This window comes from Catharus ustulatus, chromosome 1, assembly GCF_009819885.2.
Source record: "Catharus ustulatus isolate bCatUst1 chromosome 1, bCatUst1.pri.v2, whole genome shotgun sequence".
Classification (NCBI taxonomy): domain Eukaryota; kingdom Metazoa; phylum Chordata; class Aves; order Passeriformes; family Turdidae; genus Catharus; species Catharus ustulatus.
This window is the reverse complement of record NC_046221.1, coordinates 25,359,343-25,503,521: the sequence shown is the minus strand read 5'-3', so window position 1 is coordinate 25,503,521 and position 144,179 is coordinate 25,359,343. Positions and strand designations below refer to the sequence as shown.

General features: G+C 39.5%; 3 protein-coding genes and 1 non-coding gene across 19 annotated transcripts in view; 2 read left to right on the top strand and 2 right to left on the bottom strand.

The window, feature by feature from the left end:
* Positions 1–29,986, bottom strand: part of PPP1R9A (protein phosphatase 1 regulatory subunit 9A) — a 136,418-nt gene extending 106,432 nt beyond the window's left edge. For 5 of the 6 annotated variants that reach the window (XM_033073612.2, XM_033073627.2, XM_033073646.2 and 2 more), the window contains exons 1-2: positions 29,528–29,622; positions 26,748–28,433 (exon numbers count right to left, since the gene is read on the bottom strand). In XM_033073612.2, the coding sequence (XP_032929503.1) occupies positions 26,748–28,211 (1,464 nt within the window). In that variant the 5' untranslated portion in view covers positions 28,212–28,433; positions 29,528–29,622. Of the gene's footprint in view, positions 1–26,747; positions 28,434–29,527; positions 29,623–29,896 lie in introns of those variants that run through there. The other variant, XM_033073621.2, reaches the window with a different exon arrangement.
* A 42,296-nt stretch (positions 29,987–72,282) lies between these two features.
* On the top strand, positions 72,283–105,037 carry SGCE (sarcoglycan epsilon). Of its 11 annotated transcripts, none has more exons than XM_033061497.2 (13): positions 72,284–72,469; positions 80,522–80,626; positions 84,423–84,545; positions 87,142–87,299; positions 90,047–90,119; positions 90,942–91,140; positions 92,781–92,943; positions 96,140–96,351; positions 97,104–97,130; positions 97,832–98,020; positions 99,657–99,700; positions 100,519–100,553; positions 102,193–105,037. In XM_033061497.2, the coding sequence occupies exons 1-13, from the start codon at positions 72,361–72,363 to the stop codon at positions 102,241–102,243; spliced, it is 1,488 nt and encodes a 495-aa protein (XP_032917388.2). In that variant the 5' UTR covers positions 72,284–72,360; the 3' UTR covers positions 102,244–105,037. The 11 variants fall into 11 exon arrangements, with proteins under 11 accessions (XP_042635267.1, XP_032917388.2, XP_042635263.1 ...); XM_042779329.1 differs by having other exon boundaries at positions 72,285–72,469; positions 90,939–91,140; positions 103,513–105,037; XM_042779328.1 differs by having other exon boundaries at positions 72,285–72,469; positions 90,939–91,140.
* A 2,742-nt stretch (positions 105,038–107,779) lies between these two features.
* On the bottom strand, positions 107,780–134,939 carry CASD1 (CAS1 domain containing 1). Its single transcript, XM_033061485.2, has 18 exons — positions 134,715–134,939; positions 129,533–129,629; positions 128,738–128,858; positions 127,173–127,217; positions 124,962–125,024; positions 123,756–123,800; positions 120,453–120,576; positions 118,557–118,771; positions 117,201–117,626; positions 116,695–116,784; positions 116,034–116,153; positions 114,918–115,074; positions 113,305–113,384; positions 112,243–112,344; positions 110,860–111,000; positions 110,283–110,360; positions 109,205–109,297; positions 107,780–108,204 (listed from the first exon to the last, which is right to left on the bottom strand). Exons 1-18 carry the CDS (start codon positions 134,845–134,847, stop codon positions 107,938–107,940), a joined length of 2,397 nt encoding a protein of 798 aa, XP_032917376.1. The 5' UTR covers positions 134,848–134,939; the 3' UTR covers positions 107,780–107,937.
* A 6,346-nt stretch (positions 134,940–141,285) lies between these two features.
* Positions 141,286–141,359, top strand: TRNAN-GUU. The gene has a single exon. It is a non-coding gene; the product is annotated as a tRNA-Asn (tRNA).
* Positions 141,360–144,179: the final 2,820 nt, after the last annotated feature.

Below are 144,179 nucleotides of genomic sequence, written 5' to 3'. Positions count from 1 at the left end.
ATGCAAAGGAAGAAACATAAAAAAATTTTTACTTGTCAAAGAAAATGTCTGTTTAATAAATGCTACACAGTGAATTATGATGCTACATAAGAAAAAATATGCAGGGCAGTTAGCAAATGGTTTCAAGGAACAGGAGTGACGACTGAGACAAACTATGAATACAAGAATGGCAACAATTGGTTTACCTACGTAGAGAATAAATCAGGATTTTTTTGACTCACCCTTCCCAGAGGGACACCTTGGTCCCTGCAAGCTCTAGGGTATCCTGGGTCTTCCCCAGTTCTGCCCTCGGTAGCTGTTCAATGATTGCCTAACACCTGTCAATTTTCTTCCTACGTACATAAGAGGAACAGAAACCTCTGTCTGTCACTTCAGACCTTCTTCTTCCCTTTTCAGGGAAAAAAAGGATGGAGAGGTCACTGACACCATCCTGTTCATGCTGACTCAGAGACCAGTAGAATTCAGTCATTGCTGGATGAATAAAGAATAATTGATTTTTATTTACCCCTATGTATGAGGTACAAAGAGTTTTGGAAAAGACATGAAGGCTACAACATTCCGCTTTTTAAAAAACATATGTCAGTAACAAATAGCAAATAAAACCAAATGCAGGAGTTTGAAAATCTAAACCCCTAAATGTTAACAGGTAGTCAAGAGTATTTTAGACAATACTTAGTCTAAAAGCTAGTGACTTGGGTATTGTGTAATTTAAGCACCAGCAATTAAATCTGCTTACATCTGGTTTTTTTGGGGTACAATTTAATGTGTCAAACCATAAATTGTATCCATGTAGGACACGAGTCTAACACAATTAAAAAACATAAAACAAGTAATGGCATATATGTTTATAACAGTTGGCCTACAAAGTCTTCATTTTCATTACCCTCAAGATTTGACTGTGTGTGGATGACTGCTATTTTTCTTCTGCATTTTGTTTCTTCTGTCAGAATCAAAAGAATGTCATCATCACAATCTGCCTGTATTTTCTGTCACTCTCAGCTGGTGATCAGACCAATCTATACTGGCATTTCAGTCAGCAAAATTACTCCAAAGCCCTTTCATTGAAGGACAACCAAATAACAATTTTTCCTCGGTAGTCATACTCCTTGTCAGTTCCCAAGAACCTGCATCCATGTATGGAAGGGGAAAGCAATGATACACCCAAAAGCGTTGACAGTAGATCAGTGTTACCCTTAATAGTCTTCACACCACTTTCTTTTGAACGAGATGAACAAAATAAATCCTTTTGCTTAGACCTTTCACAAACTGCACATTTTGAAATTTCAAGTCAAAATAAGGGGCACAGATGCTATGATCAAACAGCAGCTGCTTTCTTAATCCATTAGAAAAATGATGCAAACAAAAGCTTAAATGAGCAAAATGACAAAAATTCAAATGTTGAGGCTGTAATTCTTATTAACTGAAAAATAGTGTGCTTTTCTAATAACTGCAGAGAGGTAAAATACCATGCAGACATTAAAATGCTGATGGATTCCCAGCTTCAAAATATTTCATTGAAAAGCCATTAAAATGTACCATATAGCAAATACAGTGTCTTCCTGGTGATTGGAGCTACTTTCACTTCACAGCTGCTACAGAAACTGTCAGATTGTTTGGGTTTTAGAACACAGAGAGTGTAATTTTTTTATTAAATGGCTTATGCATCCGATTAGTTATTTTATGCAACCAATAGTGTAAGCAGCCAAGTGGAACAGGTCTTATTTACTAAATTTAATGAGGTAATGTGTTAGGAAAAGTTACTGTGAAATGCTTGAATGAAGAATGAAGTAAAATTACAGGGTAAGAAAAATAGGTTATGTTCAGATCAGATATAATATTAACCAGATGAACTGAAGACTTTCCCCAGGCTAGAACTTGAATTTGAGAGCTGGTCCATTGCTAACATCTGAAAAAAAAATACTCATAGGAATAAAAAGTTCATATTTGAAATGCTGCAAATGTAGTTACATCAGCAAGAACGTGACACTTTCAATCTACAAAGCTGGGTCATTTCTACCAGTTCTGTTGAGTCTTTTATGTTGCTAGTGCAATGTAAAGTACCAGAAAAAATTCAACCTAAATTGTCTTCTCATCCACAGGCATGTTAAGCATAGAGTAGGAGTCAGAAAGGTAACCTGAGGAATATCTCCTTAAATTAAAAGCACTGAAGACACTGAACACTGATAGAAGGCTTGCTGAACTATACTGCACAGAAAGTTCCACAAATTACATGCAAAACTACAGGAAAGGCTGCACCACCAAGAAGGTCACCCAAAAGAAATCTAAGTTGGTGCTTGACATTTTGTCTTCCCAGTGTACATTCAGTGTCCATTCCTGACAGCAAAGTAGCATGTCCAGCACAAGCTTAGTTTAACCCTAATCAGAAACAGAGATCAACAAACAATATTTTTAACTATTAGACAGTGTTTGCATCTTGAGCATTGGAAAAAGGTATAAATATCAAAATTTCCCTAGTGAAGATCATATAAAATACAGCCATAAAAAATGGTTTTCACCTAAACATAGTAATTAATATGTAAAATTAAAAAACATAATGTGCAATTCAATGCTCCCAGGCAGAAGATCTCCTGCGGTACTTTGGTCTTCCTACTTCGTGACTTGCTACAACAAACAAGGAACCACTTGGCAGCAGTGAAGTATTATACATACAGTCCAGCTGTGAAGCCTAAGCCACAATGGAAGAGAAAGACACGAACCATCTCCCTAAAGCTGCCTTGGGACGCTAAAAAGGTTGATTTCATCCCAAATTGATTCAAAACATTTTTAACTGGAACTAATACAACATTCTGATATTTTACATCAAGACTGAATGTTTCAGTATCTCCCGGACATTTCTTTTCAGCTATTAACTATTTTCCCAAAAGCTAATTGCAGATTACAGTAATTTCATGACCATAAGGCGCACCGGACTATAAGGCGCACTTTTTTTTTTGCAGTGAGGCTCCGCCCCCAGCTCCCCCCACGCGGTTGCTGGCCGAGGCCCCACCTCAACCCGGCAGCCATGGGCCCCCAGGCCCGCCTGGACCCAGCAGGGGCGGTGCCGCAGGCCCCCAGGTCCGCCTCCACCCGGCTGCCACGGCACTGCCGGCTCCCCCCACAGCTCACGGCTCACACTTCCAGGGTGGTAAATGTCGCAACTTCGTCCATCATATAAGGTGCACCAGACTATAAGGCGCACTTCCAGGTTCAGGGGAAAATTTTAGTCAAAAGGGTGTGCCTTATAGTCATGAAATTACAGTAAATGCACGAATACAAGCCGCACTGAGTATAAGCCGCATCTCTGGGTGTTGGCAAATATTTCGGTTTTTGTCCATAAATAAGCCGCACCTGAATATAAGCCGCTCTGTCGTTCACAGCGAGGACCCGCGTGCAACAAAGTTGCCAATTGGTAACAGAACGGCGGCATGGCGGGGTTTACTGGCTCAGTTAAGGCTGTGCAGGCTTGGCCCGCTCGGGGCTGCTGACGGGGCCAGGTAGCCCAGCCCGGCGCTGCCGCTCGGCAGGACCACTGGGGGCCAGCCGCCGCTGCCACTGGGCTCCGTCACCACGGTCCGGCACTGCCCTGTGGTGGCAGGCAGGGACGGAGCCCCCTCCGCTCCCCGAGCCACGGCAATGGTGGCCCGGGTCCCTCCCCTCCTCCCCGGGCCGTGGCAATGGTGGCGCGGGTGCCCCGCCACCTCCCCGAGCCGCAGCAGGGGCGGCCTGGGTCCCCTGCCGCCTCCCAGAGCCGCGGCAATGGCCGCGCAGGGCCCCCCCGTCTCTCCCCCGGGCTGTGGTAGGGAGCTCTCCTGCCTCTCTCCCCGCCCCCCGTGCTGCCGGCAGGCAGCCAGGCTCCACCCGCGGTGCAACAGAGTAGCAATTTGTAACAATCGCAAAATGTCGACTTTGCAGCAGCTCGGCTCGACACTCTGGCTGGCACTTCTGAGGTTGTAAATGTCAGAAAATTATTCACATATTAGCCGCTCCTGAATATTGGTCGCATTTCCGGTTTAGGAGCAAAATCTTAGTCAAATTGCTGCAGCTTGTATTCGTGAAATTACTGTACTGTACTTTTCTGTGGGGAACAGACAATTACCACAGAAAAGAAAGGAAATACTAGATGTATCATTTAGTATAATTTAAAGTATCAATGTATAATTCAATCAAAGAATAATTAGGCACAGCTAAGATAGCAAAGCTATGTAGTCTTTGATACACAATAAATAGTTGCTTTTACGTCACCATCTAAAAGTAGAGTAGCACACTTACAAAACTGATCCAAAAATTATTCACCCTTCTAGGATTAATTTTCCATCAATTTAAAACCAGCATTGAACAAGACTATCACTAAGCAAAGGTGGTCTGTCAGGAGAAATCTGTTGTCCACCAGAAGATACAGCTGAAGAAAGACTTTACAAACCTACCACCAATTCCCAGACCAATCAGTCCTCTAGGATTGATGGTATCAAGACCTGGCATGAACAGTCACACACTGGAAAGTTTTAATGGCTCTTATTGCTCATTATGCAGAACTTCTAGGTTTCTGGAGCACACAAAACAAATGGATTTATACTGAATTTGCTTTATGTTTTTATACATCTTTTACTCTTGCTTTTTCTCCCATTATCAGTGTTACCTCTACTGAGAGACACCTGTAACTAAAAAGGTCATTTTTCCACTCCACTCAGCACTTTGGAACACTGTGTTTGGGTTTGTTCCTCGGTACGCAAAAAAGATGTGAACAGGCTGGAGAGGGTCCAGAGAAGAGTCACAAAAATTACCAAAGGACCAGAAAGCCTCTTGGTTGAAAATGTGTGAGAGAGTTGGGTGTGTTCAACCTGGAGAAAACAGGGTTTAGTGGACACCTTATCACCATGTTCCAGTATTTAAAGGGTGGCTACAAAGAAGATGCAGACTAGAGATTCCCTTTCTACAAAGAGTTACATGGATAAGCCAAGGACTAATTGGCACAAATTACTCCTAGGGAGATTCTGACTGGACACAAGAGGAAAATTTTTCACAATTAAAAAAAACCCAATCATTGTAATGATCTGTCCAGAGAAGTGGTGGATTACTCAATGCTGGGCACCTTGAAGATCCAGCTGACCAGGGTGCTGGATCATGTTGTCTAGACTGTGCTTTTGCCGAGAAAGACTGGACCAGAAAATCCTTGAGGTTCCTGCAAACCTGGTATTCTACACTTCTATGATAATTCAGTACTGAAAATATCATTTCAGTGTACAGCATGTTTTCTTCTGATTTCAGACATCCTGGTTTTTCCCCAAGTAACAGAAAAGTACAAGTCTCACAGTCCACACACATTTTCTCCCAGAGGTATGTGGAGAAAAAGAAAGTGATTCATCACAAAAGAATCCATGCACACTTGCCATCAAGATCCTAAGTTTTTGAGAGATTTTCTATGAACCCTAACAAAATTCCCTCCAAAATCCTGTCCCCAAATCTTTTGTCTCTAATTATTAGAATCTTAGCATGTAACCATAAGTAGACTAATTAAACAAGAAAAACTGCATTTCTTTTCAGCTAAGTATATAAATCCTGTTCTCTCATGTTTTTCCTCCCAATTAAGCAGTTTGCAAACTTGATAAAGCTTTGGGGAAAAAAAACCCTATTAAAAATTCTAGAACTCATTAAGTCTACATAAATTTTCAGGACAAAAATTTGTAACCTGAACTCTGGAATAAACTTATTTACCAATATATGAAAGCCTTCAGCACCCTCAGGAAATTCTTCAATGACCTGAACGTGTCAAAAAGAGGGAGAAGCAGATGACCATACTGACAAAAAAAATGCATGAATGAGAAACAGTAGATCAACTACTAACAGTATCACTGCAGAGAGTATTTTTACCATAATTCAGTATATGCTTAAGAGTAAATTACTTTCTAAAAAAACATTCATGAAACACCATGTATACTTTTGCTATATAACCTGTGCAAATCTGAAACACACTGGAAAACAAAAGCAATGAGTTCTGATTAGAAAACACGACACCAACACAAACTGGTCTCAGACTGGGCTTTCTCTTATGAATTGTTTAATTTTCAGGAAAGGTCCCCAGAAGTAATTAATAATTAAGTTTACACTGACAATGAAATATTGTTCTGTTTTTTCAGAATAAAATTATTCCATTTCCACATCCCAGATAAAACTTTTTAAAAAATCTTGATATAATTACAATAAATTTTCAGAAGACAATGAGAAAAATCTATGTTTTTATGATGACCACAAAACCGGATACAACTTCTAGTGTTTGCTATATAAGTTAAAAATTGAAACTTTAACAGTGTGGAGATGAACACAATACCAGCAATTACATGTGGAAAACTAAAGAAGAAGTTAAAGGGAAAAAAGTATTATCTTTTTGTCACTTTTTTTTATCTCCTCTTTGTGACTGAGCAGCCAGTATGCACAACTGTACAAGGACATATTTCTGAACCATCACCAAGCAGTTAAATGCTGCTGCTACACTGAACAGTTGCATAAATTAGCCTCACCCATTAGTAAACAGCTGTCTGCCTCTTCATATTTTTTTAAATTTTTACTTGCAAGCAGTTGGTTTCAATAGATACCTACTTCTTCTTCAAAATACAAGATAAGGTTAATTCTCTTTGCTAGGTTTTCAAGGACTACAAATAAAAACAAGTACACCATTTTACTTGAAAAAAAGCCTCTGAAATTCTGATACTTCTGGAACAAAGAGATTAACATTCTTCAATTAAGTAAGGAGAAACCTTTCTTTAAATTCATTTGCAAGCACTACATATTATTTCATCAATTCAGAGATGAGATGTGCGGGTGAACCAGTTTCCAAGGTAACTGGGCTAACCATGGGGAAGTCATCAGGATAAGGAACTCCAAACATTTAGGAGGCATCACATGGAAAAGGAAGAGAACCTGATGAACTGTACCTATTTAGATAAGCCTAAAATGTAGTTATTTTACACAAGTGAAATAGGATAGATTAGAACAATGTTTCTGATGTTTAAACTGCAAGTTCATTAACAGTGCCTGAACACCTGATGTGGGAGCAGAGGAGATAGTTCTTCCCCCTGAACACCACAAGCATGAGCAGATCAAGCTCTTCAGTGCCCATGCAACCCACGCTGCCTCCCAAGTTTCTGCTGCATGGGTATTGGAGATAGGAAACCAGGGACATGGATCTCAGCAGCAGCAGGAAACCTGGACAGTGTTTAAAACAACTGAGATGGCAGAAGTATGGGGTTTAGGTCTCCACAGGCTCCCCGGTTTAGTTCCACTACAAATGCACTGAAAATAGGTAAGTTCAACAAAATCGAACTTAAGCCTGTTAAGGGGGTTTTTTTAGGTTGTAGAGCTTTAGGCAATTCCACTTCTAGAAATAGGTAACAAGGCAGAAAAAACCTTTTATTTATTTATGTTTATTATTGTTATTTCTTATTAATGTATTGTTTACATTTATTTGTTATTCAAATTATGCTTATTGTTACTATATGCAAACCTTACTATCACTAAGTACAGTAAATACAGTACTTGACATTTGCAATTTTTTAATTTGCAATGATGTAATGATTCAGCAAATCTGTGAAACTAGAAGGCGAGAGTGTTTCAGCCACAGAGAAACCCATAATTAAGAGCAAATTAAAATGTAACAGGGAAATAAAAATAGCTGGCCTTACATGCTGCCTTCTAGGTGTTGTTTGCTTTTTCCTCCTGCACAAATTGCACAACATACATCCATTTATATTATCAATCCACACAGAAATTTGAACTCAAGGTAAAACACAACCAATATATGTTTACAGGCAAGGTTTTTATCTGAGGGCATTCACATATGCATGCAAGAAGACTGAGAAAAAATTATTTTGTATGCAAAACAGACAAGTTACTCCCAGTCTGCACAGAGAGGAGATGACAATTTTCTTCTGCGAAGGTGGAAGACAGGCTTTCTGGAAAATATGCTGAGTTGCTGCTAAACATCTGCTGTTTCCCAGATGGGGCAGAAACTCTTGATGTACAGCCAGAGCCCAGGGACATAACACACGAGGGACAGTCCGTCTTTGTGTTGAGACCTAGACTGGGTAGTTAATGTCATTTATGTAAAATACATTGCTGTGATATATTATATACAATGGATTGACTTTTGTTACTCTATATTGTGGGAAACTGATCATTATCTTTTTTTGCGCTCCAAAATGCATTTCTGAAGACTTTTGAAAAAATCAGAGAGGAAAGACCAGCTCATAATATCTGAAATACTTTTCAGAGCTCAATTCTGTAAACTGCTTCTCAGCTGGAAACACCATCACCTACTGCAAAAATCCAGGGGGTTTCTGTAAGAATACAAACTGAAAAACATTTGCCCTCAGTGCAGAGAGTCCTATATCACACAAAGTTTTCATATGCTTCTTGTGCACTAATTTCTTAATTTGCAGTACCAGAAAAAAGTTTGATAGAGCAGTAAGATAACTCCACATAATAGCAAAAATATCTTGTGCAAATTCAAAGACAAAATCCTCCACATTACATAATGCCTCTGAAAACTACTCACAGAACACAAAACAGAATGCACTTTCTTAAGATATCCATACAGAGAAGAAAAAAAAAACATAAAAGGTAACACCAACCCCCAAACTTTTAGCTTGACTGAGGAGAATTCACTGCACTGGGGAAGAGTACTAACAGCTGGATGCTACTGTTCTGTAAACTGCCCACAATTTAGCAAAACAAAGTAAAAAAAAAAATCAAATCTAAGCCTGTGGAATGTAGCAGCACAAAAAAACCCCTCTAGAGCTTATCATCCCGTAAGGCATTTAAAAGACTGGCAGTCCAAAGAGCTTCATGATGGGATGGAATAATTATCAGCTTAACATGTCTGCATCAATCGTCCCAGCACCCTCAGTCTTAGGCTAGCACAGGAAGAGTCACCACAAGACCTGTGTAAACATGCTTTAAACCACTACAGGAAAAAGAAAAGACCACTATCTGTAAATGACATGAAACAGCATATAGTTGCCTCTACAGAAGAACATAAAAGTGAACTAGCCATCACCTCCAAATTTAAGAGAAAAATCTTTGATTCTTCAAATACTGTATTCATACCAGCTTACCAGAAACCTGCACTTGCATCCAGTGATATATAGAGAGCAGGCATTTAGTTGCAATGCAGGATCCCAGGTACTCAATCTAATCATGAAAGGAATTTTGTCTTCAAACTGGAAGCTTTCTAAACTACATCCCTGAACTACCATAAATAAAATTCTGGTAAAGCATCAAATAAGTTCACAATCTCTTGTTGTGAGTAGTATATAATTATAAGTAAATTCAGTAACTATCCATCAGCAATTAGCATTTGGAAACACAGGCACAGTAAGGAAAATTTTGCTGGTTTATTTTATTTAACACATAAAATAAGAAAAAATACATTACTACATTGTAAAGTAAATTAGTCCTTTATTGGGCACCAAACAGTTACAACTAGACTGCTTTTGGTACCAACCTGTCTTACTTAATTTTAATCCAGGTACACCTAATTTATGCTGTTGCAGCAGTATATACACATACTCCCCATGACAGTCTCTTAAATCTCTTGTTCCCAGATCATAACTTAATAGCGTTACAGAAATGAAAGGAGAACAGATTCTGGGAACTGTAATTTGTTGCCAAATTTTATTGGTCAAGCATATAATTACATCTATCAAAGACAGTCTTTTCAAGGAAGTATCAAGCCACATTGAACTGCTGCAGAGAAGAAAGTACTACCATGAAAACACTAGGAACTCAAAGCATGGGTTGAAGTCACGTTCTTTTACTTCCTCTATACTAATTTCAGTTTCAGTTCTGCTGAAGACACCATTGACAACAAGTCCACTCTTGTCAGCCAGTTACATGTTGAGGTACAATTCTTCTCTTTTCTTCCTTTGGATCATTTCTGAAACCTGTTTCCACAGGTAGTAAAGAGCTACGATAAAGTGGGATGGGTATTCTGGAGATGTTGAGGACTACACAGAAGCTCTCTCAAATCACAGTGCTACAGGACAGAGCAGCAGCGCAGCAGGAGGCAAGGGTTCCAGCACAGGGGGCTGCACCTCCAGGCTCTTTCCCAAGATTTCACTTTTACTTCATTTACTTGTTGAGTATGTGAGCTCATGTTGTAAACAGTGAGTAGTGTTTTCCTTCTGAGCTGTAGTACTGTGACATCAATTCATCAGTTTTGTAAGACACCCCAAAAGTAGTTTAATTTTTTAATTTTCAATTTTAAACAGTTTTCTTTTTCCATTAAAACTTGAAGGTCTCAATTCTACTCCTCCCTCTTCCACCAATCCGTGTTGCATAACTGAGCACTATTTCATCTTGCTCTGACTGTTTCTCTCCCTACTATGTGTTGTGCTCATTTATATTCATTATGCAGACAGGGACATTCTAGCCATGAAGTGAATACCTCGATAAGGGCCTGACTGTATCTTCAAGACACAAATAAGAAAGTTTATCCTGGTTAGCCTGGTTTTAAAACTACTCTAGCTCCTTTATTCACTGATGTTTTATTTATTTCTCCCCCAATCCTAGCCCGGGGGGAATGCTCCACAGTGAAATTGCTTTAGAGCAGTGGAGCTAAATGTTAGCCTTTCTCACCTCCCAGCCACTACTTTCAAAGAGCATAATGGGAGAGACAACCAAAAAAAAAAAAGACGGAGAAGCACCCAGAAGAGGATTCTGGTTTGAGACACAAATAATATGTTATCCCTAACAGGAGACTCCAATTCAGTAAAGCACTTACATTCCTATCAGTTGGTCAAAGAAAAACACAATATTTATGTACAGACTAAATCAAAATCTGAGGTTGGATCTCTTAAACCCCTCACAAAATCCAAAGGGAAATGAAGCTGCAATGGGGTGGTGCTACACAAAGTAAGCACAAACGTTGACCAAAGCCCTGCCTAGGGTCAAGAATCAATCTGTAGAGTACTACAGTCTCTCTCACATCTTCCATCTTAAAGCCCAAGTAAAAGCTGCAAACAGATGCCTCTTTAACTGAGGGCTCAAAGCCTACAACTGCTTTCTGAAGGCAGGCGACTGTCACATTTGATCAAAAACCCAAGAAAGATCTAACTCTCTTTGTGAAAGCCTATCCAGGAGATGAAGATGACAGCAGCGATCGCCATATAAAAGGCCAGGTGCCTGTAATGCTCATCCACTACATGGGAGTTAAAATTTAATTCCCCTTACACAGAAGAATCTCTTCTTAAATCTAACAGTACCTTACCATTTCATTTTAACGAGTCTTTCAGCACATCTCAGATCCCAAAGCTGCCTCCTCAGTGCCTAAAGGAAAATGTCTAAATATTAAGCTACACAGCTGTGTTTGCAATTGTGTTCTTTCTAGTGTCAGGACCTGCAAAATCATCCAGTACCACATTCAACTGAAATGATGGAAGAACACAATGCAACCCATGGTGCAGTGCTTAGGTAGATGGTCTTCTAGAAAATTATGGAGGTCCAAGTGCCATTCCTATGCACATCTTCCAAAGATGGTTACCCCTCTCCACGCTCTTTTATTAATCGTATGGACCAGCTAAAGTTTTTACTAAGATGTTATTGCAGATTTCCAACACAGCTGAGAAGTTGCTAGCTTTCATGAGATCATGTACACTGCATTCTACGATCAATAAGAAATCTCATTAAGTGCTAGCAAATAGCTAAACATAATATTGATCAGCTTAAAGGTGTGATTACACAGAGGAGACTGTAATAAACTAAAAAACTGCTTTCAACTGAAGGCTCTACAGCCTATTCTATGAATCTGTGCTACTTGCTGTAAACCATCAAGAAAAAACTACAGGTTTTTTTTCAGTTATATATGCAATGTACTGAGAATTATGAATTTTAAGTGATTTCCTTTTACTAATAAAACAGCTTTGCATCTCCTTGAATATTAACAGATACTGAAACTATTTCCAGCAAAGCATTAGTTCATGAAGCAGACCTTTTCTGACACAGTTCTTGTAAGCGGATGAAGAGACCATCCCACCAGTACTTAGTATAATTAGATAGCAGACTACATGTTCAGTGCACTGTTTTAGGCTCCTTGCCTCACAGACTACAACTCCCAGGGCTGGTTGCTTTGGGAAAACAAAGTCAAAGCACAGAATAAAGGCCCACAATTGTTGTTAGTATCTTAGCTAAAAAATATCCTACAGTCTCACTGCTAGACTTCTAGCACAGGCAGTGGCAAGTCCACTGGCAATTCATGCAATGGTTCAGCCTCACCTTCTAGTAGTCATAATTATGCTTTCAGTTTCAAGAAAAATTCCCCTAAGTCATCTCAATTTGAGAAGTTTTTTAACACTGTCACCTGATTTTGCTGTATTACACCACTCTCTGAAGTTCTGTTTGTTTCAAACTTTCCCATTCTGTTAAGTTCACTTGCTGCCACACATCCATGAGAAAAGGAAGCACTTTCTGTTTTGCAACTTCCCTTACGTGTACTCTGTTCAACACTGCTGAATGTACCATAAGATCAAAAAAATTAGTAGCTGTGCATTTCTTTGTCACTGCCATCATGTCTATCCAGGTGTTTTGTTAAAAATGCACTCTGATCACTTTTTCTTTATTCCAAATGGTGCAGAAAATGACACAGGACTCAGTGATGTTGTAATGTTTCCAGCACCATTGCCTGTCATTCTTATGAAGTATAGTTTGCATTCTATAGTACAGGGGTACTCAGGAATTCCTGCATGCAAGCTCAGTGTTCTGAATTAGAGCTGGTGGTGTAATCCCTGGAAATCTGTTACAAGTACTACTAAACTAATTTACTGATCAAGTTCCTGACAGTAGCATGACAAAGGGTTGTACAATGTCTAGGAGTCCCAAAAATATCTTTTTTTTGATGGTGACACTGATATTTACACCAAATACACAAATACAAATGTAAGCAGAAGCAGTTCATTCAAAATAAGATGTTTCAAAAGTGATTTATGGCACAATTGCATTTTTTTCACTTTAGAAATGCGGTAAAATCTGAGATCCGAAAGGGGTATGAGGGATAATCCTCCTTTTCATCTACTGCTAGTGGTTTTTTCAAATAGTGAGATAAAATATAAAATTTTGACCTTTATTTTCAAAGTAATCCTAGCCAGTCATTAAATGACAAGCATTATTCACCAAGTCACCAAGCAATGTTGTATCTTGAAATTGCACTGCTAGTAAAAGACAAAGAATTTCATCTAGTATTTCATTACCATAGTACCACTCTTGTTTAAAAGAGAACAAAAAATACCTAATACCAGAGAGAAATTATGACATGCTCAGCTTTAACAGACTTTTGCTACATCCTCCTGGCAGGTTTATGCTGCACTGTAAAAATTCTTGCAGTTACAGCAAGCCCCTCACCCTTAGGAGCATTATGTTTGTAAAGTAAGAATAAATTACAGAGTTTTTAGGAGAAACATTTCTCTTCCAAAACATTTTGATGAATTACCACTACAATACTTTATTAGTCAAGTATCTTCATACACAAATAAGTTTGTTCTTTTAATTCTTATTTTTCTAGGTGTACAAGTGTAGCCTCTAAAAAGTGGTGGCAGTAGATTTGCCTATAAGTTGGTCTGATGAAGCAGATCCTCCACACTACACAGACCAGAGAAAACACTTTTTCTCCTCTCAGGTGTCAGCCACAGTTTTAAGGAAAACTGTGATAGGACATATGGCACATCTAGATTTTGCTGTCTCTCACACAATAAAGAAGCAAGTTATCAAAAGCAAAGCCTGAGATCAGAACAATCTGCGGAGAGTACAAGAACCAGAGAATGAACAGCATTCATAGAGCCTCTATGAATATGAAGCTATGTATTTCACATATTATTTACTCACTATAAATAATAAAATACAATAAACAAAATCTACACATAATGCTGCAACAAAAACTTGGTGGAGAAGGTACCACAGTAAATTCTTGACTCCAGCGATGAACATGATCCGCATAAAACAATGAAAAAATTATAAACTAAATGATTAAAAAAGCTTCTTTGTTGTCTTTTCAATTTTTTAATGCAATGCAAAATGTCAAGTATGTAGTCCTAGAAAACAAAAAATCTCTTCAATGCTCAGGTGGCATCAGGCAGTCAAGTGAGGCAAAATGGTGAAGAAAGAGTTCAACTGTGTATTTTGGATAATGCTATACTGAAGGACTACTGATGCAGCAGGAAGTAGTTAGCTCTTAAAAAAAGGCCAAACACGTGCCCTGTGGCTTTTTTAAGTCATAAAGGCTGCAAGTGCAGTGCTGCCAAGTACCTGCTCATGAAAGCTGGAGCAGGACCCTGCTGGAGCACAGTGCCAGGTACTGACCTGCCCCAAGCCAGCCTGCTCCCACCCCATCACCCAGCTGAGGCACTGGGTGATGGGATCACCACATTGAGACCACCACTGCTCCCCCACCACCCCCACCGAGCTTCTCACTGATGGGTTCAGCTTCCAGCAGCACAGCATTCTCAAGCTAAATCCAGCTTTCTCCATCTCAGAAACTTGTAGCTCTTAATGGATCGGATTAACTACAGTGATTCTTCGGGGCTTAGAGACACAAGTGACCCTTTGCACTAGGAAAATAAAATGAATAAAGTAAATCATATATGGACACAAGAGGCTTGCTTTGATAGAAACACTTTAAGCCAAAGGAGTGAAACCATTTTATGTTATTCACTATCTTTTATTACCTTTTTTCAAAGGAGTATTCAAAACCTTCTCACTAACCCCTCTCGTTTCAGAAATGGCTGTTGGTCATCTCCAGACACACACATTGGTCGCTCTTCTGAGAGTTCTTAAGCTTTACAAGAGCACCAAAATGCCTCTCTCCTTTCACTACTGGAGAGATAAACTAGAGACACTAAACAAAATCAGCAACTTGGTACATTTCACAAAGTGAGTAATTCAAAGATTTCACTTATAGTGTACAGCCCAGGGTGAGATTATTTATCAGTTTAATCACAGTTTTTGAGTATTTGGACTCAACTGGGCACTCAGATCATATTCCCATTGCAATCAAGGCTCTAGACTTCAGCTACTGCTACAAGCAAAATGCTGGTGAGCTTTGCCTCTGCTGCAAATGAACACTGCCCCTCAATAGTTTTCTCTTTGATAGGTAGTTTAAAATTTTTCCTTTTCATCACAAATATTAAACTCATAATATTTGTTTAAATATTTCCCAAAAATTTTTTGCCTTATTAAATGTTACTTAAAAGGTTAGGTCAATCTCCTTACATATACAACAAAGTATGTCCAAAAACACCTTAAAAATCCTTTCTTAATTGTTTCAATTAGTGGTGGGTCTAGTTTCTCATTAATAAGAAACATTAAAAGTCTAGTATCAATCCTTAAGTATCTGTAATTACAAAGAATTCAAGCTTTATGCAATGAACTCTTACTAAAATATTCACATAGATTTAAACATCCTTAACTATTGCAATCAAACCTACTGGAGCTGCTGCACTGCTGCCTTTGGATTTGCAAAACCATGCAGTCTTAAAAACTGACAAATAATACAAGAGGTCACTTAGTATATTTTTCAAATAATGAAATTAAGAGAATTTATCTTGGATGCAATTTAGCTGCTTCCTTCACAACTAGGAAAATATTTTTTCTCTGATCTAAATGAAGCAACAGAATGACATGATGGCTCAAACTGGAAGGGATCTAAAAAGGTCATCTGGTCCAACCCTCCTGGACTATGTCCAGACAGCTTTTGTGTATCTCCAAAGATGGAGTACCCACAGCATCTCTGTGTCAGTGCTCAGTCACCCTCACAGGTAAAGAGTTTCCTGATGTTCACAGGGAACCTCCTGTGTTTCAGCTGGTTCCCACCCTGTCACTGGGCATAACTGGAAAGAGCCTGGCTCTGTTTTCTTTGCACCCTCCCTTCAAGTATATATACACTAACGAGACCACCATTAAGACTTCACTTCTCCAGGCCCAGCAGTTCCAAGTCCTCTCAGCCTTTCCTCACAGGAGAGATGCTCCCGACCTGTAATCATCTTAATGGGCCTTCACTGGACTTTCTCCAGTCTCCTGTGCTGGAATAGGGCCCAGAACGCCACATGTGGCCTCTGGTATTGAGGAGGGATCACGTCCCTCGACCTGATGGCAGCACCCATCCTAACACAGCCCAGAATACAATGAGCCTTCCTTGTTACACAAGCACATGGCTGACTCACGTTCCAATGTTGTCCAGCGTCCCAGAGCCTTTTCTACAAAGCTGCAGAAAATCCACCCTCTGCATGGTCCCCCAGAATATAATGGTGCATGGGGCCAGGTGCAGGACTTTGTACCTCTTCCTGCTGAACTTCATGAGGTTTGTGGTTTCCCACCTCTCTGTTCAGCCAGTTTCCAACCTATCTCACTGTCTGTTCATCTAGCCCGTATTTAACAAGCTTCTCTAAAAAAATGTTATGTCAAAAGCCTTGCTGAAGTGAATGTAGACAATAGCCACTGTTCTCCTCTCACCTATTAAGCCAGTCATTTCTTTATAGATGGTTAGGAGGTTGATTAGGCACAACTTCTCCTTTTTAACGGTCAGGACTTACTGGTAATGACTGCATCATACACTTGCAGTAAACCTCAGCAGTTATTTTGGATCCACAGCTGTTAAGCTTGGAGAATTTTTCCCTGGTCATACACAAAGAGAAGAAAAAAAAAGAAAAAAAGAAAAAAGAAAAAGATGAAAAAAAGAGCCCCCCCCAACTTAAATATTAACATGAAAGAGATGTGCAAAACATCAAGGAAGCAATTTTTAGTCAACCCACACAATTAAGAGAGATAAAACTGAGCAACTACTTCAGAGGAAAATGGCTGGGAAAAGGGGAATAAAGAGCTACATGGTCTGGTAGCTTCTTCCTATCAGATGTCATACTGAAACATTCTCATTTATGTTAGTGCACTTTGCCACACTGGTAAATCACCAGCTTTTTTCATGAGTGCTCTAAACCTCTGGATTAATGAGTTCTCTCTGGTTTGCCCTCGCAGAAAAATATAACACTAACATATTTTGAGTATTCTATTTAAGCAGTCCATGCACAATGAAATCTACTGGGCAATCACTCAAGCCAACATTAATGAGAAAGTATCTTTGAGCTTTTTAGAAGGCAGAGTTAATAGGTATGTCAGATTCTACACGTTTAAGGAATCCAGACTATGCCAGTACCTAAATATACCACCATCCATCTTAAAGATGACTGCAAGCCTATAAAGATGTAAAGATGATTACAAGCTAGATAAAAAAAAAAAAAATCCTAATGCTTTATTACAAAGGCCATGATCTAGATGAATTAGAGAGGAGTTTGATACCATGACTTTTAAAAGCCTCTATAGTTTATTGCTTTCAAATAACTAATGTGAAATTCAGAGATTTTATCACATGGAAGTCCCTAGGTTCACAGGCAGCAGAGACAGAATACTGGAAGATATCCTTTCAATGTGAACCAGTATCTTATGTATGCCCTTGAGATTATTCACTGAATATTAAGGCAGATGGAAATCACAGAGCGGAACATCAGAAGTCACAGATGTGCACAGACTAAGAAATGCAGCTTTAAGTATAATAGCACAAGGCATACAGGTCTTGGAGATAAATTCTGCATTCACACCTTCTACTAACTTTATCATATGGAATTATCTGAGTGGTCTGATGGCTATCCTGAACCAACTCTCATAAATAGTTCAAGCAAAATTAGCTTCTCCCAATAGAACACTCTCTATATAAAACCACTCTCTATATGAAAAATAACACCACGGAATAACATCCATTGCTTTGTAGCATTTAATTACAGGAATGTCTGGTACTCTTTGTAATAGATTATTTGTGGCCTTCAAATTCAACAGAGCTAAAGGTAATTACAACACTTTGAAAAATTAACAGACACTACTAGACAACACAGTAGTCTATCAGGAATGTAGGAAGAGTGCCTGCCACTAAAATTCTTTAATCTTAGTTGGAAAACATTCAATTTCATCTTAAAAGTGGAATGTTGCCCCTTAGTTTTTAGGTGCCTTTTCTTTTGAATGCAGAAATGCAAAAGGGTCCTTTTCAAGCCTTGTGCATCACTCAGTGAGCAACATACATTCTTCAGGCCCCTACTTTATGATAGAATTAACCAAGCAAAAGACACATAAGAGCATCAAGTTGCTATAGTTCTTCCTGCAAACCCACTTGCCTCAGGCAGAATCCATCAGACATGGTCCAGATGAAGCCTCCTTGGCGAGTTATTATAAAATGACACCCATGATTCCCTCCTGCTTCCAAAATATTTTGCTTCATATTATCTAGAATGCCATTTGCCTTCCTCACATTGGATCACATCATGGTCATTCTGCAGTAGCAAGTCAGAGTGGATTTCTCCTTAGCTGTCATCCCCTACAAATGAGTCAGTAGTTTACTGTGAAATTCTTAGCTCATAAATTCATCCCCACTACTCAAGTCCTCCCCGTCACCCATATTTTACTATAATCCTATGCAATGATAAGGCTTCCCCACTTTCTGTCAAAAGCAAGTGTCATTAGTGTGCTCCAGCTTCCTCAGACAGAACTACTGAAAATTTTAACAAGGTCTTTTATCTTATCAAAGGCAGATCCTAATTTAGTCTGGCATATACTACCTCTGATAAATCCATTTACATGTATTCCATTTGCGTCTCTGCCTTTGATTCTTTAAAAAATGTTCTCTATTGCTTTGCTATGGGGAAAAAATACTAATAATTTTCAGGCAGCCAGAACCACCTTTTTTCTAGTCTCTGAAAAACAGCTATTAAATTTGCCCTTCTGCAGTTAAATACCATCTCTACTTTGATAGTGCTCTTTTAGTTTTGAAATATTTGCTACAAGATTTTCTAAAACACAGTTTCTTTTACCCAGCTCCATACAAACCTGAGCACTAGGAACCTGTAGGTTTCTTCTTCATTTCACTATATGAATTTCCACGATAAACTGGGGGTGATAACTCTGACCATAACTTCATACTCACTGTGTAACACCCACCTTCCCTTCTTGTTGAATTTTTAATGGATGAATAGCTTTTCAGTACTTGGACTATTTTCCTTTACAAGGTCAAACTCAGCTTGACTCCTGGCAACTTCTTAGTCACATTTAACACTTTTGAACTCTATGACATTCTTCATCTTTTCAACAACCACTTTTGCCACTCCTTCCAAGTTCTTGGCTAACTTATGATCTTCTCTTTGGCTGGCTTCTCTTCTGATTAGGTCTGCAATCATTCTGCTTGTGTAGTCTGCTTTTTCTTGGGATGAAAATCCTACGCACTTTTTCTAATTCTGAATCAAAGAGTTCCCTTTGCTCTTTGGTTCAGCTAATTTCAAACCATCTCCCTACAGCTTTCTCAATCTGCATTTCTGAAATTCAAAACCTTTACTTGGAAACCCCTTTCAATCTAAACCACATAAACCTCTGATGCAAATTAATCCAAATTCTGTTTCTACACACAGTTCTTCTAGAATGACCTCAACACTTATGAAACCCAGTTTTTAAGCAACATTTGTTTTTAGTTCAAGAACTACGTGTGTGAACACTGCACCAAGGAATTGCTGATCCCTAGAATCAGTAGTGAAATTATAACTTACATAAGAGTTAAAGATGTCACAGCATATTGTAACAGGGAAATAACTTTATTCCATTTACTGTAGTCCAATAATTCCATGTATACTTGATACAAGAAAACCTTTTTGCACCTGAAATTGTGTGCAAAACATTCATCAGTGAAGGTATAAAATTACACAGCAGTAATGAGGGATCTTTATTCACCACAGTGACTGAATCAAAATAGTAACTTCTGAAATGCTTTATCCCTACACTGTTATCTCAGGGCTTCCAATCTCTGAATCCCTAATATTTACTTCTCATTCTTTTCCTTGACACATACATATAAAAGGTTCTGCCTTTCATAAGAGCATATTACCCAAGCAAAGAACCTGGCTTTTTACACTGTTATTTTTTTTACAAATGATCCACATTAGCAGGACAATCCTTGCAGTAAAACACACTTGATTATTAAAGTCAGTAGAATTCCCCATACTTGACAATACCTGGAAAAAAGTATAAGTTCATTTTATGTGGCAGAACAGACATGTTCCAAGTCACCCAGCCAAGCTCTGCATGCCAAACTACTTCACACATCGAGATGAATGAAATTAATTACCAACTTGGTGCCCATTTTATGAAATTTGAATACGAGCATAAAATTCAGTGACACATTCAACACTACAGGAGTCAGAGACTAAGCCTACCTAATACTTAGTTTCATGCTTTAGCCAAAACTGCCATCCACTCCTAACATTGTAAACAAAGCAGGGACTATTGGCATCCCACCCTTATGGGGAAGGGAGCACCCAAGATTCAGAGATACTCATGGTCAAAGGAACAACAAATGTCAGGGAGTCTGAAAGGGCTTACAAAATCTTATCAGTAAATTATGCCCAACCTGAAGATGCATTTCTCACTTTCTATGGCAATTAGCTATCATGGGCAGTCTGATCTTCTAGATCTTTCTGGAAAAGGGTTGGAGGTCTTTACCAGTCATTGGTGGTCTTTATGATGACCAGTCTTGATCACTGGGGCGGTCTTTGGTCAACATTTCAGGTCCAATTCTCAACTCTATTCCTGCATTTGTGCTGTACAGTGTTGTGCTTATCTCCAGGAGCCCAAACAAGAACATTAGTCTCAGCAAAGTGCTCTGTATGGTCCCTTCTTCAGAAACATCCTTATCTTTCTCACAGAATGTTATTACCAACAATCCTTGGTTGGCTCCACAGCTATCTGGTTATCAGTGTTTGAGGATACGTATTAGTTCTCTTATCTCCCAGGCTTCTATATAGACACAGGAGCTGAAGTAGTAAACCAAATTAAGGGAAAACAAAATATTCTTTAGAGATTTCAGAAAGAGCTATGCATCTTTTTTTTTTTATTTGTAAGCTTTCATAATTAACGCATTCAAAAAGTGAATTAATTTCTCAGATTTCATAACCATTTCAAATCTAACAAAGCCTCAGGATCTTTCTGCAATTCCTGTCTTCCATATTGGCCTCAAACAACAAGTGTCCCAACACACACTGTGACACTTTATTTATAGAATCACAGGCTCACTGGGGGTGGAAAATGTGGAGATCATCAAAGTCCAACTCTGTATTAATTTAAGGAAAAAAACACATAGAAATGACAAGTTTGGACTGTATAAGCGCTTGTGTAACCTTCTCTTATGATCCCTATAAACAAAATAGTTCATCAGATAAGTACAATACTGAGCATTACATCAGGCAAAGAAGTACTTCTTTTTCACACTAAATATTGAAAATATTTTCACCATACTTTATTATGATGGATATTACATAAAGAATAACGATAATTTAAATATTTCCAACGTAATTAGTGCTAGATTGTTTCAGATTCTTTTTCTGCCACTATTTACATTCCTGAATGCATTTTGTTGGGGCAATCCCTAGTATCAGTATAGGCTGGGGGAACGAAGAGATCACGAGCAGCCCTGTGGAGAAGGACCTGGGGATGCTGGTGGATGAGAGGTAGGACATGACCCAGCCATGCGCACTCATAGCCCAGAGAGCCAAACATGTCCTGGGCTGCACCAAAAGCAGTGTGGGCAGCAGGGCAGGGAGGTTTTGCCCCTCTGCTCTGCTCTGGTGACAGAGACCCCACCTGGAACACAGCACCCTGCTCTGGGGTACCAGCTCAGGAAGGACATGGACCTGTTGGAGCAAGTTCAGAGCAGGGCCACTAAGTTGATGAGAGTGATGGAGTACCTTTCCTATGAAAAAAAAGGAAGAGATAATTGGGATTGTTCAGCTTGGAAAAGAGAAGATTTTGGTGTGACCAAATTGCAGCCTTTCAGTAGCCAATGGGAGTCTAGAAGAGAGTCATTTTATAAGGGCTTGTAGTGACAGGACAAGGGATAATAGTTTCAAACTGAAAAAAGCCGGGTTTAAATTACATATTAGGGAAAGATTCTTTATTGTGAGCGTGATAAGACACTGGAGCATGTTGGTCAGAGAAGCTTTGGTTCACCCATCCCTGGAAATGTTCAAGGTCAGATTGGATGGAGCTGAGCAACCTGGTCTAGTGGAAGGAGTCCCTGCCCGTGGCTGGGGAGCTGGAACTAAATGATCTTTCAGGTCCCCTCTGAAGTGAGGAATAACTGAAAGAAAGACTCATTCCTTTAAATTATTTTTAGGAAAAGCTTTTAAAAAACTTTAGTTCATAAAAAATTTCAAAGCAACTGTTAAATACAAATTTCATTTATGTTCCACGCTAAACTATAATCACAGCACTTGTAAATTTTTTTCAAAGGCAAGAAAGGGAGAGAGTACAAGTTCCAATTCCAGAAGACCATTTGAACAAGACATGATCTGGAAAACTGAAGTATTGTGGGGCATAAAATTCAGTCATGCTGAGTGACAAAAGAGAGGAAGCACAATAGGAGGCACGGGCACTAGTGATTACATTCTCTTCATATGGAATTAGCAGAAGGACGGAAGAGCCATCTGCTAGATAACTTCTTTTCGTATTACCTTCTCTCCCACCTACCACCAAAACTCAAGAGAGGTCTGCAGAGGTGTCCCTTCACCACTGCACCCTAAGGAAGCCTTAGAGAATGCTAAAAATTGCAGCAGCAGCTTGGGCCAAACCCCCTCACGGCACCACAAGTCCCCTGCTGTCTGCCATACGGTCTGACCACATAATACCCAACCCCTTGGCTGGTAGGACAGAGTCAGTGGAGCAGAAGGTTGCAAAAGGAGGCTCAGCATGAGACACAAATTGCTGTTAACAGCTTTAAATGGTTTAACGTGTAGCTGGTGCCAGAAATCAGGTACTAACTGAAGATGCAGCCATCAGCTATCAGGGCAGCTATGGGCTTGGAAAGAGAAAAGGTGAACATTTCTCTTCATCCTAATTCTACCCAAGATGGAGGAAGCACAGCTCAAAAAGCAACTTATGATTTGGAGAATTAATACATTTCCATTTGCTAGTGTGTGGAAAGACACGAGCTAATGAATTATGCATTCCAGGCAAATCTTGCCCAATTAGCCCACCGTGTCTGGGAAGCAGTACCTAACCCAAACCTCAGGACACCCTGCAAAACCAATGAAAGACCAATAAATTAGTGAGTGGTGTGTTGAAGGGGGTGTTGTTTTTCTTCTTTGGTAGAAAAGTATCCCTGGAAAAACCAGGGTATGTTTTTCCTTATCCCATTTACTTAACTTTTTCACCTTGTACACTTGCCCTGGAGAACTTCAGTTCCATCCCTGAGCACAAACACAATACCTCAACACAAGAGCAGGCCAGTGCTGATAAAGGCCTCTATATCACTACATAAACAGTCATATGAACAGCTACAGAAATGTTCACATCCCTTGTTTAGCAACATACTCCTGCCCAGTGCCACTCCTGGGCCCTTTTTGCGCTCCATTTTATTAACAGCACCAAGTTGATTTAAGCTCCCAGAGACACACTCCTCACGTCAGCAATACCACACTCCAAATACCTAGAAACTCTCCAAGCCTGCACTGGCCTCCAGGCAGTCACCTGCTCCTAAAGGGACTTTCAACTGAGATGAAATCAGCAAATATATTCCATAATCCTAAAGCAGAGCAAATGGCCCATGGAGCATGGAATCTGTGACAGCAAAATTACAGGCTGTAACACAGTAGAATTTCCTGTATGCGTTGATTTGAGTCTTCCTCTTGATATGAGTTTCTCAATAACTGAGTCTTTTTCCATCTTGGGAGACAAGCAGAATTCAGACTTTATCATTTTGGTAAGATTTTATTTATTTATCCTTCTGCCTATACTTCACTGCTTCTCATATCCCTCAGTACTTCCCTTAAAGCAACACAAAAATATCTTACATGTCTGCCTGAAGAAAGCACATAGAAAAATAGTCCAAAGATGTTTACCTAAGCCTGCTGAAATCTTCAAGTAACAACTTTACAGCAATAACTACCCACTGATTCCAGTTCACACATTCAAACACCAACTTTGTTAATTATTTTAGACTTCTCCTGTAGGAGGAGAGTGAAGGTACAATACTGAAATCAACGCTAAACATCTGGAGTTTGGGTTGGACTTTGCACACCACTATCTAGCAGAATAGCTGAATACAAATTCCATCATTTTCATAAAGACAGATCAGTTTCCAACAGTTCAGAAAATACTTCTATATTGCTTTGTATTTTCCTCTCTTGCAATCATGCCATGCATGAGATGATGTTTAGCTAAGTATTAATGAAACCAGTCATGCTAACACACAAAATTGTGTCGAACAGAAAAATCCTTACACAGTTGCTGTGTATTCAGTCAGAAGCAACATCCCCGGGAACAGATGGGCACAGGGAGTGAGTGACTGGGTGAGTTCATCTGCTGGCACTGAGCGAGGGCACAGAGCACAAGTCCCCCTGGCCGCCGGCACTGCTCAATGATAGCTGTAGTGCACAGACCCTCCTGCCAGAGCCCTTCCCAGCCTCAGAGCAGCCTGCCCACGGGCTATCGGAGAAGGGGAGCAGGAGCCCAGAGACCCAGGGCCTTGTACAAGGAGCCTCCAGGGGATTCTCCAGCGGCGTGGCCGGGCACTGACCCGATGCCCTGCCCTGGTTCACACTCCAAGGGAACTGCGGCCAGAAGGCAGCACCGCTGCAGAGGCAGCTTTTCATTTTCCACAACTTGTGCTGCAGTTCCTCCTGCTAAGGCCAGCCTTCCACGTCTCACTTCTGCTTCCCCACATGACTAACAGATTGCATGAACTGGAGGCACCCAGGACAAAAAGCAGGGGATCTCCCAAACCTCCCAGAGTCTCCTTCACACTGTTCTCTCCTAGCACAGTTTTTATTCTTTTTTATTACCATCTACAATAAAGATGCTAGAATAATTAAAGCAATGATTCTTTTACTTTGGATAAGCTTGTTAAGAGTGCTTTATGCTTAAACCCATGACAAATGTGCTCTTTTAATTATTTACAAAAATTACTTTTTGAGTCTTTTCCTGATGGACTGTTATTATTACTGCACAACATGTAATCTGAAAGGAATATAGCATGAAAAACTTGAAAAAAAATATAAATAATTGAGAAAATACCTTTAGAGCACTTGGCATGACAGCATGATTCAGACAGACAACAGCAAACCACTGAAGTAAAAATGTCACTATTATCTCTTTCAGAAACAGCGGAGAAACCTGACCATCCCAAGAATAAAATCAGTGGAGTCACTTTCTGGATTCTCATCTGTTGGAACCATCACGAACAATGGGTAGGTCTTTCAGAAGAGAGAACATCATCGTGTCTATTAGTACATCTTGTCTATTAGCTTGAGCAGGAAAGCAGTGGAGGGGACAACTTCCTCTGTAATCAAAGTTTTCCCCACTTCACCTCCCCCTGAGAATTCAAGAAAACCAGGTACTTTAATTATAGGAACAATCAAGAGGGAACAGAAATACTTAGAATTTTTAGTTCATGATGCAAGCCTGAATAGAACACTAACAAACTAAAAATATAAGAAAAATACATTATCTTGTAATGGAATATTTTCTTTCAGTGTAAGAATGATCTTTTCAAAGCATGAAGAAAGACAGTTCTTTTCCCTCCACCCCATGATAAACAGATAGGAAAACCTGGTTGCTTTATTCAGATGAAAACTTCATATTACAATATACATGCCACCCTACTTCAAACCACAGGGAGATTTTGTAAATCACATTACTTTGAGTTTAATACTGGCACTTCTATTCATTCACTTAGTAATTTTCACTGCTAAAATCACACAAGGAAAACAGTCAACTTCATTTCTGCAACAATTGCTATGGTTTTGAATTGTCCATTAGAGATTTGGCATCTCCAGCCAGAGTCAAACCATCACACATATGCACTAAAACCAACTTGGAAGAAAAATACTTTTGTATTTAACCCTGATATTCGGCAGTGAAAAACTGGTACAACAAAACGTAACAAGCTGTTAACCAGTTATTCCTTTCTGAACTGAAAAATACTGGAAACGACATAATTAGTGCTAATTTCAAGGTAATTCAAACCAAACCATAACAGCTCTGCAAAAAACACACCTTCCACTAGGTATTTCAGTCAACTGACTTCACCCCTGTGTAGCATTAAGATATACTCTCTACATATACACAAATGCTTTAAAAGTTTTAAATAAGTGACAGCGCTACTACAAAAGATGGCACTCATTGGGATGTGTAATATTAACAATCCCTCTGCTACAGAATCACACTGTACCTCAGGACACAGTCTTTAAATACAGGTACTTTAAGAATCTGCTGAGAGCTGAGGAAAAGTCTTTCAATCTCAAGAAGCTGTGATTTCAAATGAAATCAAACAAGGAGCACAAAAGTCACCAAATACCCACACTAACATTTCACAATGTGGTTACAGTGCAGCCACAGAAGTCAAAACACGCATGGTAAAATTCTTGAACTTCACAAGCCCAGCTGTCATTCTCAAATTCTGCTGGTTTAGTCAATCACCAAGAAATCTAGGAAATTACACGAGCACATCACAGCTCTGCTGCCTTACTTCATTTATGTTCACTGACTGCAATAAAAACATGTATGAAAAGATCCTCAGAAATCTTTTTGGAGACAAGATCAAATGTCAAAATCACCTTCAAATAAAGCTGCATTTAAAAACAAACCAAACTGTAAAAAAAAAAAAAAAAAAAAAGGAACATAAGAAATTTTACCTTAATTGGAGCCCGGCTAAACTGTATTTTTCTGTTGGCTGGGATTTCATCTTCATCTGGCAATCCATTAATTTCAGAATATTCCATATCAGGTTCATAACAGTTATTTTCATCACTGTCATCTAGATCATCCTGTTCTGTACCTGTCTCTCCCCAGTCTGAATTATACCTGGATCGTACCCGATACACATTGTAGTCAGAATGCATGTACACATGGGAACTCTGAAAGTTATTCACATCTTCATGTCCATCTTTTTCACTTTCCTCATCATAATGGGACTCGGTAGCATCTGAAATTGCATCTGTGGCAAAATCACCACCTGAAGCTACATTTCTTGTTAACTCTGCAGCTTCAGGCTGATCAAAGATACCTTCTGCATGTTCTGACCGTTCCTTCTGTTGCACCAAAACTCCTGCCTCTGTTTTTGACTTACTCCCAGCACAGCTGTCCACAGATCTTTCGCTGTCAAGCACGCCAACCAAATCCCGCTGACCTGCTGCAGAACGCTCAACAGAATCAGCATTTGCCTCTGTGCTCTTTTTTATTTCTTCAGTTATTTTTGAACTCGCCGAAGTGCCTGTGGACACCTTCTGTCTTGGTGTCGAAGGCGTGTTAGTCTGCTGAGAGTTCTCAACAGCCATCACGCCTGTACTCTGTTTGGCTGGGGGAGACCACGTGCTGGCCTCCTTCAAAGGACTGAAACCCTCAAGGTTTGCAACTGGGGAGGGGATGTTTGTGACGGTAGATGACAGGTTTAGTGGATAGTGACCAGTTACAGAGTACTCTTCGTTGTTTTCAGACTTTTCTACTATTACACTGTGTGAGTCAGTGTTTTCAAAAACTGCACTGAGCTGACTCACAGTTGGAGAGACAGTCTCTGTCCTTGGGCTAAGACTGTCCAGTGAATCAGTGCTGCCTCTGTGAGACTTGGAGCTGCACCACTCATCCGGAAGGTCATTAGAAATGATTTTCTCTTTCTTTGGGGAATAGCGATTTGAATGTCCTGTTTCATGAGCATTTCGCTCAAACATCTTCCGAGTTTCAGTGAACTTGGAATACGAAGGACCATCATGGAGAGTGTCAAATCTACTAATCCTTTCAGAGACGGACGATTCCAACTTTACGATTGAACCATCTGCTTTTTCCACAAATTCTTTGGGCCTAATTCGTCTTTGAGGTGATGGAGGGCCACCTTTTCCCCTGGTTTTAGGGGTAACTCCAGCACTTTCAGTGGGCTCCATGCCCATCTGCATAAATAAGTTCTTGATCCTATTGACATTTGAGCCATACTTCCTTCCTCTGCTCTGTGAGGCCTCTCCTTCCTCTTTCGCTTTTTGGTCTCCATCTGATTTCGGTTTGTCAAAGGTGCTTTTCAGTGCCTGGAACTCAGTTCTGTAAGCATTTCTGTGAGGAGAGGCACTTCGGAGGGTGGATCTTTCTCCTGAAGACTCTGTTTTCATCATGTTTACTTCAGGAGCGTGAAACCTGCTTGCATAGTTTCTGTGGTACCACTCTCAGCAGTTTGTCACAGCAGAGATTCTGCCTGAGGACTGTTTTTCCTCAGGGGCCACTGCCCTTCAGCAGGGCCATACTTGACAGATCTGGAGGTAAATGTCTAAATGCACACGGTCAATTTTGACAAAGGTGCACGACTGAGGACTCTCAAGAACAAGGGTTGATTTAACCTGCAATAGAAAGAGGGGTTTTCTGAAACCATGTCAGGTACTTCAAATCTGTCACAATTTCCATTTACCATTTTCTGATATGTTTACAAAAAAATAGTAACAAAAAAATACAAACCAAAACTGCACAGACATGTGAAAACTTGCCATTACAAACTTTGCTTGAAATTGACTGTTGTGTAATTTACAATTTGTAACATCATAGCGAAAGAACAAACAATCGTATCTTTCCATTCACAAGTATAGTATCATGGCACAAATATGCATGCAAAGGAAAGGCAAAGTGACGTGAAATATGAGGCACTGCAAGACGATCCTTGCTCTCTCAGAGAAACATAATGGTAGAAATGCGATCAAAGATAATACACTTAGAAAGGCAAATTAAACATCAGCTCGAAGGAATACAAAAAACTGCACCCAAAGTTAACATCTTCAGCCGACAGGGTAAAGGAAGCGAAATCCCGTTAGAGAAAGTTGCCCCTCGTCACGGGCAGCGGTTTTATCGTCTGGAAGATGCCGGAGGTACCAACGAGAAGATGCAGAAACGGAGCCAGGGGCTGGACCGCTCCACGCCCCGGCCCAGGGGCGCAACCCCGCGCCCCGCAGCCCAGCCCAAGGGCACCAGGGGGTCTCCCCAGCCAAGCCCCTCTCCCTTCCCCTCCGCTCCTGCTCCCCAGCCCTCTCCCTGCCGCGCCGCCGAGGCGGAGACGCCTCACTCTGGCCGCTGCACGCTCGGTGCCGGTACCGGGAGCCCGCGGCCGCCGCGCCCGGCCCCGCGCACCTCCCGCTCCGCTCCCGCCGATTGCCACGGGCCACTGGAAAGGCCACACGGCAGAGACCCTCGGCGAGCCGTGCAGCCCTCGCAGAAGGCAATAAACTCAACCCGAGCGGGCAGCGCTGGAGCCCCCGCGGCGGCGGCTCCTCCTCGGGCGGCCGTGCCGCCCCGGCGGGCTGGAGCCGCGGGGCCCCGGGCAGCACCTTGCGGCGAGGCAGCGCCCGGCCAGGCGCCCGCCGACCCCGCCAAACAAAAGCCCGGTGCCAGCGCTGCTCCCCGCGGAGCCCGGCGCCCCTGCACCCCGGCGCGCACGCTGCCTTACCCAGCCGACAGCCGCGACGGATCTCCCGGCCGCGCGGCTCAGCGCTGCCCCCGCGCCTCCTCTGCGCACAGCGGCCGCTGCCGCCGCCCGCCTGACAGGAGGCAGCAGCCGCCGCGTCGCCTCAACGCCATTGCAGGCAGCGGCGGCGGCGGCAGCGGGGGCACGGACACGGCTCCGCGCTCACACCCGCGGCGGCGGCGCGGGGGAGGATGAGGCGCCGTGGCCGCCGCGGCCGCGCTCCCGCCCGGCGCCCGCCCCTCCGCCGCCGCGCGGCCGCCGCGCCCCCGCCGCGGGACGCGCCCCGAGCCGCCGCCGCCGCCCGCCGCGGGGCCGCCCGCCGCCGCCGCCCGCGGGTGACAGGTGCCTCACCTCCTCGGCGAGCCGCAGTGGTTCGCTCCGCCGGCGGGGCGGGGGAGGCGGCCGGCCCGCTGCAGTCCGGCCCCGGGCGGTGACTGCCGACAGGCGGAGGACGGGCCCGGCCGCGGCCACGCCGCCAGCGCCGAGTCCCGCAAGCTGCCCCCGGCTCGGTTTATCCCTTCTTCCCTCCTGTGCAACGCTCGTTTCCAGCCTGACCCCGTGGACCGGGCCCGCCCGGCACCCGCCCGTTCGGAGCAGGCGGCGTGCCCGCCCCCGCGCGGGAGGGGCAGCGCCCCGGGTCCCGGGCGAGCCCCCGCTCCTTCCCGTGCAGGAAACGCGCGGGGCGCGGGTGGCACCGGCGCACCGAGAGCTCCCTACGGGTCAGGAGCCAGCGTGTTCCTTCCCTGTTGAGCCACGCCGCCAGGCTGCCCGAGCGAGGAAAGTGCTGGTGACAAACCCCGGCAAACCGCTCACAGTGCCGTGGGCATGCCTTGTTCTGGCAGCTGCTGACAGGGACGGAGGATCACCCTTGGAGCACAACCAGAACGCCTTTGTTGTTTGTTAACTGGGCGAGTTCACCACAAAAATGTTTTGGCTTTATAAAGGTAATAAGAAAACTTAATTCCAGAACATGAAATCTCTAGGTGATTTGTAAAATGGGCAATCCGGGAAGGTGATGGCTGTTAATCACATAGCAACTCCTCAGCAAAGTTCCTTAAACTAACTGCGTGAATATCCAGAAAATGGCCTGGAGATGAACACTGTGAAGTCTGAAAACTAATTATTATATATACAGAAGCAGGACAGTGGTGAATGGAAATTAAAATAAAAAAGATATATAGATCCACCAACTTAATTCATTACTTTTAATGGGACTGAAGCCTGGGTACTATGTACCACTGATGCGTTCACAAGTCTCAATCTCTACCTAATTTTACCAAGGGGATGCAGCACAAAAGTGTTTGCCTCAATAAAGTTTAAGTAACCAGCATGAATATTGACAGGCAAACAACAAAACTTATAAGATAGATTGAAAACCAGCATTTTAATAAATACATGCACCAGAGGCCAGGAACAGAAGCAGGGGCGTTCCCGAATTTTCCCCACCGCTGGCAGTGCCTGTCCTGGTGCACTGCACAGCCCCTGCTCAGGCTCCTGGGGGCAGGGGAGGAGGTGAGGGATTCTGGATGAGCAAGACCATGCCAAAACATACCAACACAGCAGGGAGAAAAGGAGATCAGATGAAATTTGTAATGATATTGGCAGCCCCTAAGCTTCCAAAGCGGTCACAGAAAGCTCCCCTTCCAAGACAGTGTTCCAAAGAAGAAGAATGGAACATTTTCACAGCTGTTTGCAAATAAGGAATCTTACAGGTGATTCACTGTACAAGGGCTGAAAATATTTCAACTTAGAAGAAGATCACCTATTAAATTCTAAACATCAGATATTACCACAAGTCTGAGGCCCAGTCTCTCTGTCAGTGTCTTTCTATTGGTATGATTTTGTAGACATTAAGCTGTAGGAACACCTAAAGAGCTGCTTGACTTTTGGAGATAAAAAATATATTAACAGAACTTCAGGTGTTATCAAAGAAGAATAGAGACAAGCAGAAATTTAAGCATTTTATTTCCTTTGTGATTTTTGGCTAAGGATGTGGGGTGGTTGAAGACCTTAGCATGTACCAGATATTTGTCTTTCAGAGTTTCGTAATTCCCACACACAACTAAAAAAAGGAACACAAGCAAACATTTAAAAACCAATGAAATAATTGAGACAATCTTAAAGAGATTAATTCACATCTAATTATATAAAGATAATTGGAAAAATATTCACTACCTTATCTGCATAAGTGAAGCCACAAATATCTTTAAATTCATTTTCTAACAGAAGTTGTGCAAATAAGATGGTCACTTCTCACCCGTAATATACACATGAAATAATGTACCCAAGAGAACAGCTATATTATTTCATGGCAGAATAGTGCAAACTACCTCTATATTATACTTTAGTAGAAAGTAAGGAAATGAGACAACTCACTGATGTTGACAGAAGCAATGCACATTAAATCTCAAGTTTTCCACAATGAGAGATAATACATTACATTTATGTTTTCCGTAAATGTGCTGTAAGTAGACAAACGTTCGGCTTTGAAACAGATCTAATGCCAAATTATTTTAAGTAACGTCATGTTCCTCCAATACAACCTCAGGTTCATTACAGCCAAGATGTACAGAAATTTTGGCTGCTTTATCAGAGACAGTTGAGACCCTGTTTAAATGTTCAGCTTTGGTCGCTGACATCTAAGTTATTCAAACTTACATTATAATCACTTACAAAAAATTTCAATCTACATCCTTATTTACAAAATGCCAATGTGGAACAATATTATTATTATTATTATTATTATTATTATTATTATTATTATTATTGTTATTATTATTATTATTATTAAAATGTCTAGGATAATAAATAGTATTTTATTTCAATTTTGTTTCTTTTTAAGACAATCTCTACATGTATGTACATAGCCATGCATCAAACTATAAAAATCAGAATTGTGTGTCCTTTCACATTTTCAGTGCTTTTTTGATAATCCATTTGACTATAAAGTAGTTTTAGGCTTTGCTAAAGTATGATCGATATTTCTGTTAATTCCTGAGCAATATTAAAATGCTGCACAGCATACTTTAGAGAAGCTAAGAGACCAAGGGCCTCCTTACTATATGAGTATAAAATCAGAGTAACTTCACTGGAGTTATATAATTCCTCCATTTCCCAACCAATGGGAATTTAAAATCCATTCAGTTTAGTATTTACATATGATAGAGTATGACCGTCATTTTACTTGCAATGCAGTAACAACTCCATTCAAACGAATCTGAATTTTCACATCTGCCAGGGAGAGATCCAAGTTGTTTAACTATATTGGCATGAGTTTAAATTATACCCAGTATCTTTTAAAACCAGTTTGATGCAGTCCCACAGCACTGAAAACATGATTTTCTGTTTACTCTATATGTGTGAATTATATTTACTTACAATATTTTAGTAGCTACATTTACTTTGGATGTCACTGATGGGTTGTTTCAAGTCACTTCTCTGCTTTTAAGCCACTAGTTTTTTGTGGTAGCAATTTATTTGAGCAGCAGAGCAGCAATGCAAGTTTTTCCACGTGGCGCAGGCAAAGGAAATAAGTCATTCCAACATTTGTCTCGTGTCAGTGTCTTTTAAGTCTTACAAGATAATATCTGGCTGTTCACATAGAAATGGAAACTATTTATTTAATTTGATCTTTGGCCAAGAAATCCTCTCTCTGCTATCCTGCCAAACCATTGGTGGGGAGGAGGTTTTTCTTTCTTATACATATCACAACATAAACAGAATTGAGTTCTATTTTTCCAAAGTTCCCATGAGTTCTTATTATGTAATCCAGCTTAAAGAAAAAGATCTGGTCTGAACAAAATGCTTACATTTTGGCAGATAAAGTACATTCACATCAGGGTTCCCCTAAACCAGAGTAACAGAGACTAAAATATACAACAAACACCTATAATAATAGGTTGATAACCTGTAATTTCAAACATGAGCAATCTGTGATTGCCGTAATTATTTTATATAGAAAGCCATTAATAGTTAAAAATGGAAGCTCATTAATATCACTAATTTGGCAACTTCTGAAGATTGTGCTGTTTTTACATAAAGCATGTCAAACTACTTGAAAGATCAAGTATAGTATCAAAAAAAACAAAAAACTTTGTCCTGAAAGATCTGAAGAAAATCTTCTAATGATAACAAAACTGCGTATTTTAGCAGTTTATCAGAAAGGCAAATATTAGCATATGAAGGCCTAAACTAAGACTAGCAAAGCCTTTTCTCAGTTACTCTGAGGAGACTTTCACATCCATTCTTAAACATTGTGCTTTTAAATTATTCAAGAAATGCTATGGCTAGAATAAAATCAAAATTTCAAGAGGGGAAAACATGAATTATACACTGCGTACAACTGCTTACTTTGAAATGGCAGTTGTGCCTTCATTAAAATCTGGAAATCTTTAAAATGGTCAAAAGAGCTATATTTCACACAACTTTATCTCATGAGCCCTCAATATTGAACTCTGCCTTTATAGCACAACACAGACAACTATTAATTACCAGTCTAACTAGAACGATGGCAGCTAGTTGCAGAAAATGCATGATCTCATGGAAAAGACAAAATGTTTCACCTGCTAGGATTTGCTAAGAATCAGTCCCAGCAAAACTCATTTCATGTTAAACTGTTTGGGAGGGAAAACTGTTAGGAAGCATCCCATAAAACAGATTGACAAAGTGAGTAAGATCCTCCAAGGTGAGTGCTACCTGTCACATACCTTGATTCATCAGGTCAGTAACATATGAAGATATATGGTAGAGAAAAGTCTTCAACATCATTGGGAAAGATTCAGAATTGGAAATGTTACCAATTCAACTATTTCAAACCAGAAGAGCAGAAATAAGAGATAGTTGAGAGCCTCACCATAATTCAATAGTTATCTCTTCATGGAAATATTTTCTTATTTTAACATTAATTTTCTATTTGAAATGCAGTTTTTCTTTACAATGTGAATCTAGAATGCAAAAAATAATAGGGTTTGGCACTCTGTGCAAAAGCATTATCTTAGAGTACTTCTTGTGCAGTAGATATCCATTGTTACTCCTAAAGCTCACTTAGTGAGCCAAACTGGGAGAAGAGAGAGAAGTATACTCGAAATGTACTTGATAATCAGAGCTTATGAGTGTACTTGGCACTGTCAGTAAATAACACACAGGCAAATCTGATTAGTGAATTCAGGAATTGCTACCTTGGCAAATCAAGTAACATTTTGGGCCATGAAGAAGAGAAAGCAGCAAGTTCAGTTTTCCAACTGTTCAAATTCAGTGACACTTTGCAGCCTATACTGACATTGAAAGAGCAGAATATGACTTTTTGGAAACAGAAACAGAGGCCAGAGTTCACAAAATGCAGCACACCACTGCTGCCTTGCAGTGTGCAATCTATTGCCAAGTCGGAAAAATTTGTCTGGATTGCTCCACCCTGAAGTCGATGCTTATGCCTCTATTTGAGTTCACATTTTAGTAGTCTGTGTTCCACACCCTCTTGGTAACATGAATGTAGACTTGTCACTATTGCATTAGTGTAATTTGTTTCTCCTTTTTCCTTTACAAAACTCCAGTAATTTGAATAATTAATAAATAAATAACAGCTATTTATCTCAAAATAGCTGTCACTTACAGAATGTAACCCCAAATGTTGTTTCCCATTCTTTGATTACCTGTCATGTACTTTGATTCTCTTTTCCCTTACCTTACAGGTACTGTCTTGCTGACACACCATCAAGTGAAAGCTCTCTCTTAAATCTAGATTTGGTTGTCAATTTAATTTAGTGCATAAAAGCATTAAATACTTAATTATTGTGTTTCATATGGCATCAGATAATGAACATAGGCCAGCCAAAAATATTCCGTTATTTTGGACAAGCTATGTTCTTTGCCAAAGCATAGAAATAATATCAAAGTGCTGCAGTCACTGTAGAAATACAGTTTGCATTAGTTCTGTGCTATCACTAAAGCACTGGAGTAAGAGAAAGAGAAATCAAGAAGTGATCACAGCATTTAAAAGAAAAATGAGAGCGCTGCCATCAGGTTGATACACAAAACAAGAATTAATTAATCAAAGTCTACAAATTTAACTATGCCGTGTTTAAGAAGGGAAGGAACACTCCTGTTAATCAATATAGCATTATAGTGGAAAAGGATTACATAAATATTTGCATGAAACAGAACAAGCGATTGCAACATACAGACGAGAAAAGCTTTTGAAGGGTCGGAGCCATTGCCCAGGACACAAACACCCAGCGATAGCTGCTCCAAGGCAGCCAGTTTTGCGCAGGCAGAACCATCAAGCCGGGAGGGCAGCAGAAAAGCAAGCGCAGGAGTCAGGTCTGACCAGCGGGTCTGACACTGTGCTCGGGGGTGTTTTACCAAGGTGACCGAACCAGAGGTTTCACAGCCGAGCCCAACTCGGTGCTGAACAGGGGTCTGACACTGAGCTCGGGGGTGTTTTACCAAGGTAACCAAACCAAAGGTTTCACAGCCGAGCCCAAATGCCGTGCTGACGAGGGGTCTGACACCGAACCTGGGGGTGTTTTACCAAGGTAACCAAACCAGAGGTTTCACAGCCGAGCCCAACTCGGTGCTGAACAGGGGTCTGACACTGAACCTGGGGGTGTTTTACCAAGGTAACCAAACCAGAGGTTTCACAGCCGAGACCAGTGGCTCTTTGGCGCCTCCTCTCGGCGGCAAGGGGCGATGCCACCCCCGGCACAGCGCTGGCCGAGTCTCCGGGAGGCACCGCGGAGGGAAATGCAGGGAAAACAGGTGGGAAAAGTACTGGGTTTCTCTATTGTTCTGCACGGTTGTGTTCCCTTAGTTCTGCAAGTACATTATGCCTCTTTAGGCAAGCTAAACCTCTTGTCATTTCACTGTCAAGTCAATGGCTAAATCCGCACAAGACAGCTGGATAATCAAAGCTTCCACTTTTTGGAAGCTCCACTTCCTGTCCTTCGAGATAAAGGGCTGTGTTCTGGAAAGCTGCATTACGTTATGAATACTCTGATGCAGCACATACTGCTGGTAAGAACAAAGTAGAAGGGGAGCAGCCCAAGGAGAACGTGAGAAGCTGGGACCTGTATTGACCTGCACGGTGAGTTTTGGTCATGGATCCTGGTCACCAGAGGAGAAGGTCCTGGTGAAACCAGAAACAAACAACATTATTGCTACCAAAGCAGGGTGTATTTATATACAACCTGCCCATCCATTTTCACTTAACAAATAATGTCTGATTTGGTCATTTGTATCAACTGTGCAATGACAAAGAGACCAAAAAGCTCCAGGGAACATTCCAGTGCCCCATGTTAAGGGTGAGTGTTTTCATTTATTCAGGCATATGGTCATGCACACTTTAGCAGAATAACAAGATCACTTAGTAAATAAGCTGATAGTAGGGTTTGGACCTAAATATTTTTATGTGCTGGTGTTTGGGCAGCAAGTGCAAGTACTGCAAGCAGGCTGCCTCGTAGCTCAGCAGAAGCAAACATACTAAAATCAAGAGTCTACAAGTGAAAGGGAGGGGATGCAGAATCAAGAATAGGATTCAGAATTTTAACTGTTTGACCAAGAACTTTACATAAATTCAGTTTATGGGAAAATTCTGTGTAATGAGGTCACGTTACTAATTTTTCCTCTGTCTTGTGTGGCATTGCTCTACGTAATACACCTCATACAAATGCTCAGCCTCTCTTCCAAGCACTGTCTTGTCATCTAAGAAAAATGGCTCTAAAGAAGGAGGGTAGAGGACTGGGCTGAAGGGTGAGTGAAGGGAAGTGAGATTACAGAGGTCTAAAGTAATTTAGACCTACTACCCAGCAGTCTGCATTAGTTTCACATCATGCAGTGTGAAAGAAAAATCACATTTAGGAATAGATGGTGAGGAGGGAGAGGCAGAAGGGAAATACAGGTGTGTACAAAACTGCCAACAACCTGTCAGAACTGAGAGGGAAGTCATAAAGAGTGCATGAGGAGCAAAAGTACTTGACCCTTATTATTCATGTATTATGGATGTAGTGGATCTTTCGGATAGAGAGTAAAATGATGGAAACAAAAGAAAAGTTAGCTGCATGTGCCCATGCCTCTATATAGGCATCTTTGAGAGTTCTGTCAGTGCCTTGACTATGATACCTATCAAGCATGAAATCACTGGCTTTGGTTCATGTTGGTTGTATGGCAGAGACACCATTCAATCAGTCCCAAATAATCCCAGTTGTAGGTAAACAGTTTTGCTTTATATTGCAGTAACTCCAGCTTGTCCTGTAATTGGAACAGGAAAAGAAAGGGGTTTTTTTAAAAAAAAAAAAAAGAAAGGAAGCAGCTCAGGCAGAGCTGCAAGGGAATTATTGGCTTGCATGGTAGTGCTCCTCCCAAACTGTGCAGAGGACTGACTAAGAACCCAGAAACAAACAGGCAAGTAACTGGGCTGGGAGAGGGGAAAGACAAGAGAACATTCTCCTTGTATCCTATACTTGAGAACTTACAAGTATAGGATATTGTGCAATTAGCCTTGCACAACTGCTCTACAAGAGCATATACAGCCAGTGAAGAGACTGATCTCATTAGACAAAGAAATTCTTTCATTATTTCACTGCAAGGAAAGAAAGAAAGTGTATGTTTAATGTAGTATGAGGTAGTAGTAACTCATGGTGCTACTACTGGTTATGCTCAGTGCCATTTAGAGAAGGAAAAAGAACACAGTGCACCAAATTTTCCAAAACAGCTGAGAGAGTGGGAGTTTAATAAATCCCAAATTCACTAACACTACAGTTCGCCCATGCATGGTGTTCTCAGCAGTTTAAGTGCTTTGGGGAGGCCATCTGAAGCTATACATAGATGCATGCCTGCAAACGGGTACCACATTACTATTTTACTATCTTTCTAAAAAATAAGAGAATGCTAGGCGTAAGTTTAACTACGCCTATTTTTCACTTCCCACAATTACAAAGCTGCCAAGTCCGTGCCAGATGCCTGAAGATTTGTGGATTGCTGGAGGGAGTCTGCACCTAGTGAGTGGGTTTGAAATTTTGCTATTTTTTGTTTTCATTGCTCTCCATCCTCCCTGGAGGACAGCAGATGGTGGCATTATCATGAATGGATCATTTGTTAAGAGGAAACTTCTCGTGACTTCTCAGTATAAAAATCATCTAAGTATCAGAACACAGGACACACTAGTGTATTACCTGTTTTAAGTTTTAAAGGACAACTGAGACAACTTACCAGAAAAAAATGTGGCAGAAATTATTTTCCACTGCAAAGAGAAAACACTGAATGAAATTCTGCCGCCTTAACTACTACAAATTTATATTGCATCAAGACACCAAATCCTGGGTTTTTTAATCAGGATGAAGATTCTTAAACCATCAAATTATGCTACAGTTTTCTTGAATTCATTATGTTTAAAAATTAGGGGTCACTCAGTAACACTGGGAATCACTAAAGAGAATGGCAAATGTCCTTCTATCCTGAACTATCCTGATTACTAGAAAAGGAAATGTCTGCAAACCTCCCAAACTGCAGAAAGCACTGGCTTGTTTGAAAGTTAAGTTTAGAATTCTGAACCTGTACGTTAAAGGGAAATGTATGGACAATACATGCATAAGGCTAAAATACTTATTTTTAGGCAGGCCTTCTGATTGTTTTCCAGAGCAAGTCCTACTACTCTTATATGCCCCAAACACTTCTTATTTACCTTTTTAATAGATTTGCTGAAGCTTGCATTCAGTCTGGCAATAGAACAAAAATTGGGAAATGAACAGTTTGGGGAGCAAGGCAAAAGAAGTAAAAGATATTTTAGGGAAATACAAATGCATATATTGCTATATATATATTACTACTTAGACCTTTCTTTTAATATGCTGAGTAAAACTGGGATGCGGTAGTAATACAAAAGAGTAAGTAAAGCATCCTACCAAGGACACTGTATCTCAAGTTACTAAAGAAAAAAGAAAAACTATTATGATCAATAGACAGGCTGGACAAATCACTTTAGGATCTCAGTGCAACTAATCAGCTCCCCTCACCCCCTTAATTTTGATGGGCCTGTTCTTACAGATAAGTTTTAGAAAAATTGCCTATACTATTTTCCCCATTCATATGGAGCACTCTTTCTGCTCCTGTGGTCTGAAGTCTAACAAACAATGCTAGTAGGAAATTCAAGGATTCAGAATCCCAAAATTGAAGCCTATATATTTTTTCTCTCTTCTTTCACTGAAGGTTTTGCACTATCAAAAGATCTAATTGCAAGGAATTACTTTGGCTACATCGCTCTTTGAGAAAATAAGCCTCCTTCCCACTTCTGTTCCTTCTCCTACTTTGTCAAACTGTTTTGGTAGATGTAAACCATCTGATTCAGCACTGATGGAAATCACTGACCATGTAGCTTTATATAACATTTTGCCTTTTCCCTTTCATTTATAGTGAGCTTGAAAAGCATAAACTTGAAATCAAATATCTAACCATCTGCAATTAATACCATTACTAAGATACACAATATTTCTCAGACTAAAACTCCCTGTAATACTCTGTACCACAGAATATGTGATTGCCCATGATACTTACCAGCTGTGCTTGTACTCAGACTGCAATGCTAGAAATCTTGAGTCTGATCATGCCTACCATTTCAGCAATAACTTAATACCAAGATCCTCGTGGATGCAATATCAAAAAGAAAATTAAGAATTCTTGCTGATGAAATGAGAAAGCTTCCTAGGACATAACTCACTAGGGGTATGACCCTCAGGCCACATAGGTGGGGAAGTTCAAGAAATTTTTTTCTAGGAATGAATCATAAATTTTTCACTAACTGATTCATCTGTAACATAAGAAATTTTAAAGATGAGGCATAGAGAACAGTTTGTTTTTTCATGGAAGGCTCCAAATTGGAGAAGAAAAATAGATGCTCCAGAAGATAACTCAATTTTTTTTAATTAGCATGCTAATCTTGGGCATGATTATGACAATGTTTCATTTAACTTTTTGCCTTCTGAAAGCTGAACATAACTCATAACAAAACAGACTGTTTTTAAAGAGTAATTGTTACAGGCTATATTAAAATGTTCTAATAGTAGCAATTCATGTTAATTAGAAAGTTATTCATGTCTCATGAAGAACGGGTTGTTCTGCTTTACTTTTTGAGAAGGGAGTTGGTCTGTTTATTCATTTATTTTAAATATCTTATGTAGGTGTAACTGATTCTGTTATTTCAAATCTGTGCAGAAATGTGAGGTAGTATTTTCTAAAAATAGCAAAGAGCAGAAGTCTTAAAAATTGGGCTATACCATAATTATTTCTACGTACCCTTTGAAAGCTGATTGTGTGTATTTAACCAACAGCAGGCAGTAGGAAATTATTGTGACAATGCTGATTTTTATGTTCTTATTTGATTGTTTAGCCAAACCTGTATAAACAAATTCAATGAAGTGCAGATCAAAATTCTACTTATTTTTAAAACTCTTTTCAAACTTACTGAATGAAAAGCTTATAGAACAAAATCAGGAGATCTGCTGGGAGGTTGTGGCCATGTTGATTGCTACAGTATTCTGAAACCCCTCCCATCAATAACAAAACAGAAGATATAACCTTCACAGCAGGTAGATGTAGAAACCCTCCTTTTCCCCTGCTTCTCAGTTGAGTCAATCACAGTTCGTAACAAAAACACAGGGGAAAGGCAACTACTAAGCCCTTCCTGTGGCATAATCTTATCCTACCACACAAGCTGTGGTCTTTTCTCTACATGGTGACAGAGCAGAGAGCAGCATGCTAAAGGTTTCTGCACCTCCCACATTAGAATGCCACATTTAGATACAGAAAACAAGAAGAAGGCCATCTCCATCCTCCTTGATTACAGAGGCTATAGCTTTGCTTGCCCAAACAAGGCAGAGCAGAGTTCCCAGTATTGTTCTCTTTAACCATGCGCAGAGGCAAGGGTTAAGTACATAGGCATGTGGGGCTGCTGAGAGAGGGTAAGCAAGAAGAGCATTGATCCCTGGAGCCATTGTTTAGAGACATTAGGAAGGCCTGAAACACAGTGGTACAAGTCTCCCAAAATACTGCCCCAAATTCAGTCTTTCGAGAGTTTGCGTGGGAGTGCTGGTGATTGACCCTGGCTGGACACCAGCTGCCCCCCAAAGCCACTCTATCACTCCCCTCAGCTGGACAGAGAAGAGACAATATAACAAAAGGTTTGTGGGTCAAAATAAGGACAGGGAGAGATCACTCAGCAGTTACGGTCATGGGCAAAACAGACTTGACTTAAATATGTTTAATTTATTACCAATCTAGGATAATGAAAAAAAAAATAAAAAAAGAAATCTTAAAACACCTACCCCTACCTTCCTCCTGGGTTCAGCTTGACTCCTGAATATCTACGTCCTTCCCCCTCAGTACAGTGGGACAGGGAACAGGGGTTGTGGTCAGTTAACCACACATTGTTTCTGACACTACTTCCTCCTCCAGGGAAGGACTCCTCACACCCTTTCCCAGCTCCAGTGTGCACCCCTTCCACAGGATGCAGCTGCTCAGAGCAGCCTGCTCCACTGTGGGTTCCCCATGGGGTTCCTCTGCCAGCAAAACCGCTCCAGTGTGGGCTCCTCTCTCCTTGGGCCACAGGTCCTGCCAGGAGTCTGCACCAGCATGGGCTTGCCACAAGGTCACAGCCTCCTTTGGCCACCCACCTGCTTTGCCATGGGGTCCTCCACAGTCTGCAGGTGGATCTCTGCTCCACTCTGGATCTCCATGGGCTGCAGGGACACAGCTGCCTCACCATGGTCTGCACCAAGGGCTGCAGGGGAAGGAATCTCTGCTCAAGTGCCTCACGCAGCTCCTGCTCCTCCTCCTCCTCCTTCTTCTCTGGCCTTGCTGTCTGCAGGGATTTTTCTCTCTTATATTCTCCTGTCTTACCTGGCTGCAATTGCTTCCACCGATAATCTTCCCCTCCTTCTTAACTATGTTATTCTAGAGGCTCTATCACCACAAGTGATGGGCTCAGCCTTGGCCAGTGCTGAGTGCACCCTGGCTCCAGCTGGCATTGGCTCTGTGAGATACAGGAGAAGCTTCTATCATCTTCACATTGAAGTCACAATTGTAGCCCTCTGCTACCAAAACCTTGCCATGCAAACCAAATACATTGTGGGAACATTTTACCTCTTGAAAAGAGCACAGTGTAAATTCCTGTCCAATTGCTGTATAAGTCACAGTCATGTTTCCAAGGACAAAAACATAACCCTGCTTATTAGAGTAGATCCTCTTTTAGCCTAAGTCAGCATTGCTTGAGTCACGCTGCAACAGCCTGACTCGTGTATCACCAGGGCATCTGCCGAGTTCTTGTGAGCCTAACTCCTCTGCTACAAAAACTGAGCAGAAGACAGCCTTTAATTTCAGTGAAATCAGCAACAGATCACTCCTGGAGAAGGTTATGCTTCCAACTTACTGAATTATAGCTGTTTCTTGGGTTTCTTGAAATTTTTATACAAATTTCTTGCCATTTGCTTTAGGATCTTCTGATCTAGCAGCCCTTTCTTTTGTGACTTCAGTAAGTTTAACTCAAAAAGTAGTGTGGTAAAGGGAATACCTGATATTATTTCAAGCACAAGAAGTATGACACTTATATAGTAAAAATAATACTAGGTTATGTCGTACACTTTGTAATATCTGCCTAAGAAATGAAAAAGTAATGTAGCAGTTCAGGCAGTAGCTGGAAATAATCATAAATGGATTGTAATTCTTGAGCTGCTCCCCACCATTGTAAAAGTAGAAATGAAGCTGTTTTGACACTTACCATACTCTTTTTGTCTCTTACTTAACCTTACTTATACTAGGTTTATTTTTCATAAAAGTAATAACTTGCAGAAAAAGAGGCATCTTGTTTGGAGGACTATTTAGTGGTCATGAAGTTACTTCTTGCCGAATTATCAAATAATAGCCTCAAAGGTTTCTCTAAAGTAAAATATATTCGACATACATAATTGGAAGACACAACATAAAACGTGTGTTGCTTTTTTTAAATAAACAAAATATTTTTGGTTTACACAAGACTACATAAACAAGTAACAAAGAGTTTACTGGCAGAATTTTCTCACTGAGTCATTAAAATAATTCTGCTTTCATGTTTCTGCCCTTCCCTAGGAATCAGATTTTTCTTTCTTTTTTTAATTTAAAATTACTACCATTATCCTTGCAGATAAAAACTTAGCCCACCATATTGGTGTTAGACATGAATGTCACAGTAACAAGCTTCTTTTAAATGACTCCTGTGATATTCTGAACAGCACTTTTTCCAACCTAACCTACATTTTCAAAGTACCTTCAAGCTTTTCATCTCATAATGCAGTTCAAATAGTAAAACACAATAAAACATAGATCACTGATGATCAAGCACAATATCAGAGAATAAGCACAGAGTGTATAGATTTTTTAATGATTCTAAAGTATTTGATGCTTGTATTTCTTCAATGAAAAGCTTACTTACCAAGAAAACATTCATTCTTTCCTTGGATGTGTGAGAAAAAAAATGTAGATCTGATAGTTTGGCCTTCTGCTGGAATTCTACACTTTACAAAAGAGAGAATTACCCATTATTCTCGACATTGAGAAGAGCTGTATCATGAACTCTGGCTTGTACCATATCAAACTTAGATTTACTCCAGCAGTGATGCCAACCTTATGCAGTTTGAGGAGAGTACATTCCACAGTCAGGACAATGCAAGTCCTCCTCTAATCTCTAGAATATACGCTCTCCTGAGAGGGGAGAGGATGCCTGTTACTTCACTGAGAGCTTTCCTAAAGTAATAATAACAGAAGCAACTGAACAGGTTCAATATAAAGAAGACCACAGCATATACCCATAGCTACAGGAGAAAATCACAGTAAAATTGATGAGATTTCAAAGCAATTTAGTTAGCAGCACACTAATCTGCACAAAACATTCATTTCAGTGAGTGTGACAGCAATATTAACAAAAAAAAAAGGGTGTCTCATGCAAGTCTGTAGATTAGGCTGATCACAATGAATTAACTTAAAGTTTGATTTTAAGTACAATTTTCTTATGAAGACAAGCCCACTTTTTTGGAACATTGCCCACATTTATCACACTTGGACATTTTGTTCAGAGCAGACATAACATTTTTGATAATATACAGCATGTAGGATAAAGCTGCAGTAGTTTGTCATGGGTGGGCTGATCCTCGCCCACTCGAGTTAGACAGGTTTTGGAGGACTTGTGAGAACAGCAGAGAGCTTCTCTCGTGATTAGTAGGCACGCAGTGTTGTTCCATCTCCCAGGAAACGGTGCTGTTGGATTGGGGCATGCTGTGATGAAACGGCACTCGTGTCAGCCCTGTCCTTTGTTCCACTGTCTCCTATCAGATGTTTGGGAACCATCACCATTTCTGCTGCTTCCCTGTGAATATCATCACATTCTTCCTCACCACACCACCCAGACCTTCAGAATAAGCAGAAGCTCTGATGCCTTTTTCTCCAGAAGCATAACTGACTGAAATTTTGATTCATCAGTAATAATAGTCTTCAGTTTCTCCTCTAGTAATCATCTTGCCTGCTGTCAGTGGTCAGCAGCTGGGGATCCAGCAGAAAACAGTAGGGAACAGCATTAAGCAGCCTACCAACATCAGCATTTGGTGGCCTGTTACACACCTCATCCATAACACAACTGTTTTACAGACTGACAAAAGAGAAGGAGAGTCTCTTTCCCAGAATAACTTCAATTAGGTCACCTAGTCACAGAAGTGAAGAACTTTTGTGATGCTCTCTCCTGAAAGTTGAGGAAGGTACAGAACTGGGTAAACACAAGCAGTAAGAAGTGAGTAAATTCTTCTAGGCATTAAAAACATGAAATAGTCTTTATTTGTGTTTACCTTTGATCACCAGAGCTGTACAGGGCAGTAATTTAACATGAAGACATTATAAAACATATAGTAGGAAATCTGATATTAGAATTCAAGGACAAATTGAAGGCTACTTTGCACATTTGAGCTGCACAGCTCATGCTTGCAGGTTCTCTTTGTGCATGGCTAAGGAGGCCAAAATAAAGTGACCCAAAGACAAAGCATAACTGTGTTTCATCTGCCAACCCCTCCTCTTCCTGTATTCTTCAATATTACCAGTAATATACCTGAGGATTTTTCTCAGTAGCCCACCAAAATACATCTTTAATGTAGAAAAATAATTTTCATGCTTTTCTTTAAATGCAAGCATCTTGCTTTTTCTTAGCTTCACACACAAGTTAAATAAAATATTTTAGAATTCGAGTTCTCATTTTTCAATACAGTAACTGCCATCAGTGTTTACAGCACAGTAATTACTGGTAAGAGACAGAAATGGGATTTCTTAATTTAATCGCTGGATTAGATGATTAATCGCTTCTATATCTGATATATTACACAATACAAAAATAACAATATTCTCCCTCAGGTTCTATTATTTCAAGTAATTGCAAAAGAGAAAAAAACTTCCAAGCACTGTGATAATTATCTACATTCACTTTTCCTTTTTTTCTCTTTATGTTGGTGAAATGAAGATCAAAATAGTTACACAAAGGCATATATTAAATGCTCAAATCCAAAACCACTGGAAAAACAAATGATGGTAAAGAATATAATAATTAGTTTAAGACAAAATACATTTTTAAAGAATATACTTTGACATTACGCTCCTATAATTCAAGTTTAAATTGTGCTATATTAAAACTCAGCTTATTGGCCAAATGTAATTCTCTGTCAGGAAACACTTCTGGTCTTTTCTGTGCATCAGCAACTTTAGAGAACTGCAACTTGGTTGAAAGATTTGTGGAACCTGCTTTCTTCTCCTTGGAGGTCATCTTTCATAACAATATCGCAGATCTAAAAGAGGGCAGACATTTCTCTATCTTTTCCATATTTTTTCTCACAGGAATGAAGTGCTCCCTTCTCTTCTCACTATTTCAGGAAAATAATCCTAATTACTATGACTATGGCAACCAAATAATGTCTTTTCCATCCTCCAAGGAGGTATTTTCTGCTAATGGCCCATTGAGTCCCACTGGGTGACTGATAAAATTACTTCATCCCATTGGAAGTTGCTCCAGCCAGGGGGAAGAGCCAAGCCTTTCCTACCAAGATAAAAACTGAGATTTTGGACACCAAGGGAACCCTTTTTCCACTGGACTCCAGAAGTAAACTGGACTTTTCCACATCATCACTGGACCTTCGGAGGGAAACTGCACCTTCTGCAGGAGCACTGCTCCGACTGAATCACATCTGTCACTGCAGGAGGATGCAGCCACCATTTAATGGGACTGCTACCAACACCCTGCCTGACAGGGTGTCAGGTTGTGCTCTGACTTTGTCAGGGTTTGGAGTTTGTTTCTTTGTAGTACTGTATTTCTATTTTAATTTCCCTAGTAAAGAACTGTTATTCCTAATTCCCATATCTTTGCCTGAGAGCCCCTTGTTTTCAAAATTATAATAATTTGGAGGGAGGGAGTTTACATTCTCCATTTCAAAGAGAGGCTCCTGCCTTTCTCAGCAGACCCCTGTCCTCTAAACCAGGACAACCTCATTAGACTTCAGAGTGATTTTATTCATTACCTCACAACACTCTTGAGGGATTCTTCTCCCCCCAACAAAATTGCAATAGACAACCCCTACTGTAGCTAATACTCAGGCATGGCAAGAGAACACTCAACACCATGCAAAAACCAGCACAGTTCAGTTCTGGAGACAGGTCAATGCCAGCACCTGGAAAGTTTTCCCCGGGGATGATTTCTGCAGGATCATTCAATAGTCTCTAAAATTTTGCATTCATGATGTGACTGTATCTCTGCCACACATAAAATTAACTCACCTTCTCATGACCACTACTCCCTCCTCATCTTTCCTGGACGATGAACACTTAGATTTAACAGAGAGTCTCCCCTTCTATCATTCAGGAGTCTACAAGCAGAATACAAGGGATACAACCCTGCAAGGAGAACTAGTGGTTTTCCCTTTTAATACAGCAAGAATGAACCCTTCAGGTATACAAAGCAGACTTCGTCTCCTTCCAGATGTCTTGGTTTTCGCCCTTGTTCAAAACATAAGCTCTAGTGCCTTCCATTGAATAGCGGAGAAGTAAATCTTTGCCCACTGGTAAAAAGGAAGATTATTATTTGACTGTTTCAAGACTCATCAGTTCTCACTCTCTGGTTCCCATGGAAACTATCCCCAGTGAAGTTTGAGAGGGGCTTTGTGTGCGGCAGAAATGACAATAATTATGGAGAGAATTGGGTTTCTGCAGGGGAAAATCTTAAGTAATTTTCAAATTTTGCCCAGACCTTAGACAGCAAATCACCCACTAGTTTCACTTTTGCCAAATAATAAAGTATTAATGAGTATTTTGCCATGTTGATTTTTAGTTCACTATGTTTCTTAGAGATAAAAAGGTACTGGAATAAAGAAGTATATTTTATCTGAACAGAGACCAATGTGATCAGCATAAAATAAAGAATATACTGTTAGGCTGAAATTAGTCCAACAATGTTTTCTGAGAGAAGCTGTATCTAAATTTATAGATAAATTTCTGTTGTGAGAGGTATATCTAACATCTCCCTTGAAACCGCGGGACTGTTTCACTGTACCTCTACTATAAATTAATTTGATGGAGTAAGACGTAAACTCGTCCTGCATCTTCAACAGTAAAATAGAGGCAAGAGGTTACAGTAAAAAAATGGGAGGGAAAAAAGGATTGACTTAAATACAAAATTTTGTAAGATGTATGAGTGCTGTTTTAAATTCAATAATGACAATATTTCATAAAAAACCCTATGCTTATAATTGAATCTTATTATGTTCTGTAGAATGAAGTTATGCAGATTTAAAATAAGATGGATGTTAGAAAGAAGAGTTGTAATGATGAGCAATCTTACAGAGACATGGCTCTCAGCTAAAGTATTACAGAAATTATGATTAGTAATTATTCTATACCTTTTTTAAAAAAGATTTGGAAATAGAATAGGCAGAGACAGGAAAAGGAGCAAGGACATGAACATGGGGCCCTACTCAAGAGAGAATTCAACAAAGAATTTAAACACCTATATAATTGTATAGCAATTCCAAAACCATAAACCAGGCATCTACAAGTGCCTACTCCAAAGGGCACCTCTCAGTTAAGCCAGGAAGTCTTCTAAAAAATTTGCTTCTGGACAAGCCAAAAAGGAAACATCTTGGTAGTTTGTGTCATTTCCTATTATAACTGAAGACCCCAAAATCCCAGGTGACACTGGCCCCTAAGGAACCTGCATTCAAAACACACCCAGCCTATGGCTGGAGCTCACAGTACTTCACAAAATAAACAGGTAAACATTTTCTTTTGAAACACAGCCAGAGAGGACAAAATTGTTGCAAGTATTTATTTTCATACAGTATCCTGCTGGTTACAGAACTCACTGGAAAAAAACAGGAGTTAAAGGCCTGGGTTAAAGGCCTCTTCAGCATGAGGAGGCTCCTCTCACCTCCTCTCTTTCTGCTGCCTTAAAAACATGCTTAAGTGGAGGGTAGACACAGCAGAGAGAGGGAGAGGAGCAGAAGACATTAAAGAGTACAGTAATTTCGCAACTATAAGGCGCACCCTTTTGACTAAATTTTTCCCCCGAACCCGGAAATGCGCCTTATAGTCCGGTGCGCCTTATCTGATGGACAAAGTTGCGAAATTTGCAAACCCGGAAGTGTGAGCCGCAATGGGCGAAAAGCGGTGGCAGGGAAGCCCCTGCAGTCGCCGAAAAACAGCGGCAGGGAAGTCCCTGCAGCTGCCGAATCGTGGCGCCGGCCAGGCCCCTGCGGCCACCGAAAAGTGGCGCCAGCCAAGCCCCTGCGGCCGCCGAATAGCGGCGACAAGTGGCGCAGCCGCGGGAAAGCGGCAACAAGCGCCGCCGCCACTGGCTGCAGGCAAGCCGGGACGCAGCGCAACCGCATGGTGGGAGCCGTGAGCCGCGCTAGCCGGCGCTGGGGGCGGGCGGGAGTGCCGGGGCCCACTGCACGGGGAGGGCGCCTGCGGCTGCGTTTAAAAGCTACACCGATCTTTGAAAAATGTTTGCAAATTGAGCACCTGCCACTAATTCATTACTTTGCTGCGCGCCGCGCGGCTCCTCGCTGCAAAATAAAAGTGCGCCTTATATGCTTTATATGATCTACAAAGTTGCAAATTTTGCCAGCTCCCAGGGGGTGTACCTTATAGTCTGGTGCGCCTTATGGTCGTGAAATTACTGTATGTGTTTACCACTGAGTAGTTTGGGCTGTCACCTGAATAACAAAAATAGATATTGGACCTCTTGGACTTGTTTTGGAGTTGTGTTTAAAATGCACAAACAAGTCTGGAATATGGGACTCTGCTCCCCTCCCTGCCAGGAGAGCCAAGTCACGAGTCATACTCCTCCTCCAGGACTCCCAGCCTACTCACACAGACTTGCAGCACAGTTCCCTCCCCAGCTCCAGCCTCCCAGGCAGCCTGCTAACTTGGGGGCATTCCCCCAGGATGTGGGAGATGCAACTTCAACATGCCCAAGTGAGCAGCAAGTGTTCTCAGTCATGCTTATGCTACTGATTTGCGTATAGGGTGAGGAAGAGGGGAAGCACCATGGGTTTGGTGGGGGGTTGTGTGTTGGTTTGGGTTTCTTCTTTTAAAAAGAAAAAACTTATCCCTTTAGAAGGATAAAAACATGTGCCAAAGCTCAGAGCTTTCACTGGCAGGAGAGTCAGTGTGCCAAAGGAAGGAGATGCTCCAGCCCACAGAGAGCTAAATGCCAAAGCTGCAGAAGGAGGCAGAGGTCCTGAAACATCCCTGCTCTTGCTCATTGGCTCAGAGCAGCTTCCTGATGAGAATGCTGATGCTTTCTAACCACTCTTCCCCATGTGCAACATCCATCACCCCAACTGTTTAACAGAGGTAATTAGGGTGCCAAAGACCGGGAAATTATCCACAGGAGCCTGCTATTTCTTCCCTCTGAAGGCTAGATGAAATTCTAGCCTCTATGAACCACTGTTTTCCCTTTGTTAAAAATAGATAAAAAGTAAGCTTTATATTCCACTGGGTTGGCAAGGACAAATGTACTGAACATTGAGAAGCTCAGGCATTTAGTAATGAGAGTTTTAGCACAGGATAAACCTTGTAGAAATAAGATCCCTGTCTGAAATCTTACCTATGCAAGCAATAAACAAGAAGAGTAATATGAATGTGATACAAAACTATTGGAATATTGAGTTGGTTAAAACAGAATGATCAACCAACATTCTGGGAGGGAAATACCCCTGGTTGCAATGCTAAAATCACAAGCTTTCTGCACAAAAGGAGCAAAACTGTCTTCAAAATTATTTCTCAGTTCTGCTACATATGTGAAGGAACGACAGAAATAGCCAACAGAAATAGTTTAGGTCAATACTTATCCCTTCACAGCAGCACAGTGTAAGTAAGGAAGGGCGAATCATAAGGAACTGGCAGAATCAAAAAAGATAGAATTTTTTATCCCTGGACTGAGGAGGAAAGAACAACTGCATTAGTCAAAACTTTGCATAAAACAGAGTGGGGCTCAGATTTTGACCCTGCTGCTAGGGTTGCTTGAAAAAAGACATTTTTACTTCATGCAAAATGAAATTTCAAAATCTGGCTTTAAACCAAACCAAGACAGATTCTTCCAAGCTGATGGTTTCCAAACATGACTTTTGGAAAATAAGCAAGATGCTTGATTTTCCATCCAGCAATAATCCTGTAATGCAAAAGCAGTGTTTGTCATAAAACCACAGAATTTAGACTTCAGGATCAGAATTTTTTGGTTTTGTCAATGAGCCTCAGTTGTAACTACATGATTTATTAAAAAGTTCTAAAATGACTGCATTTCTTGATGAATTTCTCTGTGAAGTTTCTGTCATTAACTATTCACAAGTAAGATTCATGGTGAACACAAAACCACAAAAAAGGGAGGAACTAGACACAAAGATCAAGTCAGAAAATAAGTACTAACCAAGAGAAAAGATGAATCTTTTAAGGCATAAGAAAAAATGCAGTATGAAGGTTACTTATCTCAAGAATGTATCTCTCCAGAGTTATGCAGTTTCACAATGGTAGTGATTGGCATTAAAGGTACACTTATACAGGCAAGACTAGAGAACTGTGTGAATAAAGCCTTAAACATTCCATGAAACCAGAGCAAGTTTACTGAAATTCATCAAATTAAATAGTTCCTTCCTCATTTTTGCAATCCCCCGAGCCGGCGCCCAGGGCAGTGCTGCCCCCTTCTGGACACAGCTCGGTACTGCACCCCACCCCCCACCTGGGCCCTGCCAGTGCTGCCCCCTTGTCCCCTTTAGACCCCTCCCCTTACCCCAGTTCCACTCCTAGGCTTAGGGTTAGGGTTTGGGTTTTATCATTGTGCCACAGGAGCTTCAGCACAGCTTTATAACAGAGCCTCACTCGTGTACATAATCAAAGTCAAAGTCTGAACCAGACTGTAGATCTAAGGTTTCCTAACCTCCCCTCCCTTCAGGCACAGAAATCCATTTGAGAAGTTGCCCGTTTTTCAGCTGAATTACATATATTCTGTGTTAATGTAGAAATATATGAAAAATGGAATTGATGGATAAAAATAAGCTCAGTCTGGGACAATATAGAATTTTCAAACATTCACCACTGCGAACTGTTAGGAGATGTAGAGCTGTTTAGCAGAGGCCCCAGTTTGAAAGCCTAAGGTTGCCATCTTTTGGAATTGGATGTGAATTGTGTAGCTCCCACACAGTGCCATTTCATGAGGTCAGGAAAAAACAGTAACTTAGTGAACAAAATTTTGGATCAGACAAATTGTCTATACTGCTAAAAAGTCTTTACCTCAAAGTGTTATAATCACTAGAAGCATCCAATTTCAGAAGAAATTTCCATACTTGTCATCAGTTCTCACCTCATCTAGGTAAGTTTATTAATGGTTCTACACAGGTCAGTGTGAAAAGCCCCAAATCCACCTCCATCTTCTGTGGAAATGACACTGAATCTACATTTGAAGGGAACATATGGAAAAGTTTTCTATTTTAACCTCTACCCAGTTCTCCTGCCTTGTCCCTATGCATCTTTAAAATGTCTTCCTCCTCATTCTGGATGAGAGCTGGCCCAGGGCTCACACAGGAGCTTTCCCATCTCCCTTCTGGTACGGAGTTACTTACTCCTTCCCTTCCACGTCCCACTCTGCACTCCAGCCCCCCCATATCACGCAACTCGTGTTGTTCTCCCAGAAGATGCCATCTTTGTTCTCCTTCATCTAGTGTGCAGGAGATGGGACAAGAGGCAGCCTGTATTCTTTTCCTGGCCAAGATGCCTCCTTTCCAGCTCAGGATCCAGAAAATGTCAGCAGCTTTGTTTTCCAGAATCATGAGATTCAGTTTATATCCTCAGCTTCAATAGGAGTTGCTCCTGAGCCTAATGAAATTTTTCATTTAAAGACACTATACAAAAGTCATACACACCACTCTAGTGATGGAAATAGCATCTGAATAAAGCAATTTTCTTACCAACACCTCATGGTGGATATGCCTGGTACAGCTGGTGACTGAGAAAACTGGATTATGAATGACATGGGGACAGTATCATCAAAAGTTCACCATATTCTCACTTCAATTCTCTGGCTTTTGTCGAGCCAAACGTTGTAGGGTGTTGGCAAAGATGGTCAGCATCATTCTGCGCTATATTAAGCAAAATGTTGCCAGCAGGTTGACAAGTTCCCCTCCCTCCACTCAGCACTGGTAAAACACTCCTGGAGTACTGAGTCAAGGTCCAGCCTCCACAGTATGACATAAACATTAAACTGGAACAATTCTGAAATGCCAGGAAGGTGACTGGGTGACTGAAACAACTGTCATAAGAGGCTGTGAGAGCTGGGGCTGTTCTTGGAGAACAGAGTGGAGAACAGAAAGCTATGGGGCATCTTGTCAATGCATACAAATATTGGATGGGAATCTGTAAAGAAGATGGAGCCAGGCTCTCTTCAGTAGTTCCCAGTAACAGGATAAAAGCAACGGACACATATTAAAATAGAAGAAATTCCACTTGCACATAAGAAAACACTTTTTGACAGTGAGGGTGGCCAAACACTGGAATCTTGCTCTAAACTAGAGTCTGAACTTCCCCTCAGTTCCCAAAGACCATGTATTTACTTCCCGTAAGTATGTTTCCATGATCCTTTTCCCTCAAAGGCTCTCCTCTGAGACATGCCCACTGGTACAATCCTATCAACCTTCGAGTCACATGGTAAAGTCCATGTTATAAAGTCTGCAAAACATTGTTTTACTGTGCTGTTGATGGGTCGTGATTGCTACTGGCCCAGGCACTCTCACTACCCTTTTAACTCCCGTTTTCTGCGTTCTGTCATGTTGTTTTATAGTGTGCAAACTCTGAGAATTAGGACTGGCTTTTTATTCTGTCATTAAACAGCCTCAAGTACCTTATGCATACCTAGTGTTCTTAGATACTATCATAAAAACAAGCAGTAAAAAACTGATCTGTTGACATAAGTTAAAGAGAGTACATTATCTATCACTTTCATTTTTGGATACTTATTCAAGAAGGTTTTAATTGTGGAAAACATTAATTTCACTTAAGTTTAGCCATTTAACTGCCAGAGACCTCATGGAAAGACAGATAAGCACCATCAGAAAGGCATTAATCTCACCTCAAGAGACTTGTCTCAGCCTGGTGTGATCTTGCCTCTCTATTTATTAGAAAGTGAGCACAGAGACATAAAATTAAGCCATCTGACTTTATGTAAAAAGGCATCCTAGACACAAATCTACACACTCATCAGTAAAAATCTAGCTTTGAAAATGTTTCTCTAGATGGTCTGAACAAAATCTCATCTTTTGTTTTTTCCCCAAGATGTCAGACAGCAATACAAGATCTCTTGTAACACTTCATTCATTTGATTTAGTTACAGCATTATGCTTTACTAGTTGCTATCTTTCTTCACAGAGGCTGAGAGGAGATTCCAGTGTTCATCTACTTCTTTGTGCACTGACACTGCTTTTTGAGAAAACAACCGTTTTCTCATCACAGTCTGTAAAGCTGCTAGGGAACACAAAAAACCACTCAACTGCATTGTTCCAATTTCAGTTAAACTGGCTTAAGATCTGCATTTCTAAAATATCCTTCAATGCTTTGCAACTTAGATAAAACTGAAGTAGCACCAATAACCCAAAATTGTGTTGAGGAGTCTGAAAGTAGTGCTAGACTAACTGCAACAGTTCTGGTAATTAAGTGCTCCTGTAAATGGCATTCAGTATTCTGACACTTCTGTTAGGGTGAGGAAAAGACTTGTTAGAAGTAACAATGGGTGACTGTTGTGATACAGAAAATGCTGAACTCCAGCAGTCTCTGATTAACAGTTTACACAGCCAAGCAATTAATTCCTGCCTTTGCAATATAACTTAAGTTACAAAATGCCAGTGAAAAAAATTAATTTTATTCCCTCAACAAGCTGACCAAGGCTATGCAGTCTCCTACACAATCTGAATCTAATTTTGAGTAAAAGAGATTGAGAGAGAGAACATTTTTCCTTTGTTGTGAAATTCAGTCATGTGGAGAGAGAACAAGTGTTTACTATTCTTTCAGCAAAAAGAAGTATCTGTGATGATTGCCAAGAAGAACTCACTCATTTAATAATGTGCAAAATCTTGGTCATGAGCTGGAAATGTTTTAACTTGCATTTGAATTTTAGAAGGAACAGTGCAAAAACTATTTTGTACATATATAGCAGTCATCTTCAGGGGTACTTAAAGGAGACAGAATTATTTTTGGACCTTGCTGTGCTTCGTAAGTTTATGATAATGCAACTACAGGATTGGCAAGCATTAGATGTTATCATTTTTGGAAGGGTGCAGGAGGTGAAAAGAGGCAGGCAGGATTTAGGTTTGGTTTCAGCCACTTTAACTCATATCTAAGCATGATTTTTCTCATTAAATAGTCTTAGTTATCTTTACATTTAAGTAGTTACAAGACAGTCTAATTTCTCATAAAAATGTAGAAGGGAGAAAAAACAGATCAAACAGGCTTTTGAACCTAGATATCAATTCAAGAGTTAATGGCATTTTAAAATCAAAGGACAACTTAGCTGGCAGCACACTTCTCAGGATTATTCTACAGAATCTAATTTTCAATATAATTTATGTTGCTTTCCTTGATATGAACTCATAAAGCCAAAGTTTTGCTAAAATGTTTAAGACAGAGTTCAAGTTACAGACATTAAAAAGGAGGTTGTGATATAAAATCTTTCATCTCTGACAAAAATTGTAGAATCATAGAATTGTTTAGTCTTGAAGAGACCTTTAACTTCATCCAGTCTAACCCTTAACCCAGCACTGCCACGTCCAGCACTAAACTATGTCCTCAAACACCACATTTACACATCTTTTAAATACCCCCAGGGATGGTGACTCAGCCACTTTCCTGTGCAGCCTGTTCCAATGCTTGGCAATTCTTTCAATGAAGAAATTTTCCCCAATATCCAATCTAAACCTCTCCTGGCATAACTTGAGGCCATTTCCTCTTGTTCTATCCCTTGTACTCAGGACAGGAGGTCAGCCCTCAACTCGCTAAAGTTCCCTCCAGGTACAGTAATTTCACGATTACAAGCCACACCAATTATAAGCCGCAATTCTGGGGGTGTCAGCAACGTTTCGTTTTTCCTCCATGCATAAGCCACACCGGATTGTAAGTTGCACTTCCGTTCGCAGCGAGGATCCGTGTGCAACTTTCACAAAGTTGCCAAATAGTAACAGAATCGCATGATCGCGGGGTTTACTGGCTCGGTCCTGCTCGGGGCGGCCGCCAGGGAGTGGCCCCAGCCCCGCTCGCCGCTGCCGCCGGGAGGCAGGGGAGTGGTGTGCCCAGCCGGTGCCGCCGGGAGGAGGGAGAGGGGTGTGCCCGGACGCTGCGGGCCCCCCAGGGCCGGGCAGTGCTGCCGTTGCGCCGCCGCTGTCCCGCCGCTGACCGGGGCCAGGTGGGCTCCGCCTCGGCTCGGGGCTGCTGCTGGCTCGGACTTCTGGCTTGGGAAATTTCCAAAATTTGTTCATATATAAGCCGCTCCTGAATGTAAGCCGCAGTTCCGGTTTGGGAGCAAAATTTTAGTCAAAATGGTGCGGCTTATAATCATGAAATTACTGTTGTAGAGAGCAGTAAGTTCTCCCTGGGCCGTCTCTAGGCTAAACATCCCCAGCTCCCTCAGCTGCTCCTCACAGGACTTGTGCTCTGTATGATACTAATTACTGTCATGAATAATGGCTAGTTGAACTCAAAGTAGACAATCGAAGTAAAACTAAACATAACTTCCTTGGTTTTACCTCTTTAGCAATTACAGGAGTCTCACAATCAGTGAGATCTTACGGAGAGAGAACCTGCTATGTTCCATGAACGCTCCTGTCCCAATATTTAAAGCTTTAAGACAAAGCTCAACTATAGTTCGACAGTCCCATTACCAGCACTTGAAGTCAGTCAAACAGCAATTTGATCATGCAAGCTCTTATTGCAAGGCAGGACCTGTCTTGTCACATTTAAGCATGTCTGCCATACTTCCTGCATGCAGGAAGAAATAGGTATTTGTTCTGTACAAACCAACTTTTGTTACGTGATTGTCAAAGGTTTGTACCTTTTTCAAAAGCATAAACAGGAAAAGCACAGAAATGCCAATTAAAAGCTACAATTTGCTGTCACACCTACGTAAATATTAGGATCTTCAGTCTGGAAATTTCAATGGGAATATTCAGCTCTGTTCAACTATACTTAATATCTGACTTATAACAGCAGCTACCCCATTCAAAACCACTTTTTTGTGCTTTCACAGCTCCAGCATCCTCCTGTTTGTCAGAACAACACATCTATCATTTTGTAGTCATTCTTCTCTCCCACTTCTCTGAGTATTTTGCCAAGTCCTGTTGATTCCCCCTTTATAGTATGTCCTTGAAAAACAAGCAAGTCCTTTCTCTCACTTCCTGTGGGGGAAACCTTTGCCTGAGTTCTGACTGCCTATCTTCTGAAGTTCCTAAACTACTGCTGCCTCCTCTGTTGCCTTTTCTAATTCCTACTTGGTACTCCCACAATTGCTACAAATGCTTTCACAAAAGTATCTCCTCTTACAAACAATGAATTACCTTACTAGTTTCCTCCATCCTAGCAAGCAAATATTTCCAGTTGTGCTTATCCTGTTCTTTCTGATCTTTCATATTTTTCTTTCAATCTTACATTCAATTCCAGAATATATCACTACCATATAGGTCTTTATTTTACATGCATCCTTTGGGCATTTTTCCCTCCCAAGGACAATTGGGTTTGAGTATTCCTGAGTCAAACATGAACCTTTGCACACAGCTTTCTACACTGCCCGTGCGACAGGCTTACATTAGAACTACAATGGGGAATTAAATACTGTAATTTCTATCTTAATGCAGCTGATCTGCTACATGAAGATCCTCCTACACAGTAAGTTCTCTCATGCAGAGATTTTGTCTTTGTTCCGACACTTTGCTGAGAACACATCTTCAGTTCACATAATATAGGAAATTTGGTCCTTATAAAAGCAAAATAATTCCCTGCTTTTTCCTTCCTGCCAAAAATGCAAACTACTCTCCCTTTCTCTTCCTTAAATAAAAGCCAATCAACAAACCTCCAATTAAACTAAAGGACTTGTATGATTAGCTTGTCTGGTGACAACAATTTTACAGTTCAAGGATGGCACATGCTGAAAATGGAATGTTACTTTTTCAGGGAAAATACTCAAATTTGTTCCCCGGATAGATAATTTGGAGTGGTTTAACCCTTATAAAATTGTGTATTCACAATAAAAATATGCATTTATCTTGTACTTTAACTAAGTTTGTAGTTTCACATTCAGCTGCTTGTGCCTTACTGAAGAAACCCCCAACAAACCAAAACAAACTAACCACCAAAAATCTTCTGTATGTGACACTGCCCTAAAATGCCTATGTTTGGGAAGGCTGGCAAGGATGCAAGACATTTAGAAAACAAGGAGGGCAGGAGTGCTCCCCTGTCCAGTGGCAAAAAGATATCTGCCGTGTACAAAGTCACTTTTTAAAACTTGACTGTAGTCAAATACTTCAGTTCCACTCTCTGTCTGGACTCTTACAGTGTAGTGCAACTTCCTGCAAGTCAAATGACTGAATACCTCTCTGCTCTACCTTCATACACACTGTGGGATCACTTCTCTGTAGTTTTTAACACACGTGGTTGCTACAATAGGTAGCAAAATCCTGGGCTTTGCAGAACTGACTGATCTGCTTCAGAGTATCTACTCTCTGTACACTTACTTTTAAGATTCCATTTACTAGCTTCTAAAACACAACTGAAGGAAACCATTTTGAAATCCCTGCTTTCCTTGAGTTCCAGAATATTCCACTGGTTGTGTACAGCTCATTATTTCATGGCAAAGCTATTACAATTCTGCTTGTTAAAATCCTTTCTCCTAAAGATAAACAGAACGGTCACCTTCAGTAAGGTAAATAAACACTTTTGTCTTGGCATATACGAGGTGCCTGAGACTTCTGTTCACTTAGTTCCCCCCTTTAGGCCTAACTAACCAGAGTGACAAGGTATTCATAAGAAGATACAGAATGGGAATACATCATAGAAAGGATGAAAGTTACAAACAAGTCAGGCTAACCCCCAAAACCTGGGCACTAATACCTCCTGCCATCATTCTGGGCATACAACTCACTCCTCCCAGCAAGAGACTGACAACCCATAATTAAAAATTGTAAAATTATTTTAAACCTGGAAAATTGTCTGTAGTAAAATTGCATGCATAAATTAAGGTTGCATTTTAAACATTTGAAGAAAAGCGAGAGATTTAAAGATAAAAGTTCTAATCAGATTAAACAGGAAGGTATACACATGCTAAACAAAGACTTGAAACAAATCTTTCAAATAATTCAGAGTTGCTGGGGGAAATGGAGGTCTGACTGGTTAAAACATTAAAACTTTCAGAATGCTAGGAGATTCAATCAAGGAGTTTTATATCTATGGTCTGTATTTGGCATAGAATTTGCTTTGCGGGAGAAAATGGCACAGATGAAGATTTTCGTTCTGCAGAAAAACACGTCAGAGCAATGAAATTCAATTACATTTAAAATGCAGATTTGCCAACAATACAAAAACCATGGAAATGACAAATCACAACCACAATTTGACTTAAAAATCTGTAATAATGCTGCACTTAAATTCCATCTCTTTCCAACTACTTCAAATCAAAAGACAGCTGGGATTTATTGGAAGATAATATGTGAATGCTTTAAAAAGTCTTAAAAAAACCTGAGGAAACATTATGGGCCTTATTTTTTTGCAAGACTTGTGAAACCAGAACTGTCAGGTATTAATGATGTTTCATGGTCAGATTTATTAAACTAATGGGTCTGTAAGAATTTAAAATACTCAGCTTTTTGCATTTAAAAAATCCAGAAAAATGGTGTATAATAATATAATATAATAAAATATAATATACGCATAATAATCTATATATCATATATAATAAATAAATTTATATAAAATATATAAATGCTACATAATAATAATAATATAAAAATGGTGTGTATAATATATTATAATAATAATATATGGTTCATATAATCCAAACACTTTGCATGAAGGCAAAAATAGTGTGCTGCCAGAAAGTTGTAGTTTATTTCCACATGACAAACAGAGGAGCAAGTCTAGAAGAAGTCAGAAATCACCTTCCTTCTCCTACTGCAGAAGAAGCTGAGAAGAATTTTGTATCCTACTGATCTGAAGCAGAATATGCCCGCAGCATGTATGGAAAGGACTACACTCAGAAATCTGACAACTACGGAAAGCTTTGCCAGATTTTTAGTCCTGCACACCTTCTAAAGTTGAGGCTCACAGGACTTCTGATTTCTACATTACCGCTTCCTTCTCCACCTCCCTATCATGACAATTAACAGCATTCCCAGTTCACAGTGGTACTGCCCACCTTCATTCATGAGATAAAAGAACTGTTTACTGTTTACTATACTCTTCACCTACCTTGGATATTTTAACATTCACATGATTTATATCATCAGATAGAGAAACCTTACCCAGAGAAAACCAAAAACCTGTCCAAGACTGGAAAGTGAAAATCTTGAAAACACAAATGCTCAGAAAAAGAGTAATGCCTTAATTCTTTGGGCATCTAAATCTAAAATTATCTAATTTTCCAGAGTGCCAAATTCTCAATTCCTTCTGAAGCCAATGAGAGTCGCAAAGGGCAAGACCCTGTCTAGGCTGTTCCTTCTCAGATTAATTTCTAGTTTCTCTGATCACCTGCCTTTAGCTGGCTGGTTCTCCACCTCTCCAGATGAAATACTGCAATTCAGTAACTCTCTGTTACATTTTCCCCCTCAGGATCTGTAATATTTCATAAACTGAGACATCTGGCAACTACTAGTTGGTTAATCTGAAAGCCAAACAACACCACAACACCGTGATACAGGATAAGCTTCTCCTAAACAAAACATGTCTTACTTGCCAAAAGATATAAGCAGACCATGTGTGAAGACATGGCAGTTCAACAACAGCCACGTGAGCACAATGTTGTTTATATTTGGCTTTTTTTTCCTGAAAACTGAAAACTGCAATCTGTCTCCTTTGGTGCATATTATCCGGGGAAAAAGCGCTAATGTTTGCTTCTCTCAGTCGATACACATCTCACAAAACCACATCTGTACAAGACACAAAACTAGGCTAAGATCCTCTGTATGAACTCCACACTGCTCAAGACTAGTTCTGATGTGTTTAGATAAGGCACGCCTTCAGATCCCAATTTAGACAGAACACATTCAACAATCCTGAAACTACAGCTGCATTCCACCCTTCCAGCCTCCATGTTCTCCTGGCTGTAAATATGATTATTGTACTCTGTGGCACGCTCTTTATTTTTTTAGTCTTTCTTAATTGCTACCCTGAAAGAGCCACTTTCAGCCTGGATTTCTCCATATAAGGTAATATCTCACACAAACACATTGGAGAGTACATGATACTTATTTAAAAGAAAACATACAAGTATTTCAGTGTTCCTCCAAGCTTTGCTTGTTCTGGAATGGACAGAAAACTTGTTCTTTGTTCTGTGTGAACCTTGGCCCTTCCTCCTAACATCACTTTCAAATTTCATGCCTTCAGGCAGAAAATCTTCTACTTTTCATCAAACTGTTTTCTTAAATCTGCACATAACCTGTCACAAACTTTTGCTCTGCTCCTTTGAGGTGTTTCTGCACCTCCCACACTCTTGGCAAGAGCTTACTCTAAGTAAAAATCCAACACCCTCATTTATTTATTATCTAGGATGTATGATTAACTTGTTTTTTTTCAAAGATGTTGCCTTAAGCTCTGGGTGTTGCCTAGTCCCATAGAATGCACTACACCTTGTTCAGTGTTGGCCCATGTTTCCCATTCTTTGGGCTGAGAATCCCTAATGAAGCTGGATGTGTATTATGTAACCTGGTCAACATGATACTGACTTCCAAGGTTTGGCATTTGCAAGAGTTCCTGCTAGGCGTGTTCCATTCTCAAAATTATTCATAGATTCCATCCTGACATGGGAACTATGTCTCCCAAACACCACTGATTTATTGCACCAAACATAATAAAAGACTTAAGTTCACAGACATACACAGTCTCACGATGCACAAGAAACCCCTAACGAGAATGTGAGACTTTCAGTCTAGTTACATTTCACAGACAGTAAGTTGTTTTCACTACAAAAAAATGTTTCTAGGATAATGCCAGCCTTCTCCATTATATTTTGTAAAAAATTATTTGGTCAAGGGAGAAGTGATGGATATTTTTGCCAGAGATTAGGATTTACTCACTTTGCATTTGCCAATGTGCTCATCTAGCCCATTGTTTTCTCTAATAATTCTTTTTCAGCTATTTCTGTATAGTCAGGGAGTGTATCATAATGCAGCTGCATTCCAGGGCCTATGCTCTGTTAAAAAGAAAACAAAAAAAAAGTTAATTCAAACTATAAATAGTATCCTGTTTCCACACAGAGGATCTCTGAAGTATAGAGGATTTTAGTTACATTATCCTCAAAAGGTGCATAGCTTTGGTAAGACACATGTTAGCAGAATTTAGAAGCTCTCAATTTTCAGCCATTAACTCAATAATTGTATTTCAAAAATGCTTTTGAACAGATACTCACTTGTAACTTCCCAGGTGTGGGAGATTCATCTTGCTGAGGATTACAAAAAAGGCTGAAACAAGGAATTTTTGTAAGAATTGTTGAACAATGAAGAAAACAATAATTAATTCAGAATTTTTAACAAATTTAGTCATCAAACTAACTTTTCCATGGAGAATTTACAAGAAATTAAGACAACTAAAAACCTAGTAGTTTAAGAATGGCAGAGCTCACAGAAAAGATGAGGAAAATATTAACTTGTCCTACTTATACTGGACTAAGAAGCCTGCTAATCTGAGTACTACAGACAGACATTTTAAGAGATTTAGATAATCCTTCTGGTACTATTTTTCTCCCTGTGGTAAATCATTATATGTACAGTATTTATTCTCTGTGCCATTTTACAGGATGCAATTTTTCCCAATACAGAGTAAGAAAAGAAAGCTCAAACTTATCACTGTCTAGCTATTTTTGTATTTTTCTAGAATAGCAGTTTGAATCCCAAATAGCAATATTAATTTTTTAAACCAACATGTTCCCTAAAAGCTTTGACCACAGGAAAAATTGTGATGGAAACCACAGTCAATACCTTTTTATTTAACTATAGCATGAGCCATGAGTGAGCACCCAGCAGCAAATACGTTTGAAATTTATAGAAATGTACACCTCAATATTATTTTACTCATTGTTGCCTGACAGTGCCCTGAAGAGGGGCAAATATGGGCAATATATTTGTACATATAAAAGTGTAAAGCTTGCTATAATGTCGACAAGAGCCAGTATTTTAGGTGCAGCAGAGCTTGCCTTAAAAGCCACAGGAGCTACACAGACATGTGAAACCATAACCTCTAAAGTAAGGCTAAAGTTGTTGTCACACAGGACTGCTGGCTATATAAGTGCTTCTTCAGCAAACTGAAGTCACTTGTGGGCTGTTTTAACTTACAGTGCACTTCTTGTTTTTTCCAAGTTCATATTTTTTAATTTGTTCCTCTTTATTACTTCTATATTTGGATATTTATAACCTTCTTTCTCTGAATACATAGTATTTTCCAAAATATATGCCAGATTCTAGAGATAGCTACTGCATTATATAATTTGATCTTTTGAGCTCCTCTTTATACTTCAAAATTCTAGTAAAAGATAAAATACATGGGCTAAATCACCTAAAACACAGTTCATAGATCTATTTCTGTTAAACTCTGGAAGTTTTGAATAATGTGCTTTGTTTCAATAAGCATCTGATGGGTGCAATAGACATAATACCAAAATCCTTAATCCCCTATTTTTTTAAGAATTTTTTGTTGTATATGGTATCCTACAGCAGTGCTGCATATAAAACATTTAGTTAAATACTGCATGAAAACAAATAATGTACTGTAGTCACAAATTACTACATTAATATGCCAAAAGGCTTCCAGTAAACATTAGAAAGACAGAAGTACAAAAGAAATAAAACTCCTCGGAATGCAATGAAAAGTGGTATTATAAACTCCTCAGGACTTGCAAACTGGAACAAGAATTGAGTTGACTCGGTAACCTTACTGAAAACTATACAACAATAGCTAAATATTTTTCTCACAGAGTGCCTAAAAAAAAGGGAGGAAAAAAAAAAAAGACTGCCCTTTTTTCTTTTGTTTAGGTGGGTTGATCTCCAGAAATATCAAACACTTGCAAGCATTCAGTAACTATAAAGATCAAGCTGGAAGAACCTGTGCTCTAAAAGAAAGAGGCAAATGGATTGGGTTACACTTCTTCTGCACGAAATCAGCCTCCTAATGTGTCTGAACAAAATAAACCTTCGAAATCTGCAGACTGCATGGGGAAAAAGTAATTGTCACTTTTTTACACCTGAAAAATGAGGGGTTTATACTCTGGAATTAAATAGTTTTAGCTAAAAACTCTTGTACTGCTAGAAGTCACATCTTCTCCTTGACAAAGTAAATGCAGTAAACTGTCCCCTTTTAATGAGTTTCAATACAGCGTTGGGTGTTGGGGGGTTTTGTTCCCTTACTCTTCCTCCTCTGTGGAGAATTTTTCCCATCATCATGCTAAGGAAGTCTGCCAGCTCCTCCAGCTTTAATCACTCAGGACAAAAGGGCAGGGTGGGAGGAAGGTGGGGAGAGAGCTAATTGTGCTCTTGGGGGGACACTCACCGTCGGAAAGCGGAGGAGTGAGATTCTCTGCGGTCGGATTTGCCCTGCACCCTGCTCCACTACAGCCTCCTGCCTCTGAGAACAGCGCTGAGCACTGGGACCCAAACGGGTCCTCCACCCTTCTCCCATTTGGGACACAGCCCAGCCGCCTCCACCTCCCTGCTCCCGCCTGCTGCTGCCCTGCTCTCCACTGGGACCGTGCGGAGGAGAAGAGTGTCGGCAACTGGAAAAGGGAGCGGGACTGAATTTTGTTCTGTTTTGTCACTGATTTTCATAGTTGATGTTGTTTTTGTTTGTCTTGTAGATATATTAGTAAAGAACTGATATTTCTAAATCCATCTTTGCCTGAGAGCCCCTTAATTGCAAAATTATAATTAATTGGAGGGAGGGGATTTTCACTCTCCATTTCAGAAGGAGCTCCTGCCTTTTTCTTGGCACTACCTGTCCTCCAAACCAGGACAGATCTGGCACCCAATGTGGGGCCTGATGGCATTGAAAAGAGGGTAAAAAAGGAAGATTGGGATGTTGGTTAAGTAAACAAACCAACTCTACTTCTATTGCTCTAAGTGATCTTTTAACAGATGTGGACAGCATAAGACACGCAACATTACAAAACAGAGCTGCCATAGATTTTTTGCTGTTGGCACAAGGACATGGATGCCAAGACTTTGAAGGCATGCGCTGCATGAACCTTTCAGACCATAGTGAGTCTATATACAAAAGTATTCAAGTCCTTAAAGAAGAAGTCAAAGAGTTACAAATTAATGATGACACAGATTGGTTTAATGGACCCTTTAAAAGTTGGGGAATCAAAGGGTGGTTGCTGTCTGTTATGAAAACTGGGTAATTTATATTTCTAATTGTTGTTGTCATACTGTTAGTTGTTCCTTTTCTGTTTGGATGTTTTTACACTGTTTTACAAAAATCATTTAGTTCTATTTTTAGTTAAACAAAAAGGGGGAGATGTGGGAGTCATCACTGAGCAACACCTGTACCCTAACACTTGTCACTGGCAGGCATCAGTTAAGTTGTGGCAATCCCGAAGAAAAAAGTTCCAAGGCGTTATGGGATCGCCCATGTTAATGTCTCATAAATACTCCCGACCCTCATTTCCCAGTTATCGTTACCACTCCCAGTTCCAGAATGTTCCCCATTCCTCGTTTTCCCATGGGTCCCTACCTTCCCTAACCCCACCTCTGCACCACCTTCTCCTCTACCCATTGGACCCTGACCTTGACTCCACCTCCTTTCCTGCTTCCCTTTTATACCCTGGACCACCCCACATCTTTTGTCCTTGGCTATCGACCCCTGTAGAGACATAATCTGTGTTTGGATTTTTGGGCCTTGTCCCACATTTGTTTTCACCATTATTAAAGTTCTTTATGTTACTACTCGAGGCCGTTGCACCTGCTCTTCACTTATTTTAGCCATTCCTACCCTGATATCAGAAGAACACTGAACCCTAAAAAGCATTGTCAGGGACCACCCTCACCCTCCAACACCTGATCTTTTGAGAGTTTGAACATTCTGATGACAGCAGGTATATTTTGGTGAAAGAATGCATGCGACAGCTTTGCCTAGGCAAATATGTCAGGAACATCTGCAGATTGAGCTGGCATGGCCAGTGCATCTGCTTTCTGGTTTCCTTCTGTGATGAAACCGGGGAGATCAGTGTGTGATCTCACATGCATAAGATGGTAGGGTTGTTTTCTGCTAGAAATCAATTGAGTCAATTCAGAAATCAATTGGTGTAATTTGGGATTGGAAACTTCTTTGATGAAAGTGTGTTCTGCCCTCATGGCTATACCAGCATCATAGGCAGAATCTATAACCAGATTAAAGGGTTTGTCTTTGAATTTCTCAAAAGCTCTGACAACAGCTGCCAGCTCGACAATCTGTGTGGACATGTCCACTATCTGGACATCAGATTCCCGTTTTTGAGTTTTGAGATCTTTCCAAGTCATTACAGATTTGTGAGAGGAGCCTGAGCCATCTGTGAAAACAGTCAGAGCTTTGAGGGGTGCTCTGCTTTGGACTAACTTTGAGACTAAATGAAAAACTGCAGTATGATTGAAAAGTTTGTGTTTTAGTAAATGGATGGAAATTTGACCTGTGTAACTCTCTAGGGCAAACTGGACACTTTCACTGGTTTGGAGCAAGTGCTCCAGATCTCCAGAGGTGAGTGGCAGATAAATGCAGGTGAACTCACACCCCGCAAGAGAGAAGAGGTGAGTTCTGGCTTTTCTGATCAGGTGTGCCATGATTTCTTGAAATGTAGTAATTGTTTTTGTGGGCTGGTTGCTTGTGAAAACCCATTCAAGGATTAACAGAGGGTCTGTGAGTTGAGAGTCCCATTGAAAAATCAGTCCATGGAAATGAGGGGCCTTTCCCAGGATGGCAAACTGGAAAGGCAGACTGGGCTTGTAGCAATGGGCTTCATGTGAGGACAGGGTTTCTTGGACCTTGGTGATGGCTTCTCTGACTTCAGGTGTGATGATGTGTGGAGAGTTCAGGTCCTTGTTGCCACAGAGGAGGTTGAACAGAGGAGCAAGGTCTTCTGTAGTGATTCCCAGAAGGAGGTGTATCCAGCTGATGGATCCGCACAGACTCTGTAGGTCTCTCAGGGTCCTTGGGTCATCTCAAATGGTGAGCTGCTGGTGAACAATGGTTCTTTCACGGATCTGGAGTCCAAGGTATTTCCACGGGCTGGTATACTGTACTTTGCCTTCCCGAATTTCAAATCCTGCCTTTTGTATGGTTTCGATGGTGGAAGTGACTGCTTTGTCTAGGTAAGTCTTGTCTGATGCACAAATCAGTATGTCGTCCATGTAGTGGTATATGATTGCATCAGGGAATGCTTCTCGAACAGGAGAGAGGATGTGAGCCACATACCATTGGCAAATGGTGGGGCAATTTTTAAGTCCTTGAGGGAGGAAAAGCCAGTGGTACCTTTTAAGGGGAGCCTCTCTGTTAAGAGAGGGAAGGCGAAACGTGGTGCATCTTGAGGGTGCAGTGGAATGCTGAAGAAACAGTCCTTGACGTCAGTGACAACAAGAGTCCAATCTCGAGGCAGCATTGATGGTGAAGGCAGGCCAGGTTGAAGGGGACCCATTTCCTCAATGATATTATTTATCTTGCGAAGGTCATGGAGAAGTCTCCACTTGTTGGTCCCAGGTTTTCGCAGAAAAAAGACTGGAGAATTCCAAGGGCTTGTAGTTTCAGTGAGGTGGCCTTTGGCAAGTTGTTCTTGTACCAGGGTGTGCAGCACGCGTAATTTGACCTTAGAAAGGGACCACTGTTCTGTCCATAAAGGCAGATCACTTTTCCAGGTAAGGCATGGAGTCTCGGGAAGTGCACATTCAACAATGGTCCCAATTAAAAATCCCAGCAATGAACTCTGAAAGAAGCTCCCCATTGGGATAGGGAATCCCTGCCCCATAGGGTGATAGGGGCCCTTACCACGAACAGACGGATGGTTGCCAGCTTGCCTTCAGGGCCTTCAATGATGGCATTGTGCTTGCTCTGCATTGACACAGCGACACCACCAATGCCTGAGATCATGCCTGCCACCAGTTGCAATGTCCAGTTTGCTGGCCATTCCGAGCGAGCAATGATGGTAACATCAGCACCAGTATCGAGCATCCCTGCTCGGGTGATCTTTTCTCCTTTGCAGAAAATGTTGTATTTGAGGATGGGCTTGTTCGTTCCCATGATTTGCATCCACATTATTGTGGGGTTGAGTGGGATTTGTTCCATGCACAGTAATTTCATGATTATAAGCCGCACCATTTTGACTAAAATTTTGGTCCGAACCCAAAGTGCGGCTTATAATCAGGTGCGGCTTATATATGGACAAAGAATGGAAAGTTGCTGTTTTAGTTTGGAGGACAGGTGTCTGCTGAGAAAGGCAGGAGCTTCTCTTTGAAATGGAGAATGGAAACTCCCTCCCTCCAAATTATTATAATTTTGAAATCAAGGGGCATTCAGGCAAAAATATGGGAATTAGGAATAACAGTTCTTTACTAAGGAAATTAAAATAGAAATACAGTACTACAAAGAAACAAACTCCAAACCCTGACAAAGTCAGAGCACAACCTGACACCCCGTCAGGCAGGGTGTTGGTAGCAGTCCCATTAAATGGTGGCTGCATCCTCCTGCAGTGACAGATGTGATTCAGTTGAAGCAGTGCTCCTGTAGAAGGTGCAGTTTCCCTCCGGAGGTCCAGTGGTGATATGGAGAAATCCGGTTTTCCTCTGGAGTCCAGTGGAGAAAGGAGCTACCTTAGTGTCCCAAAACCTCTGTTTTTATTTTGGTAAGAAATGCTGGGCTCTTCCCCCTGGCTGGAGCAACTTTTAATGGGATGCAGTAATTTTATCAGTCACCCAGTGGGACTCAATGGGCCATTAGCAGAAAATGACTCCCTGGAGGAAGGATGGGTTGTGAAAAGATAAAGAACAATGCCCAGCCTGGTTTCAATGGATGGCCCATTAGCAGAATATCTGCCGTTGAGATAAGGATCACTGCCCCCACCCTCAACAGATGGTGATAGAATAGATACCTTTTATCACACTCTGTATTGTAACGTGCGGCTTATAATCAGGTGCGGCGTATGTATGGACAAAGAATGAAAAGTTGCTGGCACCCAGAAGTGCGACTTATACTCAGTGCGGCTTATAATCATGAAATTACTGTAGTTTTTTGGCAGCAGGAAAGCTTGTGCGACTGGAGTTACCTGTGGGAGATAAAAAGGTATGTCCACACCCACCCACATACAGGTGCTGCCAGGAAGGAAGCCATGGGACAAGGCAGGCTTTTGTGGCACTTCTTTCCATGTCCATGACACATAACCTTTTCTTCTCAGGCAGGACATCTCACAAATATGTTTTAGATAAAGAGAGCCATCTTTCTAGGCAAAGGTGGCAAAGCACTGAACACTATTACAGTGCTGCTACTACATTAAAAATATGTTGACTGTTTTATAGCATGTAACATTTCAACATGCAGTACTTGGAAAGAAAATGGTAATTAATAAGCTGGTGATAGTACAGATGTTTACAAACGTCAGACACTTCGCTAGCATAAAAATTATTGTTGGAAAGATACCAGTATATTATATAGACTTGTTAGTCTAAACATTGCCATCATAGGGTGAGCTGGCTGACATTCTTACAGCATAGTTGTCTCTCTATGACTTTCTATACTTACATAATGGAATGAGCAAAAAAATCACATTATTTTCAGAGAGGAAACAGGCCTACTCAAAATCATAAAGTGCGATGAAACAGAAGAGTATTTCTAGGCACAGGAAAGGGAAGCAGTGTAATTTCTGCTCTTAAATACCTTTGTAGCCAAATTAAAATTTAAATATATTCTGAAAGTCTCTGTGGAACGAGAAGAAAAAAGTCCTTTTATACAGGAGAATGAGCTTGCTGACTAAAACACCAGAGTATTTTGCATCTTAATATCAGGTAAAATATTTATATTGAAGAGCCTCTTGCTATGTAAAGTTCCCCTTCATGAGATGGATTAATGGAAATTTAGATCTGTAACAAGACTAAAGCCGGATAGGGCAAAGTCTTCCACAGTTGTCTTTTTTCCCCAGCTTATAAAGAGTTCAGTGAGGTCAATACAATTTGAATAAGAAAGATTATATTTCTTTCTTCCAAATCTCAAAAGCATACAATTTTTTCAAATATATTTGACTTGCTAGAGTGGAAATGCTTATGAAATTTCATGAGAAATCAAAATTCTCTATGCAAAAAGAAGGAAGGTTATTTCCATGGATAATGGAAGACATTGCAATTTTCAAATAGCAAACATGACAGTCCACTAGAATTGGAAAATAAAAGTAAAAACTGATCTATTTGTTGAGATGGGGCTTTTGTTGCTTATAGTATGTACAGGAATATGTAGTTCTAGTACAGGGAGTACTCTTAACCATTCAGAAAGCTGAGAGAGAGTAGCTCCCCAAAAGAAAATGCAGTATTTACATAGCACTGTGTCTAAAGCAGTTATATATGACATATACATACACCTACTCTCAAAATACATCACCATTGCCAAGAAGTGCATTTGACAATATTCTTTCATCCTCCACAGGAAGATTTGCTTTCACAGCTCAGCAAAGACTGCCACAGCTTTTGGGCTATGGGCACAGACATTAAATGTCAGTCAAAAATCAATAATGAGTCCAAAAGCAGATAATGCAGATAGTGGAAGTGAGACAGCATGGAATGAATGATCAGATTTGGAAACACAGGAAATTGGACACACACCTCCATACACAGGTGAGCCTGGAGCTGGGATGCCAACCAACTCCTCCAGACACCCCACTCACAACTCCACCAGCTGCAGGAACAGCTGCTGAACACTCAGCAGTAAGTCAGCAGTAAGTGTAGAGTAAGGATATAGGATTAAAATAGGGTAAGTTGTTCAGAAAACTGCAGTTGCAAGAGCTTTTGCTGTGATGTTCTCCAAGAGCACACCACATCTCTGTGCACCAGGCAAGCCTGCAAGGTGTCCTGTCCTACTGCTGGTATCACAGTCACAGAATTGTTACTGTTGGAAGACCTGGAGATCATCCAGTCCAACTCCCTGCCAAGGCAAAGTCATCTAGCAGAGGTCACACAGGAATGTGTCCAGGTGGGTTTTGAACATCTCTAGAGAGGGGAAGCCCATAACCTCTGTGTGCAGCCTGTTGCAGTGCTCTGCTGCCTCAGTGTAAAGTTCTTGCTTGTGCTGAGGTAAAACTTCTTGTGTTTTAATTTCTAGCTGGGCACCACTGAAAAGAGCGTGACACCATCCTCTTGGCACCCACCTTTGAGATATTTATATGCATTGATGAGATCCCTCTTAAGTCTTCTGCAGACTGAAGAGGCCCAGTTCCTGCAATCTCCCCAGAAGAGAGATGCTCCAGACTCATAATCATCTTTCTGACCCTTTTCCCCTCCAGTCTGATGGGATAAGGTGTTCAAAAGTTGCTGCTGCAAGGGCTTTCGCCACGATGTTTGCCCAGAGCATAGCACACTCATGTGCACCAGGCCAGCCTGTGAGGTGCGGGATGCTGCCCTGCCCTGCCGAGTCTCCAAGGACTCCTAGGCCGGGCTGGGCGAGGCACCTCAGCCACTGCCTTGCCCTCTGCCCGGGGCACCAGGGCTTCGTCCCGCCACATCTGCACCGCGGGGCACGGCAGGGCGGGGCAGGACAGGACAGGGCAGCCCCGGCCAGGGGCCACAGCCGCTCTGCCCTGCCCTGAGGGGCACTGTGTCCCGCGGAGCCCGGTCCCTGCGGAGCCCGCACCGAGCGGCTCCCCTCCCCGCGCCCACCCCGCCATGGCGGCGAGAGGCTCCTCCCGGCATGCCCGGCATTTCCCGGCCGCGCTGCCTGGCGACGGCCACCGGGGCGGGGCGGGGAGGAGCGGGGCGGGAAGGGGAGGATGCTGCGGCCGCCGTGGGGCGAGGCGGCAGCGGCGGCCGGAGTAGCGGTACTAGGCGGCGTAGAGGATGCGGCGGCGGTGGTGTCGGCAGCAGCCGGCGGAGGAGTGGGGAGCGATGCGGTGCTGCGCGGCGGGGCCGTGGCCGCACAGCGCCCTCACCACGCTACTGCTGACAGGTCGGTCACGGCGCGTCTCCCTCGGCGAGCGGTGGCGGGCTGCCGGCTTGTGCCGCGGTGTCCCCTCTGCTCGGGCTTCGCGTCCCCTCCCGGCGGAGCCGCTCCCCCGCCTCGCCCTCCGGCTGCGGCTCGCTGCGCGCCCGGTTCCCGCTGCCCCGTGCCCCCTGTCAGTGCGGGGCCCGGCTGTCCCAGCATCCCCCCGTGCCGCGGCTCCGGCGGCTCCCGGAGGACGCTCCACAGGCGGCGCAGGGATGGCGGCCTGCGCTCCCCGCCCCCGGAGCGCCACAGCCCCTCCCGGCACGGCGGGCGCGGTCGAGCGCGGCGGGGCCCGCGCTGAGGGGCCCGGGGGCGGTGGGTGAGGCCGGAGCGGGAGTGCCGGGGGTGGCCCGGGAGCCAGGCCTGGCTCAGAGCCGCTGGATGGGGTGGGAGGCTCCGCTCCCGGCGACTGGGCCCGCTGCGCTCCTCAGCTCCCCCGACCTGGTGCCTGACGAGAGGGACGGGCTCTCGTGGGTACGGGGGTGTCTTTTGTGTTGCCCCTCTTCTCCCTTAATTGCCCTCTTGACCACTTAGTCCAACCGGGCCAGAATTAGGAATTCAGGAAGAGTCTTGATCCTGGTCCGTAAGAGCTAAATAATAGCTTTAATAGTCAGGTTTTTCAACCACAAGGCTCTTCACAGTGAAATACATCAAACAGCCAACACTTAATGGCAGCCCAGCCACAGGGCTGCCTTTGTGAGACTTGTTACCCCAAGAGTAACTTAACAGCAAGTAATCCATTTGGGTTCTTTTGAGTTCTGAGAGGTCTGTGGTGTGTTATCTGCGTGCAGTCTACTCTGTATTCTCTTGAATAGTATCTAGGTACCCTCCTAGTACTTCTTTTACGACCATACTTGTCATAAGTTATTGGCAGCAGAATTGACGTGAGGCACTGGATATATTAAAGATGTGGTAAGAACTTAAGTGTGAAGTTGCTCAATGTGAGGATAAAAGTTCATTTGTTAGATGCAAGACTCTGCTTTCCCCTTATGTGGAAATTTTTCCTACCTCTTCTACCTTCCCCTCCATGACTGATTGTGGGATAGCAACCAAGCAAGAAGGGACAATTAGAATAAGCTTTCAGTATCAACTGAAATAATGTATTTTAAAAAGGTCAACTAAATGATCTTATAGAAACTGAGTTGTGAGCTTAATCCACAAGTCCCTTCCAGGTTACATGGTAAGGGAACGAGTCTTAAGGTTTTTTCATGCTAACTTTTCCACTTAGACCTTTCTAAGGTTGGCTCAGTAAGATTTCATTAGTTAAAACTGAAGAATACATGGTTTGAAACTGATGTAAAAAAGAAGGCATGAACTTTAGTTCAGTTACATTCTTTTAAGAGATATCTCTGTATTAAATTTATTCTTCGGCAAGGTGGAGATTTGTAGTATGTTCCTGATCTGAATGAAGCTGTCCCAGGAGCTCATTGAGCTCCCTTCTATTCTCCCTAAGTAAAGAACTTCCAGCCTCATCTACTGGCTCCAAGATGAGCCATTGCCCAGCATGAAAATCCATTCTTTTGAATCCTGACCTCAAGTAAATTCTACAGTAGTGCAGCATTACTTAACAAGGCAAGAGACGTCTTTCAGACAAAACGGCACATGAGAAGTAGCATGGGACTTGTAAATAGATTTCTTTTAGTTCTCCCCAGCTGATATGGATTCGTTTTTCCCATTTGTGGTGTGGCACTTCATCTACAGTAGAAAGTTGACTTACGCTTTTTGCATTTCTTAAAAATCTTTGAAAAAGGCTTTCTGGAGGAGAATAGCTGCTGTTAGAAGTGTTGTCTACCTCTCACTTCTCCCTATCCTCCTTGAAGCAAAGCATTATTTCAACACCCAGGGGTTTCACGAGAATTAAGAATTTTAAGGTTGAAAGAGTGATTTCAGTTGCTCCTAGGGCATCTTGTATAGTACTCAAATTGAGTACTGAATCTCAAATGCAAGCTGATGATGCTCCACTGCTAGGAAAACATGGGACTTCACTGTGAGAAGTGATATACAGGATTAAGCATTTCTTCTAGAAACTAGTTAGGTGTTCTTTGACTCTAGCTTTATAGTAACTGACTTCCTAGAAGTTTGCTAAATTACACTAGTAGAGCTGTCTGTCATCAGTTTGGCAGTGCATTGAGTTGCCCCCATGTTGTGTATCTGCAGAGAGGGTGGTTATCAAAACATTGTTTGAGTGACTGTGGCCAGTGGTTTTGCTCTGTATTTCTGCACTTAGAGTTAATTGTCAGTGCCTATGTTGTCCCTGGAACCCCTGTTTCATCCCAGGAATAGAGAGCTGTAGAGCAATGGAGTTGTATTCTCCTTTCCTTATAAAGGGGTCAAAATGAGGAAGAAGCTCATTAGTTCTCACTTTGCAAGCTGTGGTTATGTGGTCACATTAATTTGTTATAAGGCTGCAGTGCTGCCAGAATGCATTCTCCAGCCCTTGCACAGCTAGGGATTATTTGCTGCTTCCCTTGGTGATAAATAACTCGTACACTGATACCGTGGATTGGGTCATCTGGCATAAAACTGGTCGACCCACAAAAATAATCCACTGAAATGTATGTACTGCCCAGAACTGGTATGGGATCATTTCCACTCGTGTGTGCTGGGTGATGAAGAATGTGCTGGGAATGCCCCCTTTGAGCAGGGCTGCAGACATGCCCATTTAAAACAGCTGTGAAATCACTGGCTGGGGTGGGGATCCAGGAGGCTGAACTAGATCCCTGCACTTGTCCTGCTGTTGACAACAAAAGTGCTCTTGGCTGCACTCCTCTGCTAAGCTGCACCCTGTGCAAGGAGGCAGAACATTTCACAGATGGTCTGGTGTTTTCAGACTAACACCACAGCACACCTGCCCTTTTTCCTGTTGTAGGTGCCATCATAAGGGCAGAGAAGCAGGTTTCCTTGAGAGCCTCTGGATATCTGTCTGCCTGTGAAGATGCTGCCTGTACTACTAATCTGAGCCAGGGCAATACATACAATCTACTGTCAATAGGTACTTACTTGAATAAGTAATTACAGGAGCAGAAAAGTAGCCATTCCATTAATGTCCTTTTCATTACAGAAACACATTATTTATAGGTGCATGGAGACATCTGAGAGGTCCTAAAGCCAGACAATAGGAAGTCAGCTTTATAACAGAAGATATAACTGTTCAGTGTGTAGACAGGCTTGTTTTTGCTCCTTAATGTTTTTAGATTTGGTTAGAACTTCATTAAAGTACTGCAGGGATGGCAGTCCCTAAGGTAAAACCCTTTTTTTAGAAGAAAGATTATTTCCAATCAAACTAAGAAAAATTTATTTAAAACCTAGACAAGAGTATCTGTTTTTTTCACTCTCTGAAGAGCTTTTAGATTCTTCCTGAACAGAGAGTGATAAATTTACAACAGTCACTATCAGTGTAGAGTGCCTTCCTTGGCAGTCTTGTAGAGGAAAGGAGAGAGTTGCTAGTTTTGATTACTTCCATAGGAATTTGAATCTGTATCTAAATGTTGTTACAGTTGCAACACAAACAACCAAAATATCTTTTAAATGTAGGTTATTTTAGTGACAGTCCAAGCTATGAAAATGATAAGTTAGAAAGAGCAACTTACTGAGCAGTTATAGTATATTGAAATCAATGACTTTTCTGAATTCCTTAGTCTTTCAGAACAATTGCCGCCTCAAAGTTTTGGAATGGAATTGCAGGGATATCCTGGTAGTTCATATCAAAAGATGATAGACGTGTAGGAGACATCCTGGAATAGCAGGTCACCATGTGGTCTGGTCATACCCCTTGGTTACACCATGGGCCTGACCTTCATGGAAATGCTAACCTAGTTTGGTTCTCTTTTGGTTCTCTTTTCATGCCTGCAGTAGGAGGGAGAATGGTGGTGGGTAAATGCTACTGTTCATAAATCATGAGGGTTTTGTTCTCCCATGAATGCAAATGCTGAAGTTTAACAGTGAGACTGACAAATGCTTTATTCAATTACTTAACTTGAATGATTTAGGATAAATGTTCAGATGTTACAGTAATCAATGGATAGCACATGAACATATAGAAAACCATTGCCTGCTGAACAAAGGTGAATAAGGTTGGAGCCAAGAAACATTTCTGGGGTTGATTTGGGCTTTTAAAGAATGAATAAATGAAAGGTAGGGGGACCTGAGCAATCTGCAATGGGGAGCTAACACAAATTAATTCCTGTTTCTTGCATAGTAGCTTTTGTTGAAGAAGGTTAGAAAATACCCAGTCTCAATGTGGATTTCCACTGAGAGAATCCCCTTAAATTAATAGTGAATAACTATGTACTACAAAGTAGGAAAAAGGACAGTGCATGAAAGTTGGGGGAGTAGGAGGGTAGGTGGGTGCTGCAACTTCTATCTTCTTTAATGGATGATGTGACCAACTGGGCAAGTATCCAGTGTGAACACCAGTGGATCCTCAGTAACTGCCTGGCTACAAGCTCTGATTTCAGCTGTGGCAGAAAACACCCTGCAGATGGTTCTCTCTTCACAGATGTTTCACTTCAACTTGTATTGTCGGTTTCCAGATGTTCTGCTGTGTGGTTCTCAGTAGTCCTTCAGAAAAATGTGCTGTGTATGGATCTGCACTTCCAGCTCAGCTGCAGGAAGGAGGGCTGAGCCAGATGGGATATACAGCAGAGTAGTGCAAGGGGAGCTTTTTGGAGCAGGGTTGTGCCCTAAGAGAGTAAGGGGCAGTGTAAGCATGGCCCGAGGCCCTGGTCTGTGGCATCAAAATAACAAGCCTGTGTTTATGTCAGGTTCCAGGGGAAGGTGGAGGGTGTCGGAGGGAGGGTAGTGGCAGGGTTTGAGAACTGGGGCTATGTGCTGCTTTAATAGTGGGAGAGATGGGCCTGAGATCCTACTTCAGAGAAGGAATAAGAGGATAGGTAGAAGTGGAGGATGCTGTATGGAGGTCAGAGTGCAGTGAAGGAATGGGGAAGGTAAAGTTATTCCATGATACTTGGGCGCTTTTCTGATTGTTATGTGGTCAGAAATTGTTGTGGGTATCCTCTCTATTAAATATTCAGTTTTTAAATATTGTGCAAATACACTTTAAAAAGGGGAAAAAGTCTAAATTAATATAAGTGTGATTTTTATTTATAACCAACACAATTATAATTAAAGAATAGGTAAAAGAAAACATAACTGGAAAAAGAAGAAAAAACTGATGTGCTTCACCTGGGCATGTTCAAGTCCCAGGCACAGAGCTATGAATTGCTCCTGCTGTTGAAGGTAGTGGTGGATTCTCCAGCAAGCGTGGCAACATGTGTAACAGACTGAAGAGCCTGACACTATTAATATTTTTTTCATCATGAGTACAAGGCTGATTAAATTAATTCTAAACTGTCTCTTTGATAAAATGCATGGCTTGAATCCCTGTATTCTGTAGTATAAGGTCTCTTTTGTCATCCTTTAATCATATTCAGATGTTCCCAGAGGCTTCCTTGTGTTGTCAATTGCTTCTTGAAGGCTCTGCTAGACAGAGCATTTGAACAGTGATCATATCTGTGTCAAGTACAAAAATAAAGTCTGCCTGTTCCTCCTTGATGTTGCTGTTTATGTGTCAGCTGCTCTAGCCAGTGTTCTGGTGAAATCTCTGTTCAACCTGACTTACATCTCTAGGTTGTTACCCAAGCTGAGCATCTCTGAATTGTGTACTCACACTGTGTGTTTGGCAGGCTGCTGCCTTTGTTCCTGGTGTGCAGTTACATTTTATTCTATTGAACTGTACATCACTGATCACCATTTTACCAGACAATGCAGACTTGTAGCCTTTGTTTTTACCTGCAAATTCTATCAGTGTATTTGATACATACAAGTAATTCTTTGTCTCCTTCCTCATCTCTTATCTGGCCTCTCTTCGCTTCACCCCAATTATATAAGGCTAATGCCAGAATTCTGTGGGAGCCACTAGAAAGCTCATATAACAAATTAACTATTTAGCAGCCCTATTCTCTTGCTTTTCACATGTGTAATTTGAAGTCAAATCAATGGTGAGATATATGAAAACATCACACTATAAACTCTAGGATCTGAAAACAGACATGGTGGTTACTTTTCCAGTTCTCCTGGGAAATGTAGCATAGCATGGTGAGGCAGACGGGTAACTTCTTCAATCCACACAGCCAAACCTAGCACAACTTGGAACCCAAATCAAAGACACTTACTGATAATTTATATTGAAAAACACATTGTGGAACTTATCTTTTTTTTTTCCTTTTTTAAAAATTGCCTTTAAATATACTAAAATTATTTAGTATCTACTTTTTCAATTGAAGTATTAGATGATAAGCTGTATAGCTGAGGGTAACATCATTATTGCTGTCTTTATCAGGAAAAACTTGTGGGCTCACCAAAAGTGTTAAGAAGGATGCATTAAATCCTTAATAAGGATTGTGATAAGTATAATAATTTTGACAAGAACTGTGATAGCTCTAATGCTATTCTCCATTTAATAATTCAGTAATCTAATCTTATATTAATTGTTTTGTCTGGTACTGGTGCTAGTTTGTAGCTGACAAGCCTCTGATTGCCCAGCTCATCCTGTTGGAATAATGGAACAACTTTATTTGACCTTTTTAGGAATTTCTTGAGTTTTTCAAGAATTACTAAATTTACACAAAATCCTGTGCAATACTAAGTTTCATAGTCCCTAAGATGTTATTGAATTAAGACTTGCAATATATGCAGATCAATTCAGCAGGAAAAAAGTTGTTAGAAATGTTACTGTGTTGGTATGGTAATTATTGCATTAATAAAATTATTACATTTAAGAAATAAACTAAAAATGCAATTTTTAATTATACTTCATCCTCAATTCAGTTTTAGATGTTTTATGTAAATTACAATAATAAATATCAGTCTTACTTGCACAGATTGAATGTGTTGTATCTTTATTACTGCTTAAGCCAGATCTGTTTGGCTCTCTGAATTCTGTTTGGAGAATGTCTTGTCACTGATTTAATAGGTGCCTGGTGTAACAGGTTGAAAGCTTTCACAGATGTTTAGGCTTCTTTCACGTACTGTACATGTTTTCCAATAAGTGTTCATTTCTTCATGCAAACTGAGGCATCTGTACACAAGTACTGCTCCTTGTGGTTTCTGGTTTGCTGTTTTTACCAGGACATTAAGATGCTAATCAAAAATCATCTTTGATCCAGGGTTTGACATGAGTTCTCGCTCCCAAACTATTTCAAAATTACAATATCTACTCATAGCCAGTTTCCCTTTCCTAGCACCTGACTGCAGTTCCTTCCCTCTCCACTTTCAGCTGACATGTAACTGTACAGCTGGTATACCTATTATTCATCACAGAAGAACTGGAACAAAAAATGGGAAGTGAGGACGGAGCTTTCTCAGGCACCTCTGCTGCTAGTGAGATGGAATCTTTCTGCAGCTCCAAAGCTACTTTCTGTCTCCAGCAAACATTTGCTCCTCACTGCATTTAAAACTTCCAACTTCAGCTGCATTTATCCAGCTGATTTCCAGCTGTGTTCTAGTTGTGTGGGATGTAGGCAGCCATTTTTAATGGGTTCTTTTTTTCAAAATTGATTATTGGTTATGCCTGCAAGGCAATCAACCCCATGTGTCTATATAAACATCATGATAAAAACAAAGCTTGGTTATATTACTTTTCCTACTTTGACCAAAATATACTACTTCAGTGAAAGCTTCTTTTTGTATTTCTACCTGTGTGTGAGGTTTTGCCGGTGCAAATGTTCTTCTTCATGTTTGTTATCAGTACAATTATATGGGCAGAAGTGTCTACAGAGGTTTAAGCATTTAGTGTGAACTTAGCTTATTTAGAAAAATGGGTGTCAAAAAGGTAATTGTCAGAAAAATGATTATATATTTATATACTCAAACTAAGTATCTCTGTTTTTTGACCTGTGGTTCCTAAGTTCTAAAACCAAAATGTGGTGTAGAAGATGTCTGATCCCATCTGATCAGATTGTTTGTGGAAGTCTGTTGATCTGACTAATTTTTTTGCATTTGTTTTATTCTGAAAAGCTTTTTTGCTAAGCTCTGCTGATGGCAATAATGGAACTGTTAACTGGACGACTAAGCGAGCCCACAGTTATGTTATCAGCAGAATAAAGGCTGTTCAGAAGAATGGTGAGTTTAGGTTGTAAATTTAAATTCCCTGTTGGTTCAAGCAAACCTGCTTTTAATATTACTCTTGCTTTTCTAGTCATGTCCTTGTTTTAGGAGTAGGGTGCTATTTTAAGGTAAGTAATTTGGAAAACTTTACATTTCTTCAATCTTCAAATATTCACACACCTGCGTGTTCTTGTTAGTCTTCCCTGACTTTTCCTGTTCCTGTAGCTTTGCTTGAAATAATGGCTCTTTATACCTAATGTTGCACATTTTCTTATCGTGGCTGGTCGCTTGAAGGTACCTCTGCAGTTTGCTTAATACAATAACTTCTCTGTAACAATTTTTAAAAGTCTTCTCACACATGAATGTAAAAAGACTATTTTACTGTAATTTATGGAAGTACATGTCAAATACTGTGAAGAAGCTTTGCACTGATTGCTCATCTAGGCAGCCAACCTGGACTGGCCTCCAGATCAAGTTATTTCTGGGATTGTGCTCCATCTCCTGAATATCGGTGGGGAGAGGACCAACTGAAATTTCTAGAAAAAAAACCAACTTCCAGGTGAATTATTTCCTGAGGATCACAACATACAGGCTGCAACCAACATGATGAAACTTCTGAAATTTCTGGAGATGGGGGTTTTCTGTTTCTGGTGACAGGCTTTGGGATGCAGGCTGATAAAATCCTTCTGAATTCCTTGCTGTGCCTATGTTCAAGACTTATAAGGAGATCTTGGGATCTACAGAAAGTCCTCTAAGCAATCTGGAAACAAGAAAGAGGAAAGCAGTGCTGTCAAGGTAGCTGATTTTAGCAGGGATCTGATGTGATCCTAAGTAATGAAGATTTTTAATTTCCCATGATTAGTTTTGCAGAAGCTTTTCACAGTCCCTGAGGCTTTTATCTACCACAGGGAATTTGCCCAGACAATTCACAGCTGGCAGTCTGCTGTATTAGATTAGTATCTATTTGTTAAGTATATTCAGTTTTAAGCCTAGATCACCCAAGATGATAATTACACATTCATCTCCAGTCTCAGGAAAATAATCATGGGTTTAAATGCTTGTGAAAAAGGTAGCATTGTGCTTGTTTCATTATTTCACTTGTTTCATTATCACACTAGTGATAGCTGTAGTGGACTGAAGAATCGTCATTTCTCTTCTGGTTTTGAAGAAACTTCTTGGAGGAAAAGGAGGGCATCTCTGACAAGGAGGGCAAGAACTTTTGAGCTTTGAATCACCATACTGTTTCATTATGATGTGTTTGTCATTACAAGATAAAACAGGTTTCTGTGTTTTATTTTTCTTCTGAGATGTTTCTAGACTTCCTCCAATATCGGTGTTTTATGTTTTCATCAAATCCTTACTGGCCTGCTTATTTCAGCAGCAGGGAATGTCTCATTGCTAGGAATGAGCAGGCATTTAGTGTTGGTAATAGGTCTCCTATAGCAGACAAAGTAAGTGTTATATGGGTTTTTTCAGTAACTGTTGATTCTATTGTGCTTGTTTCTTTCTGAAAAAGTGGCTTACTGAGAAAAAATACACATTACTTTTTCACTGTTCTTCCTGTTTGAAATGGATTTTCATTGTAGAGGAAAAGCGTGAGAAATGGAAAAATGAACTTTTCTGGTTATTTGATGCACTTTCAGCCAGCCACCATATTTTTGTTAGCTCTTCTGTTCTATTAATGTTACTTTTTTAGCTTTTCTTGAAAATATTTTAAAGAAAATTAGTTAACTTCCTTGTACTGTTTACAACTCATTCACAGAATTGATTGCAGAGTTTTTTAAAATAATTTACTAATTTTAAATAAATAAATCAACAATCTTACTGTACAAAAGTCTGCATAATGAAAATTACTGTGACTGTAATTAACCACACAGAATTGTAGCAATTCAAATTTCAGGATCATTTTAATTTTGTCACTAAGATAAAATTATTAGCAAGGTGCTGTGTTCAGTACTGTGTTAAAAGTGATTTTCAAATACGGGAAAAAGCAAATGCTGTGGAATGTGATCAGTAGTATATCCAGAGCTATACATTCTGCAACATTAAGCTTGAAAAGTATGTAACTAAATGTGGAGGTCTACATTACAGATGTCTGCATCTCCTCTCAGATGCCTCTGCAGTCCATGGAGAGCTAGTCAGCGTAGCCTGGAATCTAGGACATGATTCAACTCATTTTACAGGAGAAATCAAAACAATCAACCCGTAGAAGTGTCTGTTTCTTCTCCACTGACTATAAAAGGAGCCTGACTAACTTAGTGGTGGATGTTGTTTCTGTAGGCATCTAAAATTAGGTGAGAGAGATTCCACTCAGAGTACGTGGTGCAAGGGCTGGAATGCCTGTGATTAATGCCTAATTAGTGGTGCCTTTTTAAGCAGATCTCAAGTAAGAAAGTTGGTGTAATTATAAGGCTGGAGAAATTATACCAGGGTTTAAAAATTACACCAGCATTAAAAAATTGTGTTTTCTCCACATTTCAAATGTGTCCTGCTTGTTGACCCAAGTGTGGGAATTAGCCACTCTGGGACCTACAAGTTTGTTCCTATGAGTTTGCTACAATGACTCTGAAGCTTTTGGAGTCTGTCTTCCCAGCACCTCCATGCTGTGTGGCCTATAATTTGTTTTGGGAGATGTGATTCCTCATGATTTTTTTTCCTGTTTGGCAAGCAAGGCTGGTGGCTGTGTGTGGTTATCTGTGGCTTACCATCTTTACCACTTTTGTAATCTTTGTCTCACTGACAAAATCTATTAGTAATGATCAATTCTTTCAGGGCATTAAATTAAAATTCAGTAGTAATGAAATTTGTAATACAAACTACAATCAATCTTATTAACACACCGTGAGAAACACCTATTAAAAAAGTATTCTCTGTTTATACTTACATTTTGAAACTTGTTGGTAAAGGGGCTTCTTATCCATCTAATGTATTGTAATAATTTCTTCATTCTTCTCATTCATTCAAATATGTATGTAGTTCTGCATCAAATGGGTTATACATAAAAAACCTATGCCCTTGTCAACGGATTTTGTACTAAGTAAAACACCTTACTGTTTTTACATATGCTGATTGTTTTGAATTAGGTTTTCTTTAGGTTTTTGGTCCTCAGTCCTCTTAAACATGGCTTCACTTTTGTTTTTGTTTGGAAGAAGTTTTACCTTTTACCTGACTGGCCTATAAATAGCCTTGTCCTTTTGTTTTACCCTTCTACAAGCCCAACATCTTCAGTAAAGATCTCTTTAACTGAAGTTTGAGATGTATTTTACCCTGGTGGTCTGAGAAAGTCTAGCTTTAAGAACTCTTAAAAAGCAACTGAATTCCTTTTGCTGTGTCCTTTTCTGCATAAGAACTGAAAAATCCAGTGGGGAATGAGAACTGTCAATTGGTAAGGTTCCTCTGTATTTCTCTTGCTTTCTTTATGTAAAATATCAGGCAAACATGATTGTATAATTCATTTAGTGTACTTTTATTAATGTAATATTACAAATAAAGCAACTATTAAATTACAAGAGCCTTCCTCATTTTTTAAAATTACTTAAAAAATAAAGAGCATATACAACTTCTGAAATCTTAACATAGGAAGTTTTGTTTATTGCATTCTTGGAAAGGATCCTGTTGGGCAAAGAGAGGGTTTGCTCAGTGTTCTGTTCTTAAATCTATGTAACCTTTTAAAAATCTTATTAACAGGTGTCTAATACTTGTTGCTTTCCTTCTCCCAGATGCCTGCATTGCTGTTGAAATGCATGAATTTACTAGCGCATGTCTCATTTTTGCCTTTTTTCTGTCTCTTCTCTCTCCTTCTGCTTTTCAGTGTACACAATTCTGTCTAAGGTGCACTCTGATCGGAATGTATACCCTTCTGCTGGAGTTCTGTTTGTTCATGTTTTGGAGAGAGAGTACTTTAAGGGGGAATTTCCTCCTTACCCAAAGCCTGGTATGAGATGCTAAGATTTTCCATATTATATGCAAATACAAAGAAAATGTTGTTATAAAAAATGAAGTCTATTTAGCATACCTTTTGGTTCAACATATAAGATAAACAAGACAGGTTTTAGTTTCTATTGCAATATCTTCAAATGAAATAAAATGTGTAGTCCTACACTTCTAAAATATTCTAGTTTGTGATTGTTTGTGAAAAGATGCATATAATTGTATATTGTGAAAAAAATGTACTTAATTTGGGAAGGTGTAGTAACACATTATATATGTCTGATATTAAGAAGTGTTCCTTCACTTTTGCATTAAATATGAAATTGTGGAAATATATTATGTCTGTTAAAAATGCTGTTTGTCTGGTGACTGTTTCAGACATAGTATGTATCAGGCTATGTGAAGGAGCAGTTTGAAAGCATGTCATAAATATAAGACAAAATATAAGATTAAATCAAATATGAGACTTCATAATACTGTTTTCTTTTATTTTAAAAAATAGTCCTTGGGCTTAAGCCTTCTTCATGTATTTAGGAACAGTTTAATGTTAGCAAGCAGATTGGTTTTAGACAAGGAGCTGTGATTTCCGAAGTATGGTTTTGCCGTACAATAAAGCTAAAACTTGGTCACCACAGGTTAGAATATGTGTAAGCCATCTGGTGGGGGTGGGAAGAGAGAGAGAATTCAGCCACACATGCTTATCAACAATGAAAAGGAATAAATGTATCCAGCTTAGATAAATAGGAGTATTTTCATATAAGAATAGGGGAAACCCATGTACAGTGCACACATAATCAAAGCCTGTTTCATTAATAAATTTTTAATTGATATAAGAGTGCTATTACTAAGACTCACTTTAAAGAAAAAATAAGCTTCTGCTAGCATTGGTTAAATTCTGAGTAAATGTGAGTAAACCTAAATGTTTTTAAAATTTCTTCTCTTTGTAAAATGTATGTTTTTCCTGACATAGATACCCGAGTCTTCATTTATGTCATGGTGACTGGCAGAGTGAAGTTTCCCTCTGTTCCAGTTTTCTCTCAGTTTTGGTACATAGGTAGAAGGAGCTTGGAAATTTTACTAATGATGCGTTATCTTACAGCTGCGGCCTCTTGACATCTGTATGATTCTAAGGTAATAGGAATCTGGTTTCAGATCCTGTTGAAATTGTTGTTCCCACAGACAATTGTGATTATGCCAGAAATACACTGTGAGGTCAGGTGTTGTCATGGTACTTCTTTTTTTGTCTGCTGAGTTGGACCACAGCCTACCTTGATGAAGGAAGGGCAAACCAGAATGTCTCACAGGTGGCATTCAGAATTTTCCCTAAATCATTTATGGTGCTGGGAATTTGTTTAGAGTGGGGTACTAGTAATGCCAGGTTATGGGTTCAAGCTCTGTATGGACCATGCACTTAAGAGTTGGACTCCATGATCCATGTGGGTCCCTTCCAACTCAGAATGTTCCATAATTCTGAATTCTGTGATTCTTACTGCAAGATTAGATTACTGAGATGTCCTGAGAGAATTGTGAGGGAAGTTGTTTTATACCCAAATAGTGGTTTGGTCTGGTTCTGGTTCATTTTATTCAATCAGATGTGTAAATATGTGCCTGAAGAGTAGTTACCTTTGGGCAACACATCTCAATCTCTTTGTCCTTCTCTGGCGGAGATGAGAGCTGTTCATTCTTCACTGGGCTTGGTTTCTGCTTTCTGTGCCAGTCTGGCTGTTATCTTCTTTCATCACTTGTCCTGCAATGCTGTTGCCCTCTCAAAGCCAAGCTGGAGTGCAGGGCAGAGGTGTCTCTGCAGGTTCAGAATGGGTTTGACTTGAGTTCTGTGCCTCAGCTGGACGCTGCCTTGGTGGTGAGGATTTGGTAGTGTACAGGCCTGATTTAATTTACAAAAGCTAAAATAAACTGAAGCAAAATCCAGACACTTCTAAGAGTATCAATAAAAACCACAAGAACTGATGTACTGGTTTGACTTGAGAGGCTTTTACAGATTTCAGCTGGACCACTGTATTTAGTAGCCATCAGTGGTTCCAGTTCACAGGAATGTCTGACCCTTTTTTGAATTAATTTGTTCTCTAAATTAAACTGACTGCCAGGCTCTTGGTGCCAAAGACTTGTATGTGAATCCTAATGCTAACAGAAGCTTTCAGGCATTATTGATTACACAGCCACTGTTAACAGTGCATTGAGGCCCTGGATCCATCATTAAAAACATAAATAAATTGAGAGGGGGAATTAAAGGACTTTGTGCATTTGTCTGTAAGGAGGTTAGATGTTTGAATTTGAGGTGGAACTGAGCTCTGAAAATCAGACTCACTAGTTAGTGAACATTCAGCCGAGACTCTAGTAAGTACCTGCACATTGTCTGCAGTTGGTTACACCTTCCAGGTGTGAGTTTCTTAATACCTGTAAGTGCTAAGTGATGGTTCACTTATTTCTGATATGGTTAAAGTTTGCAAATTCTAATTGTTTTTTCTTCTTAGAAAGGTTGAGAAAGCAAATGAAAGCAGAATAAGATTTCCTAGTTGAAAAATTAATATCAAAGCATTTAGCATTTTCTTGTAAATTCTAACATAATTTCTTTTATCTAGGTGAGATAAGTAATGATCCTATAACATTTAATACCAATTTAATGGGTTATCCTGACAGACCTGGATGGCTACGATATATACAAAGGACACCATACAGTGATGGAGTGCTATATGGCTCACCAACTGTAGAAAATGTGGGCAAGCCAACCATCATTGAGGTATTTGCTTTCAAAGGTTCAAAAATATGTATCTTGGTTTAGAGTGTAAGGTTCAGAACTGTCAAAAAGTTCTCTCTTGTTTTGGAATAGTTGATTTCTATTAAAATTAAAATTTTATTCAAAATATAGAGCAAAAAACCTTTGTAAAAGATGGTACTTGAGGAATAACTGAATCATAACTTTGTAACATTCAACCTAAATATGGGTCAGACTTTTCCCTACTAGATGAAAGTGTTCATAAGCAGTTGTGGGGTTTTTATGCTTGTTTCTTTTTGTTTATTTGCTTGGCTTTTTTGGTTTGATTGTTTTGGAGGTTTTTTTCAATTATTTTTCATCAAATATCCCCTCGTTCATTACTCATGTTTATTGATAGGTTTTATTTTAGTTAGCAGTTTTTTGAATTTAATTCTTATGAGTGTAACAATGACAAAACTGTGGTTTTGAGAGTTAGCTGTTCAAAAAGCACTAACTATTCATTGAGCAGCAATTCAAAAGGGAAAAGGGACAGTATTTTCCACTAGGTATTTCATAGCAGACTGAATCAGACACTGTGTGGTTCAGTGTTAAGAAATCTACGCATTAATTTGCTCCAACCATTTTGCTGCTTCAGCAGTATATTTTTCTTAAACCCTCATGAGTATTTTTTTCTAAATTGCATTTGATGTTTTTCTTTCTCAAGAATGACAGCTCTGAATGTTAAGTTATACTGCAGATAGTTTCACCCATACTTAGTTTTTTATACATCATTCTGTTGTGATTTCAGCAGGACTAATAACATCTGAGAATCGATCATGTGGAGAAGTTCTTGCAGACTTTGCTTATTTTTATGTAGAGTAAACCATTATTTGAAATTGCCAGTTTTTAAATGGCATGTGCTTTATATTCTAGGATCTATATCGAGACCTCCATTCTAAGCATGACCCCAAGCCATATTTGAAGTACAGATTATCTAGCATACAAATAGTTCCTTGCAGTTCCAGTCTTAGATGTGGCTTTTGAATTAATTTTGTGGTATGTGAGGAGGGCAGATGACATTTGATCCTCTTCCTAGTGTGCTCTAAGAGGAGTGATTGCATATTCCTGGCCTGAATATAACTTCCATCATGTTATAATTCCTGAGGGGATGTCATGGGGTGGTCACTTAACTGGAGGAGACCTCATGATTAGGAGAGCCTAGCATTATGCATAGCACTGCAGCAGAGCAGGTAACATTCTTGAGCTCAAGCTCATTTGAAAGCAGTGCAATGACAGTTTGTGTTTGAATGAATATTCAGGACAGAGGCTATCTGCCATTCCTTGGTGTGGTTTGTGGGCTACACTGGCAGCTCCCACTGCTGGAGTGCAGGCTCACAGCAGCCCTGCTGGGTACTGTCCTGATCCTGTACAGAGCTTGTATGACCAGTGGGTTTGATTTTCTGGGTGCTAGTGGTTCAACTGCTGTTGAAGCAATGCTTTGAAAAATTAACAGAATTAGGACTAGAGAAATCTTAAATTTATTTTGTTAATTTTATAATGAAATTGTAACATTAAACAAGATCTGTTTGTGTTGGGTAATCTTTTCCCTCCCCACTTAAACATCTGCAGTATCTATCTGCAGTAGATACTCCAAAGCATTTTTCCTTTTCATTCAAATCCCTTAAAGAAGTGCTTCTGTAACATCTGTTACTTTTATTTATTTAATAGTCAGTGTCACAGTAGTTTGTGGCTCTCTTCACTGAGAAGCAACATATTTCTGTCACTATTGTCACTCCTCTGCCTCTCCTTTGCTCTCGAAATGAGTGAACTGAATTCTAAAATTAGAAAGAAAATTAGTCTTTTCCAGTTTGTTTCATGAAAGATTATCACCTTGCAGGGATAAAAAAGGTAGAAAATATAATACATAATTATACTGATATCCAGCCTCATTCTGCATTTCTTACGAATGAGCACTTAATCGTAGTACAACCTTGGAGTACAGTCACCACTGAGAAGTAACTACTTGCATGCATTTCAGGTATCCTAGATATTTTAACTTTTAGATTAGTATCCTTGCATATTTTCATGAAGGTGTATGTCTGAAAAAATAGGAGTCACCAATGTTCCATCTACCTTCTAGTTTTTGCTTCCCCTACATTTAGAGATTCCAAGATTTTCTTAAAAACTACTTCTACTTGTGTTGGAGCATTTTTTTAATCCATTCATGGAGTGAGACTTCACTGGGGCCAGAGCTAAAACTACATAGTGGTCTCAAAGATGAGAATTCCTGGCATCCCAACACTTTTTCCTTTAAAAAACCTTGCTGTGTAGTTTATTTCCTAGGAGCTATCGATGAATTTAGATCTTACAGTATTGATGGCGGGGGGTTAGAGGCTGCATGGGGAAATGGAGAACCTAATCTGTCCTTATGGTGGTTCTTAAAGATAACAGAAAGAGTACACATGTATGGTAGAACACTTCTATCAAGACCAAAATATATTATTTTTACATATATCCCTTGTTAATTGTATTTAGGTATAGACTGGTCAAGAGAATTCTAATATCCTGACTTGAAGGTAGTACTGCATTAATTAAATTTGCCTTACCTTTCAAATTTTACATTAGTGACCTTACCTTTCAGATTTTATATTAGGGATTTGGTTTCAAAATAAGAAGGCAAGGTACTTAAAGCAGATAACTATTTCTAAGTTGCTAATTTAACTTTCACTGATGTTTCATTTATATAATTTTCATTTTTGCATTGTTTTGTAATCTTATTTTTTTCACTCTAGATCACTGCCTATAACAGGCGTACCTTTGAAACAGCAAGACACAATTTGATCATAAATATAATGTCAGCAGAAGGTATGTACAGAGTATAGCTGGTTGTATTTTTAACTGAATCGGCAAATCCCTCTTATGGGCTCCTGCTTTTGAAGATAAATACTGTAAAATAGTTGTCTGGTGTTCATGCCAAATGCAGGGCCACAGGGGACAAGTAAGAGAATTTTTCCTGCTTTAATTAATTTTGTTTTTTTAATCCAGATTATTTCTGTCATTCAGGGCTGGTTTTTTGGCTCAGTAAAATGTTTGCATCTTTGTTTTTCATTGAACTGCTTCTAAATCAAAATTTTCCTTATCTTTTCAAAGGGACCTTACATGAAGGATTTCACTCTTTCTGCATGTTGTTTAGCTTTCTTAGTTCTGTGTGTGCCTTATGCAATGAACAATTGTGTAGGCAGAATCAGAAAACAGCAGGTTATGGCATATATGGACATTTGGACCTTAAAATTAGTTCTCTTTATCACATTTACATTCTGGAGTGTCACGAGTTGGAATGCATTGCTGCTGCAGATTGATTTTGATCCCCAAATTAGCATGAATATAATTACATCTGTTTAATGAAATTTTACCAACTGAGACTCTTTTCCCCTAGTCTGCTTCTGCATCTCCCTGTTTTATAAAAAACTGAATGTTTTCAGCTCAAGTAGCAGATAATGGTAGTCTCTATTGAATCAAACATAATCACAGTAGGTTCAAAATGAGCTAATTCAAACACAAGATTTTTGGAAAGGCGTATCAGTTTAAAGTAGTATTACGTATATCACTACTCCAGATATTGTGAATATTTATTTTGGGATTTATGGAGCCTTTATTTAATGCAACACTCTTTTTCATCACAAGTAGATTTTCCTTTACCATATCAAGCGGAATTCTTCATAAGGAATATGAATGTAGAAGAAATGTTAGCAAGTGAAGTTCTTGGTGACTTCCTTGGAGCAGTGAAAAACGTATGGCAGCCAGAACGCTTGAATGCTATAAACATTACTTCAGCCCTTGACAGGGGAGGGAGAGTTCCACTTCCCATTAATGACATGAAAGAGGGGTAAGCATGTGTCAGTATGATGTTTTTGCTTCATGGTTTGTTTTTTTTTTTGGTTGCGAGAAGCCTAATATTTTTTCAAGTATCTAGAAACTTTATAATTGCTGTTTAATGTTTTGGAATTAGATATGAAAAATTTACTCATGTTCTGAGCCCCAGTTATAATACAGGTTTATTGTGTTAGATACCACTACAAGAGGGCACAGTTCCTGTATTTTGATGTTAGAATTCAAGGAATACTAATAAATTCCATTAATTGTAAATGAGTTGGTAATAAATATGCTCTTTTGTAATCCCAGTTTTACTTCTGAGCAGTCATTTGGCATGTTTTTCAAGTTTTTAACCATTCCCAATTGATTAAACTCAAAATTTTGAAGCAAGATATGATAGAGCAGAGATTGCAGAGACACTTCAATTTCTGACAGCAGTTAGCATGTAACAGTGTAATTTTTAGCTGTTAGTTATGTGATTCAAGAGCACCGTTGACTTTCTTCAGAAAATCATAAGGTGTCTGGGGAGCTCAGGTTACTGAGTATAAACGGCTGGAATGGACTGTTTCCAGCTGTGATTTGTAACCATAAATACTGTTCTGAACTGTATTTAATTGGAAACTAGTAAGGATTCAGCATTTTCAAATATGATTCTGACAGTGCTTTTCCCTGATGAGAAAATTCCTAGTGTTTTAGACCATTTTAGATATTTTGGAGTTAAATATATAAGTATATAAGAAAGGGATGAAGGTTCAAAATATGAGATGTGTGCTGAAAATACTGGCTTTTTCAGGGCCCTTTTGTGTCTCTGGAGTTTTTGAGCACATTTAAAGAGGCAAAGTGACTCCTATACTAGACAGAGTAATAGCAGAGTCACTTAATACAAATGGCTACACTTCAAAAATTTAGTTAGGTAATGTCTACTGTAACAATTGGCAACTGGGACCTAATTTCTGTTTCAGGATCCATTGGTACATTATTACCTAGTGCAGCAGACTGTATTTTACAGCAGTGTTTCGTATACCTAAATATGGCAATGAATAATTCAATCAATGTAGTAGCTCTTATGTATGGTAATGCTAAATCAAGTATTAGGTTTACCTTCAGCTTTCAGTGTTCTGAAGCAAATTTTGTTGGCCATGCATAGCTACAGCATGGAATCTTTCAGGAGAAGCTGAGGGTTAGCATGTTCATATCTATTAGGTTTAGCAATAACCAGTCTTTGTGAATTTATTTTGAAAACATGGGAAGGAACTCTAAAAATTTATCATAAGATTAAAGGTTTCCTGAAAACAAAATTATGCTATTTTAATATAATTTTCAAAAATAGTACACTGATTTACTTTCGTGAGGAAGCCACACTTGGAGCTCTTTGACTTCATAGAAATTGGCACCACTGATGATAATGAAACATTTACATTAACAAGCAAACCAGAATATGTTGTTAGAAAGCTTTCAATTTCAGTCTGTTACTTGTATGCTTAAAGAGATGAAAGTGTACTATTAAGGAAAATGATTTTTAAAAGTAATTTCAGTATTTAAATAACAGCTGATGATACTGTGTACAGTTTGGATGATGTTTGGAGGAGTATATCATTGTCCTTTGGGATTTGTGAGACATCCTGCTGGTCTGTCACTCATCTCTTTCTGCAGTGTGTATGTGATGGTTGGGGCAGATGTTCCTTTCTCTTCATGTTTACGAGAAGTGGAAAACCCACAAAATCAGCTGAGATGCAGTCAAGAAATGGAGCCTGTAATAACCTGTGATAAAAAATTTCGTACTCAATTCCATATTGACTGGTGTAAAATCTCCCTGGTAAGTTATTTTATTATTGCATAAAAGTGATATTTGTAGAAGTACAGGTAAGAATTTTGCCAGCCTGGTCAGACAATGTTGCCAGTTCCATTTTACTGTGACTGATATTTTTTTGCACCTAGCAGACACCCTTTAAAATTGTGAAAGGATTTTGCTATGTAGGCCAAATTCTGTTAGAGTTGAGCCCCGGTGAAACCACTATATTTGTTTTCACTAGTAGTGAATTCTATAAATGGCCAGAGAGCTCCTGGGCTTAAAAAACTGAAAGTAATGAGAGATGTAGTAGTTCATTAATTCAGAATGTTGGTACTGCTGGTTACACTTCCCTAAAAAGTGTGTGCACACATATATGTTTTCTCAGATACTGATTCTACACTGACCAGTTAATACTATGCTATTAAAAAAATGTTTCTGAAAATTGTCTAAAACATATTTTATGTTAAAAATTAAATAGAAAAATGAATGAAAATATTGTTGAGAAATTAAATAATAAACAGGAACATTCTTCTGAGTCAAATGCAAGAAAAATGATAACCAAACACTAGAGTATGTGCCGTGCAAGGAGAATAATTCCCAGAGAGGAATTTACCTTTTTAAGGTTGCTTTTTTTTTTTTAGTTCCTGTAAGGAAAATCAGGAAATAATATAGTATTGGAAGAGAATGTTGCAGGTAAATCTGAACAATGATGGTGAAGGTATATAAAATAAACTTAGGTGGTTGTTGAGCTGCCTCAGACATTATCCAGGAGGAAGCTAAAAGGGAGATATTATACACTGGATGGAAAAAACTTATTGAATATAAAGAAAGGTATTCACACACAAAATTGATTGGATAAACTCCAGTCTTTTCTGCCTATACTTTAGGAAAGGTTCTAGAAGGTTGGATAATACTTGTTACAAAAGAATACCCAGATTATTTGCTTTTTATTGGCTTTCTGTTGAGAAATTGTAAAAGGCCCAAGTGTACACAGCAGTACTTACCAGCACCTGAAAAATAGCAGAAGGCAGCTGGTCTTTGGCAAGAACAAACTATGTCAAGTCTTCCATTTCCTTCTGCAAGGAAGAAGTAGGACCAAAGTAGAGCAGCATATGTCATTCCTTCTTGCTAAGGTTTTTTGATGCTGTCTCACAGGCAAGCTCAGGAACATGACCTAGATGAAGGTAGAAACTAGTGGAGAGCTGGTTGGTAGCCACAGTCATAGCAGCATTAATAATAATTCCTGTCTGTTCCTCATTAATAGCTGGATTGGGGAATGTGCTTATTAAAATAAATTTGTAGTTCCCCATGAAACTGAAAGGATCTACAGGTGCGTTGAAGGATATGATGGAATTCAGAAAGGTTTTGAGAAACTGGAGAAATAGTCTTGGAAAACAGGATGAATTTTAAAAGAAGCAGGAGAGGGATAGTGCACTAATGCAAGAACAGTCAGCAGTGCCCATGCAGAAGGAAAAGAAGCTGGTTAGGAGTACTTCTTCAGAGAAAAATGCCTGATAGTGGCAGTGGCTCATAAACTAATCATGAAGCATCATTGTCATGCTAGTTTGAGAAAAGCAGAGATCACCCTGGCATGTGTAACAGGAACAGGCTTTCAGAGATGTGCTATTTTCTGCAGCAGCTATAACAAAACCTTCTGGAATTCAGCGCTTCTCTTGGCGGTGTGCCACAGTAACTAAACTGTCTTAGGGGTGTTTACTGTTGCCAGCAGCATTTCTACTGTAACCTGCTGCGTCAAAGAGAAAAGGGAGCCAAACCTCCCTCTATCTAATCACAGTCTGCTTTTCCCAAGGCAAGCTGAAAGACAGGAATTCTCCCCAGATCTATGGGCTGGGAGGGAGTTGAGCTCTGTTTCCCATGTCCACAATTTAAGCAAGTGACAGAAAATAGAGCCATCATATCCTCATCCTCACACTGTTTATGAGGTGGTGTTGGCAGTTAGCAGCCAATCAAAAAGTGGATTTAAATTTGGGGGTCCCACATTCTGGAAGGATGGGCAATGTAGTAAATGCTCCACTCGAAGCAGCTGTGTGACAGCTTGTTCTCACACTGTGTATGGACCTCTGTGAGTCACATCAATAAGTACATATTTTTTGTGTGTTGTTAGGGTTTGAGATTCAGCTAAACAGCCAGGTGGAACTCAGTGTCCCTAACATAAAAGATACTCTGGAATTAATGAGCAGAGAATACATAAATTAATTTTTGCTTAACAAACACTTACATATATATGTGTGTGTGTGCACGCACGTTTGAGGCTCAGCATGGTTTCTGGAATTCCATAAAAATCTCTTCACCCATTGCCTAAGCCGTAATACGGCATTTTATGACTTGAAGTGTAAATTATAAAGAAGTGACCATAATTTGCAAGATTTCTCAATGAAAAGTCAGACAAAAGGTCAAGCACTTAAGCAAATATGTTTTATTTGTATTAATGATGTGGAGATTAATGATCTTAAAGCTGGTACTGATAACATTTGACAGCAACATCTAACTGAAGGTAACAAAAAAAAAAAAAAGCAGATGCAGAAAATTAAGTCATCTGGGAATGTCACTCAAAAGCAGTAGGAAATCTAGCAGCAAAACAGGTTTGTATTTCTAGGATCATTGGGCACACAAACACACACAAATTATGACCAGAAATGTAGCTTTTGGAGGCTAATAGAGTTTGTGTGAGGTAGACAATGAGCTGTCCTCAGCAGCTCAGTTGATGGCTCTTGGTTTTTTGAGCACTGGATGTAAAGTGTGATATGAAGGAGAAGGAAGAACATTGTAGGTATGTCTTTGCCACCTTTATACAAGAGAGGACAGTATTGTTATTTAGGAAGATTAGTAAGAAATGGATAAATTAATCAAAAAGAAATCAGTATCAGTTAACTAGTTTGCACTGAAGATGTTTACTGAATTTGTACTCAAATACTGTTTGTGTGAGATATGCCTAAAATTAATCTGTAAAAGGCATGGTAACTCTGGTAGGAACAAAAGAGAGTAGTAATATAACATTACTTATCCCACTTGTCAGAAGCTTCATAAAATGTAAGCTTCTATTATATTTTAAAAATGGTTGAATTAAATGGTACAAAATTAGTAAAATGTGTAATACAGATATTTTTATATGTTATGGTTAGTTAAATACCGCCTGCTTTTACATTCTGTTTCTTTGTTATTTAATTGTCTTTTTTCTTTTTTTTTTCCTGGGTATCAGGTTGACAATACAAAACAAGTTTCCACCTTTCAGGAAGTGATTCGTGGAGAGGGAGTATTACCTGATGGTGGAGAATACAAGCCACCTTCTGATACACTGAAAAGCAGAGACTATTACTCGGATTTCCTAATTACACTGGCAGTGCCCTCGGCAATAGCACTGGTGCTTTTTCTAATTCTTGCCTATATCATGTGCTGCCGACGGGAAGGAGTGTGAGTACTTTAACGTGCTAATAAGTAACTCTTGATTTTTCTAAGATTATAATGCCTAGAAGGTTATTTGTTAGAATATCTCCATTCAGTTCATTATAAACATTTAAAACAGGCTAAAAGGTATCTGCTTGTAATACCGGACTAGTTTACACTTAAGCACATGCACTGATTTCCAAGCAAGTGGATGTAGGGCCTTTAGTTGTTCTAGAAAGGGTTAAAATACTCAATGTATGCTCAAAACTCCCCAAAATCTCCACACGTGCACAGCTCTCCAAAATGCCCCCAGGAAATAAAATACTAATAAAGGATCATTGGTTCAGGAGAATATTAAGTAATTTCTAAAATGCTAACTTACATTACATAAACCTGGTTGAGGAGATTAACTGAATTTAGATGTATGATCAAAGAAAAACACATAAAAAGAAAGCAGCAAGTAACGTGATTTCTGCCATTTCTTACACAAACTACAATTTCATTTTGTCACAGAATTTATTTTAGCCAGAAGCTTGTTCTTTAACCTGCATTTTTCATTTCCCTGTGTGTGTGTCTGTGTGTGTCTGTCACCACTATCACCTCTCTCTACGTGCGTTCATCCAGGCCTCATCATAAACCCCGTTGCAAATGCTGCCAAGTTGCGTTTAGCAATAACCTTGTCAGCATTTCTACATCATGTACTGTTTTCATCATCAGATAGATAATTGTTCCAACTATCAATGCTATTATTTAATTCATAAATTTTGTTTTGTTTTTAGGGAAAAGAGAAACATGCAAACACCAGAGTAAGTGTCTTCTTTCCTGTTATTTTTCTTTTACCATTTAATTTTCATTCTCAGTAGCTCGTCATGCTTCATACATATGTGTCATAATCTTCTTTCATTCTCTCTAATTCATGGTTTAATTCATAAATGTGAAAGCTGCTTTTAAATCAGAATCTTGGCAAGGATAGAAGACCAGAATAAAAAGGGTTTGAAATTAAAGACTGTCAATTCAAAATAAAATAGTGCTGTTAGAATAAATATGTTAATATGCAATTAATACTCCTGGTTATTAGACTCTCAAACCTGTCTCTTAAAGGCAGTGAACAGGAAAAGAAATATCCTGGAAGGTATCCAGTGCCTATAATATGGAGTGTTTTAAAATTGATTTACAAGCTTTTATGAATCTACCACAAGAATCAGGAGTTAACCAAAACTTTAGCTTCAGCAAATAAATGGACCATCAGCCACAAACTGCACAGTCTTGAATCCCATGAAAAATATCCATTCAGACAAAAAAATCCAATAGAATAATTACCGCCTTAAAAAATTAAATAAATCAAATATTTATTAATAAATGATGTGAAAGTTGTATTTGTTGCACTATATTCTGTAGCATGCATCAAAGTCCTTGTACTTTAATAATAATAATGATAGCAAAATTCTCTCTGTTTTGATAGAGCACTTGAAGTATATATTCACTACTTTATTTCCCTCTGACACAGCATCCAGTTGGTGCACCACAGTGCTATACAGAAATCCACCAAAGAGCTCCGTGACATGTCCAAGAACAGAGAGATCGCGTGGCCGCTTTCCACACTGCCCGTGTTTCACCCGGTGACGGGCGAGATCGTCCCGCCCCTGCACACGGACAGCTACGACAACACCAGCATGCCTCTGATGCAGACACAGCAGTAAGTGTTCACACCCACCTCTGCCTCTTTATGCTCACTGTACTGCATGACCTAACTGTAGATTTCAGTGCTTGTCCTCCAAAACATGCTCCTTATGGGAGGATTCAGTAGTTCTGACTCTAGTTCAAGATTGCTCTGATGTTGCGTTTCCAGCAGGGAGGAAGGCCTTCTGTTATAAGATTAAATGGCTGGCTTTCAGTCTGCAGGCTTGCAAGAGGCTTGACATGGAACAGTTAGGTTTCTGCATGTTTTGGAGGAAAACTACTTTTGACAGAGAAATCGATTAAAACTGTTCTATTTTAGACACCCTGTCTCTTGACCCATATCTTTGGGGTTCTGGTATAAAACTATCACCAGGTTGGTGGTAGTTTTATGCCAGAAAACCTAGACTTTGTAAGTGGTTAGTCCTGTACCTGTCACACATGGTTTGTGTTTGAAATGTTGATATTGAACAGAAGAACACACTCCATTACACAGATAATAAATTCAGGTTTGCCAAGAAAAACGCTCATAGCTCTCTCCTGTTTCCATTGTTGCTGCTCTCTTTCCAAGACAGAAACCAGAAAAATAATGAATTCCTGTTCCTTAGAGTTTATTTATCAGTAACTTAGTGAAACTAGTGAGGCAGACCCAGTGCTTTGCACAGGTTCTGATTTGGACAGGTCCATAGAGCTGTTGCAAAGAGGCATTTCTGGAAAGGTTTGGTTGAGGTGCTTGGGGCTGAGCAGATCTGAGGCAGTGGTGTCAGAAGTGGCTGGCATTTTTCAGTGCTGTGCTGTAGCACCAGCTCCAGCTGGCACCTCTTCTGCTGGCAGGGCTGCATGGCCCTGATGGTACTGGTCCTGTGCCAGCTCTAACTCAGCCCTAATTTATACATGCTTGTCCTAAATTCCCTTCACAACGTAGATCTGTGCTGCAGGAGTGTTTTCTTCTCCTCCCCATCCCAAAAGTTAAATTCTCCAGAAAGGACAGCTGTATAAATTACTCCTTGTACAACGGCTGCAAAATGCTCTGCCCCCCATCTTTTACAGCTTCTTCTCTATTCAGAATAGCAGTTTTTATAACTGGGGTGCCAAATCCTGTACCAAAGGCTTTCTTGACTTGTACATAGGGTATTCATCTGCTTCACCTACACTGTAACCCTTAATTCCTTTCTGTAAAAACACCTCTATCTGGTAGCTGTTAAAATAGACACTTAAGCAGGGCACAAAAATGCAACTTTGCCTTGATAAGTGAACTGGTCTGACACGTAGGAGTGGCTGACAATTCATTCATTCCACAGCCAATTACTGCGTTGCAAATGCTGTCACCTCCACTGTAATCATGGCATATGGAATATTCACTTACAGAAACCAAACTTTTGCTTAACTTCAGAAACCCATAGCGACTCTTGTGGCCTCTGTCATTTCACCAAGTCTGAGTCTTTGAACATAGCTGACAAGTGAAATAATAGGAACTACTTTCACACTAATTGTCGCTATTTCATGGTCTTGGCTAACCTTTGGACATCTGTATGCATAGTGAAAATAAATTATTGCTTCATTAGCAAAAAAAAGAAGTGTAAATACTGAACTTTCATCAAAGTACACTTCAGACTTGTATGGAAACATTAAAGATATTAAATGGTTTTTTATAGGAACCTGCCACATCAGACTCAGATTCCACAGCAGCAGAGTGCAGGTCAGTACTCAGAAAATACTGTAATTATTAAGTGACCAGTGTGGAGAAAACACTAGCCAAAATGTATACAGTCTGTGGGCAGTGGAAATAATTTTAAAATAGAGTAAAGTATTACGGAATTGTCATTTCAGATTTTTTTTTTAATACATTTTGAAAATTTTGGCATGGGATTGATTAAGCAAGGAAGAAATGCTATGTTAGGACTCTGCATGAGAGGCTGGAATTTAGTTCAGCTAACTTAGAAACCTCAAATAACTTCTGTTATATGAAGTTACAACCAGATTCCCAAATGCAGTTACATGGTCTGGATTCTGATACTTGATAGGAAATCTAAATTTATAATTCCCACCAATATTGGCTAAGCTTTGAAGAAGGAGCTGTTTATTGCAGTTACTAGACATAAAGTGTTGATACTGGGGAACATGTGGTGAGGCACATCCCTCTTCAGGTTTCCTGTGTCCTAGTCATCAGTTTTATATCATTCTCACAAATGCTCATGTACTGACTGAGGTCAGGAATGACCCATCCGACTGTGGACTAAGGCTGACTGTCCTCTCTACTTAGGTTTTGAGAAAAACCTAAAGCCATAGCCATGTGAGAGAGGGTAAGGACCACACAGGGAAAAAGTAGAGGCCAAGTGTAATTTTTAAATATTCAAAGAGATATTTAATCAAAACTCTAGACATATATATATATAGAACGTAATATTGGAACTACAGCTCCAAGCAGAAGATTTGTTTTAACTTAGGAGTTACATAAGCAACTCTTCCTTTTCACTGAAAATCCTTCTTCTTCATTACTGCTTTCGGGGATTAAAGGAGAATATCGTATGACAACATTTCAAAGATTTGAGGCAAGTATATAATAGATGTTTCTCTCCATGTAGGTTTTGTTATGTGGAAATTAAAAACACAGGTATAAAAAGTCTGACAGCAGTTCTGGTAGCTTTGCCATTTGTGTTCTTCATTGTGCATATGCTGGAAATGGTGGATGACCCTGGCAGTCAAAGCCTTGATCCAGAGCATCCAGCACTGGTTTGGGTTGACATTTAGCACAGCTCTTCTCACTCACACTGTTTAGAAGGCAGAATAAAAGTGTTACACAGTGCTGCTCTTCCACTATGACTGTTTAATTTCAAGAATTCCAGTGTGTCTTGCAGCAAATAGGATGCAAAATCACCAGGTAATACTGTACAGTGACAGCAGTGAGGCATTGTTGCAAAGGTATGAAATACAAGCTAGCACGGGTCTGTCACTATTAAGTCGCACTGAAAAACTGCCCTAAATTAGATCTTAAGAACTCTCCTGTGTCTGTATTTTTTGCAGTACATTATTTTTGTAGAATACAACTTTTCTTTCATATTCATCACAGATGCTGCCTGTGACAAGCTCTCAGTAATCCGGGGGGCAGGTGGTGGAATGCATTTGGGATAGAGGGTATCTCCTCCTCTTCCCTTGGTTTATAATGACACCTTGCTTTGTAACTCAGGTGACCCTGCAAGCACTCCCATGCCATGATGGCATGTGCCTTTTGCAGCTTTTCTGAAAGGATATCCATAACTCCTGTTGCCAGATTGTTAGATTTTTAGAAAGTTATGACTTAAAACAAAATTCAGGCACTACTAAGAGTTTTTTAGTGGCATGAGTACAAACTTAGCAATCAGTAGGAAATTTACAGAAATATAACACCTAAGGCAAAAAAACCTATAGAATGAGGCATTAATTGTTAAATTTTCTTCTTTTCCTATAGCAAACTTGCAGTAATATACTCAGGGAATTTAACATACTATCAGTGACAGCTGTGAATAAGAAATTTCTATTTTTAATCTTCAGTAGACCATATTTAGTAATTTGAAGAGCAGACCATGAATAACTTGTCCATTTCGGGAACTATAAGAATCCCCATTAAGGAATAGTTTTATTTTAACCTTGTATAAAAAGGCAGACGTAGTAGCTGACATAATACTTGACTGTTTCACAAAGTTAAAAGCTAATTGGGAAAGAATTGTGTGAAAGGTGACCACTCACATCTAATGTTTATTACACTGATGGAAGTTGCTACTGGTCTCCAATATGAACAGATACATTAGGTTTTATAATTGTCTCTTTGTCAGTAGGCAGGATTCATGAGGACTGTTTAAGGTGCATAAGATGAAAAAGCATATAGGATATTCCTATGATGTAAAAGACTAAATATTGCATGTACACCATGTACCACCTTTTCTGTTTTGTGCCTCAGCCTCCCTATGAAGTCTGTTAGATCCAAAGTCCCAGTTAAACCATCTTTTCATAGCCCTCTCACTTCCCAGAAGAATGCTTTGCCATGTATATGTCATCTTTTGATCCAAGTTGTATTTGTAGCATTTCTCCAATGTGGTTGTTGATAAAGAAATAATAAATACTATTTATGTGCTGTGCTCATAGTTGACAGTTCAGTACTGTTGAAGCATCATGTGTCACTGATGGGTTATATAAACTCTCATCTATTTGCAGGTAAATGGTATTCCTGAGGAAAGAAAACTAACAGAAGCAATGAATTTGTAATCAAAGAAGGCAGCAAATTGTCTCACTTCCCTATTTGTTCTGGTTGATGCATGAGTTTTCTGGTGTATATTGTGCATGCTCACAGTATTATGATGCTTTCAGTGCCAGGAGTACAATCACTTCCATATAACTGATGTACTGTATCCTTTTGTACTTTGGACATTTTTGACAATTTGTATACACCGATAACTTTTTATATTTGTTACATTCAGAAAGTAATCTTTAATGTATATATGTACATATATATACATATATGTATGTATGTGCATATATATATATATGTATTAATAAATATCAAGCTTTTTCCTGTCTTGTGATCTCTCCTGAAAGTTTTAACAGGGAAATCAAAACTTAAAAGATTCAAAGGATTTCAGACTCTTAATAGGATGACATAATTGCCTAACATTTGCACAGGAAAAGCAGTACTGTACAAGCATGAAAACTTGTGCAACATGATAAGGCTCAAAATTAGTATTGCACATGTATTAGATATTAACTTTTTAGAGATTACCAAATATGATGAGGAATGTTATTTTTGAAAAATAAATAACTCCCCAGAGTAAATAACTAAAACTACTTATAATAAAAATGGGATTTCTGTTATTTTACCAGATATTTAAACTATTTCAAAATTTGTAAATAATAAATAATTTAAAATCTGTCCATTCATTCATCTGGTTATGTTAGAAGAAACTGTTACAAACTACTGTAGGCAAAAATTAATGTCTGCAAGTAAGCAAGGGTTTAATTTGGTACAGTATACCTGGACTAACTCTTTAAATTTTTTTGGTGATATTCCAAATAAACAGCCCCAATGCTGTTTATTTTTTATATATCCTCCACATTTTTTTTTCTTTTTGGAGTGCAAACTTTTGGGAGAATTACATGTCCAGTAAATCAGGGATTATATTTTCACATCTTAAAAAGGATTTAATTAAAGGCATACTTTGCTGGGGGGTGGTTTCTTTGATAGGCATTTGTCCATGCAGCTGAAAGCTTAATAATATATGGACTTTGCTAAAAGGATCTGAACTGGGGTTTCCATGTTTTTCAAGACATCTGTAATTCATCTACTGACACTTTTAATGAGATTTTAAATGAATTTCTGATGCTTCTTTAAATCTTCAAATTTAAGGACATCACACAAGACTTCAGGGTCTGCAGCTGTAAGAGCTGACACCAATTCTTGGGGTTTTACCTCAAAGCATGGTACTGTTTTAAGCTGACACTTACACTTTGTCTTTTTTTCTGTAATATTTTCTCTTTCAGAAGCTGTATGTTCATCAGGACATTGCATTGTAAGCAGAAAACTGCGTCTGCTTTAAAATTGCTAAATGCTGGCTACATTTCCTTAGCTGAGGTTCTGAAGTCTCTGCTAAGAGAAATTTGAGTAATTTTGGAATTTAAAACTGAGGAAAAAAGGAATCTGTAAAATGAGGTCATTTTGTAAGAAGACCAAAGTAGTTGCTCTTGGTTTTGTGGTTTTTGGTTTGTTTTTGTTTTTCTCTTTTTACAGTAATGACCCAGTTCTGTCAAAACACAGAACTTTAATTGACATTAATTTTTAAGCATCAATGATGTGTTTGTTAGGCTCAGACCTGAAAGCAGGATCTCAGCAGATAGACCAAGTCCTGATCTGCTTTTTAGACTAATTTTGAGCACCAACTATGATAACTATGGCAGCAAAGTATATAAGCAATGCTCAGTACATGGTACCTACTTGTATATTGTCAACCCTTCAGTATCAGTTTACAAAGCTGCTCTGCATGCTCAGCACAGCCCACAGGATCTGGCAGCAAATCCTGCGGGTGGTTGTTAGACCAGGAGAAGTAGCTCAAGCTACAGGCATTCAAGTTGAGAAATTAAAGACAGTTCCTGAAACAGGTGGAATAAAGAGCCATTCCTACACACTTTCCAAGTGGCATCCATCATGCCTTCCTACCTCATCCAAAAGATACCAGGGAAGAGACTTCACCAGTCAATCAGCTTCCTCAGAGACACCCCCTCTTCCTTCCAGCAGCTTGGATGCTTATCAGTGAAAAGCAAAACACAAAACTGCACACTGAAGTTTATAGTAAATTAAACATTTTCATCTCTTACCCAAGGTGTAAAAAAATTCAAGTACAATCAGCATTTGGCTTCTATTAGTTTATACTACTATTTTCCAGTGTATTAGCTGTCAGTGTTTTGAAACCAAAATGAATGGAATGGATTTTAAATAATGATTTTTAATGCAATGTAAGATTAAACTTTGTAAATAGTTCTGGGTGTGGATCATAGCAATTTCTGATAACTCCAGGATGACATGACAATCAATGGATCTACCAGTTGAGCTGCTCCCAACTTATTTGTATTAATGTAACAGTGCCAATATATTTAAGGAAATGAACTGTTACATACATGCATAAAGAATCTGTTTGTAGCAGTGGAGGCTCCACCTATTTTGGAAAGAATCTAATGATGTAGATCACATAGGTATTAAGAATACCTGAACTATTTTATGATTGAAATCATCATTTATCTGAGGTAAGTTTAATAATAAATTATTTATTTTTACTTATTAAAACAATTACTCTGAAAGCATAGATTTATAAAGCTGGTTAGAGACACCTAATGGCTAAAGAATTAGTAATAATAAAGACAGTAAATTCACAGTCTCTTTTATCATTATATGATGACAATATGAATTGATACTGTATTAAGTTGCAACCAAATTAAATAGAAAGCCCTACAGGTCTCTTTGTACATACATGAAATGTATCATCTAATAAAATGGAAAACACAAAACAGTGAACTTTTTGCCTGATTATTTTACAAAAGAGTGCCTGAACAACATTGTTAGAGCTTTTAATTCCAGCCCCAATACTGCATGGTTGGGTCTGAGATCTGGGGTGGAGCTGATGGTGCAAGGTTTGTTTAACTGGGGATGATGCCTCAACAGATCTCTTAACTGGAGAGAAGGGAGAGGATTTGCCACACTTAATGTGGGCACCTGAACGATGTATCTCCCTAATTATAAAATCAGGACTTTTGGGGATCACAGAATATGCTGAGGTGGGAAGGGACTCGTCAAGATCATCGAGTCCAACTCCCAGCCCTGCTCACGACCATCCCCAAGGGTCACACCAAATGCCTGAGAGCATTGTCCAAACTTGTTGGATTCTGGCAGCCTTGGTGCTGTGACCACTTCCCTGGAGAGCCTGTTCAACTACTCTTTGGGTGAAGAACCTTTTCCTGATATCCAGCCAGAACCTCCTGCCACAACTTTAGGCCATTTCCTTGTGTATTGTCATTGGTCACAAGATTGAAGAGACTGGTACTTCCTTTGCTTAAGGAGCTCCTTCTGTGAGAGTGGGATTGAAGTAGCTCAAGTAGAACCTAAATTCCTTAACTCAAGCAAGTCTTAAAGATGGGCTTGGTTTCTTGATGTTGCCAGACCAAAGAAAAGCTGAGTCACTTCCTCTTTCCTGCAGAGAAAAGCATCTGACGCTTCCACTGTGGAGTTCTGCTGAGGGCCCCTGAGCTCCAGGCTGGCTTTGGCTACTGGAGCTGTAATTTCATCAGAGCAGGGACAGTGCAATTTACTGCAGAGCAATCTTCTTGCACTGCAGCTGCCTTAGTTTGTGACACAGTGAACTGCAGCACAGCTAGAGACTGGCAATAGAGAGTTTTTACTTAAATGACGCTGCTCCCATTACAAAAATAAGCATCCACAGCACATTTATTTAATGTTTAAATTACTTCATATTTTTACATAACCTGAAAAGAAAATATATTTATCCCACATACAGTAATAGTAAACAAGTGCATTATTTCAAACATTAAAAATAAATCTTTTAACCAAGTCTGTACAACAGATAAATAGCGTTGTATCTACAATAGTTAACTTGTGAAGAACAAAACAAAAATTATCCCTCAAGCTCACAGTTCCCTGTTGCTCGTAATACTGGCATAGATGAAGGTTATGCTCACTATCCCCCCCTATGGTGTTCCACCTACACCCTTTCCTTCAGTCACTCAAATGGATTGATCAACGAGGTTAAATTCCCAAGCATTGGAAGCAAGATGCACACAGAACAAACAGTGGAGTGTCTTTCCAGTATCTTGAAAACAGCTGGGAGGCTTAGTAAAACTGCTGAATTTGGGGGAAGTGAATGATTTCTTTTTTTTTTTTTTATGATGAATGACTGGTTATTCTTTAAAAGAAACTGTTCACAACACACACACAAAAAAAATTTGAAGAAATTATTTTCATAAATTTGTTTTGCATTCATTCATGGCTGCAAGATTGAATTCAATGTTTTACCTGGGATAAGAACAAAAACATGCATGTGATAGTACATAGGGTAAAAATTAGGATTCATGTTGTTTATAATCATACATAATTGCACATTTACTTGGAAAATAATATTGCCCTCATGTTTTTGCCTGCTAACAAATAATCAGAAGAAGAATAAAATTAAAACGCAACTAGAGGTCAAACTATTACTTGAACCAAACCCACAACCAACCAAGAAATGTCCCTAACTTCACTGATCAGTAGAACGTAAACAATAGCTTGTCACTGCCACACTGAAGGACTATTTCTTTCAATTATAGATTTTGCTAAAGGAAAAAATTAGTTAGAAATATTGGGCACTGCTAAAAAGGATGGGAAAAAAGTTTTTTTCAAACAGCTCCAATCTCATTTCTCTTGTAATTCTGAGACTCAACCACCTGCATGCAACAAAGTTGACCATTCAATCCTCCTCCTCATGATACCAACAGACTGACTTGCATCCTCTTAAATGAAAATGTTATTACAGCATAGAATATGGCACCAGTTCCCTAATGGGACCTAATTCAAGGTCACCTACAAACAGGGAGAGGGTCAAAGATCACCATTCCCCTAAGATCTCATGGAGTGGATATGATAGTTGGAGGGTCTTCCAAAAATTTCCCATCTTGAACTGAATCTCTGAAAATTATTCATTTGTTTGTTCACTGGGATTGTACACAGAAGTACACACAGCTAAATGAATTAGTGAAAATTTTATGAAAAAGCAAACAATTTTAGGAAGAAAACTCACATTCTCTTTATAAAAAATTTTCATCTCAGAATTCACCCTATTTGCTGAACACATCTTAAATTTCTAAAAAACCCTCATAAAACATTATGTAAACTTGTATATAATCTTCAATCACTGAATTGATGATTACTTTTAACTTCCACACGCAACGGGTTTCACGTGACATGTATTACTATTTCCACCCACGCACTAATTTCTAACCAGCAAGTTGCTGCTTTGTTCAGAGCCGTGCCCGGGGTCGCTGCCTTGGCTCCCGGCTGTGCTGGGCGTGCTCCTTGCCGGGACAGCAGCGTGGGTCCTGTGCTCCGGAGCAGCCCCTGGCCCTGCGCCGGCAGAATCCCGTGATGTGCCCGTGGTACTGCCCGACCATGGCACTGCTTCGTGTCTCGTTTCAACAGATATGTAAACAGAAATGAACATCCAGTAGAAAAGACTCATTTTCACATGCAATTTTGTACAGTGCACTCTTGTTTCTCAGATTATTTGAGAAGGCTATTTCCACACAAAATATGTACATTTCCACTATATACATTTTCCACACGCTTAATTTAAATGTCTTCTTGTACCTCCAGTTGAGAATTTTTGTTCAGGCAGACACAAAGTAAACCTGAAGAAAGTTTCTAAGTTAATGCCTTGACTGATCTTGCATTGCTGAGAAGAAGTGTAGTCCAGAAAAAAATCCAGCTATGCATAGCAACCTCTTCAGCAGAGTTGAGTTATCTTTAGGAACCACAATCTGTGCTAGATCATTAGTGATCTGAGAAATCTCATGTGCCACGCACACAAATATGAAAGTGCTGACAAGAACATTAAACATCGGATATCCAGGAATGAGCACCAAAATCCCCTTTGTGTCTGCTGCCAGCCAAATATGGTATTGGCAAATGAAAAGCTAAAAGGAAAAAAAAAAGTTTAACAGTACTTACATATGTAAATATTTTTACCCACGAAAAACCATATAATTATTACTATTGCATCAACTGACACACTTCTGCTTAAGTCAGAAGCTGTTTTCCACATCTTTGCTACAAAACAAAACCATGAGCTTGTTAAATCACACAGTGAAATGGGTCTGCTTGGCCCTTAACCAAATACAGCTCAGAAGAGCATTGGATATGTTCCATCAGAGCAGGGAAGAATCTGCCTCCCTCAGTTACTGTCTCTTGGTGAGAGTCTGAACTGACATGCCTGCAAATAAGAGAATGTTTCATCTGCTGATGAATGCACAGCTCTCTGGAGCTCATCAGCACCAGGAATTGGAAGAGTGAAAAGTGCTTCTTTAAAAACCCCACAAAATCCTCTACCCTATATACCCTATATTGCAACAAGTTTCTCCTAGAAATATATTTTAGCAATACAATAAAATGTCACATTTAATATCACTAAACAGCAAATAAATTGGGAAGCAAGATAATTCCTGCTGGTTCAAAATACATACTCAACAGCACAAGGTAACGCGTTAACAAAGGGTTTGCTTGTAATGGTACATTTCTTTATTAGTCACAAAAAGCTTTCTAGGGCAAACACATTATTTGTGTACTTACACTAGCAAGAATAATTAATGCAAATTCTTCAACTGGCATAATATTTTATCTTTCAACCGCATACACCTCACAGCATACCCAGCATTTAATCCCCACTCTCACAACCTTAAATTACCCCATGCCCTAAAACAGCACAAGAATTAAGCTTGGTACTGTGAGACTGCTATTTCAGCAATGATTTTAAAGTGCAACGAAAGCTATAATGCTAAGAGAGGTCAAACATGATAGCATGGCATTTAGTAAATAAACTAATAAATGTCTTCTCTGTGTTACAGTCCAATCTAGACAACAACACCTCCTCACATTTCTAAGTTTTAATTCACTGTACTTCTGGTCATTTCTACTTACCTCTAAAGAAATTTTGCCAAACCAGGCGAAGAATGAGCTATACACAGATCGGACATATCCGGGAATGTTCCTGATGAGGATGAAAGCTAAAATCTTTGTGTTTTTTTTTTTTTTTTTAAATAAAAGGTAAAAACAAAGAAAATTACTGTGAGTGACAAGCCAAACAAACACATAAAAGTTGAATCCATTTTCACTGCACTAAGTGCACCATGCATTAAAATTTCTTTAAGAGTTCATAAAAATATAACTCAAAAAATAAAAATCCATGCAGTTTATACTTAACAAAGTAGGCATTGAAACTAAAAATATTGTACACACATTCTTACAGCACAGCAGGTCACATTTGCATCTCCAGCAGAATCATGGCCTTGAGGCTGACAGGTGTTACTACATGCTTCCTAGGCATGGTCACAAAACATGTTACACCATGCCAGCCTAAAATAAAAGTGGCCACAAATCTGAGTTAACCCTCAATTTTTAAAGACAGGGTGTCAAGATGGACAAAATAATATGAAAAATTAAGTTCCTCTCGCTGCCCCTCAAGAGAACAGGACAAATTAACGAGAAGAGAAAGAGGGCACAAAATGAGACAGATGGGGTATAGTGGGGCAGGGCACCCAGCAAGAGGAACATCTAAATTTAAGAAAACCACGTGCATGGCTCTGTGGCCCACCTCTTCTCTGCCTGGAAGCAACTACAGGGTCCCATAGGTTGCTTCCTACACTAATACCCCCAAACACTCCTGCTTTTCTACACCTTTCTTCTCTTCCACAGCTTTTTTCTTTTCCACTGCTATGCAAATAGTCTAAAGTTGGATTTGCACTTAAATGGTGCATATGAAACCTACATTAAGGACACCCAGATAAATCAAAACCGTAATCACAGTGTTCAATTTCAGTGCTTAAAGGCAATGAAAAACTGACTAATGTTGTTAAACTCTTTCACTTTCAGACATGGGAATGAATATCTGACCGTCCATGTGTGCAAAAGCACACATATATTTACAAACATTTTTAAAAAAAGCCCAAACAAGAACAGACTAGATTCCATCTCTGTACTCACAAGGACTAATAATTACCTGCACCACAGAAACAGAAGGATGTAGCTCATTGCACTCCGTCTTGTTTTTACAGCTACTAGCCCAAATAGAGTAGGTCTAAAAGATATTTAAAAATTAGTCTGTGTAGCAATTATATGTAACATTTAAAAATTAAACAAGAGTATGATATTTTGAATTGCTTTAGTATTAGTTGGTTCACTAAGATGTGGGACACTAAGAGAAAAAACTACATGACTTAACTTTTGTGTTTTTTTCAAATTCTTTGCAATTGATGAAAACTTATATAATGAATAATTATTAATACAACTTTTTTATCAAAAATAGACAAACAATTAATTTGAGATAAGTTATTTTTGTGATTCAGTTTTCTTTTAAGCTTTGCAATAAACTGAAAGAGCAATAATGTTTTCATCTACATCTGACTGAACAGAAAAATATTTCAGTGAGTACAGAAAAACCCAGCTGAAATATCTCCAGATAAAGATTTGATTTTTCAAGGCTTGTATTAGATAATATTGACAAAGCAAGAACTTCAGAAAACTTATTTTTCAGTTATTTACAAACCTAATTATATTAGGCTATAAAATATACTTACCAAAAAAGACACAATTGAAATAAATAATAAAACATTTGAAACTCTGTTGGAGAAAAGAGGATCTCCTTTTCCTTCTGATATCATCTGATGTTTCTGCAATGCCAGATAAATAAAAGCAAAGAGCATCCCATGAAAAACCACCTGTAAAAGACAAAGAGAATGCAATTAATATTTCATGGCTTTTACAAGTACTTCAGGTATAAATACTTAATAGAAGTGCTACCAGATAAAGGAGTTCTAAAGCTATGTTTCAAAAGGTCCTTTCCCAGATTTACTGGAGCAAACAAAACCAGACTTTCTACACAAGATAGTAATAAACTGCATTTTTAACTCAACTCAAAACCTACAAATAAAGAATCTTTACTAAATGCTTCAGAGAGCATTAAAGACAAGACAATGAAACTTCCAGAAGCTTTCAAGTACCTACTATCCCCTCTGCTATCTATATGATGACCACTTAAAAAGGCTTTCTCTGGGGAAAAACCACACATCTCTAGCTTTCTCCCAAACTGGCAGGTGAAAACATCAAAGAAGCAGGACAAGTGCATCCCTCCCTCAAAGACACAATTCTTCAACAGTGTTTTAATGCTGGCAACATGAGGCAATTTCAGCCCCATGCAGTGCTTGTCCTCTGCATTTATCTTGAGCTCTGCTCTTAGCAGCACCACCCAACCCACAGCGCTCACAGCAGCCCAGCAGTGAGGGGGTGCTGCCAGGCAGGGTGTGCTGCTGCTGGCAGCCCCGGGAGTGACAATGCTCTGTGACCCAGACTTCACTTCCCAGAGGGACACACGAGTGTGTGACCAGGCCTGTGAAGGGCAAGTTCAGCATCTACAACTCCACTTCCCTTTGCCCAGAAAGAAAGGAAAAAAGACCAATGTCCCCCTGTTCTATTCCGCCACATTGCAGGAAAGCACCTTCCCAGTGGAAAACAATTTAAAAATATGTACAAGAGTAGTTTGGTTTGGGCACCAAGACCCCGATTTTAATGTTTTAAATGCTACCTTAAAAGAAATATATCCTTATTTGATACAACTTCCAAAACGTATTATTAAGAAAGTTACCACAGTAAAGTTTCCTGAAATTTCAACAGCCGGGAGTGCTACAGGTGTTAAATTTTTGCAGTAAAATTTTTGAGAAGAGACAGATCTAAGATACTTTATACTTCATTTTTAAAATCCAGAAGCAAATAATTCAACCTTCATCTTTTAAGTAAGGCTTTGATAGACATTTTCAGAACTAAAGTAGGTGCAGCTTTGTCTTTTATTAAACACTGGGGAAAACGCCTGTCTCTCTGGAGGGCAGGAAAACAACCCTCTCGCTTCCCACAAATTTAAACATACATTTAAAAGACAAGTAAAAATTGATGCAAATGTTACATACATAGCGATCCAGCTTCCACCTAAACCACCATTCATAGACATTCCCATTCAGTTCAAAACACTTGGACAATGGCCAAAACGAAAATATCTTCTCAAATGTACCCTGTAAAAGACAAACACAGAAAAAGCATTTATGTACCCTGTAAAAGACAAACATGGAAAAAGCATTTACACTGATGTCAACTGTATTTACTAAATTTAAATCAATAACATGCTTAATATTATGCTACCCTTATTTCACTAGCTACATGGCACTAGAAAAATAACAGGATTCCTTACAAGCCTTTCCTCTAGAAAAAAAAAAGAAAAAAAAAAAGAAAACAAAAGAAAAAAAAAAGAAAAAGAAAAAAACAGAAAAAAAAAATCAACATGAAAGAGAGTTGGAGTTTTGCCTCCCCTTACAGTGTTTGTATGGTTTCCATTTTACACTGCTCCTCAAAGGGAGGGGTCCACTGACAGGCTGTGATAAGGAATATGCACTCCACAGATGCACTCCACGTAAGGAACATGCACTCCAAGACTATAGTTCAACAGCCCAAAAACCAGTGAGGGATTAAAACCAACACAACCTCTGCGTTGATCCTGGAGTGACAAACTCTGCCCTGACTTGTGTCAGCTGTTCTTACAGCATGCAGGGAGTCACTAATTTAGCATGAGAATCAACCTTTTGATGTGGTATCAAGGCCCACACCAGGTGTCTAAGAGACCCAGAACTTCATTATCACCATATCAGTCCCCATATGCTGGAAAACTCAGTAACTCTAAACACATAAAAAACCCCACCCCAAACCCAAAGCATAGGCTCTTGTACTTACTACATTCACAGTAGTACATTGAGAATATGTCAAATATAACAAACCAATGAGTAAGACACACAGTTGTGGGTTTTTCCAGCACCCACACCAATTCAAATATGAGAAGAAATAAAAATGTTCCCTTTCTTTTTTCCTTCTGTATTTATGATACTGGAGCAAATATACAGTTATGAGCACATCAAAAAGTAGAGAGAGGTAATAATACACTCTTAGGTCATTAAGGATAAATATAGTCAGGATTTACAAACCTGAGAATATGACAGAAAATATATACATGTCAGTAAGCAAATCAGTTTCAGCAGTAAACCAAAGTGCCATAGGCAGTTCCCTGAAGAAGAAATAAATTAATCATTATACTGTCATTAATTTTTCAATAGCAAACCCCAGAACACATTAAATAATAACTGCCAATTATTTAGTGTAGCTATACTTTGAAATAGATCTAATAATAAATAAATATTCAAATATTACCAGCAATATTTTATAACTATCTACATTTAAATTTTACTTTATGCCATTACAATAAACATTCACAGCAATAAAAAAAGCTATTAAGCCTAAACTAAACCTCATGTCTAAGATAGGAACAAAACACATAAAGAAGAGAATTCAGGTGTTCAAACAGAAACACTGTTTTAAAACTTCTGCTTTCCCAAACACTCTGCACAGGCAGTCCTTATTCTAGATGAATGTAAATAAATACATACACAAAAAATGCCTGCCTTTTGTCATGTGAAACAAGTAAAGTAAATACTATTAAACTTTGAACTAGTTTTACCCCAAAGTTCAACTGCAGGCCACTAAGGACAAGTATCTTGTTGAAACAAGCTTGAGAAACTACACCTCAAAGCTGTCGACTGATATCAAGCTCTGCCCAAACCTCAACATTGCAACAGAGATCATCTCCCCTCCCTGCCATATAAATTGGCAGCTGTAAAACAGGGTCATAAACAACTGAAAGCTATCATTGTTTTTCTAGTTTCACAGTACACTATTGTTCCAAAGTACACAAGAGTAATTTCTCTGTTTCTGGAAGAGAAATGTCTTTGTAGGAAAAAAATGTGAAGATATTTGCCTTTGAGATAGCATGCAACACTACTCTTTAAGTGTATTTTTGCAGCATCTATTCCTGGTATATATTTGGCAAATTTCATTGTCATATCAGGCTATAAAATGGGGATCTTTCTTCCATCAATAGGGAATGAGGCTTTAAGGCTCTCAGGGTTTTAGTTCTAATACAGGCAAATTAAATAATAAGCTTTTACCACATGCTTTACAGCTTTTTAATGAACAGCAACCCATAAACTGGGATTTCACTTCAATTTTTAGTTAAGATATTTGTACCACAAGACACACATCTGAGAGCTCACTTAATTGAATCCTAATAGCTTGCTATTAGGATAGCAAGCTTCACATTCTTTTTTGGCCAGTTAAGGCAGAATTGGTGCTCAAGATGGACAGACACCTTGGCAACACAGAACCAGAAAGTCTAAACACTCCCTGTTCATACTGCACCCCAAGTACACAACAGACACAGCCTCAGACAGCACAGACAGTGCTAGCTATGGTTTTCTTTTCCATTCAGTAAAATTACAATTCTTGGTGAAACACATTTCTGATGATCAAAACCTATTCAAAAGTATTCTAATTTGACTGTAACCAGAGGCAGAGTTTAGTCATCATCTGTTACATTTTTCAACTGACCTAACTCATCTATGACAAACCGTATTTCTGTGAGCAGCTGTTTAGCATATTTTGACTAACAAAGAGACTGAGATCTACTAACAATGCCACTTCTGTATGATTATCATTGTAGCAACATGCAAATGTCTTATAGTAGAAAGAAAAAAAAAAATCTTACCATTTGCTTTCTTCTGGACAATCTGAGGCCATACAGCTAAGGTGGCATAAATGATCATAAACCAGACAGAGACTAATGGCACAAAATAGTAGAACTGGTAAGGTCGATCCATCACTATGCACAGTACTACAACCAAGAAATTGAGACGAAATAAAACCTGGGGGGTGTCAGAGGAGAGAAGACAGAGGATATGCAAACTGTGAGGCAAAGCTGAGAAAGATGAGGACATGCTCCTTTAGCACTATACAAAAATATCAGTGTATTTTACATCTCACATGCTGATTGCATTTCAACTGAAACATGGATAAAGTAGCCCAAGGAACAGCAGCTGGGCAATTGAAGACTGCAGACTGATTATGTGGTTCTGGACCTGCCCTACCCTGACCTGCCTGGGTAGAGATTGCAGTGAAAATAAGGTTAACCTGAACTAACTACTTCCCAGGCTGGGGATCAAGCGCTCCAGTTGCTGGCTGCTGTTAATGTCTCTCACCCCCACAGCTACCTGGGCTAGCTCAGTTAAAACCAGGGTAATGCCATCACCAGGCTGCAAACATACATTTAATAAGCACAGTGACCTGAGTTACAGGACAATGTAAGACTCTACAGCAATAAAACATATGTATAATAAAAAAAAAGTACTACCGCATATGCTGCAAAACTAGGAGGGAAGCCACAAAACCAGGTGTGTTCTCCAGTATTGTTATGGTGTGAAAATTATTTTTCTTTATTAATAAATGTAGGCTCCAATACAATGTCTTTGGAAGCCCACCTGGCTCATTACTTATATATTGCTATATACTGTAATATAATAAAACTGTAATGGAGTCTCCATTGCTATTTATTAGAAAATATTTGTCTTGAAATTCAGAGTGTACATACTTGCTTTTTTTGCATTGCAAGAATCATTTATATGGTTTAAGTTTGTATTAGATAAACACTACCAACTAAACAGATCAGATTACATAGACACAACAGCCATTTTTATTGTTTAAACCTTGGTGATCTGACACCACATTATTTAGAGAGTATAGATGTATTTTAGGGAGTATAGATGTATTATGGATACTTTGCTATCTGACGAATTTTTTTATAAAAATAGTAGGTAGATATTCTTACCTGACACACTCTGTATACACCAAAGTCCCCTTTTATCCAAAAATATGAGAAGTGCCCATAACCTGTTTGAAACAGATATGCAGCAACCAGAACTCGAATGTGCATGTACACAGGCAAAAACTGTTGAGAGAAATGAGGCACCTTTTATAAATGTCCAGTAAATGTTTTTGGCTTTCCTTTTCCCCCTCTGTTTTATGCTATTTCTGCATTGCAGTAAATCAGATTTAACTATGAAACACTGCAGTACATTGCCCTGTTTCTTACTAAGCTCTTTTGGTGTCCTAACCTCAGATATTAAAATCAATTTTTTCTATTTATTGCTCTACATTTGCCATATTCTATTACTAGTTATGGGAGACTTGAGAAGGGCTCTTTGAAAGTTTACCTTCAGCAGTTTCTGGTTGCTAACAATTAAAAAAAATTAATATAATATCCTACACAGAGGAAAAACTTTTTCACTGGTCAATTAACGTATATAATGTTTTTATTAATCAAATCCACAATTAGAAAAACTAAGTCTACTAATACCTAAAACTACAGAACCAATAGCATTATTTATTCATTCTATTCAGTTCTAATGCCCATTTACACTATCTTTCTTTTGAAATAACATACACAAAATGCATTCCCTCTAAAAGTAAAAGAAAAGCAAACCACTTACAGTGCTCGCTCCAGAGATATGATAAACCAAAATAACAAGTTGCATCCAGCCCTTCCATTCATCAGTCTGTTCTCTATTTAACACTTTAGTCTAATGCAAAACAAAACAAGAGTGTTGCTATTCCAAAAAGAACAAGGAACATCTACAAAATGAGGAGAAAAAGTTCAAAACAATAAACCACTTTATGGGTAAATGGGTCTCAACTGTAAAAGTCTTGTCTAGCGGGCACAGATTTAACATGATTTAAATTATCTTTTAGTTTAGCTCTGATCAATTCCAGTTTGAAAGAGTAAGAATGACTAAAGTGGTGACATCCATATGTGCTTCAAAAAGCCTTTGTATCTAATTCAATGAAAACATTATACTGCTTGAGAAGGCATTTTTTGCAGGTAAGTTATACTGACTTGGAAAAATTAACCTTGAATACTTAGAATTGGTTATTTTACATGCAAATTGGGAAACAACATTTAAGCAGATGTTAAGATTTTAAGCAAGGTGATCATTACCTCTTTGGTATTTTCAGTATAAAATACCCCCAAAACCAAGATATAGACGATTGGTATGAAGAAAGATGAATGTGTGTAAAATTTATTTTCCTTCATGAAAAGATTTGCTCTGTCACACAGATAAAAATAGGTCATGATTAGACCAAGTTTGCAAAAGCAGTGTAAGAGCATCTCCAAAGTAGAAACATTAGGTGTGCTGATGGCAGGTTTCTTCTCCTCTCCGCTTTCCAAATCAGTGCATGATTTGTTCTTTCGATAATTATTCCGATGAATTAAGCTGATAATTAAATATCCAATAATGGACAAAGTAAAAAAACAGAAAGCTATCTTCTGTATCAGAGTGAGCGGAGGCTGAGGCTGGCAGCAGGAGCCATCAATGGGTTTCAGTATTTTATTGCAGTAGACATTCATAAGAATCATTGCATTCTGTAAAAAAAAAAAGCAGTTTTGGTAATTAATTTATAATGAAAAGGTTAACATTTGCATCACAAGAAATTTTCTTCTGCATCACGTGCTGACATAGGACATGCAATTCTCCCTTATCATTACAAAACTAAAATCTTCCAGTCCCACCATATACCCAGTTGCATCCAACAGTCCAGTCAAAACACTTCTCCAAATAAAAAATACTTGATCTTTTAGAGGTAAGCAAAAATGGCTAATCTTAGAACAGAAGGGTTATCACTACTGGCTGTAGAAGATCTATAAACAAAAAACAGCTCACAAACTTGGATTCTAAAGGGGCATAGTAATGCAAGTCTCTAAAACATGACGGTGAGACTGAAACATGTGGTAAGATGATATTTAGTTCATCCAGTACTTAAAAGCAACTTAAACCTGCAAAGGAATGGAACCAAAAGTGACATGATGGGAGAGCTCTTTCACAAAAGGGCAGGCTGAAAAGCTCAGAGAGGCTCACTGCATGCATATACATATTGTTTAGTAAAAGAGAAGAAATAAAGTCAGAGGCGCTCCATGCAACCATGTTATCTTCTTCTTGCTCCTTTCTGGACACATAGGGAAAAATTTAGGACTTACTTCTTAGCACTACTTACAAGTCATTACCACCTTAACTCATTCTTTCACATGAAAGCATGAAGTTTGCACTCAGGACCTAAAAGATCTAATGGATTAACAGCTATTTTAAAATAGTTATGCACTAATGTGTTTGCTACTATGTTTTTTAAAATGCCTATAAAACAGACTGCACTCCCACCTACCAGAATTTTCAGAACAAAGTTCCCTGACAAATGCAGTCCTCATTACATCCATACAGTTTGCAGTTTCACAACATTCACTTCAGAGCTTGTTTTACTATTAATACTTTTAATGTTGACCAGTGATAAAAACACTTACTGTATCTCTGCTTGATTCAGGGAGATGCAGGCCATCCACAGACTTCATGATAGTTTCTTGTGCTATCAATTTTGACACACTGAACACTTTAACTTTAGCTTTGGAATTTCGGGAGCTGCTGTTCAGAATACGAACAGCTGCTTCATTATAAGCATCTATTTTCTCATTAGTGATCATTTTCCGACTTTCACTCAGCATATCTTCATAAACAGGATCTGAATTTGAAAGGACAAAGAATGAACACATTAATCTTCCATTTATCAAAGAGTTTCCTTAGTTCAAGCTGTACAGGCTACTTTCATTTAAGAGGTCACAATTGTTTAATTGGACAGAAAAAATGTACAGCAAGGAATAAATGCTATAGTTACCAGAGCTGTATATCGTGAAATGTTCTTATCACCATTCCCTATTAATGCTTATGTAGTTGTAGGTTAGAAAGCTCTGGTCAGACATGAATACTTGTTTAATTTCTCTGAATCCAGGAAAAGCACATAATGCTAGAGTGCAGAGCTGCGTATGCTTTCTCTCAGCAATGGAATCTCCTAAGAAAAGACTCCAAAGGAAAAAGGGCAGAAGACAGGCAGCAGAACATACATATAAAAAAAAAAATTCTCAAACTCTCTTTTTTTCAGTGGAAAAAAAACAGCTCCTCATTTCTCATAAGTCATAGGCTATAAACATATTCCATTTGCTCCTGTTGATTCCCATTTAACTTATGGCAGAATCTCAGTTTTACAGAAAAAAAAGTCGACTTAATTGCTTAGGGGCTTCAGAAATTATGTGAAGCTTAAAAGAAAGTGATACGGAGTTCTAGATCAAAAGGTCAGCCAGAGGTGTGTAAATTCCTGTGAAAAGCTCTTGTTATGACACACCTGTGAAATGCATACTGATTCACTTTAGGTACCTCATGCCTATGTTTGCATAATCAATGTCTTGACAACTCTGTATACACTGCTTCTCCTTCCACTTGGGCCATTCAAGAGCTCAGAGATTACATAAATGGACTAGGTCCTTAGCAATACCATGGTGGGACAAGTCTGACAGCTAACTGCTTCCGCTATAAATAAACATGGTTTTGAAAGGAATGGGAGATTGATTTGTTGATTCAGATTTATCTCCAGAGCCATCTTTGATAGGAACTTGCATGTGACTGTAAGGGTATAGCTGGGTGTATTGCTAACAGGGCTCAAAATCTGCCTCTGTTTCTAACTAAGGTGATGATCTAAAATGCTGTGTCCTGTGGCAGAGAAACCAGGAGAACATTCTACCTCATAAGCTCATTGTTCAGTGTCAGGGAAATATTTTAGTTTTATTGAAGAAAAGCAAAACAACATAAGCTTGGTGCCATAATAAAAGTCTCCTTAACTCATTGTGAGTCATCATTTCTCGTCACAGTGTAGAGAAACAAGTTTCATTCTAAAGACTTAAATTCTCCATCTTCTCAAGAGTGTGCCTGTCTATTAATTCTAGACACACACAGAGGATGCACTTGTTCAACCTCTTCTGTTATTAATATAATCTGAACATTTAACTGAACAAAACCACAGGAATACAACTGTTGCATGCACCTGTGCTCTTGACTCCCAGGAGGTATGCATGCAGCACAGCACAGGGAGAACAGACATGGCATATTGAGTCTGAGAGTAAGCTAACAAAGAATCAGGAGTTCATAAGGCAAAAGTTTTTCCTGGTAAAGCTTTGAAATCTCTATCAGTAGTAGCAGCTATTTTGGTATCATCTTAGTTAAGATTGCAAGAAATGAGAGACTGAAGTTCAACCAACACTTTTTTCAATCTGCAAGTAAGCAGTATGAATGAAGTTTTCCATATCCTACAACATAATAATTCAATAGACAGTGAGAGTAAAAATTGTTACCTACTGTTCTTGTTACTTTACCTTGTAAGACCCAGTAAACATCACTACTTATTGCTAATTTTTCCAAAAGAGGTGCAATTGAAGTGATATTGATTTTATATTGTGCAAGGGCTTCGTTGCTGCCATTGTGAATCTTGATAGACCACTGGAGAAATAAAGAAATAAATTCAGAACCTGTATGTCTGAGGACCCTTAATTACAGTAATCTCACGACTACAAGGCGCACCCTTTTGACTAAAAATTTCCCCCGAACCCAGAAGTGCGCCTTATAGTCCGGTGTGCCTTATATGATGTACAAAGTTGCAACATTTGCCACCCTGGAAGTGTGAGCCGTGAGCCATGGGGGGAGCCGGCAGTGCCACGGCAGCCGGGTGAAGGCGGGCCCAGGGGCCTGCAGCACCGCCCCTCCCGGGTCCAGGCGGTCCCAGGGGCCCATGGTAGCCGGGTGGAGGTGGGCCAGGGGGCCCACGGTGCCGCCCCTGCCGGGTGGAGGCGGGCCCAGGGGCCAATGGTTGCCGGGTTGAGGTGGGGCCTCGGCCAGCAACTGTGCGGGGTGAGCTGGGGGCGGAGCCTCGCTGCAAAAAAAAAGTGCGCCCTATAGTCTGGTGCGCCTTATCTGATCTACAAAGTTGCGAATTTTGCCGACTCCCAGGGGGTGCGCCTTATAGTCCAGTGCACCTTATGGTCGTGAAATTACTGTAATTGATTCCCTTGCTCCATTTGTAGATATTTTTCATTATTTCAATATAGATAGATTTCTTCAGTTTTCTATTCAAAAGTGCTAAAAAATTCTTTTGGACTAAGCAGCGGTCCAGACAGATAACATTCAATCACATAATCTAAATACAGAGTATTTAACATTCAACTTACATACATTTGACTTTTCATAAATTAAATTACTCAAGATGTTTTCATTTAAAGTCTCCTGGCTTTATCCAACAATGAGGTAGAAAAGCCAGTTTTATTACTGAAAAATCTTGGCCAGTTCAGTCAATTCCACTCTAGAAAAACTGACCACAGCAAGAGATGCAAGCAAACAAAACCTGATGGTGGTATCAAGTTCCAGTATTTCCATCTGTTTTGCAGATATCCACAAGGAGAAAAAAACCCCAAAAAAACCAAACAAGAGCCATTTTAATTTCTGGTTTAATCTTCTATACGAAATCCTTGGGAGAATGCCATAGCTGCACAAGAATTCCTCCTAACTTTTGAAAATTATTTCCCACACTATATGAAAAATGGATGCAGCATTTCTTTAAAGTGTTTCTGTATCTCTACTGACTTAGTAGAAACTAAAAAAAGCAAAACCAAAACAATTAGCCTAAATGTAGCAAATTCTATTTATCTCTAAATAGCTACATAAAAATTTCATCACAAGACAAGTACACTGATTAATGCACTTCCTGAAAATATTATTCAATACAAAGTAATACTTCATGAAACCGAATAACATACAGCTGCTCTGAGAACTCACACTGGAAAAAAAGAAGCAGTTTCTACCAGCAGCTAAATATTTACTTTTGAAACACCAACAGTATTTAACAGACAGTTAAAGCAGCACATTCCATACAACAGGAAGTCAGGAATTAAGAAGCAGACCATGGTAGTGACATTCTCAGAGAAGCTCCTTTTCCCAAAATAAGCAAGCTTGACTTTTGTGAGTGTTGGAGCTCCTCCAGCTTATAAGACTTTACTTCTATTAATAAACTGTTATGCAGCTGCCATCTTAAGACAGACATGTCCAGGCCAAAGTAGCATGACCAACCCAAGAACTAAGTTAAAAATATAGGTAAATTTTAAAGTGCAGCAAAGTCCAAGAGCACATACCAGTTTAATCTAGAGGCAGGTTATCACACCAGTGTCAGCTACGGTGAAATTGTTGATGTCTCTGATTTTTCAAGCTTTCATTTTTTTTGGAAGTCCCTTAAAATAGGGAATGCTTATCTTTGTCCAACTCGATATAATATTAAATGTTTTGTCTAAATATAGCAGTGTTAAAAAGAGCAGAGCCTCCCCTGCATAGTGTTAGCTTCTATCTCCTGCTGTCCATGAAAGACTATGGTTAAATGTACACACATAAGTAAAGGGAATTATTTAGCTAAGTGTCCTGTAGTTTTGCAACCTGGCCTTCTGCATGCCAGAACATTATCCATATATAATGACATTTTCTGTATAAAATACAATAATTCATCCTAGTAATAAATGCTCAAGTCACAGACTGAGAAACTATATTCTAGGCTTACTACAATTCCTAAAGCTCAAATATTTATGTGGATCCCTACAGAGGAATGGAACCTAGAGGTTTAGCTAAAGGAAAAGGAGAATTTTTGATGTGTCAGGAAATGTGTGGAGGTCTACATAAACATATTACCTCCTCTTAAAATTGAGGGAATTCATACTTAGATGGGCATGGCAGAAGTTTCCAGATTGGTAGAGTGCCTCAACTGTCTCTAAACCAAACTGCTTTTGAAGGATTTTGTTTTAAATGCAACACATTTTCCCCTCTTTACATTTTAGCTAGTATGAAAATATATTAGCTAATTCTTTCCAAATTCCAATTCCCAAATATTTGGAAATAAAGGACATTAAATGTGGAAATAATGAGATGAGCATTTGCTTGACTGGATTTTGTTACTAGAACAGACTAATTAAGGGGGTCTGTTGAATTCCATCCATGGAAGTCTTAAAGAATTGGTGGACTCTTGCCAAGCATGACACAGCTAGAAATGTCCTGTCTAGTGGCAAACTGATGGGTTAAGAACACTTTTTCTGGTCCTTCTGGTCAGCCCTGTTTTCTGTGAGGCTGCAACACACAGTGGTGGAATCTTCCACTGCAACAAGATTCCAGGACTCCAACCTCTTTAGTTGTTGGATTATCCACATAAAATTACTTTTTTTACCCATATACATATATATGCATAAAAGAAATACATGTGGTGAAAGAGACCATCCCAGATTGGTCCATGCTCAAAAGTAGAATTTTGTGGTTGAAAAGGGTGTATTAAAAATACACCTCAGTTAGTATGCAAATACTTTATTTTACTTAATAATTTGCCTTTAACTAGATCCACTTTATTAGCTAGCTTAAAGGAAATTAATGCTTATTAACCAGTATTGCTGACAAAAAGCAAGTACTGTACATCACATAGCTATAATAAAGCATACCTGATATTTTAAAACTACTTTTTGTAACAAATTTGCTGACAATAGTTATTTTACTATAAACTGTGTTTAACAACTTGATCATGTAACAAACTTGAGAACATTAGTTATCCTACAAGAACTGCCTTCTTTTCTAAAATCCCCTATATATGTATAACTTACCGTGGCAGCTCCTACTACAATTATATGAGGTTTTGCCACAGAACCCTAAGAAACAAAACAAAGAAATTAGTTTTAAAATATTCTTAAATTAAACTTATTATTAAGACTCATATCTTAATTGTGACTCACTTGCCCATTAGCTAATGGGTACAAAAGAATAGATTGTAGATATATTACAGAGAACATACACCTGACACATGTAAGATACCTGAATTTTCATGTAATAGAATCTACAAAAGCATGAGGTATCAATAAGCACCTACAATCCTGAACAATTTTGCAGCAGAAGTTCTCTATTTCAACATCTTCTCCTAAGGCCAAGTAAACTGTAGATCACACTACTACACTTTTTATCTCAATCTCAGCATTGTCAAGCATCTGTTAGAGCTGCTGCACTGACCATTGTCACCCCAGATGTCTGACAGTTCTGTGTAGGACAAGAACAAGAACACAAGGAAACAAAAGGTCCTGAGCACCTCAGTACCAGTTTCATCCTGGCACAGCAAGGAAAACCAGCAGATCTCAATTTTTGTAGAAACCACAGAAAAAGAAAACCACATGGTAACTTCACCTATCCTGATGGAATGTGTTGTGCAAGCATGATCAACAGGACAGCAAAATAATCACTCTGAGCTACTACTAAATAACTCCAGGCTATTGAAAGATCAACAAAGGAAGAAACAAGAAAAAAAATTAGTTCCCAATCTGTAAATGTATTACTTGTTGTCAGAATTACATATAGAATAATATGACAACCTGCATCATAACTAAAACACATAAAATAATTAGTATGCTAATTGAGGGAGATATTTAAAACAAATAAAATCAAAGAATTCTTGACTTTGCAAATTACCTTTGCCATACACTCTGAAACACTCAAATTAACATATATACAAAATCATAGAATCATAGTATATCTCAAGTTGGAATGGACCCATAAGGATCAAAACACTTGACCACATTAAAGTGGAGTCATTGCAGCCACAGAGGAAGTAAAATGCCAAACCAGACTGTAATTCTTTTAGCTCTTAATAGGATTAATTAACCTGCTCCTAGGAAGAAGGGTTTTTTCTAGTTTGCTTAGAAGTTTTTAAGGTCCAAGTGATATCATCCATGGAAGACCAGGAGATATCCAGAAACCTACACACCAGTAAACATCCCCTTTTCACTACACTGAAGTCAAATTTTTGATCTCTTAAAACAAACCTCAGTCCAAGATTTGATACGTTGCCTCATAGAGCCATTAACTTCTGGATACCACAGAAAGTCCTGTAAAACAAAGGCAGAGTTACTCTGCAGGCTTAAAAGACAATCAGTAGACTAAAACCAAAAAGTGCAAAGAACCAAACTAATTGCCATCAATTGAACTCTGGCTCAGAGTGTGAAAAGCCTGACATCTTACTCCAGCATGGAAAACAGAAAGCAAAGGCAAAAAAAAAAAAAAAAAAAGCGGGAGAAGAAACAAAACTTTTAACTCATGAAAAACAAATTTTTTATTTGCAGTTCAGGTGTTGGAATTCCACCAAGAAGGTAATTATTTAATGTCTGCCAAATGGGATGTCCTTGGGTTTCTAATGCAAGCAGAGATAAATCCAAGGTCACATCCATAACTTATCAGAACTTGCTTTTGGCTCAGTTTTCCACATTTTTACCAGTAGCTTTTCTTTGTTTCAAAGCTTAAAATAATTGACAGCATGAAATAGTAATTTTAAAACAAAACTAAAACCTAACAATTTACCTTACAACTTCATAAATTATCAGCTGTTTAAACCTAATAGCATCATGACTATGAAACACATTATCTACCATCATTTTTTGAGATGCCAGAAGCAGTGCTCAGCTTTTATCTAGGACAGTCTAGATTAGTGCTTTTATGTCTCCCAGGGAAAGTCATAACTTCCTAGCATTTAGTTACTCCTTAGGACAGCACTATTGAATAGTCTAAAAATACACGCAGAAGGGAAATGGCAGGGACTACACATGCAGAAACTATTGTGAGGAAACCTTGTAACAGAATGCTGAAACACTACCAGCAGAGAGGAAATCTCTGTCTTTCACTCCCCTGGGTTGCTACATTTTGGTAGTTCACTTGAGTACTGTCAATTCATTATTTGGCTGTGGAACCTGTGAGCAATCATGCAGTCCTTTGCAGTGTCTGAAGGACAGAAGAGTTACTGTGATGACTAGAAAGGGCAAAATTAAACTTGTTCCCAGTAATTTTCTCTTTTGATGGTCAAGTATTTTCCACATTTGGATTATTGGGTCACAGCCAGTCTGAATATGGAAATTCAGCTACCATGCCAATAATGTCGAAGAGCAACACTGCATCAAAACAAGGAAGCAACAGACTGGGAATATATTAACTACCAGACATCTCCCAAAAGCCCAGACCTGCCATCTCAAATCTTGGTGGTTAGGGAGTTTTGAAGATGTGATCCTGTCAGGCTAGCCCAATGAAAATCACACTACATCAGCCTCTTTGTCCTGTCATGTGTTCTGTCCCATCTTTTCCAGCATTCAGATAACCATGATGAGTCACATCAGACCTGATCGAAAAGGAATCCCACAAAGTAAATTTTGGATTAATAGACTCCTAAAAAAACTCACCCTACAGCTTACCAGTGCTAGTCACATACTCATACAGCTTCACATACTGTGAAGGCCAACAGAGTAGGTTAGCACATGCTTAAATTGCCATGTGCCTACACCCTAAAATGTTATTCTGTACCCTAAATTGTAACCATGTACACAAACAAGTACTGAAAACCCATATTCAGACAACTCAGCAAACACACTGCTTCTTTGGTTTTGGTGAATAGAGAATGAGTTGTCTCCAGGGCATAAATAAATACATGACTAGCACAATCCCAGCACTGCTGACAGCTGTCATGAGAAGCAAGAAAGCTATTGAGGACAGTATTTCCATTGCCAGGGCAAAGCAGAACAGAGTCCCTCAGAAAAACAAGCCTCAAGTACTTTGTTTTCTTCTTTTAAATGTCCACATTATAATCAACACTGTGCTTATTTCTCCATGCAAAAACAGTGGAAGGAATACTTGTTGGGATAGCATAGAAAACTCAATGGCAGTTACAATTACCAATCCAAGGAAGACTCAGATACATACTTTTACAGTATGGAAAGAACAAACTTCCTGGCAAAAGGTATGCTTGGAAAGGCCAAATTGTAAGATCTGACAAAAATTATACACAGTTCCAGAGCTTATGCCCAAAACTAAGTCACAATACAAGCACTTAATGACAAATTCTCTTAAAATATAGTATGTTAAGATACACTCTTAAACATCTATGGAATATTTATAAAGAATTTGATGGTATTAACTCTCTTTTAACTTTTCAGCATTTTCAATTACATTGTATGAAATAATAACATGCAATTTAACATTACATAAAAACTTACCACTTTAATTGAAGCAGATTTATCTTCAAATGGGATATTTCCATGCTGTCAAAAAAAACCCCAAAACAATAAAAACAAAGGAAGAAAAACTTTCAGAATGAAAACAAAATAATTACACACCTATACTAACTTGCTCTCACCCAATATTTATCTTCAGTGGAAAGGATTTTTCTTGCATAAACTTGTCAGTATACTCACACAAAATATTTATGTTGCTTTCTTGATAAAACAAGCTACTAAAATAAACAGTTATTTTTCCTGGAAGCAATCTAGCCAACAAAGTCTGAAATGCTCTGTTCACTCAGTTACAAAGGTATCAAATATTTTCCTAAATTTAGCCTCCCAACACAGGAAAAACTTATGACTTTTTCTTTTCTTACACTGCCCTTTTCTAGCCATCCTTTTCATCTGCCCATCTCCTTTACACAAAACAACCAACATAGTTTTAATTAAAGAGTAAAAGAAAATAATCTCAGGCACAAAAAAATCTAGAATGCATTATTAAATTTTCTGAGTGAAAACTGTAAGGAACCAGAAAGGCAGGAGTCAGATATGCATATACAATACTCCCTTAAAATTATTAAATACACTATTAATTTCAGTTCTGGTGCATAAGAACAAATGTACTTTTCTTCAAGCTGAGATCTTGACTGCAATAACACTTAACAAAAAAAACCTCTCAACTCAAAATCTATTACAGCACCCTATCATGTCACTATTACTTTTGGCAGCAAGGGTGACTCTGGAAAACCAGAGTCCTTGGGCCAATCAAACATCTTGTTTTGACAGGTGGAAGTGACTGCATCCTGCATGCTGGACAAGCTGCCAGCTTGCACTTTTAAGTGACAGAATTACCAAATAATTGACAAATCTGACGTACTGTTGAAAGTGAAAGGTGTCTTTCCCATCACGTATGTACATACATCTATGAAGACATGTGCCCAAGAAGTACCACATAGCAAAAGAAATCAGCATTTTGTTCAACAAATGATACACCTAAATCTTTTCTTCCTCCTTCTACCTGGCTGTAGTTTACATTCTTCCCCTTATAAAATTCAGACAGCTTTTCATCAGTGATTGAAAAGAAGGTAAGACCTGAAGCTATTTTTAGTTTCGGCTTCAAGTTAGACCTGGAAATCTGTCATTGCCCCAAGGATTTTTATGAACCGATTAGATCAGCAATTTAACTGACATTTTAAATGACAAATTAGAAGGCATGAATTATTACTATTTAAAAACACACAAAGGAGCAATCATTTTCTCATCAAGAAACCAAGCATAAATTGCTGTGGGACAAGTCAGCTTCATTAATTTATTCCCAGGTTGCTTCCTAGCTTCCAGAACTAGCTTCCTAGTTCTCTTCTCAGATTCACAATTATCTCATCTGTACACAAACAATTATTTTGGTCTAATCTTGTTCTTCTTCAAAAGATTTTTCTGTGCCTCTACTTTCATAAGAAAACAGTATAATTTGCTTTTCTGAAGTTTAGACATGAGTTATGAGGTAAACTGGGAACAAACTTTAAAAAACAATAAAAAACAATCATCAAAACAAGGTATCTCACCTTAATTCCCTCTTCTTTGACTTGAGGATTTATCAGTTTTATGAATGAATAGAACAGTTGTCGAATTCTAGAATCTCCTATAAACACAACATGCTTGTCTATGAGGCAATCTTTTGCTTCACTGTAAAACAAAACAGCAACAGTAATGGTACAGAAAATATGTATCGTAGAAAGAAGTATTCTGAAAATCTACAGAGCTATATAGATAATTCTAAACCTTATATCCAGCTCAAAGGCATGATAATTTTTTAAAACATGTTGAATTAATAAAGAGTTTATTGCAATTTGCATAAAACTGAAAATGAACTCTACTGCCATGGGATTAGGCAAACGACTAAGTAGATTTTCCTATTATGTGTGCTATAAATACAGTAGTTTCAACATGGTAATATACAGCATAACTCTAAAAAAAAAAAGTTCTCTTACTAGTGAAGTGAAGGAAAATGAAAAAACTGATTGGTAATTTTATTTGGGATATTTTTACTTGCAATTTGACACGTAAGGTCAGCAATCTGAGAATGACATACGCAGCCTCATGTGGTTCTCCATAACTTGTGCCAGTACCTCCACCACCAACATTTATTTGTATTTCTATACAGAAATACAACTATGGTAAACACTGCAGACACACAGACAAAGTACATAGAAAAGACTTATTTCTGGTAAATGCTGTATATTTTTGAGAGTCTAGAGAATCAGATATAAAGGTAACAATAGATGACACTGCAATTACGACAGTTACAGTCAAACAACAACTATTCTTTCCAAATGAACAGAAGACATGAGTTTCCTTACCTATTTTTATACTTATGCATCATACAACTGTGAGGTTGCCATACTTTTTCTCCAAGAAATCTCCCACTGGACAGAAGGTACTCACATGTATCACCACCTTTAAAATGTTGTATTAAGATTAGAATTCAGACACATGAAATATAAAACAGAGCCCTGTTTCTATTATAAAAAATAATTTGACAACATCTGAAAACCAGAAATTGAAATAATGAACAGCAGTAAGCAAATTCAACTGATTGTAAATACATCTTGCACAAGTTTCTGCAAGGTGCATTCTCACATATTATACAATACTGTTCTCAAAACCCCACCCCTATCCACAAAATGTTAGCGATCCCGCTTCTGTTGTCAGAAAGATGTTGTTGACTTGGAATGGCATTTCCTTTAAGAGATGCCAATCCACTCTGGTATCTACTATCCAGAATACACTAATATAAATTAAAGAATACAACTGTTGAATAAAATCATCTTCTACACAGAATCACCATGCACAGCATGTTGTATAGAACACAAAATTCAAGGTTTGCAAGCCGGTCTGCTACATCTTCCTGTTTAAGACATACACTCATGTGGTCACCTTAGAGCAGGTGACATGGGTTAATACAAAAAAAAAGCGCCCAAACATTTACACATAAATTTGTTGATCATTCTGAACTTCATTTATCTCTTCCACTAAATAAGCTTTATGCTAATTAAAGTTAATCACTTTACAGGTGTTGATGTTTCAGGTCATGTTAAATTTCAAATATCTCAGTTATGAAATCAGTGACTGCTATCTTCCCAACTCTATGTTAGATTCTGCTGCTTTATAAACGAACACAACCGAACGCCATTCACCGCAAGGGAAGTTGCTCTCCAACATTTTTGGCATACTTGGCATTTCCGAGCACTGACAAACATGGAAATGGTTGTGAATGAAATGGTAGGGACTTGTTCTAACTTGTGCAGAAACAATGTACCACTGCCCATACCTAACACTTTCTGTGAAACCTTCACTTCATTACACTCAACTCGTACTTCTGTTTTCAGGTAACACAATTTCTCTGATTCTCAAACTTGCAAACTCATGTAAACTATCATTTCAAGTAAGTTGCATAAACAATGAAACTGTCAGGAATAATAAAAAACTATCTAATCAAAAGCAACATGAGTTGAACAATGAGGTGGCTTAGAGTTATTAGTAATAAGAAGTCCTCCACTTTGCACATAAGGACAACTAGGAGATGTATCAAAGTAATGTAAGAGTGAACTTTGTAAAAGAATATACATGACTAATCAGACTCCCCCTGACATTCACTAACTTGCTGAGAAAGATCTGTAAGAAAGTCAGGACAGTTACTCAATGGTCTAGTCTGGTGTTCCACCTCTAACAGGGGCCAAAAGCAGTGGCCAAAAGCAGATGCTCAGAGATGAATAAGAAGAGGGCAAATAAACATTATGTTCTTGTCTGATATTCTCCCAACTATGTTCATTCCAAGGAGTTACTGAAATGGACATGCAGTCTTAAGTTCCTAGTACCCACAGAATCGTTCTAGAGTTTTCTATATCCAAAGCTGATGCTTGAAGAATCATCTGCCTTTATTTGAAATATGGTTTCTACCAGATTTACTTGGGGCACTCTGATTCTTCCATGGGACAAGGCAATTTGGACTTAATTCTTGCCATAATTTGTAGACCACTATTGCTTCTTTCTCAATCAAGTTTTCAAGACTGGAGGATGTCCTTATATTGAGGTCATGACCCAAGCTGGGTACCTCTCTACTCCCACCACAATAATTGCCCATAAATAGATCAATCCCTCATCCTACAATACGCGCATGGAAGTAACACTCCAAATATCACACACTGGATAAATTTCAAACATAGAGACAATATTTCATGTCAATGGGTTATGCCTTCTTTCCCAAATCCAGGTGCTGATTATCTTACTATTGGCCTGAGCAGTATTAGAAAGCTCCTGAAACTCATTCAGGCCATTACTGACGTTTGATATCTTCCTTTAAATATAACAGTAGAAAATTAGGGGAGAAGGTGAGGCAGGGGAATAAAAGTGAAAAAGCAGCCAAGAAAGTAAAGTGGAGGTTACAGATCAGACATTGTCTCCAGAAATGCTCAACTCTGGCTTTAGGAGATGAAATAGCAGCCAAAGAACTATGTTCATTTAAATACACAACATCCTCTAACCATCAATAAGATCTTAAAAGAAAATCTAACCAAACAACAAAAACTCAACTAAAAAAACTAATCCAAAAACTAAAAAAAAGACTTGCAAGTGCCACTGTATACACAAAATACAAACCATTCTTTTTAAACTTTGTGTAAATTATGCTCAGATACACAACATTATAGTTACACAAAGTGTACAGTTTTTCTGAATTTTATTATGCTCATTATTCTAATTCATCATTCCTCAAAATCATGGTTATTCCATTGAAATTGAGAAATCTCAAAGTCTTCATTCAGCACCAGAGCAAACTAAGTTTCACAAAGCTTTCCCTAAAATGTATACTCTCAAAGAGTTGGAAATTCAATTGTTCTCTATTATTTAAAGTAAAAAATGTAGTTTTAAACAGTCCACTACTGTCGATTTTAAGAATGCAAATTTTAAATAAATTATTTTCAAAAAGATTTAGGACTGTACCTTTGAAATATAACAACTGAAAAACACAAAGCACTAACTTCACTGGATAGTATGTAAACATTGAACCCACTTAACTCTTCACAAATTAAAGACAGTCTGTACCTTCTCTTTATTCACATTCTTTTGCAAAAACATGTAGGTGACCCCTAAATACAACAATTTTTCCGAACATTAGTCTGACTTTCCACAACCCCAATTCAGCATTTTTTCATACAAGTAAGTTTTATACAGGCATGTTTGACTGGGAAGTACACTGGGCTGCTCCTATCTATAATATGTACTTGCATGGCTGTGGCCAAAATTACCTAAAACCTTCACATGTAACGACAATCAGACAAAAGGGAAAAGCATAAAGCACAACAAACAGAGCAATCCCTTATGTGACATGGCCTGGCTTTCACGGCTTGGCAACCTTGAACCTATTTGCAGCCCTACCTCATACACCCCCTGGAAACCAGGACAACCCTTTTTGGGGTATTTTTTATATTAAAATCTCAGTGTAAAATGCCGTATGTGTAAAAGACAGTGCTTTCTTGCCATCATTTAAAATGTATTACCTAATTTCATTTGGCAGTTGGTACTTTATGCGTTATGACACAGTAAATCAATTTACCTGCCCCCAATAATTCCTAACATTTGAGATCATTAAGAAGTTACTAGGTTTCTGTCCAGGCTACAGAATTTTATTATAGTTCAATACTTCTCACAGAGAAGCAGTTCTATTCTTCTGCCATGTGTGTTGCTCTTTTGTACACACTTCCCAAGTTCTATTACACCTCTACTAAGAGTGGGTGACCAACATCACTGAGAACAAGCAAGGTGCCAGTGAGCTTTATCTGTGCACCATCAGTCAAAACCTCTATTTTTTTCATTACTTGTCAAAAGTACTGTGGCATTTCCTGAATTTCAACTGTTTGATATCACTGCAGGTTTGCAGAATGGTCTCTTCAATAAAAGCACCTCTGCTTTTATCTGTCCTAAAAATTCGTGGAAAAATTTTCCACCTTCCTTTTCTAAACCTCTCTTTTGAGCATTTTTTGTTCATAGAAGCCCAAATTAGTAAGTCCACTTTCACTATGACTCCATAACTTTTAAACCTTTTCCTTAGCCTTTAATTGCTTCAAGAAACTAAAAGCCTCAGGTGAAAAAACCTGAAAGGTTTATAACAATTCATACTCACTGTATCAACTTACATAAAGGCCAGCAGATCCTCACTATTTTGTAATCTGACTCACCCCCTTCATTAACTCTCCCAGAATATACTGAAATTATGCATGTTTTATTTTCCTTGTAACCTGCTTTATGTGTCAGTCTCCATAATCTTAGTCTTGCAATCCCTCTTTAAAAATTTGCCACCCGCCTCCTGTCTAGTTTTGTGACTCCCTTGTGCCTTAAGGAACACTGCACAACAGGCAAATTCAATTACCTCATGCTTGAGCTACGCTAGAATTCAGTAAATGCTTCCAAGTCTTCCAATTTAATGCTAGTCAGTTTATCAGACTCACTGACATACCAGATAGACGGTGAATCTAGGGAACTGTAACTATCAAGATCCCTTCCCCTTCTCCCATTTCCACAATGAACTGCCTCATCCCTGTCTCCCATGAATGCTGGCAGCCAAGTGATAGAACACGACACCAGCTGTGCTACAGCAGAGCCGCGGTCATCTCCCTACAGATCAACGCTTTCATTTACCCACAAAAACATTCCACATTTTCTAGCGTGACACAGAAACAAGTAAATATTTCCTTCAGCAGCTCCATTTGCATTCAGGGATCACGCCAAGATTCCCTGCTCCAGGGCCAAAACAACGGTAGCGAGGAGGAGCGAGCAGAGCTGCCAGCGCCCCGTGGCCGAGGTGCGCCCGTGCGCAGCCGGGCACAGCCACAGCCACAGCCACAGCCGCGCTCGCTCGCTGCCCAGAGCTTGTCCCCGGCCAGCGGCAGCACGTGAAACCGAACAGCTCTTCACTTCGCTTCAACCCCAAAGCGGCTGGTTTCGTTATGTTTCAGGCACGGGTTGAAAGAGTGAAACAGTATATACCAAATCTCGTACCAATTAAGACTTTAACCACTAATTGCCATGTAATTAGCCATTCATCATGCCGTACGGAAACAAGTGACAGGGAAGAAGTCACCCTCCACCCCTGCAGCTTCACCTGCCGCAGGCCGGGCCCCCGGAGCTGCGGCGCGCTCTCACCGCAAACGCCGCAGCCCCGCCAGCCTCGCTCGCTCCCCTCACTCCGCGGGGCCTCGCCCAACCAGCGGGGCCTGCGGCGACCCCCAGGCCGGGCCCGCAGGGCCCCGCGGGCCGGGTCCCCGCCGCCGCTGTCCCCCGGGGTCGCATCCCCTGGCAGCCAGCGACCCGCCCCGCCACGCTGCCCAGACCGCCCCGGCCCGCCGCGGCTGCTCCGGGCGGAGGCACCCGCTGCCCTGCCTGCGCGGCCGCGGTTCCCGAGCTCCGCCGGGGCTGCGCCGGGGCTCCGCCTCCCCTGCCCGGCAGCCGCGGCCCCCCGCGGAGCGCCCGCGGCCGCCCCCTCACCTCGGTAGCGGCGGGAGGCGGCGTGGCAGGCGGTGAGGAGCAGGACGGCGCCCAGCGCCAGCGCCTTGGCGCTCCTCACGCTGAAGTAGTAGTTGATCTCCCGCTTGCCCCCGGTGTAGGCCAGCGCCGCCATCTTGGCTCCTCCATGACAACAGCGTGCGATGGGGCGGGCGGGCGCGGCGGGGCAGCACTGGGTCCCCGCCGGCGGCCAACGCGGACCCCGCCGCTGCCGCCGTCCCCGCTGCCGCGGCCGAGAGCAGCCTCACACCCCGCGGCTCACGGGGCGGAGCCGGCGCCCCTCTCGTGGTGCCGCCGCTTCCCCTCGGCCGCCAGCGGGCGGCCCCAGCGTTCGCCTCCCCGCCCCGTAGCGCCGTGGGGCTGCGGTGGCTCCCGGTGGATCCAACGGGATTCCACCGCGCTCGGCCCGCGCCGCGCTGCTGAGGGGGCGGCGGCGAGGCGGAACCTCCTGGGGACTGTGCTCCGTGAGTGAGGAGCTGGGCGAGGGTCTGTGCCGCGCGCGGTCCCTAACGGGACAGCCACCGCTTCGTTCCAAATAATGCGATTTTTAAAGAGTGCCACTTGTCACTCTTCTGTTGACAAGGAAATGATCTTTTCAGGCTGGGAGACGCTCGCTCCCTGTGAACGCTGGTAACTGTACAAGCAAGATGACACACAGAACCATAGAATCAGTTAGGTTGGAAAGGACCCCTGGGATCATCGAGTCCAGCCTGTGACCGAACACCACCACGACAACTGGACCATGTCACTGAGTTTAAGGAAAGATATGCCCTCTTTCCTTAAACACCTCCAGGGAAGGTGACTCCACCACCTCCCGGGCAGCCTATAATCACCTTTTCTCTGAAGAAAGTCTTCCCAGTGTTCAACCCAAATCTGCTGTGGTGCTTCTTAAGACGGTGTCCCCTCATCCTATGGCTATTTGCCAGGGAGAAGAGGCCGACCCCCACATATTTAACTGCGTTTGGGGGATGCATGTGTTATAAATGACAAACAAGAAGTCTCAATATTCAGCAAAATTTAGATTGCTTTATTTTATATAGACAGAGCAAAGCAGCGCTGGGGAGACATGAGCAGTCACTGCCCACTCCATGCTCTGTCGAACCTTGGTTTGAAGCATCTTCTTACAGTGTGGTCCCTCGTTGTAATCAATAACTTTTGGTTTTTTTCTGTCATAATTTTGCCAGGCAAGCAGTGGTGGCCGAAATAAACATTCGTGTAAAGTGTCTGGGAGTCAGCCTCATAGATAACATCTGGTCTTGGTAGATAAAGCTGGCAGAAATCGGAAATCTGTTCTTTGTAGATAGGCAGTCATTGATAAAACAAAGGCAGGAAGTCTGATTTTGCAAAATCCATTGGATTATTGGAAAGTCTGATTTTACAAACCGGTAGTAGATACAAATTATTTAGAAAACATAATATTCATAACAGGGGGATTTCAAACAGAATGATATAATCACATTTTTCCTCTATCAAGTGTCCATGCTTCACTTCAGACCTTAGTATTCTGGTTTGTACAAACCCAAATACTTTTATGATTAGCACAAATCTTTTGTCAATTATCATACATGAAATGGTTGCTGAAATCAAACTTTGCTAAGATTTACAAAAGGGAAATTCTGCTCCTCCACAAGCAGCTACCTGAGCTGAGCAGGAAATCTGGGCTCAGAATCTGGTCCCTCATCAGTGGTGGGAAGCTGCCACCAAACTCGGCAGGCCCGGAGCAGGGCAGGCTGTCATGGGAAAGACATTTCCACAACATAAAGTAACCATACATAAACCGTATAAAAAAATTTAAAGCTGTTATAAATACATATTACAGTATTGGCTTTTCACAAATATTAGGGTGGATACTATATGTGTGGTCTTGAAATGGTTTTTAAGATACATTTTTCTTTAGGAGTGACATAAGCTGATAAAGTGTCTTTGTAGTAAGTGAACTTCCTGCTTAGTTGAATAACACCCAGTGAAGACACCACTGCTGATATACCAGTTCCCAGCACCAACCATCTGCAGAAACTGAAGACCACAGCCCAAATTAAAACTGATAAGAAAAATAAATTAAAACTACAGCCCAAAACCACACATGCCTTAAAAAGGTGAACTCAAAGAGTGGTTCTTGGAATATAGAAAATAGTTTGTAGAAAAGTTTGAATATACATTACAGGTCTATGAATATGCAAGGTCTAATGAAGTTAAGGGGTGTTTCCAAAGCAGCAAGTCTGCTCTTGGCTAGATGCCAAGCACCTGTCCGTTATAACCTTTTGCTTTGTTGTTTGTCTCTTATTGTCTTTTATTAACCTGTTTAAATTTTACCAGGAAAGTGAACCTCATTTTTCACAAAACTTCGGAAATGTGTGCAGTATGTAGTCACATAATGTAATGTACGTGCAAAATTTGAGTTCTAAGTATTATTCTGATGTGTGTTGTTACTATGTATTAAATGTATATTCCATTTCTATACAACCAATGTCTTTACTCTCTGCCAACATATAGGCTGTACTTCTCTATTCAAATCTGTCTGTTGATTCATTCACTTTTTCAGTATTCTTTTTAAATACTGAAAATACTTTACTATTTTAAAGTGCTCAGGTTTATTCTCTCGGGGAAAGAGAGAGAAAAATATACAAGTATACAGATGGGTAGGCACTTGGCTATGTTTTTCCAGGAAAACCCTGACAAAACTAAGCTAAAACAATGACAACAACAAAAATCCAAACAAACCAACCCCCTCCCCGCATTTCTGGTTGTAGTAGGGATTCTTTTACTCCATAAATGAAAAATTCTCATTGATGCATTTTTTTTTTCTCATGTTTCATTCAAAAAGCCAAGACTTTTCAAAGCTGTCTTACTGTGAACAAATCTTATTGTTTGTTAAAATATTCCTGATAATGCTTCGGTTTCTCTCTTCATTTCATATGCATTTTACACCTGAAGAAGCAACTTAAACACCTAAACATATTCTCTAGCTAGAATATTTTGTAGCTTTTTACATTGTTGCTCATTATGTTTCTTTACAGTCTTTTGAAATATATCTTTCCTGCAGTCATTGAGGACCACAGATACTCTCCTTCATCTGCGCATATAACAGTTGTTCATGAATGATTGTTTCACAAGACTTTTCATCCAACCAAAACATATTTACTTAGCCTGTCTCATCCTGCAATGTACCTATGTTAAGTTTGAGGGCTGTGTGGCAGGTCTGCAAGGTGCATTTATGACCATGATTGCAGGTCCTCAAAACCTACCCAAATTACTGCTGTTACTATAAGCAGTGTAGATGCAGAAAGCATGGGGTTCAGCCACAGCTCCTGGGGTGTTGACTCTGCTTCAGCAGGAACTAAAATTCTGTCAAAAAGCCATACTTCTATTTATAGATATCTCAGAAAATTACAACCCTTAGAAATAGTAATTCCATCCTATAGCTTTTGGAGGGCTCTTTCAGGTCTGCTGCCTGCTGCTGGAAGTCCCTGGGCATTCCTCACTTACCATTAAGACTAACACTAATCTACAGTAATGCCTGTAAATTCCATGTGTGGATTTCGACTTCATTATTTTAGGACTGTACAAATACATGCTGATACTGTTGCAGGTTAAGTATCTTAATTAAGATAATCCCTCTGTGTATATTAAATATATGGATGTGAGCAAGACATCTGCTTTTGCTTTCTTGCTTCTTTGGCTTAGGTGTTCAATAATTGAGATCCCCTTCGTTCAGTCAGAAACTTTTGGCTGAAGTGCCATGAGTTAGGAAGTGGTTTGCATGCATGTGGTCTCACTTCTAACAGGCTCCTCCTTGTTTTCCACAAGCTAATTGAATTTGGCATCACGACATGTACCTAAGTAATTCACACCAAAACCACTATATATAAAAGGTCTGATTGAAAAGGCTAATTAGGGATTGCTAAGTACCCTGTGAAACCAACTCCAGACATGAACTATTATTAGCTAGAAGCAGCTTTGTAAATTGTGTACCTTCTTTATTTTCATGTCTGCTGATCAGCTGAGTGTGCTGGAAGTAAACCAAAGGTCTGCAAGTTCTTCTGATCAGTCAAACCTCAGCTTTTGGTTTGCAAATGCTGCAGCTTCCTGTTGGCTTTCTGCTTGCTCTGCTGGAGGCATCAAGGGCCGTCAGTGGGAGGAGAACACTTAGAGCAACCATAGAGAGAAGATCCAGAGAAGAGAAAAGTGTTTCCTTTGAGAGGCAGAGGAGATGTGATACTGCTGAATGTTAATGAATATTAACGAATATTAAAAGTAAAATGCCTCTGGAAGAATTTCACATTTGTTTTTTCTATGTTATAGCCTTGGGTCAACTGGATTAATTATTTTTGTAAGAGGCTGTGGTGTTTTGTATGGTCACTAATGACTGATGCTGTCATTACTGTGGTTTTTGGCTGCTCTATTTCCTCTATGAGTCAATGTAATAACAGTCAGGAATGAAAGGGTTCATCCCACCTAATTCTACTCACTCATAGAGAACCGATCAATCTATTTTAAACTAGTCACCCTCCCTCTGTAGAGAGCTCTCTCCCTCTGAGAGAGCAAGTAAGGTGGTAATTTACTTGTAAGTTAGAATAAGGTGAATGACTTACCATGAAGAATGGTGACTTTCTGTTCAATTTAGAAAATAAATTTTAATTGGACAGATGTCATTTACACAGGTATAATTTACATGAGGTAATTCTTCTTTGAATGCTTCTTGGCTTTGCTTGGCAGGCTCAGCATAAATGGAAGGAGACCTTTGTGCCATGGGCCAACCCTGGCATGCACATACGAGTTCACTGATAAGATGAGTTCACAGGAGAGGTGCTTCCTCCTGTTTTCAGCATTACAGCCATGTGTAGCTTCTTGAGTTGGAACTACTGTTCTCAGGCAAAGGCAAAATGTAATCACAAGGACTGGGAGTATGTAAGAAGATAAAGTCGCTACTGTAGTATAAAGTCAGATGTCACAGAGAACTGATATTTAAATATTCCCAGTCAGAGGAATAGTAGAGCATTTTCATGTGATATTTTCCCCTTTGAGTTTGTGTATGTTTATAAGAGTGTAAATAATTTTTCACATGTATATATAGCAAGGAATAGAAGCAAGGGAAACAATTATCACCTACCTCTAATCTTGAACTTTCATAAGGAAAATCATCATATGTTCATAAGGAACAGATTTTTATATAATAAATAGAATATTCCCTACATTAACTTACAGGTTTAGTGTTGAATAATTAATTAATAGGATCTGCCATACCCTAAACCATATCACTTCTTAATTTAAATGTTGCAGCACTGATAGATTTCTCTGGTCAAATTGTAATTCCAGAAACAAATCTACATTTCCAATGAATTCCTGGAATGTATTTTCAGTTATACAGCTTTTGCCTGGGTAGCTTTCGAGTACCTGCCAAATGATGGCATCAGACATTTTAATTCCTGGGTTTTCAGCCTCATAATGATAATCAATTTTCCCCTAAGAATTTCCATGTGGCATGTGAATGCATGGTAGCCACCTATTGCAAATATTTGATTGTATTGATGAAGAGGAAGTACAAAGTTTAAGTAGTCTTTTACTCAGTGGACTTGTCCAATCAAGGAGTGTAGCCTGAGTACTGAATTTGTAGCCAAATGCTGAAACAAATATGCCCTCAAACCTGTAAGACCCTGGAAATTCTATCAGAAATTACTGCTTTTACAGATTTCTAATTTTGTAACAGTTATAAAAACGGTTTCTCAATAATCTGTACTGAAATCAGACTCATATTAAGTGAAGTAATTATGAAATCACATGTTCAAAGGTCATATTTAACTTTATCACTAAGAGATAAATACATCTGCTGTTCCATAACATGAGTGGAAACGATAATAGTGTTTTCATTTCAGACTTCTGTGGGTCTGAAACAAAGACTGATCAGATGAAGACAGGGAAGGGAAATGGGCAGATAGCAAACATTTAAGTCGCCTGTCCCCTTTCATTAAGGACAGTCAAGGGACCACAACTTTCTGCATCATGAGGTGCATGATATATATATTTCTGTGCAGCTACACAGTCCTGAGAAAGGGGTTGGGACCCAGCTCAGCTCACTAATACAAATTTGCTTTCAGCTGCTTACATTTTTATCCTCAAAGCTTTGTATCCATCAAAGTAATGGGTTAAGAATGTCTGATTTAGATGAGTTTTTTGGTGTGCAGGTGTAAGTTTTTTCTATTTGCCCCTTCTCTTTTCTTGACTCCTGGTTGAGGAAAAATGGCACTCACTGTTAGTTCCTTGTCAATTTGAGTTATTCTTTTTCCAAGAACACTTTGTTTCATATTGTTCCTTTTTCTGTTTCTCCTTTATGCTCCCTCCACAGTGCAAGCTTTGCTGTGTTTGTGCAGCATTATAATATTGTGCAGCACACGTTCCTTTTGCTGCCAGCAATACAGATGCCATGTGATGACCGTGTTCTCTTTTAGCATCTCTGCACTATATCCCTGCTACTTGAAATCAATGTTTTTAGGAACATAAATTTATTTTGGGTAGAAAAATTATTTTTTCTTGTGAAGATTCCAGGGCCAAGGAAGTCTCTGTGGCGCAATCGGTAAGCGCGTTCGGCTGTTAACCGAAAGGTTGGTGGTTCGAGCCCACCCAGGGACGGGGTCTTCCTTTTCTTCTGCCATGGCAGAGGGTTGGAACCAAATGACCTTAAGGTCCCTCCCAAACCTAACCATTCCATTAAATTTTAAAAATTGAGAATTCTCTGTTTAGCCTCAAGTTCACTGAAACCCTAGTTTGCTGAAGTATCAGCAATGGATTAACAGATTAAAATATTTCCAGGTATTTAAAAATGAAATTGCATAGAAATAATTTCATTTTAGCCTAATATTACAACATTTCCTCTTCTGTCATATTTGTTTGTCTATATGGTGCTCTGTTGTGTTGCTTGTGACCTCTAAAGGATGTGTTATTTTATGATGTTGAAATGTAAACATATATGTACAAAATATCAACATGGGCTACTGTGCACCTCAAGCTTAGCAAAGATTTATCTTCTAGGAATTAGCAGGTAACTGAACAGTTGTGCCTTTCCCAGCAATTTTGTGTAACTGGTGAGTTGGAATCTACAGGAGAGCTATAGTTTTTTGCTTCTAGTTTTAAATCTCTTGTGCATATCACACTTTAATAATTGCTTAGATGACTGGCAGGTAGATCTAATTCTCTGCTTTTCTTATGCTTTAAAAATAATTGAACTGAAAGGTTTAACTAACAGTGTATGGCTTTCTTTAATGTCCCAAACCAAATCCATACGCAGTGAAACCAGTGGAGCCCATTATCCTTTAGCAGCTTTCTTGTGGATACCTTTTCGGGAGCTGTAGTGATAGGACAAGGAGTAATGGGTATAAATTGAAAGAGAAAGAATTTAGGTTAGATATTAGGAAGAAATTTTTTACTGTGAGGGTAGTTAGACACTGGAACACGTTGCTCAGGAAGATTGTGGATATCCCAACTCTGGCCATGTTCAGAGCCAAGCTGAATAAGGCCTTGAGCAATCTGGTGTAGTGGGAGGAGCACTGCCAGGGGTAGTCAAGACTAGATGAACTTTAAGGTCCTCTCCCACTCTTTAAAATTCAATGATTCTGTGATTCTGTTTTATCAGCCTACCCTTCTCTTACAGAGCTCTCTTTCCACAGACCTGTTTTCATGGTACATGCAAAGCAATTCGGAAATGGAATACAAATCCCAGCTGGTTTTCAACACACTAGGTCCAGATCATATCAGATAATGAATTTAAAATTTTTATTTTTTTAAGAGGCACACTGTCCTAGATTTCAGAGTTTCAAGTTGTAAAAGTCTGCGAGTTTAACAAAAAAAATCTATTAAACTTCGTAACAATACTAAGAAACAGATGAGGGAGTCAGCAGAAATCAATGCATGTAGTCTCCATAGTGTGTCTGGGCAGTGCATTTTCATGTGAGTGTAAAGAGGGTAAAGGAGTCGTTCAGACTAAGCCTGCAGAAAATAGCTACTGAGTTGCTGCATATGAAATTTCCACAGTATTTATGTAGACTTAACATAGAAAATGGATTTTTAGACTAAACTTCTGCAGCAGAGAATAAGCAGAATGTAAGAACATTGCTATGGACCGAGAAAGAAGGTGTAAGAGAAATTTAGTTAATCCATAGATCAGTCCATGGCCCATAATTTTATTAGCAGGGTGTCACACCTGGAATGGATACTCAAGTCTTATTACAATAAAGAGATCTATAAGATCCTGATGTACAGTAAAAGCTATGGAGATGGTAATAATTTTATCTAGGGCCAGAGAAACACTGCCTTAAACATGAACAGGATGTTAAAAGCAGTATTGTTTACTCTTGGATGTGCTTGTCAAAATACATATTTAATGGTTAGCTTGCAGGAGGGAGGTGAGTGAGGGGGTAGGAATGTAGTTCCTGAATATCCAGGAGAGTCGAACTACTCATACTCCCAAAGCAGCTGAGGGCATCCCAGCACTGGAGGAGGGAGATGAAATGCTGGTTCCTCTCACCTGGAGCCAGATGAGGACACAAACCACCAGCTCATCTTGCACAGGGTTAATTCTTAACCTTAACTCTTAATCTCTCCAGAAAACTGGAGACTACTAACTAAAATAATAGTTTCAAAAATTACAGGAACTATATGAAATAAATTTGAAATTATACTCCAGAATCACATATGGAACTGAAAAAGTTCAAAGGACCTCTTGTATCTGTCTGTATCTATTGTACCTATCTCTTATATCAATTTGAGAATTTAAGTAGATGAGAGAAAAGAAGTAAAACTGTAATTCTAGTCTTTGTCTACTGTGAGGCAGGTGCTCTTCATGGGTGTGGTTTGCTCTCTGCTACTCCTGAGAAGAATAAGCAGAGATCCTTTGGATCTCATCACAGAATCTGGGGAAGCAATAATTTTGGCTATGGGCAGCTTCTGCAGGAACTGAGATTTTAGATGACTGTGGTAAAACAGTTGTGGTATAGAGGCAGGTACAGACAGCCATAATAGCAATAGATGTTCTTTAGTCTTATTCCCTGTTAAATGCAAGATGAAAATAGATGAGAAGGTAGCTCATTACCAACTAGAAACAGTAAGGTAAAAAGTTTTTCTCAAATTAAGTCAGGCTGTGTTTGGGTGACTTCTTTTGTCACACTGTTACAGAGAATATACTGGGATATGTTGGGAGCAGAGACTTACACCTTGTGAAGCTAAATACCTTAACCAGAAAGTAGTGGCAAATCCCTTTGGATAAAATTACCCAGAAAAACTTACAGTCATTATGGAATAAGGATTTAATGAATAAAAAACCTTGTCCTTTACACTACTGCATATAGAAGATAATTTCAGATTGACAGAACCTGACAACAGAAAGAGTTAATTTAGTTACTGTCTGTTTTTGTGCCCTGAGTGAGCCTGCAGTTTGCTGCCAAGAGCTTTCCTGTT

Coding starts and splice junctions, on each gene's coding strand:
- SGCE (XM_042779328.1), top strand. CDS start 72,361: ATGCGGCGGCGGTGGTGTCGGCAGCAGCCGGCGGAGGAGTGGGGAGCG. Junction 90,120..90,938: donor AAATATAATGTCAGCAGAAG/GTATGTACAGAG, acceptor TTTCATCACAAG/TAGATTTTCCTTTACCATAT. Junction 99,701..100,518: donor TCCACAGCAGCAGAGTGCAG/GTCAGTACTCAG, acceptor CGGGGATTAAAG/GAGAATATCGTATGACAACA.
- CASD1 (XM_033061485.2), bottom strand. CDS start 134,847: ATGGCGGCGCTGGCCTACACCGGGGGCAAGCGGGAGATCAACTACTAC. Junction 128,859..129,532: donor ATGCATAAGTATAAAAATAG/GTAAGGAAACTC, acceptor TTTGTTTTACAG/TGAAGCAAAAGATTGCCTCA. Junction 116,785..117,200: donor ATACTGAAAATACCAAAGAG/GTAATGATCACC, acceptor GTTTTGCATTAG/ACTAAAGTGTTAAATAGAGA.